The 144,179-nt window shown below is 37.2% G+C and overlaps 7 protein-coding genes and 1 long non-coding RNA gene across 13 annotated transcripts; 4 read left to right on the top strand and 4 right to left on the bottom strand.

Moving 5' to 3' along the window:
* The first annotated feature begins 5,014 nt into the window (after positions 1 to 5,014).
* On the top strand, positions 5,015 to 8,828 carry LOC115975563 (pentatricopeptide repeat-containing protein At1g71210, mitochondrial-like). Of its 4 annotated transcripts, none has more exons than XM_031096392.1 (2): positions 5,015 to 8,051; positions 8,618 to 8,828. In XM_031096392.1, the coding sequence occupies exon 1, from the start codon at positions 5,234 to 5,236 to the stop codon at positions 7,943 to 7,945; it is 2,712 nt and encodes a 903-aa protein (XP_030952252.1). In that variant the 5' UTR covers positions 5,015 to 5,233; the 3' UTR covers positions 7,946 to 8,051; positions 8,618 to 8,828. The 4 variants fall into 4 exon arrangements, with proteins under 4 accessions (XP_030952252.1, XP_030952254.1, XP_030952253.1 ...); XM_031096394.1 differs by having other exon boundaries at positions 8,664 to 8,828; XM_031096393.1 differs by having other exon boundaries at positions 5,015 to 8,011.
* Positions 8,829 to 36,511: 27,683 nt separating this feature from the next.
* On the top strand, positions 36,512 to 38,211 carry LOC115975507. Its single transcript, XR_004088123.1, has 3 exons — positions 36,512 to 36,884; positions 37,360 to 37,412; positions 38,036 to 38,211. It is a non-coding gene; the product is annotated as an uncharacterized LOC115975507 (long non-coding RNA).
* A 10,334-nt stretch (positions 38,212 to 48,545) lies between these two features.
* On the top strand, positions 48,546 to 52,465 carry LOC115975567 (probable mitochondrial saccharopine dehydrogenase-like oxidoreductase At5g39410). 2 transcript variants are annotated; one of them, XM_031096402.1, is made up of 3 exons: positions 48,546 to 49,406; positions 50,927 to 51,651; positions 51,893 to 52,465. In XM_031096402.1, exons 1-2 carry the CDS (start codon positions 48,741 to 48,743, stop codon positions 51,614 to 51,616), a joined length of 1,356 nt encoding a protein of 451 aa, XP_030952262.1. In that variant the 5' UTR covers positions 48,546 to 48,740; the 3' UTR covers positions 51,617 to 51,651; positions 51,893 to 52,465. The 2 variants fall into 2 exon arrangements, with proteins under 2 accessions (XP_030952262.1, XP_030952261.1); XM_031096401.1 differs by lacking the exon at positions 51,893 to 52,465 and having other exon boundaries at positions 50,927 to 51,705.
* Positions 52,466 to 52,557: 92 nt separating this feature from the next.
* On the bottom strand, positions 52,558 to 54,521 carry LOC115975566 (UDP-glycosyltransferase 13-like). The gene has a single exon (XM_031096400.1). It carries the CDS (start codon positions 54,156 to 54,158, stop codon positions 52,770 to 52,772), a length of 1,389 nt encoding a protein of 462 aa, XP_030952260.1. The 5' UTR covers positions 54,159 to 54,521; the 3' UTR covers positions 52,558 to 52,769.
* Positions 54,522 to 55,163: 642 nt separating this feature from the next.
* Positions 55,164 to 59,163, top strand: LOC115975568 (tRNA (guanosine(18)-2'-O)-methyltransferase-like). Its single transcript, XM_031096403.1, has 6 exons — positions 55,164 to 55,549; positions 55,623 to 56,112; positions 56,419 to 56,557; positions 56,660 to 56,721; positions 57,775 to 57,913; positions 58,470 to 59,163. The coding sequence occupies exons 1-6, from the start codon at positions 55,429 to 55,431 to the stop codon at positions 58,605 to 58,607; spliced, it is 1,089 nt and encodes a 362-aa protein (XP_030952263.1). The 5' UTR covers positions 55,164 to 55,428; the 3' UTR covers positions 58,608 to 59,163.
* A 1,158-nt stretch (positions 59,164 to 60,321) lies between these two features.
* LOC115975569 (probable ubiquitin conjugation factor E4) lies at positions 60,322 to 69,638 on the bottom strand. Its single transcript, XM_031096404.1, has 16 exons — positions 68,500 to 69,638; positions 67,989 to 68,193; positions 67,657 to 67,808; positions 67,267 to 67,558; positions 66,966 to 67,118; positions 65,824 to 66,027; positions 65,603 to 65,715; positions 65,373 to 65,487; positions 63,427 to 63,516; positions 63,143 to 63,346; positions 62,955 to 63,050; positions 62,693 to 62,815; positions 61,487 to 61,579; positions 61,190 to 61,354; positions 60,982 to 61,071; positions 60,322 to 60,658 (listed from the first exon to the last, which is right to left on the bottom strand). Exons 1-16 carry the CDS (start codon positions 69,336 to 69,338, stop codon positions 60,479 to 60,481), a joined length of 3,114 nt encoding a protein of 1,037 aa, XP_030952264.1. The 5' UTR covers positions 69,339 to 69,638; the 3' UTR covers positions 60,322 to 60,478.
* Positions 69,639 to 90,896: 21,258 nt separating this feature from the next.
* Positions 90,897 to 97,041, bottom strand: LOC115978227 (phosphatidylinositol 3,4,5-trisphosphate 3-phosphatase and protein-tyrosine-phosphatase PTEN1). 2 transcript variants are annotated; one of them, XM_031100244.1, is made up of 8 exons: positions 96,852 to 97,041; positions 95,371 to 95,689; positions 95,050 to 95,226; positions 94,275 to 94,388; positions 92,822 to 93,010; positions 92,062 to 92,298; positions 91,685 to 91,786; positions 90,897 to 91,125 (listed from the first exon to the last, which is right to left on the bottom strand). In XM_031100244.1, exons 2-8 carry the CDS (start codon positions 95,647 to 95,649, stop codon positions 90,979 to 90,981), a joined length of 1,245 nt encoding a protein of 414 aa, XP_030956104.1. In that variant the 5' UTR covers positions 95,650 to 95,689; positions 96,852 to 97,041; the 3' UTR covers positions 90,897 to 90,978. The 2 variants fall into 2 exon arrangements, with proteins under 2 accessions (XP_030956104.1, XP_030956105.1); XM_031100245.1 differs by lacking the exon at positions 94,275 to 94,388.
* Positions 97,042 to 100,080: 3,039 nt separating this feature from the next.
* LOC115975570 (cyclic nucleotide-gated ion channel 2-like) lies at positions 100,081 to 105,816 on the bottom strand. The gene is made up of 8 exons (XM_031096405.1): positions 105,547 to 105,816; positions 104,660 to 105,311; positions 102,575 to 102,790; positions 102,143 to 102,459; positions 101,457 to 101,568; positions 101,110 to 101,346; positions 100,845 to 100,931; positions 100,081 to 100,754 (listed from the first exon to the last, which is right to left on the bottom strand). The coding sequence occupies exons 1-8, from the start codon at positions 105,582 to 105,584 to the stop codon at positions 100,266 to 100,268; spliced, it is 2,148 nt and encodes a 715-aa protein (XP_030952265.1). The 5' UTR covers positions 105,585 to 105,816; the 3' UTR covers positions 100,081 to 100,265.
* Positions 105,817 to 144,179: the final 38,363 nt, after the last annotated feature.

Raw genomic sequence — 144,179 nt, forward strand, 5'->3', positions numbered from 1 at the left:
GGACACGTGTGTGGAGGAGAATGAAATGAAAGAATAAAAAATAATATAAAAAATAAAAAATCCTAATTAAGAAATTTTACTACAATATTTTCACAATAAATTTTAAGTAACAAATTGTTATTAGTTAAAATTGGCGAGAAAAAAAATAATTTCAGTGGTGAGTTCAAATTAGAATTAGTAACAACTTTTCACATAAATTTTGTTGTGAAAGTATTACAAAAAATGTTGTAAATATAACACTTTTCATTAAAAAATATAATTGTTGGGAATAAATATAGGAAAAATAAATGATGATAGAGAATGAATAAAGAATAAATGAAGAAATAATATTTAAATGAGATAGAGAATGGGATAGAGAATCTGTTAGAAGTGTATTTGAAAAAGTGGGTATGTAAAAACTAAATGTCACTGTTCATTCTCCAAATAGTACAAAAATTTGCTGAAACTGTTGGAGATGCTCTTAGATGCCAATACTTCTGTTTCTTGTACTCAACCATGTAACTTTCAATTGGCTGCTCCCTAGTCCATACCACTAGCTCATAAGACATTACTAAAAAGAAATCATTAATCATTCAATGTCAAAAGATACATTACCTCCTCCACCACCATTAGGTTTGCTCAATCTACATTAGACATAGTCCAAGTTCAAAGTCAACCTACTCCGTATATTGTAGGGAAAGTAAGAATGAGAATGAAATATAACCAAAGGATCTCAGCAAATTTAAAAAAAAAAAGTATATATATATATATATATATATATATATATATATAACCAAAGGACAATCGAAAAGATTTTAGCAGATAAAGGTCTAAAAAAAAGAGAAGGCTACTCAACTTTTTTGCAGCAATTAATCAAAGGTCAAATCTATTTTTTCAATCTGTTCTTCCTCTAGTAAACATAAGCTACTTATGCATGAACATCTGATTCTCACCAAAAAAAAAAAAAGCATAAACATCTATTTTTAAGAGTAACATTTATTATCAGATGCCGTGTCATTATTTTCTTTCCATCATTTAAAAAAAATATATATATATATATATATATATATAAATATTAATGTATGCAATAATATATTATGTCTTTGCAGATATTCAAACCTAATTGTAATTTATCAATTATAATAGAACCATCGCTTATCACTACCATGACTTTACACATTCTTGAACCTAAATGTAACTTATAATAAAAAAAATACATGTAATACAAACAGCTTGAGTGAAGACACTATTTATTTATTATTAGTTTATACTCACCCGAACAAAATCATATTTTATTATTGTATTCATATCTATATATTAACGTAGTATTCAAGTTTAGGTTGAAGGATCCAGTCTCGCTCTAACTTAGAGAATCATGTCATTTATATCAACTTCAAGAGATAAAGATAAGAAAAACATTGACGAAAGTTTTTTTTTTTTTTTTTTTTCCTTATCTTTTTCTTGTAAAAAATATTACATGCAAGTAGCTTTTCTAATATGCTTTTTTGTGTTGTATCAACTTTCTCTACATGGGACCGAATTCAACTTGAATGAAACCTTTAACAAGCACATAGAATCACAGACTTATGCATAATAATTTAGTTAAAAATATTAATATGATAACAAATATTATTGATCTTACTTCAACAACAAATCACTTTCATCACATTGGAATAAATTACTTATCACAAGTTGTGGTTTTACATTACTTTATTATTATAATAATTATTAATTTTTGAGTTATGTTTACTAATTATAGTTTGGCATTCAGTTCACTTCAGTCCATTCGGATTATTTCAGTTCATTTTGGTCCCTTCAATCCATTCAATACACTTTGGTCTATTTCGGTCCATTTTGGTTAACTTTGATCCATTCGGTCTCCTTCAATCTATTTTGGTGCACTTACTTCTTCTTCTTCTTCTTTTTTTTTTTTTTTAGAATCATGGTGCACTTACTTAAGAATGAGAAAAGACATGTTTGGATTAAGAGTATTATCAATTATTAATAATATCAATTGTAATTATATGATAATATTTTATTATCATGATAATCTCCTTAAAAGAATGAAAAATTTGAAACTAAAAACTTTTAGTTGTACTAAAAGAAATTAGGAAAATATAATGCATAATAACAATAGTTAGAAAAATATGGAACACTTCAAAATATATATATCAATCAAAAACATAAAAATTTGTAAAAATAGAGAGATAGAAATTACTGTTAGAAATTTGTTTAATTTTTAAAGAGATTGAATTATATATTATTTCAAATCTCAAAATAATAATATATTCCCATATCGCTTGGATTTGCAACTAGTTACTTATAATCATAGTGTCTTTCCTGTTTAGGGTACCGAAATTAATTAGTATGGTGATGATTTGTGAAGAATGACTGAGGCGTGACTACCATCTTCTAATATGACCCCATAAAAAATAATGAAGGATATGCATTGGCCAATATTCTTTAGCAGCTTTATTTGTTGCCCTTCTTCCATATTTTCTTGTCAATTATCATTTTAATTTTTGACAGCACTGACAGACCAAACCAAGTTGATCCCAATTTAGGAATGCTTTTCCAACTATTTTATAAAGATTCTTCAGTCATTCAGCTCTAGAATCCAGACCAATCGTATGTTTCATAAACTGTCGTAAATTACTGCAATTGCCATATGTTGATTATATAATAAGTGGTCTTCGCAGTTCGCATGGAAGTTGAAAACAATTAAACCCTTTTTTTTCCTTTGAAAAAAAAAATTAAACTTTTTTTTTCCTCAAAAGAAAATTTAAGCCTTTTTTTTTTAAGTCTTAAAATAAGCCTCATGTTTTTTCAATTATTCATAAACTTATTTATTTAGTACAAAAAATTTCATTTATCATAATTCGGCTGATGCATTTTTTAATCACCAAAATTCCTAGGCGTAATGAGATGTAACACAAAATATAAATACATTTGAAAATGCATAAATCTCATCACATTTTTAGGTATTTTTGTTACTGAAAAATGTATCAACCTCGAATTATGATAAATGAAAAGAACACAGTACTTTCCCTTTCCAAATTAATATCAATCACAAATAACAAAATTGAAAAATAAAAGCAGAGCGATATTCAACAACCTCCATGGTTACAATAAGGATGCGGTTGAGGTGAGCTAATTCTTCTTAAGAGTAAAGTCACTTTCTATCCTGACAAGTTAAATCTCATGCTAGATGGTGCATGACTCGAATCCAATCACTAAGGGCCCGTTTAGATTGAAGGGGGAGGGAGGAGGAGTAGAGTAGAGTTGGTTGAAAATAGACTAAGTTTGAGTAAACTCTACTCTACTTCCCCTCAATCTAAACAAATAATAATGCAAGGCCAACAAGGTACTTGACTACTAGACTCTCGTTGGGGTTATTTTTAACTCCCTTGAGTTTTGAGGAAGCGACACTCCAACCCAAACTTGAAGGGAAAAAACACTTTCCCCTCTTGACATTCAATGAACCAAATTTTGTTAAATTAATACTATTAAAAATGTTGTGTGCTAAACTGCCTTTTGTTTTAAAAAATTATCCTCCATTTCATTATTAAAATTCATTATTTTAAAATTATAATTAAAGTATATTTAAAAAAAAATATTTAGTATGAATTTTGCTTATTATTATTTTTTATTTTTTCAACGAGTTATGAAGAGATTTGCCATTGCAAGTGTTTTGATACTTGATAAATTTTGTATTTTTATTCTAAATTTATAAGTTATTTTTAATTAACCATGATTAAACTTAGACATGGCAAAACGGGTCAAAATTTTCTGACCCGACCCGACCCGAAAAATACCTAACCCAAATCCGATTTTTTTGACTCGAAGCAAAACGGGATGACCCATGACCCGACCTGTGTTTTTTTCGAGTCAACCCGGCCCAACCTGTGACCAGACCCGAACTTGAACAATTTTTTTAAAACTTTTTTTTTAGGTAAAAAAAAATAGTGAAATTAAGACAATATTGGTTTAATTGTTTATTGTGAGTTTTAAGGAAAAAATTGATACATTTACATAACTGCATGCAAATTAATTGAAAAATAAATGGTTTAGCATTCTGTAATGAGTAAATATTTTTAGACATCAAATAGCAAAGTACATGCTAAGATAATCTGGTTACAGTAGAGTTAAAAACAAATTTAAAATTGTAGATATGTGTGAGACACATTCACAAGTGTGAAAATAGTAAAGCCAAAGTATCAAATTAGCATAAATTATGAATACTTAGATCTATTTTTTAACAATTTATGTTCAAAATAAATGGCTTTTCAAAATAAATTATGATATTTCCTAGAGTGTGTGTTGCTTAACAATGATATGATCTTCATAAAAGAGACTAGGTATAAATAAGTAAGCAATTAAACTTTAATGTATATCTCAAATTGAAATAAAGTGTCAACCACAGTTGATAATAGATTATAAAATTAATTTCCAAAATTGTAACTTTCTTATATGTTTTTATTCTTTATCAAATGAGTTATCCAATAAGTCATTTGTAATTATTTTTTTTTGGAATGTTGATATTGTGTAAAAATAAAACTTGTATATTTGTTTTACTTATCTTTGTGTTGTTTTGTTTTAGATAGCAATGTTAGGATTTGTATAATTTTAAAATTATTGAATAAGTATTAATAAATTTAACTGAGTTATTTGTTGATATAAGTGATGAATTCAAAATAACGCATTTTACCTAAAGTAATATGTTGCATAACTCTCTAAATGGCAAATAAATATTATTTTCTTTATAGAAAAATAATAAAAATAAAAATAATAAAAAATAAAAAATTTCATGTGAAAAATACGAATCAACATGACCTGACCCGACCTGCAACTTGATTGACCCAAACTCATTTTTAACCTACTTAAAATGACCCGTTTTGACCCGTGATCCGTTTGACCTGCAAACCAATTCACCCCATCCAACCCACCCGTTTTGCCATGTCTTTAAACTTCTATAAAGAAATTCTTATAAAAATTTAAAATATTTCATTCCTAATATAACCGAGCGTTAATTTCTTCAAACTTAAAGGATAGTGTTTTTTTTTCATTCAAGTTTGGGTTGGAGTCTGGTTCCATCAGAGTGTAATTCTTAAAAAAAGAAGCAGCAGAATGGTGCTTAGCAGTATCGAATCAATAATCCCTGAGGAGTGAGGAGGTGAGTCGTTGTTGGTCTCTGAGCAAGTCAGCAGCACGCACACGGTGGTGGTGGTGGTTGTGGGTGCCAAAAAGAATCAGAATGCTTACAACAGTAGCCAAATCCAGCAGCAACAGGAGGAGTAAGAATTCTCCAATTCTCATCCTAATCCACTACTATCACTACTCTTCTTCTTCTTCTTCTTCTTCTTTTATTGCTTCATCATCAACCAATAACAACAACAACAACAACAACAACAACAAGATCCCAGTCCTGCCTTCTCCTTGGACAGCCCCAACCCCAACCCGTGATTCGGATCTTCTAGTCTCCTCGTTCAAGGACTGGTTCAATCGCCGCAACAACTCTCTCCTTGACCAAATCTTCCTCATCTTAAACACCCAACAACTCCACAATGACAGCGACGACTTATCCTCTCGTCGCTCCGCCGACCTCGCTCTCTCCCAACTCAACCTCCGCCTCTCCGAATCCTTCGTCTTAGATGTTCTTAACTACGGCAAAGGCAGAGGCAATGACGTACTCTCCGCCCTCAAATTCTTCGACTGGGTCGGCCGCCAACCCGGTTTCCACCACACTCGGGCCACCTTCCACGCCATTTTCAAGATCCTCTCCAAAGCCCAACTCATGTCTCTCTTGTTAGACTTTCTAGATGACTACATGAAGCAGCGCTACTTGCATAAGGTTCGTTTCTATGACACTCTCGTTATGGGATACGCTGTTGCTGGTAAGCCTCAAGTTGCACTCAAAATGTTTGGTAGAATGCGCTTTCAAGGTCTTGACTTGGATCCCTTTGCTTATCATGTCTTGTTGAATTCTTTGGTCGAGGAGAGCTGTTTTGATGCCTTTCACGTCATTTTAAACCAGATTCGATTGCGGGGTCTTCAGACTGACTTTACAAATGCCATTGTTGTTAGGAGTTTTTGTAAGCAGAAGTTGTTCCATGAAGCTGAGCTTTACTTGCGAGGCTTGTTGACCCAAGGGAGGCAATTGCACGGCCATGTTGTCACTGTGCTTGTTGATGCTCTTTGTAAGACTAATCAATTCCAGAAAGCTGCGAAGTTGGTGCAGGAGTTTCGGGACTCTGGCTTGGTGCCAATGGAGGATGCTTATGGGGTTTGGATTAGGGATCTTGTTCAGGCCGGGCAGTTAGATGGGGCTCTGGATTTCTTGCGCACTAAGAAGTCATTGGAAGGGTATGTTCCCGATGTGTTTCGATACAATGTTTTGATATGTAGTCTTTTGAGGGAGAATCGACTTGAGGAGTTGTGTGATTTGTTAATGGAGATGAAGGAGGGTCAGATATCCCCTGATATGGTCACCATGAATGCTGCATTGTGCTTTTTTTGTAAAGCCGGGATGGTGGATGTTGCGCTTGAGTTGTATAATTTGAGGTCTGAATTCGGGCTCTCTCCTAATAGCATGGCCTATAACTATTTAATCAATACTCTCTGTGGTGATGGAAGCATTGATGAAGCTTATCGTGTGTTGAAGAATTCTATTGAACAAGGTTATTTCCCCCGTGGAAGAACATTTTCTATACTTGCAGATGCTTTGTGCAGAGAGGGAAAGCTTGATAAGATGAAGGAGTTGGTCATTGTTGCCTTGGAGAGGAATTTTATGCCAACTACTTTCTCGTATGACAAGTTTATATCTGCTCTGTGTAGGGCTAGGAGGGTAGAGGATGGGTATTTGATACATGGAGAACTTGACAGAATAAATAAAGTTACTAAAAAAGCTACTTACTTTAACTTGATACATGGTTTCAACAAGTCGAACAGGGGAGATATTGCAGCCAGACTTCTTATCGAGATGCAAGCAAAGGGTCACACCCCAACTCGTGCCTTGTACAGAGCTGTTATTTGTTGTTTATGTGATATGGAATACCCAGAAAACCAATTTTTCAAATTGTTGGAGATGCAGTTATCTCGTCATGAACCCAATTTTCAGATTTACAACTTCTTCATTGATGGAGCTGGGCATGCCAAAAAACCTGACCTGGCTAGAGAAGTATTTGAGATGATGCGGAGAAATGGGATTGAGCCCACTCTGAGTTCTGACATTCTTATGTTGCAGAGTTATATAAAGAACGAAAGAATTTCCGATGCTTTGAATTTCTTTAGTGATATAAGCCAGAGAAGAAAGATTAAGGGTAAACTATATAATACCATTATTGTTGGCCTCTGCAAAGTCAACAAGGTTGATATTGCATTGGAGTTTTTGAGAGAATGCAGGAATAATGGAGTCGTTCCAGGTACTGATTGTTACGAGGTTCTCATACAGATGCTGTGCTCAAACAAAAGATATGATATGGCGATAAATCTTATTAATGACTTGGAGAAAACAGGGCGTCATGTAACATCCTTTATCGGTAACATACTTTTGCTGCATTCTTTGAAGACTCAAGAGCTATATGACACTTGGGTTAATTTGAAAGAGGTGCAGAATGATAAATCTTCTGATAGTTCGTTGCTTGGCCTGCTCATTGGCGCATTTTCTGGTCGTGTTAGAGTGACTCAACGTGTCAAGGACTTGGAAGAAGCGATTGAAAAGTGCTTCCCACTTAACATCTATACATATAATATGTTGTTGAGAAGACTCAGCATGAGCGAGATGGATCTTGCTTGTGAGTTGTTCAATCGGATGTGTCAAAGAGGGTATGAACCTAATCGATGGACTTATGACATCCTAGTACATGGATTTTTTAAACATGGGAGGAAAGTTGAGGCTAGGAGATGGGCAGAAGAGATGTTCCAGAAAGGGTTTGATCTGACCGAGCATACCCAACTACTCATCTAATGGAATCAGTGGTCTAGTTTCCCACAGCTACTTGATTTAAACATCAACAAAGTTTATACAATTTTGGTGAGAAATAAAACATTTCATGCCTTATTTTGATGCAATGGTATGTTAGCTTTAAATATATGTGTATTTATTTCATCAGCTATTATTGCAGTGAAAGAATAGGATTTATTTTTCGTTTTTATTTTTCATATGGAGGCACTGGGTAAAGATATATGCTTTATACCATTACCTTTCATTACATTAATTGGGCAAGGAAGTTCTCTATGTGATGCAGTTGCTTTGATCAGTAGAGATTACCAAAAATTTGTGGGGTTTGGCATTTGGTTTGTTAACAGCCTGTTCTGGGGATTTACAAAATTGGAATGTCTCAGTTAAGTAGGCTAAATAGCTGTGTTAGGCTCAATTTTGCAGATGTTGTTCTATCTAGGATTCTAATTATGAAGATTACGACTCCAGATGAAGTTTTTAATGTTTCCTAATTTGGGAGGGAAATGTGAGATGATTTATTGTAAGGTAGTTGAGAAGATTTTGGATTCAGAAATCTACCTTTTTTAAGTGTGAGTTTATGTTATTCTGTTTTAGTTCAAGGTTTTATTATATTTAGCTGAATATACATTTGGTAGTCAAACAAATTCATTGAGAAATTGAATAAATTATTGGTTTCAGTTGTTTTCAAGTATTGAAATTTAGCTTGCTGCTGGATGAATTCCAGTCAGTTTGTCAGAGGCAGAATAGTGCAGAAAACCAAGCTACAGTGCACTGGCAACCACCACAGGGGGATTTTTAAAACTGAATGTTGATTGGCGCAATTTTTCAGAAGTTGGGAGCTGTGGGAGTGGCTACCATTATCTGGAATTCAATTGGTCTACCAATGGCAGTGCTATGTGAAAAAATTAGGCGAGTTAAAGATCGTCTTGAAGCTGAACTGGTCAGGGCTTGCATTTTGCTCATGAAGTTGGGTTTCGAAGGCCTATTCTAGAAGGTGGTTTGGCTACTGCCATCTAGTCCATGAGCCATATGGATATGGATCAAGCATTATTAGGAAACATCATTGAGTTGGCAATATCATTACCTAACAGCTTTGAGCACTTTGAAGTTTCTGTTGTACAAAGAGAAGCTAACATAGTAGCTCATAGAGTGGCTAGGCATTCCCAATATTTGACGGATTTGATAGTGTGGATGGAAGAAGCTCCATTTTTTGTCCAACAACAACTTATCCTTGATGTAACGGTTTAATATTATTTGCAATAAAATATATGTTTTCCCTTCATAAAAAGAAATAGGAAAGGTAAGTTATTTATTCATTATCTTGAATTACCAATTTCATTTGGGATATAATATGATGAAAATGATTGTTTCTTAATTTTTGCTTAAAAAAGCACGGCAATCAATCACTCCAGTAATTGTAAGTGATTGCCATCATGTGGCTAAGATCGACGATGGTGATAATAATGGTGATGATGAAGAAAGGAATCATCTTATTGTAGTTTCTCTTAATAAGTTTGCCTCTGTTGCAGTAATAATAATAAAAAGTATCCTGTGCATTGCATGCGGTATACGCTAGTTTTAGTAGTATCGGACCCTTGAGTTCTTTCTATAGGAGGGTGAGAAAATTGATGTAGGTCCTGCCAATTGGCAGAAAGCTTGTTTTGTGCCAACAAAGTCAGATGCCCTTGTGATTGGATTTAGAAAATGGTTAAACAAGTGTTGTGACGGTCAAGTTGATTGGAGAGGCAAGTATAGGGGGGTTCTTCCCCCAACTCTTAGAGAGCAGCTGGTGGACAAGTGTTGAGGGGAAAATTTTGACGTTCCCAAATAGAATATGGGGTAGCCAAGTTGAAACACAACGATGGGCTCTTGAAATAAAGCCCAAAGGCTTTCGGTGTCGTGTAAGCCTGCCCAAGCAAGAGATAAATGCTACACCCTGACAAGAAGACAACAATAAAGCTCCATAAACACGTTACTGTTGTTAGTTTGTTATATTATTAGTTCTTTTACAACATTATAGTTCAAATCAGTTTTCCAACGGTACGGTATTATCTCTAGAGGTAGGGTAATTTATATTCAATTATTAAATAAATTTAATAAAGTATTAACTTCAGGAAATTCTTGTGTATTTTGTTCAATAGGGTCCATAGTACTCTCAGCCATCATTACATTAATATGAAGAAAAAATTCCAAAAAAGTCTCGAATACATTATAGTCTCCTATAGTAAAACAATAAGTAAATATTAGTGGCTGCGTAGTGATGAAAAATGAGTTATTTGGCATGGCATGAAGGGAGAGAGGGAATTCCAGCTCAGTGCAGTATGTGGTTACCAAGATCCTTAAGTGAAATGTGGGTGGTATGTTAGGAGAAGGTTTTTTGTTGGGTGAGTGTGCGAGCCTATGAGAAGTTGGTTAAGAGGAAGCTTGGCCGAGTTTCATGGAGGGAATTTAGGCTGGTTATGGTCAGTTATGGGATGTTTATGGAGGAGGAAGGTGTAAGCAAGGTGGAGAATGTTGGTGTTATGGTGACTATAGGCTGAAAAAGGTTGTGAGTGAGCTCAAGAGAGCTTGGGGAAGCTTAAAGAAAGCTTAAGAGTGATTGAATTTCTGTAGAATGTAGTCAATGACAGAAATTTTTAGAGAGGCCTCTTCCCCCCTTTAGGGGCTGGAGTGGTTTGCCTTTTATAGAGAGGATTAGAGCAAGCATTAATTAGCTAAAATCCAAAAAACGTAGGTCTGAATTAGGAGAGCAGGACAGCTGAATTAATAACCTGGATTTGGCCTAAAAATGGGAGATTTGCTTTTGGAGCTGTTTTGCTTCTTTGGGCAATGTCACTCATAGGTAGTATTTGGGGTAATCTTACATTAAATGGTAAGCTTGCTGAGATTGTGTTCAGCCAATGGGATTAAGGCAAATATTAAGAAAGAATCCTAGTGCTGCAACTGAGATTTAGACCCTAGGAAGTAGGATTCAACACCCCAAGTTAGGTGTCAAAGTTTAAGTCCACTTCAGTGAGTTCTACTGAAGATCCCTTTATGCCCTCCAAACCACATGTTCCCAAATTTTCCCCTTTAAAATTCATGGGCTTGGTTCATGAACCAATTACATACATTTTTAGTAATAAAATAAACTATTTGGTTGATAATTTCATGAGCTTAGAGGTCTTGGTTATGACTTCTTTGAGTTGTGACCAAAACTTGGGGAAGAAGGGTATTTATTGCCCATTAACCTTTAGGTGTCAGCCTTTGGTACTGTTCACGACAGATTTGGTAGTGGGATAGGTGGCCAGCTCCTAATTTGGTTTGAGAGCTTGGTTGCTTTTTGAGGTAACCTCCAACGAAAGGTAAAACTGAATGAAATTATCCAGCGGTGTCAGTTTGCACACATGGGCTGTTTTGGCTGAGATTTCATGTTGGGCTTGGCCATAAGGACTGAGTATTCTGGTAGGCCTCTAACTTGGTGGTTCTCTCTACTTGGGCCTATCCTTTTGCTTTCTCATTGTGAGCCCTACAAAATGGACAAAGCTACCATATATTGCCATGGATTTTTTATTCCACATGGGCTTTAGTTGTTAGTAGAAATAAAATGAATCCATGAGCTTTAATAAATATTTTTGGGTATTAATTTCCATGGGCTTTAAATAACAACTTGTATAGTTTCTCATAATTTTTGCTATGGATTAAATGATTTTTTCTTTAGGGCTTTTTAAATAATGACCTCCAATATTTTCTTGAGACTAATATTTACCATGCGTTTTAAATAAAGGCAATATCTACTATAATGGAATAATGTGATATTCTCATGAGTTTTTCTATAGATAATCATAATGGGCATGTAGGATGAATAATTACCATGAGTTTTGGAAATAAATATTATAAATGTTGTGATGTAAGAAAGATAGTGAACATGAGTTTATAATATGATATGAAATAAATAAATGTCATGGGTCTAAGATAAATAATCATAACTTTCCATTGGCTTTTATAAGATGATTGTCATGAGTTTTGAGAATAGATAAATCACAAATTCTATGAGCTTGTAATATTATAGTAATGGATATAAGAATCTAAAGTATTGTTCATTATTGGACTTTTAAGTGAAATAATTATGATATAGTATTTTGCCAAGTATTAATAACCTTGGATTTTTGATAAAATAGTGTCAAGTAGTTAACTTAGGCTTTTAATAGTGTCAACGTAAGTTGGGCTTTTGATATTGCCAATGAGAATTGGGTTTTAAATATTGCCAACGAGAACTGGGTTTTAAATATTGCCAACGAGAACTGGGCTTTGATATTGCCAATGAGAATTGGACTTTGATGTTGCCAATGAAAATTGGACTTTAAATATTGCCAGCGAGAACTGGGCTTTGATATTGCCAATGAGAATTGGGCTTTGATGTTGCTAATAAAAATTGGGTTTTTATGTTGCCAATGAGAATTGGGCTTTGATATTGCTAATGTAAATTGGATTTTGGATAAATAAATTGCCATGGGTTTAAATCATGGGCTTTGATTATGGATTTGAATTCCATTGATAAAATTGTTTTGCCATGAACTTGAATCATGGATTTTTCAAATATTGTCAAGCATAAACATTCTTGGGCTTTAAATAGAATAGGATGTGTGTATTGGGTTCATAGGGCCGGTTCTAGGTTTAGCTAAATAATGATAATAAAATTGGATAAAATATGAGTTTTTGGGTTTTCGTGATAGTTTATATCATGACTCAATTTAGATAATGAGATATAAAACATTTGTGATTAACATAATAATAGAGCAAAAAAATTTGGGAAAACTCAATAATTTATTAGTGGTATTTGAAAATAAATAGGTGGTACTCAAATAAAATTAGGTGAACAAAAAAAAGAAAAAAAAAAGAAAGTACCCTAACAACAGGCAATTCATACAACTATCAATGTGACTTCGAGCTCTGATTTGATTAAAAAATTTGACCCTATGGGAATTAGTAACATTTTTGAGAATGTTTTACAAGAGCACGGTAGATCTTTAAACATGTTTCTTGTTGCAACAATGAAACTGTGATCCTTCGATCTGCAAGATTTCATGTGCATACTTACATCAACAACTTACACAGTTATACATTTCATAATATCTTTAAACTTCTTTTCTTTTTCTGTATGTGGGAAGCCAAGGACAATGGAAATTATGGTGTAGTTTGAGAACTTTTAGAAGGCTTAGAAAGTTTGTAATCTGAACAATACATGCACATTCCTCCTTTTCTGTGGTGGTACTTAGAACTAGTTGTCTAAGTTATAAGAGTTGGTTCATAGAAACTATTTTTCACAATCTTTTCCAGGTACTGGTCCCACGTGATAAATCGCTGAAGTAGCAGTTTTGCATACAAAGGTCATAATGTACTTGAAGTTGTCCTCCAAGTAGTCTCTATTGTTTAAATGAGATGAAATATGGACTAGAATCTTAACAAACTTCTAAAAATGTCTTATCGCCACCAACAAAATGCTAACCAAAGTAGCCTTTGTACTAATCAAAGAAAATTTGGAAAACTAAGGCAGACCCCTTTAAGTGACAAGTTTTTAAGAAAAATTGATTGAATTGTAGTAACTGCTTGAGCTATTAAGCAATACTAATATCATGAGCTCAAAGGCGAACTAGTTCACAGTTCAGTTCAGTTCACCTGGTTCAAAGCCCTTTTAAGGGTGACTCCAATGGAGATTGGATTGTGAAGCTAAGCTCTCTTAAAAAAATAGCTAATTCTCTTGTTCAAGATCACAAAGCAAGCTTCATATGTTATATGTATTCTAGTTAATCTTTGATTGAATTTTTTTATGTGAACTATTGGACAGAGTAGTTCCAATATAAAAAGCTCCGATTCATATTCAATCTTTAAGAGATTCTCTACAAATTCCTTTGAGGAAAATATAAATTTTGGTTTCCTGGATTCAACAATCTGGTCTAAGTTACTTAAACTGATTAGTATCTTTATCGCCAAATTTATTTAGTGATTTAATGATTCTGACTTCTGAATCTACTTCGTAAATTGGGACATATTGACCATAATCAGGACACATGTATGGTAAAATATAAATTAAAATAACTGTTTCTGTATTAAAAGGAGTAGCTAGTACAGGTAATTCCTTGGAAATAATGTATGACTAATAGACCACTAAGATTAAAAAAGAAATGAACTTAAAGAAAGATTAATCATGTTAACGAGTGTCGGCATTGGTTAAGAATTCATTTTAGGAAAGTTTTGACATCACTTTTATGAGAAATGAAAAAAGTTGTCAAAATATTAATTTTTTTTTTTTCTTTTTCCATAAAAACTTTCTTTAATTAGATTCTTAACCAATGCCATACGGCACTCGTTAACATTTCCCTAATAATAAAATGCGCGCACACAAAAAACCATTGCCATGGACAACCGTGAAATCTAAACTACTAAATCCTAACTGCTGCTTTTATCAGTATCCTTTGAGTTGTCCTCATTCTCTTCTGATTTCTTCATCATCACAGTCGAACTACAATTTAGTTTTTTCTTTTCCACTTTCTTTGTGTTTCTTCTTTCTTTGCATTTCTTCCCTAACAGTTTCCAGAGCTTGAATCAGGCTTCCCAAGCATGTATCAGCATCACCTTCCTCAGTCTTGGGCATCAAATTTACAGCAACATTTGCGGGAGTCATGTTCACCACTTCCAACAAGTGGTTGATCTTTCCAAATAGTGTCACCAAATTTTTAGTAACAGCTATCTTGTTTTCCCATATATGATAGATATGTCAGTCAGCTCATTGGAGCTGTGTCCAGTATCTGGTTACTAGTACTACTCACTGGCTTGGAGTGTGGCACAGCTTGGGTGGATTGCAGGTCCTTTTGCCATGTTCTTTTCTTTAATCACTCATATTTCCACGTTATTTCTTTGATATTGCTGTTGATCTGCTGATCCTGAATATGGACCTGGCAAAAATCACTCCTCCCTTGGTGCTGTCCACATGAATTCAGGTAAGATAAAAAGTTGGCTCCTTTTTAGACCCCATTGTTTAATCTATATATATATATAAAACCGAAACCTTTGGAGCTCTCACAATTTTCCACGTCACCTCTTTTTATTTGCCACATCATTTTTATTTTTTTACTCCAATTCCAATTAGAACACATCTTTATTTCTCTCTTTACGTAACCCTTCTTTGCCAAAAGGCCCAAAACCCACACTTCATCATTGACACAAATAAAGGCTGCCTCCATAAACCCTAAACCTTCAACAACCCTAAACGTTGTAGCCAGCGTCTCCCTCTGCCTCCAAGAAAACATTTATCCATATTGGGTTTTCAAGTCATGTAGCTACAGAGCTTATAGTCAAGCTGCTAAGGATCCTATTGTAGTGACAGGAGAGAGTGCAAAAGAATAAACAATTAGGAAGAAAGAAGAAGTTGAGAGAGAATTGGAGGCTAGAAGATCAGCCGAAAGAAAGGTATGTGTGTACAAAAATTATATCTTTACTATTGCATAGACCTTCAATTATATGACTTTTTGAACATGAAATTCTACATGTTTACCTTCACAGCTTCACAACACTAAATTGATGTTTGTAAAAGTAGATCACTAATTTAAAGTAGCTACAAGACAATATACATTTATTTAGAATTGCCAAAGACTAAGGTAGTATTAACTGTATAGATGCATAATATGGATTATGAAAGCATGTAGCATGGTAAGAGGAGTCTTGGCAATAATTTAGATTGAATTTAGTAGCAGTAGCCAAAATTAGGCTACAGTTAATTTCTGAAGCATTCATTGGTTTGTTGTAGTTCACCCTTCAATATTGTACAAATAAACATTCTCTTTGTTTGTGTTCGTGACTAATCTAACGTTAGAGACTTTTAATTTGAACTATTTTTCCTTTGTTATTTTCTGCTCTATATTTATTCTTCAAACATATTTATTCCTTTGTTATATTTTGCTCTATGGGTATTTATTGTAAAATATAGGTTAATGCACTTTTTTATTTAGTTAAAAATTTGTATTTTGTTATTGTGATTTTCATGTTTTGATACTTTTGTTGTAAGTGAATGGACCAAGTGCTTACATTGCAAGTGTCCTAGCCAACGTATTCAAATAATTTTTATTTCTTTGGTTACATCTTTCATAGTTTATGAATTATGTTTGTTTTAATTATTCGAATTAAGCTCTTCTTAATTGGAGGCTTGGAGTGACTAAACTTATTGGGAATTTCTATTGAGACCTTGCATTGAAGATAAGAACATTGGCCTGATCCCTTTCTGACATTCAAGGTTTGATCTTATCAAAATGAAAATTTTTCTAAGCAAGGTATGCTTTAGTTTCCCCACCTATCAACTAAAATCCAATTAAATTTAATTTAGTCTTTTACTATCTTTGATGTTGGGGTGTGCTATCAATTAGGGGTTTCATTGTAGATTTTATTTTTATTTTTTTTGCAAAATTATTAATGTACCTTCAAGCAAATTAAATATATATGATTATTATTGAATTATCCTGTGCATCGCACGGGTTAGCGACTAGTTTGATAATATTACCCCAGACAAGAATTCTCTCTTTTTTTCATTTTTTTTTTTCATGATGAAATAAAAGGTCATTTGATTACTCATAAGGTAAGCTTTAACTTCTAGTGCTGTAGATGTTACGGGCATCATTGGAGGAATCTCAACTTCGAGTGTAGCTGATAAAGTATGCTTGTTGTCTCAAGCTCTTGGAGATGTTGCATTTTCCTATTCATTCTCTTTTTCTTGAACACCATTTCATATATGTATTTAGAAGAGTAAAGAGGATGGTATAAATTTTGAAACAACATTACTTATATGTAGTTAAAAAGAGTATAAAGGCTACAATAAATTATATATTTTGCAAAATTTGTAGGATACTTTGAAGTCACCTCCTCCAGAAAGCCCGACCACGAAGAAGGTCTCGACAATAGCAATTATAGTTACAACCCTCTTCTACCTCTGTTGTGGAGGCTTTAAATATGCAGCCTTTGGGAATTTACACCAGGGAACCCCTTGACAAGGTTTGGATTCTATGAACCATATTGGCTCAATTTCTTTGCTAATGCTTGCACCGTGCCCCATCTAGTTGGAGGATATCAGATAAATCTTTATTATGCTACATTTCTCACATTTAAATCTTCTAATTCTTGTTACCTCTACATTTACCATTACAAGTAATAGGCCATTGTTATGTTTCTATCAGTGGCCAATACTATAATTGTTGTTATTCTATAAATATGAATTACAACCAATAGGCCTTATGTTTCTCTTAGTGCAAATTGGGACTTTATTTGTGCTTTGATGCTTCTTGTGAATCAAATAAAGCTGTTAATTCTGGGGGTTATTAGACACATTTCTTTATCGGATATCCTTCCAACCTTAGAGTCTAAAAATCCGAACTTCGTTAATTATGTAATTTGATATGCTAAAACCATTTGTAACTGCCCATTGCACTAAGCTGAATTAATTTGAAATTAGCCCGGATTGGTTCTTTCTTTGTTTTGCATTAGCAGACCATACATAACTACTGGTGGTTATGTTTTGTGAAAGAAAATTTTGGATTGTTGTTGTTGTTGTTGTTGTTGGATTGATTTTTCTTTCTTAACCGCTACCTCACTTTGACTGCCACACTTAGAACTTATCATTGGATCTTTTTGCAGTTAGACCATTTATAAATAATTGTTTAAGCAAATTCATGATTATTGATGATACCGAAAATCGTCAATAAGTCACACAGTCTTCACGTGCTTTAAGACAACACCTACACAACATAGAAAAAGAAGACTTAGGAGAGTACTGGTGTGGTACCGGCCAAAAACCCTTTGAAGGTTAAGTTAGAAAGCTTCTCACAACTCTAAAGTGCCAGAGCTGGGATGAACTATGCAAACCTTGATTTGTGAGGGCTCTGGGGCTTTTATAGAGTGTAGAATCGACTTTCTTTCTTTCTTGGGGAAGGGGAACTTTTCCTTATAAGGAAGATCCTCATAAAAGCACTTATTTTTCAGGATCCTTTCCATATAATGATTTTGTTGATTAGGGTTAATCGTGAGGTGCAAGATATTTCCTTTTGAAGTTTCTTGAGGACTACTTAAACCATGTGGACGTCACGTGACCTTGTCGTCGTCCACGTTGTATCTATCACCTTGAGGACAACTTACACCATGTGGATGTCACGTGGCCCTACCCGTCGTCCATATTGTATCCGTCCACCTCCTCGTCTGTCCTCTTCTATACACGCTCCCCATCTTCTTCCATTACCTTGATCATAATTTAAAGGTACCATCGCTTATGACTGATTTAGTAGAATGAGACTGTCTACGTCTATTTCTCCCTCTTCAGTAGCCCCTTCGCTCTACGGATCCGTCCACTAATGTTAGGACAGATTCGTGGAGTGATGGTCTAACTTTAACTTCGGGAGATACGTTCTAATTGACAAGCTAGCCTAGGGTCATAAATGCCGTAGGTACACGTGGTGCATTTTTAATGGTTAATCGCTCGAACCGACGCGTCCCTTCGTCTTTCGTGCCGTTACCTTTATATATACATGCTCCTTTATCTTTCATTTTTAGTTTCTACAACAAATTTACGGCCAGAGCGTTTCCGTCCACTTTACCAAACCGGCATATCGTCTTCTTGCACTACCGTCTATTTGGTGTTACCATCTACTTGGTGCTCTGTCGTCCATTCCTTTTTTATTCCCTTCTCTGTTTTGCTCACTCAGTAAGTATCCTTTACCTTAAGTTAAATTTACTTTTTCATTTATTTAAATTTCGCCAATTCGTCGTCTATGTAGACCGTTAGAGTCTTAGGGTTTGTCTGTCATGTGTAGGTGACAGATATCTAGTGCGTTGAGTGAACAGTTGTGTGTCTGCGAGGGAGCAGGCTATGATGAGCTGTATCCGTTAGGTCAGGACAACCCCGACACCTTTTTTGAAGAAAGAGTCTCGTCCACCAACTCACCTTCCACGGAGGATGATGATTTGGACGGAGACGGTTCAAAAAGTGATTCAAACGAAGACATAGGAAATGATGAGCCCCCCGTCCAGTCTGTCATAGGCCTTGATGGATTCAGGGAGTTCATTACGCTCCCATTATGGACGATAAATGATTTCAACTCGTCCATCAAAGAACGTCGCTTCAACATTCTTAGGGAGAAGTACCAAATACCCATCACCATTCCAATGCGTCTTCCCTTTAAACGGGAAAAATGTTACTATAAGGGTGTAGAGGACGTCGGTGTATATGAGCAAATGCTAAAAGTGGGGCTTAGGTTCCCCTTAAGTGCTCTTCATCGTCGTCTTCTCCAATATCTCAAATTAGCCGTCACCCAAATCTCTCCGAACATCTGGAGAGTATTTCTGGGAGCTGAAGTGCTATACAGGGTGATGTCCTACGGGGCACATAGGATGACGGTGGAAGAGTTCTTCCATTGCTACCATCCATCCGAAATCACACAATCAAGATGCATGTACAGTTTTGTGCCGAAGAGCCCGTTGCTTAGGCTAGTGTGCGACACCCCCGACTTCAATAGGAATTGGTAGGGTTGCTATTTCTTTATCCAATATAATGAATGGATGTGTCACCCTGGTGACCAAGAATACATGCCTATGGAAAAAACATGGGGCATTATGCCCTCGTTCGATATGTATCCATCTGCATAAGGTTTGTACTTTTGTTTAACTTTTGTGATATTCTAACTGTCTCCTATTGCAACTCGAAACCATCCAGAAGTCACACTTGAGGAATGGAGCTTCTTTGAGAAGATTTTCACAACCACCAAGCTATTCGAGAGGTCGTGGACTAAGCTTGTTACCTTGGACACCCTTCATTGGTACTGCAATGATCTCGAACCAACTATGGTTGCCCGTTGTTACGATTCACAAATCCGCCAACGTAAGTCCGTCACCCAAACACTTTAATTTCCTTTCTTGCTTCAAATTATCTAACTCCTTTTATCCATCCACTTTTATGCAGAAATGGAAGAGAGCAGGAGAAGAGCTTACATCAAGCAACAAGTTTCCAAGAAAAAGCAGGAGGCGAGCTTGCCTTCCAAGGCAACGGGCCAGGCCAATTCATTCGCTAAAAGGAAGTCGTTCGAGAAGGTGGACTATCCACCTAAGAAGCCTAAAGTGGTTGCGGAGCCAACTGTTGGTGAGACTGCTGCCACCATTAAGCTGCCCTCTAAGCTTGGGAAGGGGAAGGGATTGATGATGGGTGCTGACCCCATCGTCGAGAAGCGCCCCGTCTTCCTCCGTGAGGACTTAGGGTAAGCGCTCAAGTAGTTGTTGTCCATCATCCAAGACGATGACTATGAAGACTTGGGCAATCATGCCACTAAGGCCATGGGGGAGACGGGCCTATTCAGTTTGGTTCAGGTATGTTTTTCTGTCCTCTTTCCTATATTCTTTCCTATTGTTGTCCTGTTCTAACATTAGTCTTTGACTATTGTAGGGGGTTGTCATGATGAAAGGTCTCATGGACCAGTGTACGTCCCACAAGACGGTGATCATCCGTCTGAGGGAGAAGGTGGAGGCAAAGGACTCAGAGTTGAGGGAGCTGACAGCCTAGAAGAACATCCAGATTTCCAAGCTTGATTATACAAAGCAACTCTTGAAGGAGTCGGAGGCGCACGTTGAGGTGTTGAACAAGATTCTTAAGGATAAGGAGGCAGAGATCTCGTAGGCAAAGCGTCACCTCCGTCAGGCCAAGGAGGATGTGGTGTGAGAGTACCGTGACTTTGACGCCCTATTGAAGGAGCTTGGGGGCTCCTTTGCCGACGGTTTTGACAACTGTTTTCGTCAGGTCAAAGCCTCCTTCCCTAACTTGGATCTTTCATACGTTTCCATTGATGCACAGGCCTAAACTCTTGCCTAGCCCATCTACTTCGAAGGAACTGACGACCTCTTCGTCGATAAGACCAACCCTGACCCAAAAGGTAAGGGTGATGGTGTTAATGATAACCAAGAAAAATCTGTGGAGGACGCTGACCGTCACCTTGAAGGTGATCAGACAGTGGAGGAGAAGGTCGGAGATACCCCTGCCGTCTAGTTTTAGATCTTTCTTTTTTACTTGTAAATTTCTAGCCTTTAACTTTTTTGAGAAAATTGTACTTGTTTTCTTCCATCGACCCAACACGTAAACATTTGCCTTGTGGGCTTTTATTAATTATCTCTATTTATCCGTTGCTTATGCTTCACTCATATGTTGCTTTTTGTTTCCAAATTTTTGCTAACTTGACTATTTATTCGAGAAATTAATATACCAGTCCATGTGTTTATTTATACCAGTCAATATTTATGCTATCCTCAGGGGTTGGCCCATCCTATAATGACTTTGATAATCTTTTGGACGAACCCGTCCATTTATAATTTTGACTCATCACTTGAGATGAACCCGTCCATTTAAAGTGAACCCCGTCAATTTATGGATTTTTAGTTCATTCCTTGGCGAACCCGTTCACTTTTGGACTAATTTTTAGCTCATCCTTTGGGGAATCTGTCCACTTAGGGATTTGATATGGTCTTGACCACCTCCTAAGATGGACTTATCCTCTTATGGACTAATTTTTAGTTTGCTCTTTGGCAAACCCATCCATTTATGGACTAATTTTTAGCTCATCCTTTGGTAAACCTGTCCACTTGTGGACTAATTTTTAGTTCTCTTTGGTGAACCCGTCCTCTATTCTGGACTTTTAACGGAGATAAATCATCCTTATAGGTTGAATCCCGTTCACCTTGTGGACTTTTAATATAAATAAGTCATCCTCTTGGGACTTATAATGATAGTGTAGAAATGCAGATAATATACATATGGAATTTCTGAATAACTCTTATTGTGAAAAAGTCGCAGATAAAAATTATCTTTTGAAAATCGAAAAAACTGCCCTTTGGGCTTAAAAGAAACTGTAGATAATAAAAATTAAACTAAAAGGAAATAAACTAGAAATGAGGAGTGTCTTCGCCCTTGGCACTGTCTACTGGTAGTACTTCTTAAGGTGCTCTGCGTTCCATGGGTGATGCAACTTTGCCCATCCAGTGTCTCCAGGTGGTAGGTTCCCTTCCTATGCCATGATGCAACTCTGTATGGTCCTTCCTAGTTAGGTCCTAGCTTCCCCTAGGAGGTGTCTTTTGTGGCACCCATCACTTTTCTTAAGACAAGATCTCCAACCTGGAAGTCCCTATTTCTGACCCTAGAGTTGTAGTGCTTAGCCATGAGGTCTTGGTATCATGCGAACCTTTACGCAGCTGTTGTTCTGACCTTATCCACCAAATCAAGCTGCAAGCGTAGTGCTTCGTTGTTTCTTCCCTCGTCATGGTTTCCTACTTGGTAGCCGGTGAGCCTTACTTCAGCTGGAATGACTGCGTCGCTTCTATATGCTAGTCGAAACGGTGTTTCTCCTGTAGGTGTCCTTACCGTTGTTCTATATGCCTATAAGACGCTTGGCAGTTCCTTCGGCCATATATCCTTTGCCCCTTCGAGCCTAGTCTTGATGATCTTAAGCAATGATTGATTCGTGAGCAAAAGTCTCTGCATGCGTCATTGTCAAACTGCTTCCCATTGTCTGAGACCAGCACTCTGGGTATATCGTACCTACAGACGATGTTCCTACATACAAAGCTTCACTCATTTTTCTCCGTGATGGTGGCTAGTGCTTTTGCTTCTACCCACTTGGTGAAGTAGTCTATACTGACCACCAGGAACTTTAGCAGTCGAATTGCTCATGATGTCCAACCCCCATTGCGCAAAAGGCCATGGGGCCGTCATCAGAGTGAGTTCTTCTGACGGCTGTTAGATGAGGTTGGCAAACCTCTGGCACTTGTCACACGCTTTAACATAAGCAGTGGCATCCTTCTACATGGTAGGCCAATAGTATCGCGCCTGGATAAGCTTATGCACTAACGATGTGAGCCGGAATGGTTTCCACAGACTCCTTCGTGGACTTCTCGTATTACATAGTCTGCCTCCTCTGGGATGAGACACCTAAGATACGGTCGAGAGAAGCCCTTTTTGTATAGAATGCCTTTAATTAGAATGAAGCATGCTGCTTGAACCTTCAACTTCCTTGCAGCTTCCTTACCGTTATTATCAGTGTTGTCCAGTAACTCCCCGGACCTATTTCCTGCACATTAATGCCGTCTATTAATGGTGAGATTTGAACGAAGAATAGTACCTATCTGGGGAAGAGCATGTGTTCCGCTGAGGTAGCTCTAGCAAGACGGTCGGCGTGCTTGTTCTCTTCCCTTAGTATCCGAACAAACTTCACTTGAAGGTCGTTAACCTGATCCTTTACTTACTCAAGGTACTTCTTCATCTGTTCGTTCTTGCACTCATAGTCGTCGTTAACCTGGCTGATTACTACTTGGGAATCGCAGTATATGACCATACTTTCAGCTCCTACCGCCTTGGTGAGATCCAACCCTGCTATCAAAGCTTCGTATTCTGCTTCATTATTAGTAGTAGGGAAGTCAAGACGAATCATGGATTTGACTTTATCCCCTTCCGGGCTATAGAGTACCACACCGACTTCGCCTGCTTGTCTGTTGGAAGATCCATTCGTATGGATGCTCCATTGAGGGCTCTCTAGCAAGACAGTCGGCGTTTCTAACAAGACGATCGATGTGCTTGTTCTCTTCCCTTGGTATTTGAACAAACTTCACTTGAAGGTCGTTAACTCGATCCTTTACTTACTTAAGGTACTTCTTCATCCGTTCGTTCTTGCACTCATAGTCGCCGTTAACCTGGCTAATTACTATTTAGGAATCACCGTATACGATCATAGTTTCAGCTCCTGCCACCTTGGCAAGATCCAACCCTGTTATTAAAGCTTTGTATTCTGCTTCGTTATTAGTCGTAGGGAAGTCAAGACGGATCATGCATTCGACCTTATCCCTTCCAGGCTGTAGAGTATCACACCGACTTCGCTTGCTCATTTGTTGGAAGATCCGTTCATGTGGATGCTCCATTGAGGGCTCTCTTCTGCCCCCTCGGTCTTCTGCGAGAGTGAATTTTGTGATGAAGTCAGAAATGACTTGTCCTTTTATAGTCGTACGTGGTCGGTATTATATGTCAAATTTGCTCAACTCAATTGCCCATAGTGCCATCCATCCAACGGCTTCTAGGCTGCTCATTGCTCTTCAAAGGGGCTTGTCTGTTAGGACGATCACAGTATATGCCTGGAAGTATGGCTTGAGTTTACGAGTGGCAGTCACTAATACGAAGGCGAGCTTCTCCATTGGTGGGTACCTTTCTTCTGCGCCTCAGAGCGCCCTTCTAGTGTAGTATACTGGCTTCTGTACCTTGTCTTCTTCCCTGACTAAGGTTGCACTAACAACTGCCGAGGAGACAGCCGAATAGAGGAATAATTCCTCCCTAGGTTTGGAGGGACTTAGCAACGAAGGGGAGGAGAGGTATGCTTTTAGGTCTTTGAACACTTGCTAACAATCAGCCATCCATTAAAACGATTTCTTCAATGTATGGAAGAAAGGTAGGCACTTATTAGTTGCTCTTGAGACGAACCTGTTCAATGCAGCCACTTTGCCATTCAGGCTCTGTACTTTCTTGATGCTTGTTGGCGGCGTCATCTCCATTATTACCCATATCTTGTCTGGGTTGACCTCGATGCCTCTTGAAGACACCATGAACCCTAGGAATTTCCTTGCCGTTACCCCGAACGTACACTTGCTAGGATTTAGCTTCATGTTATAAGACCGAAGGATGTTGAAGGTCTCTTGGAGGTCACTTAAATGATCGTCCTCTTAAAGGCTCTTTACTAGCATGTCGTCCATGTAAACTTGCACATTCCTTCCAATTTGATGTGCGACCATTTTGTTCATCAGTCTTTGATATGTGGCGCCCGAATTCTTGAGAACGAATGGCATCACATTATAGCAAAAGAGACCCTGGTTGGTAACAAATGAAGTCTTCTCTTAGTTGACCTTGTCCAGCTTGATCTGGTTGTACCCAGAGAATGCGTCCATAAAGCTCAGCAATCGATGTCTTGCAGTCGAATCCAACAAAACGTCAATCCACGGAAGTGGGTAGCTATCCTTGGGGCATGCCCTGTTTAAGTCTGTGAAGTCTACGTACATTCTCCACTTTTCGTTAGTCTTTTTAACCATCATTACGTTGGCCAGCCAATCAGGGTAGTATACTTCTCAAATGAAGTTTGCTTCTTATAACTTATGAACTTCTTCGCCTATGGCCTTGTCTCATTCCTGCGCGAACACTTACTTCTTTTGTCGGACTGGAGAGAAGGAAGGCGATACATTTAACTTGTGGACTATAATCAAAGGATCAATTCCAAGCATATCCTCATGGCTCCAAGCGAATACGTCTTAGTTCTCCCTCAAAAACATTGTGAGCGCCTGACGGATTGGCGGGCTAACAGAGCTCTGACCCTGATCGTTTGTTCGGGCCTGGCATCATCCAAGATTACCTCTTCCAATCCTTCTACTAGTTCTGCCACCATCCGATGTTCCTCTATGCACATAGTCTGCAAATGGTTGTCCATCTTAAACATGACAATGTAGCACTCGTGCACTGCCACTTGATCTCCCCATACTTCTCCCACTTCATAATCGGTTGGGAATTTTATCATTACGTGGTAAGTCAAGGTTACGGCCTTCCATGAGTTAAGGGTAGGACGACTCGATATGGCATTGTAAGCGGATGAACAGTTGACAACTAGGAATGTGACATCCCTGGTGATCTACTGCGGGTAATCTCCAACCGTTATAGACTAGTGGGTGCACCCTTGTTCCTCCGAATCCAACAAGCGACATGTTAATTGGAATTAGCCGTTTCCTATCAATCCTCATCTGTTGGAACACTAGGTAGTAGAGGATGTCGGAAGAGCTCCCATTATCTACTAGGACTTGGTGGGTGTTGTAGTCCCCAACCCAAATGCTAACCACAAGCGCATCGTCGTGAGGGTGGTGGAGGCGCCTGGCATCTTCCTCTGTAAACCTAATGACAGGGTTGTCGATCCGTGCCATTTTCGAGACGAATCTCGTCAACTGGACGTTCTGGACCATCCGTAGGTAAGTTTTGTGTGCCTTCTTGGACGAGCCAGATGCTTTTTTTCTCCTAGTGGGGGTCTGGGATGCTCTTTTTCTCTCCACGCAAGTGTTTCTTAGGGCTGGTCCGTCCTTTCTTTATCGATGAACTTTTGCAACTTCCCTTACTTAATAGGAGCTTCTATCTGCTGCTTTAAGTCATAGCAGTTGGATGTGTCATGACCATGGTCATAGTGGAAACAACAATATTTGTCTCTGGACCTCTTGCTAGGGTCTCCTTTCAGCTTGCCAGGGAATGTCAGGGCTCTTTCATCCTTGATCTGCATCAGGACTTCATCAATTGGGGTGTTCAGTAGGGTGAAGCTTGCGAACCTTCCAGCGAGAGGCTTAGAGCACCTATTCTCTCTTCTATCTCCTGTCATTGCTATCTTTTGCCCCCTGTCCTGTCAGGATTCCTCCTGTCTTTCCCTATTGCTAGGCTTCTCTTCGCAAGCTAACAATGCGTCTTCCGTGTTCATGTACTTAGTAGCCCTGTAGAGTACATCCAATATAGTTTTTGAGTCATTCTTGTATAAAGAGAACAGAAACTTACCCTTCCATAACCCATTTGTGAATGCAGCCACGAGTATCTTGTCGACAATTTCATCGATAAAGAGGGCCTCTTTGTTAAAGCGGGCTATGTAAGATCTCAGCATCTCATCTTCTCGTTGCTTAATGCTCATCAGGCACGCAGTTGACTTCTTATACTTGTGTCCCCCGATGAAGTGCGAGGCAAACTGGGCGCTTAACTCCTTAAAGGTACCAATGGAATTGGGCATCAACCTACTAAACCAAATCCTTGTGGGTCCCTTCAGTGTAGTGGGGAAGGCCCTGCACATAATCTCGTCCACCACTCCTTGTAAGTGCATTAGGGTCTTGAAAGATTCTAAGTGATCCAAGGGATCCTTGGACCCGTCGTAAGTTTCTACCTGTGGCATGCGGAACTTTGGTGGAAGGGAGAATGAGGTGACTGGTGTCGTAAAGGGTGAGTCTGTCCGATGGACTAGCTCGTTGAGGTTGCTTAACACCCATCCTCTGAGGGCGTTCATCATGACATCCATCCTCTCTTTCATCATCAGCATCTCCGCTACCATGTGAGGTGGAACAACATCTGCAACGGATGGATGGCTTGTATCTAGTCGCTTTTGTCTGCTTGGGGTGTTGCTTCCTTTTGGCCCCTCTTGATTCCTTCTCTCAGTGCTGATTCCTTCTTGGTCCTCATCCTGAGTGTCCAGTGCTGCATTCTTTTGGTGCAGCTGCTCCTCTAGGTCATGATTTTGCTTGGTGAGCGTTCTATTGCCGCTGCAAGAGTTTGGCCCTGCCTCTTGAGGGCGGTGGTACACAATTGATCTCCTTGAGTGTTGTTGGTGGTTACCATCAAGCGAGTAAGTACCATGCAACTCTTTGTCTGGGAAGCGATGGTATGGCTTGCAAACATTTTTCACATAGACGGCGCCAACTGATGATGCTGAAAATCGTCAGTAAGTCACACAGTCCTCACGTGTTTCAAGACAATACTTACACAACACAGAACAAGAAGACCTTAGGAGAGTACCGATGTGGTACCGCCCAAAAACCCTTCGAAGGTTAAGTTAGAAAGCTTCTCACAACTCTAGAGTGCCAGAGCTGGGATGAATGATCGTTGCAAAACTGCAAGTGCACAGTATCATAGTTTTATAGTAAAGTGATGAGAAGAGTATCGTCCTTAGGGATTAGTAACTTACTTTTGACAAATACCAAAATTATGCTAATCTTGATTTTATCTAGAGAAGTCACTAAGGTTTTTTTTTTTTTTTTTTTTTGTAATTGGAATTCAAAATAAAATCAATTTAAATAAAAGATACGCAGAGGAAAAGAAAGATGTTGCTTGAAAATCAACTTAATGAGAAAGAAACTTCTAGGAAATCGATTTCACCTAATACCTCACTATGCTTTACTAATCTAGCTAATTGAATTTAATTTTTGTTAGCAATCTCCAAACTCTTCCAAAAGCCTCTTTCGACAGTCAATTGGAAACATTCTTGTTCATCAATTTACACAAGAGTATGCAATTTAATAAAGCAAGAAAGCATTAAGACCAACGATTTTAATACTACATAGGTCCATACAAGTCTTTCGATCTCTATATTTACCTATGCTGAAATATTCAAGATCTATCCTATAATTCCCTCTTTTGACAGCAAATCACAAGATTAAAATCATCTAATTAATGGCCAGTTAATTAGAAGCAATAAGCTTAGAATAAATTAGACAAACATGAAGAGAAATTGTTCAAATTAACATAGAAAAGCAAGCATAGTTCGAAACTAGATTACATCGTTTTCCTAGAATAAAGAAAATTTAGTTCATGCTAAAAATTAAATTCAACATAAACGAATTCACCATAATTTTTTCTAAGAAGATTGGAAAGAAAATAAATGCTGAAAAATTATCTGCTCAGCCCTCTCTGTTCAACTTCAACGCCGCACCTTTCTCTGTTCCAGCTCTCTTTTTCTTTCAGCTTCAGCGCCTCTTTCTTCTGCTTTTCTCTTCTGGTTAGCGCCTCTTTCTTCTCTTATTCTCTTCACCTAGCGCCCCCCTTTTCTTCTTTTTGTTTTTCTTCTTCTAGATGTGTTGCCCTTTTTTTACTTCAGCCCAAAACCTTTTTTTAGCCCAAAACGTTTTGCCTCAGCCCAAAATACTTTTTCAGTTCAGCCCAAAAATATTATATTCAGCCCAAAATACTTTTTCAGTTCAGCCCAAAAATCTCTCCCTATTTGTGGTTCAGCGCCTCCTTCTTTTTGTTTCTTTTCTTCCTGTCTTTCTTTTCTGCCTTTAGCCACTATGTATTGCCCTTTTTCAGCCCAAGTGTTCAGCTCAAAACCTTTTTCAGCTGCTTCATGTCTCTTTATTTGAGTAAATCTTCATTTTCTTCAAATCTGAAATAAAATTTAAGGCACAATAGCACTTTTAGTCCTTATATTTTGACGTTTTTCCATTTTAGTCCCTACATTTTATTTTTTCCACTTTTAGTCCCTAAAACCAATTTACGCTTTCCGTTTTAGTCCTTGAAGCACTATTCCGTCACCAAACTAACGGAAAAACTGGACGTGACTGACGTGAGCATTAAAATATTATTAAAAAAATTATTTGACATTTTTTAAATGCCAAAATTATAAATAATTAATTAATTACTCAATTTTAATTAAAATAAAAAAACAAACAAACAAAATTATTTTCTTTCCAACAAAAAAATTTACTTTCTTTTAATTAAAAAGAATTTTTTTTTTCCAAATTTTTTTTTCAAAAGAACATATTCTTTTTTTGATGAACTCAGAAGAACATATTCATGTTCTTTATGTTGTTTCCCGTATATTATTCATATTCTTACCAAACACAAAAAACACAAACTCAAATTTAAACATTACCACAAGATCACAAACACAAACACAAACGCAAAGAACACAATAACAAACATAAACCAATTAAAAAGAGTAATTAAAAATTTTTCTTTTTTTTCTTTTCATTATTTTCGGAAGAACAAAGTTATATGTTCTTCATGTTCTTCGGGAAAGAACATGAAGGTTGCCCAGAAAATTAAACATGCAAAAATTCATTCAAAATCCCTTTCCTCCACTAAATCCTCTAACAAATCAAACCCATAAACCCAGAAAGATAATAAATTCCACATGAAAAAAACAAACCCAGAAATTTAAAGTAAACACAGCAGCAACCTAAAACCACCAAACCCAATCAAATCTCATCTGCCCCTCTTTTCACTCTCATCCACTTCTCTTTTTTCTCTCTAGACCATTCCCCTAAATCAAATCTCTCTATCTCTCTCTCTCTCTCCAAACCCAATCACTCTCTCTCTCTCTGTGGTGAAACCCAAATTCCCAATTGATCCGCAAATGCCACCTTTGAACAACAAATCGATGATGATGAACACCAGGCTAGGAAGAATCGGCGGCGACTTTGACGAATCGGAGACGCCATCGAACAATCTCTGGGTCGGTAACCTAGCCAGCGACGTTGCGGACTCAGATCTCATGGATCTCTTTGTCCAGTACGGTGCGCTCGATAGCGTCACCTCTTACTCTTCTCGCAGCTACGCTTTCATCTTCTTCAAGCGAATCGAAGTCGCTAAGGCCGCCAAGGATACCTTACAAGATGTTGATCTCCATGGCCACCCTATCAAGAGCGAATCGGACTCCGAGGCAGGGACTAGATCGGGTGGGGTCGAGGTGGAGGAGGAGGAGTCAGGTTCAAAGATCGGGCGCCAGGAGCCAGGGTCAAGCTCGTCCTCGGACTTGTGAGGTGAGTGGGACTCAGAGCCGAACTCGTCCCACTCGGACGAGTCATGGGGAGTGGTGGGATCGGGGGGCGAGTCGTCGGAGGAGGATGAAGTGGCATCTTTGAGATCGTTTTGAGAGAGAATGGAGACGAAAGGGCGAGCGGTGAGTGAGAGAGGGTAGAGAGAGAGTATGAGGTTTTGGTTGCTGGGTTTCATTTCTTTTGCTGGGTTTCATGTTTTGCTGGTTTCATGTTCTTTGATTCGGTGGGTTTCTATTCTTTCTACAGTAACATTAAATTGAGTAATTAATTATTTTTTTTAATTTTGGCATTTAAAAAATGTCAAATAATTTTTTTAATAATATTTTAATGCTCATGTCAGCCATGTCCAGTTTTTCCGTTAGTTTGGTGACGGAATAGTGCTTCAAGGACTAAAACGGAAAGCGTAAATTGGTTTTAGGGACTAAAAGTGGAAAAAATAAAATGTAGGGACTAAAATGGAAAAACGTCAAAATATAAGGACTAAAAGTGCTATTGTGCCAAAATTTAAATAACAATAATGAAGTCTAAAATCAGCAAAAAATAAATAAAATTAGACTAAAGTTTAAAGTTGAGAAGTGATAAATGACACTCAATTATGCAAGTCATCAATGAACTATACGTACCTTGATTTGTGAGGGTTTTGGAGCTTTTATAGTAGTGTAGAACTAACTTTCTTTCTTTCTTGGGGAAGGGGAGCTTTTTCTTATAAGGAAGATCCTTATAAAAGCACTTATTTTTCAGGATCCTTTCCATATAACGATTTTGTTGATTAGGGTTAGTCGTGAGGCACAAAATATTTCCTTTTGAAGTTTCTTGAGGACTACTTAAACCACGTGGACGTCACATGACCTTGCCACCGTCCACATTGTATCCGTCACCTTGAGGACAACTTACACCATGTGGATGTCACGTGGCCCTACTCGTCCTCCATATTGTATCCGTCCACCTCCTCGTCCATCCTCTTCTATACACGCTCCCCGTCTTCTTCCATTACCTTGATCACAAGCTAAAGGTACCGTCGCTCGTTATTGATTCAGTAGAATGAGACCGTCTACGTCTATTTCTCCCTCTTCAATTATCCTTCAGCTTTTTGAACATGAAAGTTTCTTCTTGTAGCTAAGTATCAATTTTTTTCCCAGTTCGATACATTGAATTATAGAGATTATGTAACATGAGCTCTAAACTAATGTCCTAGTGATTATTTGGTTTTTCAACCTAAGTCTTTTGTAATTCTTCCACTCTGTTTGTTTCAGTATTAATGTTTTCTAGTAAATAGTTCATTTTCCAAAGAATATTTTCTATAAAACTATTTTATTTTCCGGTGTTTGGTAATAACATTGAAAATGAGCTTGAGAATGTTTTCTGGTGTTTGGTATGCAAATTTTTTTTTCTTTTATAATTTAAAACATGTGTATAATATAAACCAACTAATGTAATCAATTTCCCCCTAAAAAAAAAAAAAAAAAAAAACGTAAATGTAATCAATATAAATAAAGAACCAAGAATGAATTTGGTTTTCATACTAAAATTTTGACAATAGATATCGTCAAAATTAGTTGTCAAATTTTCATGATCTTTACCACTTATCTTGCTCATATTTATGGACAGTAACATGTACACACACACACACATATATATATATATATATATGAACCATACATACATACAAAGTCGGCTCTATACTAGAAGCAAATGTTGGAGTCACCTAAGGCCCTAAGTAGAAAATATGCCCCCAAATTTTAACCAATAGTGATATTTTTTTTTCTCTTCATTATAACAGTATTAATTAAGCTCAAATATTAGCCAATAAATAAAATAATTTTTTTTAAAAGAGAGAGAAATGCTACGTCCACAACATTTTTCGCAACACTTTCACAATAAATCCTAAGTGGTAGGTTGTTACAGGCTGTTATTAATAACAAAAATTAATTTCAATGGTGAATTCAAATTAAAACCAGTAGTAGCTTAACACCTAGGATTTGTTGTGAAAATATTGTGAATGTAGTACTTCTCAAATATTAAAAATAAAAACATACACAAAAAAATTCACTACATTTTTCAGAAGTTGAGTTGGCAAACTTTTACTAGTTCTTATTATTATTTTTTTTTTACTAGTTCTTATTTAAGTCTATCACTAACATCACTTTTTACTTACCCACATCAACAGGTGTGAAAAGTTTTGTCAAATTTTTTGTGTATAGACTTTGTAAAAAAAAAAATCTACGTAGTTCATGTTAATTAGTAATTTTTGCATCTAAAACAAGATAATAAAGTTTAAGTAATTTTTTTTTTAAAATCGTATTTAAATACTCTATATAAAATGTCTCAATTTTAGTTTTCGCCTTAGGCCCCAAATACATTAAGCCACCCCTACATACATAGCGCATAAAAGTAATGGGTTTCATCCTTATATGGGTATCTACGTAATGTGTAATGTATATGCATAATATATCATCATTTCACAGTATCTGCATAATGTATCTACCAACAAATACAATTCCCCTAAATAATTATTATTCATTATATAACTTAAAAATTGTCCCATGAAAAAGCAATTTAAAAGAATATAGACATTATGTTTAAATTTTTGTCTTTTACTTCATTCGTTCTTTCTACTCCTTATTTTTTATTTTATTTTTTGCACTTTTATGTGCGAAAAGATGTAACTTATGCCTGGAAGAAGGAATTGGAGCAATGGGCAGTTCTGTCCTAGGCAATATGGAATGCAAGAAACAAAGTTTATTTTGAGAATATTCAAACACAGCCACAGGTGATTCTAGAAGGAGCCAATGCAGTTCTGAAGGCCTATCAGCGAGTTTCGTCTACTCAAGTTTGAAGGATAAGCATGTTTTTGTGTTCTAGAAATTCATTGTTCTTTTTGTAATTTTTTTGAAGTTTCTATGGTTGTTTAGTACCGTAACATGCATAGTGTTGGCATGTCTTACTCTGTATATGTTTTCCATTACATCAATAAAATATTTATTTTTAATTTAAAAAAAAAAAGTAATTTCTGCCTGGAATCCATCAAACTAAAAATTTTTTAGAGGAAAAAAAAATTCAAGCTTGAAATTCAAAGTAAAGATTATATGATTAGAGAAAAAGTAAAGAGAAGAGAGAAAAAGTGAGAGAGCTTACCGTGAGAGAGAGAGAGAGAAGATGTCAAAAAATTATGTTTCCCGTAGCTATAGAAGAATATAATATTTATAGAAGATGCAATGAGTGAGAGAGCGATGAGTAAGAGAGCGACTGTTTTCCAAAAAAAAAAAAAATTGGAATACAACATATAAAAAATAAGTCTTATTTTTATTAGGGTTTTTTGTTAACTAAAGATTGTTTTCTGTTGACTGGTTTTTTTTTTTTTTTTTTTTTGGTGCTACCAAATATTGAAAAATGCAAAAAACTATCTTTACAGAAGGTTTTCCAGCAAAACAAATAGAGCGTTCATTTCAACTCCTAATGACCATCATTTTGCTTTATTTTCCTTTTCTCACGGCTTCCCATACCCACATTATGTGTGCGTTTGGGTTAAAATTAAAAATTAAAATTATTTTACTATTCAGCTTATTTTTACTATTATTCATGGCCCCACTGCACTTTTTGGCACTATTTATGAGCCCCATTGTATTATTTCAACTAACTTTTACCTTTATTTACAGTACTTTCAGTAATAATTTTTTCAGTTTTAGCAAAATAAGCGGCATTCAAACATAATATTTTTGTGATTCATGAAAGATATCAATATGTCACTGAAGACTAGCATGTAAGCTTTTGACACTTGCTGAATGCTGGTATATATGATACACACATACCTGTGTTTCTGTTTGTGTAAATTATTGATTTCAATGGTTACTAGTTACTAGGAATATACAAGTAATTACAACTTAAAAAAAAAAAAAAAAAAAAAAAAAAAAAAAAAAAAAAAAAACCGGAAAGGACGAAAAAGGAAAAAAGAAAAGCAATATTACCAAGATTTGAGTAAGAGCCCCAGTATTCTCAATCCTCCATGACGGCTTGACTACCCGAAACCCTACCTAAAATTGTTTTTTTTTTTTTTTTTGGTTGAGAATCCCACCTAAACTTGGTTGAAGAGTCTTTAAAATCAAGTCGAGGATTATAATATGAATAATGGAAGCATTCTTTGTGGTGTCCTATATTTGTGGTTCAAATCTCACCTCTCCTTTGCCCCACTATCTATTTATAAAAATAAAATAAAAATCACTCTCATAGGTAGCAAATTTTCTTTTTTGAGAATAAGACGATCATATCATTAAATCAACATAAAATTTTTTCAAACAGTACAAGATTGATAGCATCACTATGGATGTCTTCTAACTAAATTTGAGGAGTAGGAGAGAACTTTGCCAGTTTGTCCAATTTATCTGCCACATAGTTTCCGATCCGTTTCACATGCGAGAACAAATAAGATCTGTGGTTTGAAGCTAAGAAGCAAGAATCATCAATAATGTGTCCAAAGGGAGTGATTGATAAAACTTTTTACAGTGGATGACGGTCTCAAAATCTCCCTCAAAAACCACTACCTAGAGCCCGATCTCTAGAGCAAATGAAATCGCTAGTCTACATGCCAAAGCTTCATCATTGACCACTGCTGAGGATAGCACTATCCTCTCACAGGTAGCGATTGTTAAACTTTTTACGTATATATTTTAGTCGTGTGACCTATTTATATGAGTAATTATGACTTATTTAAGTGGATGGTCTTGTAAATCTATCTATACTATCTACACAAAATAGGAACACTCTTTATAACTCACGTTTAAAAAAAAAAAAAATCATTTTTTTTTATAAGCCTTAACCATTTCATATCCCCCAAAAAAAAAAAGTCATAACAGTTTTTTTTTTAATTGTAGTTTCCTTACTCATAATCTTTTTTTTTTTTTTTAATTTTTTTTTACAAGATAGAATTCTATTTTAGCCTAATCTAAGTGTATATGTGTGTGAACCTCTCTCTTGGAGACTTGAACCCCGGCCCTTACCCCCCACACCCCACAAGCACTTATACTTGTGGAGTGACCACTGCACCAAGGGTGTGCGGTGGTTCCTTACTCATAATCTCACGTTATAATGAATGAAAATTATGATGAATAAAAATTTTAAACCTTAAAAAAAAAAAAAATAGAAGAGTCACGCGCGTGCTCAGAGGCTAGTACTGTCTACAAGAGGATTCTCTTCTTTGGAATGAACTTTAATGTGATTCAGAAATACTCATAAATTTTATGTTTAAGGGGAAAAAAAAAATTAAGGATAACCCGGTAAAAATATATCTCTAACTCCACTTAAAATCCCTACAAAATAGGACACTCTCTTACTAATCCATGTTTTCAAAACAAACTTATCTAAAAAAATTTTAAAAAAAAATTATGACACTAGACCAACAAAAAAAAAAAAAAAAAACTCATCGCATGTTTGCACATGTGATGAGGCTAGTACTATTTATAACAGGATTCTCCTCTTTGGAGTGGACTTATATGTGGTTCAAAAGTATCTTTAGACCCTACGTTTAATAGAAACAACTTGGGACAACCTGGTAAAAATATATCTCCATCTTCACTTAAAATGCCTACAAAATAGGACATTCTCCTATTGATCCCTTTATTCAAAACAAACTTATCCAAAATTAAAATTTAAAAAAAAAAACTTTTCAATCCACCGGTTTCTTTTACAAAATAAGACATTCTCCAAATTATTATTATTAACTTCATTAAAACTCAATAGTTTCTTTTATTTAATTTTTGGGTTGTGTCATCATCTAAAAATTGATCTAAAAATAAAAAATAAAAAAAACTTTTGCACGTGCTAGAAACATAATAGATTATGAGAATTTTTTGTCCAAATCATCCAAAGGTATGGAAGAAAAAATGTACTCATAAAAGTAAATAAAATAGAGAAGTTGACAAAAAAGACACTCCATTCCACTCCACCTGTCCACTACAGACTCCACCAGACTGATTCATCTACAAAATCTCCGGATCTGGATCCTCTCCATTTCCCTTTGAAATGGAGAGTGTCCAGTTCACGGTAGGGATGATTTTGAAAAATATCAATGGTCTAAAATGTGCCACGTCATTTGAAATGTTAAAAGCTTAACTCAACAAATTCAAACTCTAGTTAAACTAAGGTTAACTCAGCATATTCTTTTCTCTCACCAGCCCATCTGTTCAAACTCTCATTAGTCATCTCCAAGGATTTTCTTTCTCCATCCCACGGTCCTCACCATCATTGATGCCACCAACCATCATGCTATTCTTTTCTCTCACTAGCCCATCTGAAATTTCAAAGTTAAAACTCTCATCTCCAAGGATTTTCTCTCTCCATCCCACTGTCCTCACCGTCACCGGTGCCACCAGCCATCGTGCTATTCTTTTCTCTCACCAGCCTATCTAAAATTTCAAAGTTCAAACTCTCATCTCCAAGGATTTTCTCTCTCCATCCCACGGCCCTCATCGTCGCTAGTGCCACCAGCCATTGTGCCAAGCCACTGTTGTTGCGCGGGCTATGTCTCACACCAACCTAGCATCATCGGAAAGTGCCGCCCACCTGCAGGCATAGGCACTACCCAGTAAGTTTTCACTCTCTGCCCTGTTTCATCCACCAGAAGTTGCTTTGTGATAGTGCTTTCTTGGGGTTTTTGATTTTCTTTTGAATTGGGATTAGTTCTCTCTCTCTCTCTAATGCATGTTCTAATAGTTGTAAATTTTTATCATTTGTGACTAATTAATTATAATCGTTTTAATGTTTTAGGCTTTTAATTGTGTGGTGTGACCTTAATAACCCTTTTTATATGGTCATCAATAGCATATATTAAAGCTGCAAACTCTAAAATTTCGGTATATGGGTTTATAATGAATGGTGGGCACGATAGTTTTTTTTTTCTCTACCAATGGTATAAGTCATGGGCAAAATGGGTTTTTTTTTTTTTTGGTTAGTGAGGGTTGTTGCCATTTGATTTTGAGCCAATTTAAGATTGAATGGATTTTGTGGTTGTGCCTTTTATATTATGTTTGGATGTAATTGAGCTTGAAATTATTGTGCAGGGGGTTGTTGGGCTCGTTTTTGGCAATGATAATTCTGGTTCAAATGAAGATAGGTAAAGTTCTCTTTTATGTTCATGATATTTATAAATTTGAAGAAATTGAAAATGACCCAAATACGACTTTAGTCTTTTTCTGTCATAACTAATTCTAGACACACTTTTTATTAGAAGAACTTGTTTTTGAGAAATAAGGGTTTATGACTTATGACTTAGACACACTTTGCATTCTCGTATTTGACTTTTTTTTTAATAAAATTGTTATCTTGTGTTGTTTTTGGTCCTTCATTGGAGTTAGGAGAGAGATCATTACTGTAATGTGTCTGAACTCGGAAGAAGTTAGGCATTTGAAAGTAATGTATCATCTCATTGGAATAGGTGGTTAATGTAAAAATACTTCAGTTCTGTTAGGAATTTTTGAGGAATATGCATTTAGCTGGTTTATGCAGCTGGTAGTCTGTTTTGTACTATATTGTTTCCTCAAAACAATTTAGTTGCCACCTTTTGCCTCTCTTGCAACTACATTTCTTATGTCCTGAATATTCTAAAGCGTTTTTTGCTTCATTTCTTATTGCCATGTATCATTGTTTTATTTGTCTAGAGAAGTATTTGCCTTTTGTAATCAATCTTTTGTTGAGAACCATTTTGTGGTTGGTATTTGAACTTTAAAGCTCTTGTAGGTTTCATTGATCCTAAAGCTTTGATACCAAAAGAACTTACATAACAAAGAAGCATCATACATTCATACCAAGAGATGGGGCAAGTTGTTTAAGACGAGGCAAGTCAAAGTGATCAAGCTAAGATTGAAAATTGTAGACTTTGGATGGAATATATAATCAAGAAGCAAGAGGTTACAGTCAAGCAATAAGCACACCAATTGTAGAAGTTTCATGTTATTATAATCAAAGTGTTTATTTCAATGGAATTCTTGTTATGTGATCAAAGTGTAAATTTTAATAACATTTGTTCATTTTTTTTAATTAAATTCTCTTACTGTCTACTCTGTTGGATTGAATTTTGATTGTAATGCCAAGTAACTCATAGGGGTGCAACCCAAGTACACAAATTAGGTGAGCAATGTAAAAGAAAGTGATTAACTGCTTTGCACATGTGTACTTGCATTTTGGCCTTAAACCAAGTGATTTGCATTTTGGCCTTAAACTGCTTTGCACCTGTGTACTTGCCTTAGAAATTTAAATAGTGCTTTATTGCAAAATAGATTGCACTATACATTATATTCACTAATGGCAACTAGATTGCAATAAAGCAAGATGGCAACTATGCAGAACACACAAACAGTGCAGAAAACAACAACTATGCAAAAAACACAAACATTGCAGAAAACAACAACTATGCAGAAAACACAAACAGTGCAGAAAACAACAACTATGCAGAAAACGAAATACAGTGCAGAAAACACAAACAGTGCAAAAAACAACAACTATGCAAAAAACACAAACAGTAACTATGCAGAAACCACAAACAATAATTATGCAGAAACCACAAACAGTAATTATGCAGAAAAACATAAAAATTTCTACAGCAACAAATAATTATACAGAAATTAACACCATGCAGAGATACATCAGACATGCAGATCACTGTCAGTTGGTAACAAAAGGAAATTTATGAATCATCATAACTTCAATCTTAAAGTAAGAAAATTACAAAACTAGAACACTTGGTCACAAATGTGACTAAGTTTGAATATTTGAATGTGACCAAATGTAACTAAGTTTTGGACCATCAAAACTTCAGTCCTAAACTAGGAAAATTACAAAACAAGAGCACTTAATCTCAACATGTGTCATAGATTATAAAACATGATCCTAAACTAGAAAAATGGCTTGACTTTATGAACTATCTCATTCCATCCACTTATAACATTTTCTTGACTCGAGGGACCTCCACTTGCAACACTTCCTTGAGTCAATAAACCTCCTACACCATTAATTTTGTCGTTGGAGCCTACAACACTTGATATACTCTCTAAATATGATACTAATGCAACACTTGCTGATGAGCCTCCCTGATGTGATGCAGAACTTGTAGAAGCCAACTACAAAAAAACCAATTACATATTACACATATCACAAGCTTAGCATTAAAATTATCAAATCATGAATCTAAACTATTATTAATATCAAAGTAAAATATATAATTGTAACTATCTTTACCATTAAAAGTTGTGTAAAACTAGTAATATTTCTAGAAGAGATATCCTCAATTTTCTTTTGTGTCATGACGTTATGTGCATATATTTCCTATAAAAATTGTACTAGTTTAGCAACAATAATAGTATACCATATTAATGTGTAAAAATAAAATAGAATGGTGAAAATAAGTATAATTTAGAAGATTACCTCCTGCATTTTGCTTTTCTTTGTTTGCTTCTTTAATGTGCTTTCCTTTGGTTTCGGCATCTTTTCTATCTATGATTTCGTCCTATGCTTTTTATTACGACAAATCTCCCTTTTCTTTATCCCTTTTGGTACAATCATAATCGAAGCACATAATTGATCTTCTTTGTCTGCAAAATTGGTGGAAGGCCTAATGATGTCTTCTTCTACATTAGCTTTGCAATTCCTAAGGTCACAAAGTTTTTTTTTTTTCAAATCTACGATTGCTAAGCTTAGAATATTATGGCCTTCTTTAGTTTCACATGCCTCATTCACCAATTGAATATATTTTAGATATAAATCTCGATATCGATCTACATATTCCAGTCGAGTATCTGGCTTAATGTTATGTGTTGTACAATTTTTTTCGCTTTCATCTTTTGCATCTCTTCTCCACCTCTTCATGATATATCTATTAGGAATCAACTTGATATTCAATACATCAAGAACTTTCAAACTATGCCTACATAAAATACCAAATGACTCAAACTTTCTGCAACTACAAGATAGAGTCTCATCTAATGGATTCCACATAACTTCATATTTTCCATATTGATTGAAACCTCCAACCACATAACTATGTGTTTGACTCACATTGCGTTCTAGGATGGACAGTGTCATTACCTCTTTAACTTCTGTCTGAAACAAATCAAACAACGTAGGCGTGTACACTTTTGTTGCTTGGTTAAGCATAGGAGAGCTTTTGAGCTTCAATCTTGGAAATTTATGTCTAGAGTTGTATTCTGCTTCTAACTCTTTATCTGGCTTTTGATTGACAAATCTTTCAAAATGAGTGAAAAACTCTACTATATTGAGATCAGTACGCAAGCAATCCTTCAAGTCAGCATTGAAACTCTCACTAAGCTGGGTTGTCTTCATTCCTATAGTGAAAGTTCTCTCAACATATGCTTGGGCCCATTTTTCCTTCAATTTAAATAGATCAATTAGTCATTTATTTTCATGAATATCGTACTTATCTAGCATTTCATTCCAAGCTGTAAGAAACTCATCTTCACCGTCATACTCATAGATACATGCTAAGAAATCAGCTTAAAATTGAGACTCATTTTTTAGTAAATGACCTAAGTGTTTCTTAGCATTCTGCCACATATGCCAACTAAGCAATGCATGATATGTCTTAGGCATGACTATTTTTATTGCAGCTGACATTGCTGCATCTTGATCTATGAAAATAGTGATTGACTTCTTTTCAGACATTGCTTCTAAGAAGGTCTCAAATAACCATACAAAAGATTCAGTCGTTTCATCATATAAAAGTGTACTTCCAAATACAACAGTTTCTCTATCATGATTGAGACCCAAAAATACTCCAAGTGGCCTTGCATCTCTATTTGTATTATACGTTATATCAAACGTTATTACATCACCAAAATGGCTATAGTCAATGATCATTCTTGCATTGGCCCAAAAGATATTAGTAATCAACTCTTCACAGTCCAATTGAGTAGCGAAATAATATAAAGGATTTTCCTTAAGTTAACGATTGAAATATCTTCCCAAGCTAGTAGCTTCCCCATGCTCCATGTCTCTCTGTCGCTTAGTGCGTAAATAGTTTTTATGATCTTGCTTGGTAAAACCAAGATTATCATATCCACCAGCTTACTTACTAAGAAACTCATAAGATTGCTTTAATCTTAACCCCGATTCATGTGCCAAATCAATTTCAATAGCATGAGTTGCAGCCACTTTCCGTTGTGATGGCATCATGTGCACAGTTGATGGGAGGTGGAGATAGTGGTTATGCTCAGCAATAAATTCACTCACCACATATTTTTTACAATCTCAATTAAGTACAATAATCAAACGTGCTTCACAACCACATCTTGTTTCTGCTAGTGGATTCCTTATATTCTGATCTCTCTTATCTTTGCCTCGAACTCCCTCCTTCGTGCACACAAATCTCCTTGAAGTAATCACTCCAGTTTTTTTACATTTATTTACATACTCTTTTCTAATACTTAAACCAGCATTTCTGCCATATTCATTATAAAAATCATATGCAATCTCATCCGCTTCAAACTCCATCCCTTTAAATGGGGTAGATTCCATGGGCACATTAGAAGGAACATGTATTCTCATCATTATCCTTGGAAAAAATTGACCATAAATTTATTATAACTTTCACCTATCATTTGACAAAACAGAGATGATGTAAAAAAAATGAGACAGAGTAAAAATGAAAGAGTAGCTAGAGTAAAAATTGCAAGAAATAGATGACCAGGCAGAACAGGGACCATTGCAAAATGAAAGAGCAGTAGAGTTACGGCAACTACTAATCCAACTAGAATTGCAAGAAATAAAAGACATAGCTAAGTCTTGAATGTTAGCAATCAAATGGGAAATAGACCAGGCAAAACAGGGACCATTGGTGTGAATAGACCAAGCAATCAAATATGCCATATACTAATAAAAATTCAATCTTTATCTCAAAAAAAAGAAAAAAAAGATTCAATCTTTATTAGGGCTGTAATCGGTTTGGTTCGGTCGGTTTTTTTTTTATCCAGCCAACCGAAACCGAAATTTTCGGTTTTTAAAAGTCTCAACTGAAACTGACCAAAATAGTTGAAAAATCATCGGTTTCGGTTTGTTTCGGTTTCGGTCGGTTTTTTGGTCAATTTCAGTTTTTGGGCCTAGAGTTTGGGTCAGTTGGGCCTTCAGTTTTTTTTCCAAAAATTTTCTGTTTGGACTTTTTTTTTTTTTTTTTTTTTATAAAAAAAATGCAGTATTCAAGCCTCTTATTTTATGGCCTTTTTATGCTCTAATTAAGTCTTTTTTTAGAAACCTATTTTGGGCCTTTGTTAGGAACCAGTTGTGGCCCAAATTTGGGCCTTCTCTATTTTGGCAATGGCCATCTTTGGGCCTTTTTTAGCTTTCCTATTTTGGCCCTTTTTGGGCCTTTTTACACATCCATAAAGTATTTTACAAACAAGAAAAAATCACAACCTGCTTTGCATTTTAAATTTTTCATAACTTTCTTTTGCTCAACATAAATCTAGAAATACACATTATAGCAGATTCTTCAAAAAATAATAATAACCTGTTACAAATTCATAAATCCAAAAATACAACACATATAGCAGATTCATAAATCACAACCTATCATAAATTCATAACCTGCTTTATAGCTTCTATTATACTCATTAAAATACACATCACATATTCATAAATCCAAAAATAACTTGTCAACATGATATAACCTATCCATAATACATTTGCACAAGCACAACCTGTCAAAACAGATTCATAAATCCAGAAATAATCTAGAGCAAAAAATTGCTCTAGTGCTCAAAGCCTCAAACTAATCTGTAACTTGTTACAAGCACCCATCAAATACAAACAAGATTAAAAAATAAATTGTACAAGTCAAAATAAAATAACTAGTGCATATTTCATTACTTCATTAGTAATATGTCAATGTCCACATATCATCCATATGTCAATACCTACATAATAGCATTATAGCCAAAGACTCAAAATAAATTGGCTATATGTCAATGTCAATGTCAACATATACACTGTCCATATTTAATATTTAGCCAAAGACTCAAAATAAATTGGCCATATGTCATTGCCTAATATATCATATATTGTCTATGTATTATGTATAGGCCACTGTCAAATCTCAAAATAAAAGCCCATATCTATATGTAGGCCACTATCTACTAGTGTCTAATAGCAAAAAGTGTACATATCAAAAGTGTACAACTATACATATCAAAAAGTGTACATATCAACATCAATACCACCCGTCCAAAGAGCACAGAGCAATCTTCAACCTTCAACTTCAATAGGTGTTGGTATGGACATGTCAAGTTTCGATGTTAATGTAGCATCACTCACAAGTTCTAAAAACAAAAAATGAAAAAAACATAAAAGTCACTTGAACAATAAAACAATAAATATGCCAAGAATTCAAGACATTTAGGTTTTTTTTTTTTAATAAAGAAAGAAGTAGACATGCAGAATGTACAATAAAACAATAAATATGCCAAGAATCCAAGACATTCAGTTTTTTTTAATAATAATAGACATGCAGAATTTTTTTTAATAAATAAAGAAATAGAAAGTCATTTTTTTTAATATAATGAATAATAGTCATACCTCCATCAAGCTTTTCAAACTCCTCAACATCATCCATGGCAGCACGAAGGTGAATTGGAGCCAATGAAGGATGGAGCCAGTTTTGACCACAAATGAGGGCTTCCACCATAAGTGGAGACAATGAACTCCGGAAAGGATCAAGGACACGACTAGCCGTACTAAAGGCAGATTCTGAGGCCACAGTGGATACCAAAATTGCAAGAACATGTCGTGCAACTCTTGAAAGCACACGGTATTGTGGGGAATTAACCTTCCACCAAGCCAAAATATCAAAATTATCATCAAAGACATCTTCACAACTCTCTAACAAGTATTTATCAACCTTTGATTTGGTATTTGAAGAATCAATAACCTTCAAGTGCTTCTTAAATCCCATCATCCTCATTGCCTTCGCATCAACCACACTAGAATCATCTCCCTCCATTGATCCACTTGGGTTTTGGCCTTGGGCTTGTGCAGCAGCACTAGCACTACTACTCCCCACTTGATTTTGAGTATAGGATTTATATAAATCCTCCAAAATAGCCTTTACTCTTCCTGCCATATCAACAGCCTTTTGCCTCTCATACAAAGTACCAAAATAGTACTCAAGATACCTTAACTTGTATCGAGGATCAAGAACTAACCCTACATACAATAAGTGATTCATATTATCAAAGTTCCCCCAATACTTTTCAAATTTGTTCTTTATATAATCAGCCATTTTTCTCAACAAATAACTATCTTTTTCATGCTCCAACTCAATTGTGTCATGAATTGACATGAGCTCCAAAAAGAAAGAATTGCTAGTGACATAATTAGCACCCGAAAACCGCAAGGTTGCATCATAGAAAATTTTAAGAAATTTCAAAAAAGATCCTAATCTTTTCCCAATCCACATCATCCATTCCCCAAGCAACCTCATGTCTATCATTTCCTTCTCCTTTGCCTCCTCTCTAATTGTCATAAGAAAATTTGGATCATCTTCCTCCAATCTCTCAAAAGCCTTTGATACTTCTCGGCCTTCTCCAACATAATATAGGTGTAGTTCCACCTAGTGGGCACATCTAAGCACAACTGATTTTTAAAGTCAACTTTCTCCTTCTCCGCACATAACTTAAATGTGTTTTGTCTTTGTGGAGATGATCTCACATATTTCACGGATTTCCTCACCTTCACTATTGTCTCATCCATTTAAACTAACATTTCACGAACAATCAAGTTCAAGATATGAGCACTACACCTCACATGCAAGTATTTATGCCCTAAAATTGTTGCCTTCCTATGCTTAGTATTTTTTTGAATAAAAGAAATCAGCCCACTATTAGAGGTAGCATTATCAATTGTAATAGTTAGAATCTTGTCTATCCCCCAATCAAGTAAACATATCTCAACCGCCTTCCCAAGTGTTTCACCCTTGTGATTTTCCACTAAACAAAAACTAAGAATCCTCTTGTGTATTTTCCAATCACTATCTATAAAATGGGCAATGAGACACATGTAGTTCAAATTTTGAACAGATGTCCATGCATCTATGGTAAGGCAGACCCGTTGCTCTCTTAGGGCTTCTTTCAACTTTTGTTTCTCATCTAAAAACACCCTAAAGAAAGTTTTGGCAATTGTTGTGCGGTAAGGGATTGGATTGAACCTAGGTTGGGTAACAGACATAAACTTCCTAAAACCAAAACCCTCCATAAACCTAAAAGACAACCCATCTAGAATAATCATCTCTGCCAATGCTTTCTTACATTCCTCAAAATTAAACACCCAAGGCACAAGTTTACCACTACTTTCTCCTTCTTCTTTAGGTTTGAATGCTAGGGTTGATTGGTTTTTTTTGTCTTCCCTATAAGGATATTTCAAACATTGTGATTGTATGTGAGTTCTCATGTTTGTAGTGCCATTACACTTAGTGTCACAAGCATAGGTTGTGCCACAGTAGTTACAAGCTACACTAGGTTTCCCCCCCCCTTCAATAACAGTGAAATTACCCCAAACAATAGATCTTTTTTTACCAGTATTACCTTCACTTGGTGGGAGTGGGGGTTTGCCTTTGTCTTCATGCACATTGGTTGCCCCTTGACCCGCTTCAGTGTGTTGACCCTGTGGGATTTCTCTTGTCTCATTCATCTACAATATAAAATAAAACACAATAAGTTAGCAACTATAAAAAGTAAAAAATAAAAAGAATGAAAAGGACTCTTCACTCTACTCTAGTATACAATAACACAACAAGTCAACAAGAAAGAAACCAAAAAAAAAAAAAAAAAAGGAATGAGAAGGACTTTAGTATACAGCAACAAGCCGACAATAAACACGTCAATAAGATAATAAACACATCAACATCAAGGCAATAATAAACAAATACCCCAACATCACAGTTAAGCACATGGGGTTATTGATTTTCAAATCTATAACATCAATAAGAAAATAACAACTCAACATCATAGTCACAGATTCACAGCATGTCAACAACAATAAACAAAAATATATCAACAATAAATAAATAAAAAAGCAGCTAACTTTATATATCAGAACTCAAAAGCAATCGGCTAACTTTACTACAAAACAGAGATTCAGTATTTTAAAAACCCTAACTTTATTAATTCAATATTTTAAAAACCCTAACTTTATTGATTCAGTATTAAACAAAACCCAAAATACAAACAGAGAGAGGGTTATCGAGATTTTCAACGACCACATGAGACAAAGGCAATCAGTTGAGCTAACTTTAATAAATAAACCAACTAGCACAAGCAGCCAAGCATATGGGCTATCAATTTTTTCAAAACCCTAACTTTATTTGCATATAAAAAATTAAAACTTGAAAAAATAAACATCTTGATCTTATGTTGTTTCTACAAAACAAAGATTCACTATTTTCAAAACCTAAAACACAAAACAGAGAGAGGGTACAAAATCAACATTATATAAAACTAAATTACACTAACTTAAATCATTCACTAGCTTAACAAAAGAAGAAAAAAAAAAAAAAAACCCTCAAATCATTCACATGCATACACCCTGGATGGAATAAATAAAAAAGTGGCGTTTTGTCATGTTTTCAACGTGTTTGAATTCCCCTATTTACTTATCATCATGCATCAAAAGAAAAGAAGAAAAGAGCTTCAAAACAGAGACTCACTGTGAGATCACTGAGATGAGAAGCCGATGATCAAGCTGGAGTGGGGGGGGGGGTTGGCGTGTGGAGGCAGCGACAGAGGGTGATTCAATGTGAGAGGACTGTGGAGTGGAGGCTGAAGTTTGAATGTGAGAGAGAGTGGAAAGTGTGAGAATGACACTGAAAAGTGTGGGCCGGGTATGTAGGGTAGGGTTTTCCATCTTTTGATTTTATACTCTAATTAGTTTTAGTTTAATTAGTTTAATTATAGGTGATTAATCTAATAGGTTTTAAAATGCTATGTTTAAAAAGATAAGCTAGGCCGGATCATTTGTTTGAATTTTGAAATCTTGAATCATTGAATTGTGAATCACTGAATGACTGAATTGTTTTAATATGAAAAGATGGAAGCTGAATGACTGAATTGTTTTAATATGAAAAGATGGAAGCCCACTGCTCAATGTAAAGCTGCCAAAGGCCAAAAGCGTATCTCTTTTTTTTTTAGAATAGCCTAAGCGTATCTCAGAGGACAAAGGGTCAGTCAGAGTCAAATTAAATATTTACAAAATATTATATATTTAATATAAATTATAATATAATAATATATTTCGGTTCGGTTCGGTCAGTTCGGTTTATTAAAATTTGCAACCGAAACCCGAACCGAACTTTTCGGTTTTTTATTTAATAAAACCAAAACTGAATCGAAATTTTTGCATCGGTTCGGTTGGTTTGAATTGGTTTTTCCGGTTCTTCGATTTTTTGCACACCCCTAATCTTTATCTCAAAAAAAATAAAAAAGATACTCTAAGAATCATCCGGCCATTATAAAGATTCAATCTTTATCTTAAAAAATTAAAAATAAAAGTTCAGATAGACTCTAGCTTGCATCCAACCATCAAAACAACAATATAAACTCACCAAGACAACAATATAAATGCAGAAAAATGAGATGGACTCCAAGAATCATCCAGCCATTATAAAGATTCAATTTTTATCTCAAAAAATTAAAAATAAAAATTCAAATAGACTCTAACTTGCATCCAGCCACCAAAACAACAATATAAACTCACCAAGACAACAATATAAATGCAGAAAAATGATCAAATATCAAATAAGATAAGCATAAACAAGTTTACGGATATACCTCTGTTTTGGCAAGATAGAAACAGAGATGCTCTAAAGTTGAACTCGTTCTCTGAACCTTCGGTGAAGCTTTTTCTTTGGGTTAAAATCTGTGAAGCTTTGAACGTGCAACCTCTGTCTCACTTTTCCCTCCTAAAAGGTCTTTTTTGTTTTCCGGTAGAACTTGCACGAATAGCCTCTGTTTCACTTTTCCCTCTAAAAGGTTTTTTTTGTTTTTCAGTACAATTTGTCCAATTGAGTTAAACAACCCTCTAGTTTAAGTATTGAACTCCAGTTAAGTGTGTTTTAACATTTTAAATGACGTGGCACATTTTAGACCATTAATATTTTTCAAAATCATCCCTACCGTGAACCGGACACTCTCCATTTCAAAGGAAAATAGGGAGGTTCCGGATCCATAATCTCCACACTCCCTCCCCACAAGGCTGCAAAATATGTTGGCACTTGGCAGTTAGGAACACACAGTGATAGATAGGCATAGCAGTTGGCACTTGGCAGTTCTACACGAACACACCACACCTCTCTACTTTTCAATACTTCCCCCAAAAAAAAAAAAAGCAGTCTTGAAAGTCGAAACCTCAAAACTCAAGTCTTGAGTCTCTCCTAACAATTTATTGAACAATGCAAGACAATGAAGAAGTAGTGGCAAAAACCATCACCTACGACCTCATAATCCTGGGTGCCTCAGGTTTCACAGGCAAGTACGTTGTCAAAGAAGCCCTCAAATTCCACAATTCTCTCAAATCTATCGCTCTTGCTGGACGCAACCCCACGAAACTAACACAAACCCTTCAATGGGCTTCTCAACCTCACCCTCCACCTCCAATTCCCATCCTTACCTTCGACACCTCAGATCCCCAATCCCTTCTCTCCCTTTGCTCACAAACCAAGCTCATACTCAACTGCGTCGGACCCTTTCGCCTCTACGGCGAGCCTGTGGTCGCGGCCTGCGTCGAGACTGGTTGTGATTACTTGGATATTTGTGGGGAGCCTGAGTTTATGGAGAGAGTGGAGGCCAAGTATGGTGAGAAGGCGGTTGAGACGGGTTCTTTGGTGATTTCTGCATGTGGGTTTGATTCCATTCCGGCTGAATTGGGCTTGATTTTCAATTCTAGGCAGTGGGTGCCCCCTGCGGTGCCCAACAGGGTCGAGGCCTATTTGAGCTTGGAGTCCCAGAAGAGGATTGTTGGAAATTTCGGCACTTTTGAGTCCGCGGTTCTTGGCATAGCTAATGCTGATAAGTTGCAGGAGCTAAGACGATCTAGGCCTAGAAGAGCTAGGCCTGTGGTAGGAGAATTAATTTCGTCAAATGTCATTTCGATAATTAATTGATTAATGGGACTTGCGTATTTCTTTGATTTATATGCGTGGTATTTTTTGTAGTTGTAACTTGTTAAGTGTTTTAGTGGTGGTTTCATTTGAACAACTGTTAGATGTCATATGATTTATTTATTTATTTTTTTGTGGGGTGGTTTTGGATCTGTTTTGACATCAAACCTCACCAAGGTAGGACCTTTTCTTTTTTAATTTATTAATTATCTTAGTGATTGGAATAAACTAAGATTGCATTAGACTAAGGTAGTACTTGTAGGAAATTATTAAAACACTTCACTTTTGTGGGTTTGAGAGGGGTGATCAGTAAAAAATAATGAAGTTAGAAAAACGAAATGATGTTGTTTACAGTGTGGAGATGCATTATCTACTCTTAAATTGAGTTGTAGAGATTTCTAATCTGACAGAGTGATGCATGCGTAGTTATGTACTTGAAGCCATTAAAGTGAAACTAACAAATAGTCAAGTGTTGCACTAATTGTAGGAGAACTCCTTAAAAAATTGTGTCATAGGGGAGGCAAGTGTGGAAGCTTTTTTGAGGTTTTGGAATTCTTAAAGAGGTTGGAATATCGATCATGGTGATGATAGTTTTGGAAGTTTTTTGTTGGTAGCAGCAGTAGAGAAAATGAAGCCAAAAGGGTTTGATGGCAGTGGAGTTGTACTATGACCACTATCACACCATTATTCTGTACACCTTGCTGCCTTTAACACTGCCATTTCAAGTGGTAGTCATGGAAAAAACTTCAGTGCAAAAGTAGCCGCATTAAAATGGCATTCATGGTTGTATTTGGAGGCCATAATGGCAGAAAAGACTATAGTGGTATTCGTAATGATGGTGGTGGTAGATCCTTATTAATAGCTAAACACTCAATGTATGTGCTTCTCGAAGTTTTCATTAAATAAGGAAATAATGGGTTATATAGTTCTCTAGTATTTTTTTTTTATTTGTATGTAAATCATGTTGGAATACCAAGCATACAAACCTAACATTAATTATAATTTTGCTAATTTTGTGTTCGTTTTTGTCTTCTACTGATCATACTTAGTTGAGTAAGAGAGTCATATTATCAATCTTACTGCAAGGTTGAGGCAATGCAAGTGAATACTCAAATGAATTTGCCTTGGAGTTTCAAGTGGGATGGGACAGTTGTAGGGTTTTTTTTTGTTTTGTTTTTGTTTATTTTTTTGTTTTTTTAATTTTTCTGTGAAGATAACTAATACTATTCAAATAATCTTGGAAATGATACGATTATTTTACAAAGAAGCTTTTTGAATGGAAATGACATGGTCGTTCTTCGGTTTGTTATGTAATGTGTCTGCAATGCTACATTGGAACCGCAATATTGATTTTTCTCTTTCTACCGTTCTTTAAAATGTATGATGTATAGACTTCCGAATCACCTTAAATTCACTGTTGTAGTGTCTTGCTAGTTGGGACACAAGCTGTTGATGTCAGATTTATTTTACGGTTGTAGATTCCTGGTCCATCACCTCCCAAAGGACCTCTTATAGAGCATCAGAAAAAGATTGGGCTTTGGGCCGTAAAGCTGCCTTCAGCAGATTCTATTGTTGTTCGAAGAACGCTCGCTGCTCTGACAGAAAACCCCGTTGGTCTTCCAGGGGTCAATGAGAGTGCTGAACATAGTGAAAAGAGGGGGGCTTTCTGGTCAACTGTGAAGCCAGCTCATTTTGGGGTGAAGATAGGCTCTAAATCTTTGTTGGGTGTCTTCCGATTCATCACAGTTGGGATGTTTATGGGACTTCTGGGTAGAACTGCTTTTGGAAGGTGGCTTCTCTTAAAATTTCCCTCAATTTTCAGCCTTGGATGGTTCAGGAAGAAGGGCCCCTCTGATGATGAGGTTAGAAGTGCTTCATTTAAGATGTGGTTTGTTGGATGTGGTTTTAGCAACAACAGTCTTGTTTCAGAGGCAAACATGAAACCTGATATGGAAATAATAACAAGAGTAATGGGACCGGAGATCGGCTACCTGACCACCCCAATTATTCTACTTCAGTGTGCTCTTATTCTTCTGAGCCAACGAGACAACCTACCAAATGGAGTATTCCCTCCTGGGATTGTATTTGGCCCAACGGATCTCCAAGAACGACTTCAAGAGAATGGAATATCTTTTGATGTCATTTCAAAGAGCTCTCTTTCTGCTTGACTTCTACAGTCTTCCTAACGTGGAACATTTCTCATGTAAACTCCTGCCCATAATAAATTGGAAATTGTGCTCTTTTTTTCCATTTTATATATTATGCCTGGTTTTTTCACCGAAGAATATTTATATATGTGTATAAATATAAAAATAATTATTATAGATTTGAATGAAATTATGGCTTGTTTGCATCTGATTTATGTCAATTTTTGATAAGTTGGGTCTTTGTATCCGATCTGATCAAAGTTTTGATTTGATTTTTGGAATTTTCGAAATCTTCAGATAATCTTTGGATGCAGCAATAAGGGTTTTGTGAGAGGAGTAAGGCTTCTGTCCAATGCTCTGGTGTACTGGACTAGTCACATTGTGCTGCAATCTGTGCATTGGAGCACTTGATGCAAGCCAAACTCCTGTAAGAGTTATATTGATCTGTACCTATCCATTTGCAAAAACCGTTTTTTTCTCCCAGCTGCTCAAAGCTGTTATCAAATTGTAGCATACTCTTTTCTAGTAATCCTTTATTTTTTTTAGGTAAATGTGTTTGGTAAATTAGGTAGAATGGTACTCTTTTCTAGTAATCTTGAGGAAGACAAATTGCTTATCAAAAAATCCTGAGGAAGACAAATTAAGATGGAGGGCAAAAGAAAAGATTGATAACAAAAATGAGAATGATACTAGAAAATGTTAATTAACTTGATTCACTATCTTCTGCATTAGAACTCCAATTAATTAACTTGATTCGCTATCTTCTGCATTAGAACTCCAACGTGGTCTGTTCTGGTTGATTTTATGGAATTGTAGTCAATTTGAGATGACTAATCTCCAAGAATGAGGAAAGAAAAGGAATTTTTGGTTTGATTTTCTGTTGCCTCTTATTTCTCATTACTTTAAATACATACCAAGTAACAAGGACAGATAACAATGACAGTTATAATCCCTTAGCCGAAACTAGATAATAACTATAAGACTATAACACCTATCCTTCTAAATAATAATAGTAATCTAATAACAAACGATGATAACAAAAGATAGAAAGCAATCTAATCTCCTAGTCACATGCAACTGAAGGAGTCCTTTATTGAACTAAACTCTAGGAGGCAATCTTAACACAATGATACAAGAAAAAATGTAGAACTAACTTTATTCCTTGTCTTCTGATTTAGAGATTTAGAACTTCAATGACTCCCATAAGCACCTTGTTTGAACTCCCACCAGTCCCTCTAGCCTTCCTGGCCTCTTCCCCAACCTTCCTGGCTCTATCTCTCAGTTTCTCATTTTTCATCAGTTCCCCAATCTTTCTTTCAATCTCTTCCCCCTTCACCAACCGCTCCACACCCCAACCCCAATCCCTTGCCCATATCCCCAACCCTGCATTCTCCACAACTTCTGCATTTACCCTTTGGTCCCCATGTTGTGGCCATGCAAGCAAAGGCACTCCTCTTGAAGCTGCTTCCATTACTGAATTCCACCCACAATGATTTATGAACCCTCCAGTGGCAGGATGTGCTAAAATCTCTTGCTGGTTCACCCATCCCTTTACTACAATTCCTTTGTTTTGTGTTCTTTCTAAAAATGAACTGCCAAGTAGGTCTTCCAGCTCTTGGTTATCTTCTTTATCGACTTTACTGCTCTTGATTACCCACAGGAATCTACACCCATTTCTCTCTAGCCCATCTGCCAGTTCTCTTATTTGATCTTTTGACATGGCTGTTCTGCTTCCGAAGCTCACATAAACTACAGATTCTTCTGGTTGGTTGTCTAGCCATGGCAGACTCTGGAATTGATCCTTACTAAGCTCATAAGGTTCTAACGGTCCAATTGGAAGGATTGGTGGGAGATTGGACAAAGCCCTGCCACTGTTGACTGCAGCAAGAGTTTCTGGTTCAAACCAGTCAAATGTGTTTATTATGATTCCTTTTGCTTCTGAGAAGGCTGGAGCATTTGAAACTATATGTGCTGTAAAGAGATGATTTGGGTCAAAGAATGGTGGGGGAATGCTTGATATGGACAGAGGGGTCAGTCCTGGGATATTGACTTCAAAAGAACTGCTACTAAGTTTAGCAGGCTCTGAAGTGAGTATTGGAAGATATGCCATAAGAGAAAAAAATCTGACTGAGGTGGTGGAGACAATATAGTTGGGAATGGCAAGATCAGCAGCAAATTGTGTGATACTAGAAGCTAAAGAGAAGTCAGAAAAGATGGCAGAGAAAGATGGAGATGCAGATGATAACAAAGGATGGAGAAGATGGGCATGGCGGCTGATGGCTGCAAATTGGAGAAAGAAAGGGTCATCAGTGCTGGAATTGGAGTGGTGGGAGGGAGTGATTTGGTAGTTGATATGCTTGAGTTGTGGATGGGTGGAAAGGAACAAGGAAGTGTAAGTGGATTCTGTAGCAGACACTGTTGGATGGGCTGTGAATAGAGTGACCATACAGTTCTTGGATAACAGCATGGAAGCAATCCTGAGGAAGGGGGTCAAGTGACCCATTCCAGCACTTGGAAAGAGGGCTATGTGGGGAGGAGTTTGGGAACCAATGTTGTCTGCCATTGTTGGTGGTAAAGACTAAAGAGGTTTGTCTGTAGATTGACTCCTACTCCTTGCCTTGGATGATAGAGTTGATTTTTGTTATCAATTGGTGGTAGGGATATGATATGAGTAGATAGATAGATTTCTTGGTGAAGCATATGCTTCATGTGAAACAATCTTAACCAAATGCTTCAGTCTTCACCAACTAGTGAAGACGCAGTGGCCAACATTGTATGAGAAGTTTTTAAATGGTCAGTGTCACTGACTTTTGGGCTTTAAGTAATTACCTGTAAGCTGTAATGCATAGGGCAAAAAATGATTAGTTGTTTTTTGAATTGTTTACTGAATTATTTGTCTTTCACTCTACTACATGCATTTATTAAAATTAAGATATATTATATATACTTGTTGATAATATTAAAATTTAGATTTATAGTAAAGTAAATAGGTACATTTTGTATTATATAGGAATTGATGCAAGACTTTTGACGATCAGTTTATATAAGAATTGTTGTTGAGAATGCAGGAAAGAGAGAGGAGAAATAAAAAGTGGAATTAAGAATGGAGTGGGTCTGACTATCATTGGTGATGACATTAATTTTTATTATATGAATTGTGTTTCACAATGAACGTACACATTTTTCAAAAACCTACTCATCAGATCTACAAAAAGTTTGAGCTTCTTAAATTGTTGAAATTAAAAAGTGGCAAAAGTAAAATAATCATACAATTTTATGTTATTGAAAAAGGGATTGATAGAGTGTCAAAAAAGAAAAGAAAAAGGGATTGATAGTGAACTTTCAAAATCAATCCAGATTTTGCCGCAACAAAAGAAAATGAAAAGAATTAAAAATTCAGTCATTGATTACTCTTCGTGGAAGAATTAATAGGGTCACATTCAACCCATATAGAAGTTCCCAAAGGAAAAAAATAATAATTAAAAAAAAAAAAAAATCAAACATAGCTATAAAAATCAACATCATGAATATATGTGAGTGAGTAGATTGGAAGGAAAAGAAATGTTTGCTGGAAAAAATGAAGAAGAAGAGTGTGAGTGTTATGTATGAGTAATGAAAACGTGACCGTATCGTATCATCCATCCAAAACGCTATCCGTTTAGTGCTGCAGCTTGCTTACCAACACAAAACCCCCTCACTCACTCACTCACTCACATGATTTTTTTCTGCTTCATCTCTCTCTCTCTCTCTCTCTCTGTGTTACTTCTTTCTTGGCGCCAAATTCTTCAGACTCTGTGTCTCTGTGTGAGAGAGAGAGAAAGCAATAATAAGAAATGAGCAAAAGCCTCCTAGTCCGTACATCACTGAGTTCGCTGCGACTCCTCCGAAATTCGTCCTCCATCTCCAGCTCCTTCTCTTCTCTTCTCTCTCTTCTTCCGAATCCTCCTCATCAAGGTAATCTCTTTCTCTATTATCATATGATTTGAAATTCATTTTGTTAATTTGACATTATGAATTTAATTATTAGGGCTCAGAATCGTTCTTCCCTACAACTACAAAATAGTTGCTTCAACTTCAAGACCTTGTTCTCATGTTGCTGCTGCCTCTTGTTCTTCCTCTGAATCTGAGTCTGAGTCTGAGATCAACGATGACCCCTCCAAAGTCGAACACCTCCTCTCAAACCCAGACGACGTCGCACGCCTCATGAAGATGGAGCGCCGCTGTGATCAGAATGCCAATGCCGATGGAGGCCGCAGCCGCAGCCGCTGGTTCCCATACCTTGACGAGTTCAGGTGTGGGGCCCAATGCCTGAACAGCGCCGAGGTTCTGGAGGCTCTCAGTCCCCACATTTTGGACATGAGGAAGGACAAGTTTCGCAATGTCGTCACCAACCGCACCTATTCCCTCTGCTTGGTCGTTGAAGGTCTCTGTGATTTCGGCAATGTCTCCGCCACTTTTCGCTCTGCCGACGCCCTCGGTTTCCAGTCTGTCCATGTCGTCTCTTGCGATTCCAAAAGGTAAGCAAGTTTTTGTTTTGTTTTGTTTAGGAATATCATTGATTGTTTTTGTGCTTATCATTAGTTAACTATTTTTTTTTTTCTTTCTCATTTCTTCTTAAACCATATAAAAAGGCATGTTTGATGTCACTTGGTGGGTTTTATGAATTGCATTTGCCTCCTGTTTTAAAATAAAATGAAACCTTCTTTTTTCATTTGTGTTGATGATGGTTGCAATTATTTTGTCATGGTACATTTAATTATTGAATATTTTGATCCAAAACTACTTTTATCTCTTTGCCAACAACACCTTCATTCTTGTTCCAGGTATAAAGATAACCGCCATGTTAGCATGGGTGCGGAGAAATGGTTGGACATTGAACTTTGGAGCTCCATCCATGAGTGCTTTAAAGTTCTTAAGTCACGTGGTTATCGAATTGCAACTACGCATGTGGGAATGGATGCGGTACTGATTAATCTTTCTGCAGTGCTTTCAATAATTACAATCAGGTACTGAAATCTAAGCCCATCTTGTGTTTGGCTCACTCTTTCGTCTATGTATGCTTAGGTATCCATTTACGACATGGATTGGTCACACCCAACTGCGATAGTTGTTGGAAATGAGAACAGGTGATTACCTTCTGTTGCAGCAATTTTTATTCTCAAAATTATGATGTAAATTATAATTTTAACCTTTTAGTTTCAGCTGATGTTCTAATTTAAGCCCTCACCAATGAGCTTTAAGTCTTTAACTCAAATGGCATTTCCTTTATTTGAAACTTCAAAGTAAGGTCTCACTAGTACTAACTTTTAGCAATCCAAAAAAATCAGTGTTTTGTTAAAGACATCTGACATAGGACAGATTGGGGATTCTGTTTATGGTGCAGTTGCCATAAATTGAGGATTTATAGTTTAGAGTTTTGAAAAGAAAGGTTAGGGGTTCAAAGAATGACTAGGGTTTTGGCAGGAAAAGAAACAAGTTTATTATAAGGTTGTACAAGAGGTATGAAGAAACTGAGATTGATTCTGTCCCCCAGTTATGGATAATATGCATGAATAAGAGCATAAATAGCTTGTTTGAAACTGATATTGAGACTGGCTTTATTCATAGATTGTTAACAGTCATGTGGATAGTGTGTGTGTGAACAGTACAGTACTAGCAAACTATGCTTGTGCATGAAAAAAGAAGAATAAGAAAAAAGGGACTTATTTTTAAACCAAGAATGCTTCTAACTTCGTAACTCCAAGGGGTAGCACAATTGATTGGGAACCACGCCTCATGAGACTGGGGTCGCTAGTTCCATTCTCCTTTTCTCCTTCCTCTTGGGGCCAAAATTTACTTATCAAAAAAAGATAATGAATGCTTCTTACATGGCTTTACCTTACTCTTAGGCTTCCAAAGAGGATTTTTCTTCTCTAGCCGTGCAATTGTTTGACCCTTACCCTTTTTTCTTTGAAATATATTCTGAGTTTTTGATAATCTCTATTCTCATTGAATGTGACAAGTCCTACAGATGCGCTTTAGTGACGGGCTACTATGTTGTGCACAAGAAAGATAGCCTACATCATTTAATTTTTAAGTCTGCTTGGCCTCAAGATAGTCATTTCTTTCATATTTTCTTGCAAATTATAGTTTTCTGAAATCTGTATTAATCGTTGAGATTGGCTACTCTCTGCTTCCAGGGGGATAAGTGATGAGGCTCTGGAGTTGTCAGATTTGCATTGCAGTATTCCAATGAAAGGTATGGTGGACTCTTTCAATGTTTCAGTTGCTGCTGGCATCCTCATGCACCACGCTGTTTGCGACAGAACATCACGACTGGTAATGGCTATTCTGTGCACTCAGCAGCAGAGTAGAGAAAATCAGGCTGTTTCTTATTTTGAAAATGAGTTCATGACTGTTATTTTATGCTGACTAATCATTTTATCTTAAAATCAGTTCAAATATATTTAGTATCCATATTTAATGAACCTGTGGCTGATGCCCTGGCAGTTAGCATATTTTCAAAGCTTCCATACTAAAACTCAATGGCTCATAGCTATTTAACCTGGTTAAAAATCCTAGTACATTTGTGAGGAAATCCATGAGAGAAACCGAATTATTAAATATGTTTACCTATGTCCAAATCTTGTTGGAGTATCTGCTTTGTCTTTTTAAACATACTAGCGGCGTGCTCAATATTTTCAGTAGCCTGTTGGGATCATCGTTGTAAGGGCAAAGCCAGGCTAACTGTTGAGTGAATAAGTTCATAGTGAAGAACTTCAATATCTATGTCATCAAATCACTTTTGCATGGTAGTTATGTTAAGCTGCAGATTCTGTATCTGCATTCCATTTTCAATTTTCAGAATTTAATAAATGCTGCACCATGTTTGCAGGGCTGTCATGGTGATTTGACCTCAAAAGAAAGCCAAATTTTGCTTGCAGAGTTCTCTTTGCGTCATAGCAAGAGTGCGCTTAGCATTGCTCGCGAATATGCCAAGCGAAAGGCAGTTATGTGCACACCTAAGCTGTGATAAAAAATTTCCAGTTCAACCATTTAAGAAATTCTGCAGAAAAAGACTTCAAAATAGTTGCAAGGAATTCAAAATGGTACTCTTTTAGCCATCCTGGAGGCAGAAGTAATTTTCTTGACAAATCTTTGTATGATGTGACCGCTCAGGTGAGAAAAGGTAATATGGGGGGCTTACTTACTGGAAAGGCACAACCTTGGGGACAAGGATTCTGATGCAAAGGCCAAGGATTGCCCATTTTGGTTATAAAATTATTAGGGAAATATATGTTGCCAAGTGAGTTTTGCATGTTCTCTTTCTTATATTAAACTTCCATGTTCAGAGTTGTCGTATGCATTTACCTCATCCTATAGCTCAAAAATGTCATCATTCTTCAACATAGTTCACCTTGATCTGGTAGCCATCTCTGTTCTGGTTGATTTGTATCCTAAATGCAATGATTTGTATCCTAAATTCAATGATTTGTATTCTAAATGCAACAACGTAGTCCAAGCTATGGAATTGGTTGATGGCATGGAGAACAAGGCATTTTCTCTAAAATGAACTTGCTTTTTGTTGATGAAAATTTTTCTGGGCATTTTAAGTAACTTATTAAATTGAGATTGTTGGAATTGCAACGTGAGAATTGAGAACTCAAGTTCTTAATCTTTGGTGTCAAATTAATATGCAGAAGGTGGAAAATGGGATGAAGTAGGTATAGGGGTTACCAATTGGGGGCCCTCCATTCACCACTCCCATGGGCCATGGGATGGTCTAGTCTAATAGAGAAATATAAGCTGGTGTGTGAGATGTGAATCCCTCTTGAATGAGATTACCTAAATTAACATTTAAATCTTCATTTTTGAACATAAAGGTTACATATTTGTGACTGATTTTGCTTGTTAAAAGAGAAGACATTAAAGTGGGGAAGCTGGCACAATGATTTTTATTCTGGTTTTCTCATAAACTTAAATTAAGGGGAAATGTCTTCGACAATTGATGTGAATGAGAAAATCTAACTATATTATCTAAGGACAATTAAATGGTAAAACTTAAGTACAATCCTTTAAGTGCAATACATTAGGTTTGTCAATTAAATTTAAACACATAGTTACATTAAATTCAATTGTTTTTTGAAAAGATTGTAGAGTTTGTATTTTAAGGGTTAATTACCCCCTTAACTATTGAGTCTTTTGCAACTCTCCAGAGGAAGGTAATTTAATCAATTCAACATGGAATATTAAAGGAATCAAAAGATTCTATTAGGTCTTATTAATAAAGTAGACGGCAAGTGACTCTTGCTTATTTCCAATAGTTGAGGTGAGCCATTGGTCGATTTTATAGTTTATGGGGACATTATTAATGCCCTTAGTGCAATTAACCCTTGAATTTGATTAGAAAACCTGATGCAATGCACCTAATCATCTTTAACTGTCTTTGAAAATTATTTCAAAATAATTTTTAACCATTGTGGACAGATTTTCGCCCATTCTCTTCAATAAATAAATCTTGCTCGGAACTAATTTGAGTATCCAGTACAAACTCCCCAACCACACAGAACTTCCTAATGGCAGTAGACTATAAGACGGCGTTAGGTAAACCCTCTTTGATGGTTTTAACAATGTAGACCCATATCATCGTTTTCTGTTCAGATCCCCCTTATCCCCTCTATTCACTTTGACAAAGATTTAGTGTTAACTGTTAGAGACGCATATGTTATTAAAACAACAAAACATAGTTCGGCAATTATAAGTTAAGTTCCTTCTTACTTATTTTTCTTACATAAAATCTTTACAAAAAAAATAAAAATAAATTAAACTCTAAAAATAAATATGATATGACTTTCATTAAAATAATTACAATCCATTTTAAGTTCAAGATACTATACAGATATTTCAATCAATTAACATCTCACTGTTTGTTGTTTGTATTGTCACCTTAGCACTTTCCATGCTAAGACTTTCCCCTTGCTTCTTCCTTTCTTGGGACTTGATAAAACCTTCAATTCTTGCCTTCAATTCCGTGTTTGGAATCAGCAGATCCGCCGTAAGATGTGACCGGTTAAAAGGGTCCGACTGCATATCATATCAAATATATGAGAACAATTTTGGATAAAAACTCTCCATCTCATTTTGTTTGCCCACTATTCCATTGTTAGATGACCAAAAATGTTGTCCACTTTCAAACATCACATCAATAGACAAATTTTATTGCGTCCCTATAATTTTGCAAACAGATAGCTTTTTATTTCAAAGATAATGCATAAAATGGCAAGTTCTTCAAAAATTGGAAGATAGACAAACAATTTAGCAGGGAGAACATATATTTGTGTGTGTGAAGAGCAGTAAACTTAGATAAATAAATAAAAATTAAAAAAAAAAAAAAAAGTGAAGATTACATTATCACTAAGAAGATGCCTTTGAATGACGGGTCGGTCTACAGTGATCCTTGAAGAAGGTAATATAACTGGATCCTTCATCAGAGTGTACTGCCACCAAAATAAAAATCACAGGTTAAAAAAAATGCGGGGGGGAGGGTTTAAGTGCATGTCAAACACTACCCATAAGTTACCAAAAGAATGACCAAAATCAAGGGAGCAAACATACCTGAATTGGGTCGAGAAATTCATCAGGTATCTCCCCAAGAACAGCTTCAGTGTCCATTGCCTCAGAAGCTGCAACTTTGGCCTTGGCACCTAGCTCAATAAATTTCTGTATTACCCTCCCATCTTCACCAATTCTTCGAAGAACATCTGCTGCAGCACTAAATAACTGGAGCAAGCTCCAATTGACAATTTGTGTTCAGCCAACAATATGATTCAAAAGAGTTGCAGAACCCAATACAAAGGCCAAACAATATCTGTAAAAATAGAGCTTCATGAACTCTTTGCACAGCTGAATTACCTGCTCATTGTATGATCGACCATCCTTAGAAATGGCAGCTGGGAAAATGTTCTCCGTATCGCCCTTTGCCAGATGAACATATATGCAGACAATCTTCAAAAAAATCATTTAAAGTCAGTGGCTGTATTACTGTCCTGTCTGTAAAAGCATTATGCATAAAAGACCCTTTTTTTTTCTTCCAAATCAGCTTGTATCACTTTTCCATTGAAGGATTAAAAAACTTTCAACCTCTGCCAAATCAGCACTAAGCTTTACACCACACTAGATTGTGCATCTCAAGCACAGCTCCAATACAAGGGGGAAAAAAAATAAAACAAACTTACCTTTTGTTTTAAAAAAACCACCATGAGATTGATATTCTCCAATTGTATCATCCAAGCGGAGAGGAAAATAAAAGAGTATATTTGTGCATGCAGACAAGCTCAAACTCTCTGAGTCCTACCCAACTTCAGCAGATAACAACAATGACAATTGTGTTTCCTTGTCCATAAATTTGGAAGTCAATCAGAATAATCAACCCCCTTTTTTTTTGGGATAATGTAGGGAACTTACTAAGGAAGAGCCCTTTGGACTTTTGCCTCTAGCTAGTAAAATCTACGGGAAATTTACTCCACCCACCAGAACCAGTTGGGTAATCCAAGAGCATTCACTCCTGACAGGCTATTAGGCTAAGCAGTTTATGCTCATGCTCAGGAGCAATCAAACCTAAAAAAAATTAAAGAACATTTCACTTTGAACAACAGTGCAGACACAGACGACAGTGATCACATGATTAACTGGTGGCCACTATTCTAGAGTTCACCATATTTTTGTTAAGAAATTGGGAGAGGAGTATCAATATTAAAAGCCTGCTAAATTTAATATTGGGTGCAGGTCAAACTAACATAATAAAAATGAAAAACCGATGTACCCTTCAATAATTGATATTAACCAACCCCCTAACACTACAAGATCCTTCACTGCATTGAACCTAGACTAGCTGTAAATTGAGATAAAATCTGGCCCTGTGAAGATTTTGTATTATTGCCTAAGTTTAACCTAACGAGACACCTAATAAGCAAAAATAGTCAGACTGCATTTAGTCAAACTGGTATCAAACTACAAACCCACCAACTAAAACCCAATAATTTAGCCACAAATCATATCACTCGCCATAAAAGAAATTTATTTTAACAAAAAGGAAAATTGAAATCTTCTTGCACAAACCTGCTTAAGCAACTGTTTTGGACGAAATTCATATTTTTCAGGATCTTTAAGGGAAAGAGATTTTCTTTGGGGGCCCACTAGCTGTAACAGAAAATAATTGAGCATGCTGGCTACTCTCTCAACCTGGAAAAAAATAAGGGAAGAGGAGGAGAGGGATTCAGCATTCATTCAAAAGAAAATTTAAGAGCTTAAAACTAAATCTTAGCCATCGAAACTGTTAGGAATAAAAATGCATAGTAAGAAAGAAAGGAAAAGATACTACCATCTCAGGAAGTAGGAAAGGAGCCGTAATCTGCTCTGAAGTAAATGCCAGCATGCTAACATCCTCATTTGCCAACTTCATATCAATCCGGATAATCTGAAAATACCCAGCAATATCTATATGATTAGGTTCTGAAAGGAGTATATACAAAGGCATGCAAACATAAAATAGAAAAAAGTTAAACAGACATTCTCTTGGGATTGGAATAGCCGGGTCCTCTCCTGCCTCTCTTGAGCTGGTCTTCGCTCCCATTCTGCAGTATTGGACATCTCAGCTTCCAACTCTTTGAGTTCAAGAATTTTGTTGAGACTTTCATCAAGAAGATAGATGCTATCATTGATAAGGAAGTTTAAGAAATTCAGATAAACTCCCTTTTCCTCTTCCTTGGCAATCTGGAACATTCAATAATTTAAAGCAGTCAAACACAGACCCGTAAAACATAGGAGTATATTGTCCATGTAGAAGACTATACCTGTCTCCAAGCATTACGATGACTAGGGACTTGCCACAGGTATTCAAGAAGTTCAGCAATATTATGTCGGATGTTGAACTTGTCATAGAACTGCACAAGACAACAAACAAACAGGCAATCAACAAAGGGCTTCCCGTACTCAACAACACTGAATGACGGATGAGACTATGAACATTTGAGACTACTAAAAACAAGTGAAACTATAAAGAGGGAGTGAAGAATGAAACAAGATTTAACGATGATTATGATAGAATTGCCTGCAAAAGCATCACAATTAAAGGTTTTGAAATGCAATAAACCAAATTAGCTGATAGCAGCAAAAATGACTTGGCTGAACCCTATTCCCTGCCCATTTTGCACCTAAAGCTATATACTTCAAAAAACCTAGACAGGTCGGCCCTTCTATCCATAGCCAGCCAGTACATAATGACCAGACAGGCGCTAGTATGATGAGAAAAATTAGAAACAAGAAAGAAAGATTCTCCTGAGATAAAGACGCAGAATATTAATGTATTCAAATCCAAAGGTGCTTAAAACAACAATAAAAAAACTCAATACATTGAGAAAGAAAATTTTAAATTCTCCCTGAACGCACAAGAAAAAGTTGGCAAGGAATGGACCTTAGGCATTGGCCACCAGATGGCTTTCGGAAGCACAAGCCCCTAAACTTTCAAATGATTCATTTTCACCAATGGTCTCCTTATTGACAAGATAGGTTCCATTCAAGGACCATCTAGTCATTAATTCTTATCAGCAAACCCCTATTTTGAGGAATACATGGCATGTAATGCTAAACCAATCTGACTGTGGACTTAACTCTGTCCATTGCAAGGACAGAGTAGACTCAGTGCATCATACCCAAACCCCTTCTCCTAAAGCATAATTCTCATCTCATTTTCTTGCCTAGGGGTGAGAGAGACTCAACAAACAGTGATGTAAGGATCCATGAGAGACCCCAGTTCAATTGTAGATAGAAGGAATGCATAAAGAGTTGCATAAATATTGCCCCTCGGAAAGTCTCCTTTTTTATTTGGACAACAGCTTGGGGGAAGATTTTTTTGATAAGAGAAATCTATATAAATAAATCTACTTTATGAAGAGGTGCACAAAGTAGTCAAATAGTACAAAGAAAGAAAGGAAAAGAGCAAAGAAGAAAACTTAATTAAAAGAGAGAAGAGAACTAATAAACAAAGGGAGGGATTCACTAGATGTGAGTCCCCAAGCCCGTGATAACTTGAGGAGAAGACGCTATACTATAGTGGATTGGTGTTGAATGTGTCAGTGTAGTGGGCAGACAATGGACCATCTTTTGATCCATTATGGGGGCACTCATCACTTATGGAATTTTGTTTTTAGAAGGTTTGGGGTCTCTTGGGTTTTCCCAGAGAGGGTGATTAATCTTTTGGCTAAGTGGAGGAATTGGCTAGAGAGCACTCGCTGAACATTTGGAATTTGGCTCCATTGTGTTTGACGTGGAGCATTTGGAGTGAGCATAATTTTCATATGTTCAAGGATTTGGAGGGCTTGGGGGATCAGCTTCTAGCCTCTTTTGTAGGCATTTTGTTTTATTGGTTTCAAGCTTATTGATTCACATCTAGTGATTCCATTCAAATTTTTATAGACTCTTTCTTCTTGTACATAATATCTAGTGGTTTTGTAATTCATTTGGCTACTTCATGCCTTTTTTTGCACGAAGTAGTCTTTTTTCAATAAAATTATTCATACCTATAAATAAATAAATGAAATTTAAAAAAAAATGGTCAAGAAGAGTTGTAAGAAAGTACAACGACGCATATTTCCTGTGTTCATATGGAAAAATTAGGACATTACAAAAATAAATGAATACTCTATGCCACCAAGATTGGCTCAAAATGACCAGCTATCTCTATGCCCTTAAAAAAATTGTCTCACAATAACTCATCTGACATAATTTAAGTGGGAATCACCTGTGTGTGAGAACCAGTGAACTCAATGTCAACATAAAGCTTCAGAAGATTCCTCACAAGATACTCAAGAGATAGTTGGTGCCCTTCAAATAGAGTTGCCGTATTAGATGAGCCACTGCACATGCAATAAACAAAATGCCACAGGCACATTAATATCCAGCTAGGAAAAATAAAGGGGTAAGTCAATTCAATGATATCTCTTTCTATAATAAAGAGAAAAATACAAAAACCTTCTACGGGGCATCCAGCAGTTCAGGACTTCAACCATCTTTGCCCTGAGATAAGGGTTTCTGATAAAATCTGGGCTCCCCATGAACATGATAATAAAGTTCATAAAGTCATCCTGGCAAACAAGAATGGATTAGATGTACTACAAGGCCAAACACCTTCTAGAGAAGGAAACAAATAAATTCAGTATAAAAGGCTCCAATTTCAAGGTCTAGTGGTCTACCAGCAAGACCCCATCCAAGGCTTTTGGGATTCGTGAAGCAAATATAAGCAATTCCATGGCATCTTCTAGAAAATGCTCTGGCATAGACGCAAATTCCATGGGGCAACATGATGGCAGAGGCATCTTAAATCCACCAACCAAGCCAACCAGCCAAACCACCATTAACCGGTAGAAAGAAAGGGCACTCTGAATAAGTGTTCCATCCTATGAAAAAAAAAAATCAGATACAGGGTCAGTAGGTCAACAATCAGAATAGAGAAATAAAATAAAAAATAAAAAATAAAACCACACTTTTATGGTTGAAAACATCCTTCAAAATCTTGACACCAAGTAAAGATATTAAAAACAAAAAATAAAATAATTCTAGAAAGGGTTTTAATCTGAGGTAAGCACTTCCCTCACAGGAAAAAAAAAAGAATGAAAACAATGAGATCATCTGATACTTCGACATATGATAAACAAAATATGAAAACATGTGACAAACCCTACTTCACAACCACATGTTATATTTATTCTTTTCCTCCCTCTCTCAAAGAAATAAACATTATAAAAAATAAAAAAATAAATAACTGCAGAGCCTGAAATCAGGAAGAATGTAAAGAAAGAAAGGAAACAGTAAAAAGAAAAGCTCCATCTAAGGTGTAGAAAGTGGGATTCAAGCAAAAAAGAATTACAGAAGCTCCTCAATTTGGCTAAAGTGTTGGGCCAGATTGGCCATCCCAAGAATTCAATGAATAAGGTCCATCAAGGTGGCCAGTGGCCTTTGGGTAAATGGCACCCCTCATGGTGATGGTGGGTGAGATGAGTTCAAAGTATATGGGGAGCTTCAGATACTTACCAATTAAAAACTAAAAAACAAAAAGTAAAATGAGGTCCATCAAGAAGGTGACAGATCGTTTTCTCCTCGGTTGACAAGAATACCAAGGACTAGACAATACACTAACCACCAAACCAAGGACACTAGAGAGTCACCTTCCACCATAATGACCCAAACCTTTAGGTCACCACTCCACCATAATATCAGTTCAACTTCAAGGAGTCATAGAATATCAAAATCATTTGTGGGCATGTCTTTCTGCATGAACAAACGTGCACACACACACACACACACACATAGAGAGAGAGAGAGAGGTCTGACGCACCCTTAGTATCTGAGCTTCATAACAAAGCTTCTCCTGTGAATACAACTCTATTTCTTTCTCAAGGCGAGAAATGTCCCGCTCCAATGCAGGAGTAGGAGTCTGCTCTTGCATGGCTTTAAGAGTGGAGAGAGTATCTTCACACCTTTGAATGTCCTGGGTATTATTTCATTCAAAATTACTTACCATCAATCAGTCAAATATAGTAAGATATATTAACAAAAGCCATTTTATGAAAGACAATACACCAACTACTTAAATCATTAACTCTGACTGTCCCTAAATATATAACATATATTTTTACCTGAACTAAATGTTTAAAGTCAGAAAATGCTTTTAATAAGCCCAGGTGTAGCACCCTTGCAGTCATAAAGAAGCATTCACAAATAAATGGGTACTTAGTTTTATCACTACTTGATGCTGACTTCACATTAGAAGATCCACTGGCACTACTGCCAGAACTGGTGGCTTTTTGAGATTGTAGTAACCGATTTTCACCATCAGTATGTTGTGTGGAGCCATCAGTTTTCCCCAATTTTTTTTTATTAAGCCATTCAGCAACTTCGTCTGATGATGCATGGAGTGCAGTCAACCCACTAAAACAATGTCATGACCAATAATTAGGAAAAGAAATATATTTATCATTAAAAACTTAGAGAAGAAAAGCAATGTCCATTAAACAGAAAGCCTGTACCTTAAATCCAGACGGTTATTATGAAACACATATTTGGGATCAATTTTATCCCTTTTCGTTAAGTTTGCATCCAAAAAAGGGTCACACAGCCGAAGCATGACAGCACTGAGATTAACAAACATGCCTGAACTTGCACAAGATAGAGGATCAACCTATAACAAAAGTGTGTGCAATGTTAAGGTAGGAAAGAAGAAGTTGGTGCAAATATTACCAATAACTAGCCTTATTTGTAGAAAAGTAATGAAAAGAACCAGTTTTTGTTTTAATACATCTATCTATCTATCTATATATAACTGCAACTGGAACAATGCTTTGAAAGAATGGGGAAATACCTGAATTTGTGCCCTTGACGAGTTTAAATTGATAACCTCAGCAAGATAATCAAGAACATTTTCACGGGTGTCAGTATTTTTAAGAAGCGAGAGAAGAACTTCTGACAGGCCATCATATAAACTATTCATAACTGTTTTAATTGTGGTAAATGAAGATAACAAATCAGCCGGTCGACGAGTTGATGCTTCTGAAAAGCACTGCTGCCTGGTGTTTTACAGATGGTAAAGAAAGCACTCTTAGATAATCCATCCAAAAGCAGTCCAATGCTACAGGTTCACTTGTTACTAAATTATACTTAATTCTTAAATATTAAAAGAGTGGATTTTAAGCATGCCTAAACAGAGCTGCGTTATGTTCAAGTGATTGGGAACTATTGTTTTCTACAATGATAAACAGATGATTTTGATTGTAAAAACCATGATAACAATATCAATTGCAACCCACAAAATACACTAACAATACAAATATCCAAAATATCAATGAATATGAAAATAAAAAAATTGAACTTACCCAACATCAGGCTGGGTCTTGAAAATAGAATCATCAAGCAGAGCACTAACATGAAAAAATGGCCCCAAAATGCTGGTCATCTCGATAACCCGGCCATTCAGATAAATGCCTTTGGGAATCCACCAAAGATGATTCACCAAGGACTTGGCACCCACAGGAAAGTTAACCAAGTACAACAAAGCCCTCAAAGGCTGTTGAAAGTTTCCGAGGGCCGAAACCTTAATGACAGTGCCCCTCAAATCTTCATACAAGCCCTTCAAAATGGGGTCCAACGTATCGAAATCCGAATCCCTGAAGAACTCATCCAAAAAGCCAGGTAGGGATTGAGTACCCCCACTGCTACTACCTCCAAAGCCATCGAGAGAGCTGGAAACCTCAGAAAAAACCAGCTGCAGCAAGGGGGAAGTACCGGATTTAACCTCATTATTGGGAAACAATTCAGGGTTTCCCAAGTGGATCCTACAGTAAGAGACGCACAATTTCTTGGCTTGCTTAATGACAGAGTCCAATTGGGACCTGAGATTGGGGTCTTTCATGGAAGAAATCTTCTTGGACTCATCGTAAGCGCGACGATAACAACCGACGAGGTACTGAAAGGGGGGTTCGGCGGTGGCAGAAGCGGAGAGGCGATCGATTAGGATTCGCTCCATGAGATCCCTAGAGAGCCTTAATTCCTTGCTTTCGCTTAGAATCTCAGCCGCGGTTAGCTCCAGGTACACGATTCGAGGATCGGAGGATTCAGAATCGGTGAGGGAAACCAGGAAGATTTTACGGAGGATAATGTCTTCGATTTCCTCCGGAGACCTTTGGGGTTTCCGAGCAGTAGTAGGAGTCGCCATAGTTACAAACCTTCTCTTCTCTTCTCTTTCTTATCCGAGCTATTATTATTAGGAGATTGATAGGTAGAACTAGTATCAGTATATATATAAATATATAAGAAAAGTCTAGAGCTTTCGTGTGGATTGGTTTAGTAACAAAAAGAAAGAAACAAAAAACAAAGAGGTATTTTAGGGTTTGAAGTCTGGAATTTTACATATATAGTTTTTAGTTTGGAGGAGGAGGAGGAGGAGGAGGAGGAATTAGAATTAGAGTCAGAGACAGAGTAGTAGTAGAGGGGTCTAACTTAGCTACCACTTTGTGGAAACAAACAAACACCGTTGGCATTGGCATTGTTTTGCTGATTCCTTTTCGATTCTAACTCAATACGCTGTCGTCTCTCCTTTCTTTCTTTTTTATTTATTACCGTATTATTATTATTATTAGGCTAAATTTCAATTTAATTTCTTTTATTTTTTAATTGTCAAATTAATTTCTTAACCTTTTAACTTTTATTATTTTATTATTCAATTACTTTGTATAAAAAACTTATAAATCTAATCCTTTTCATTACTAAACCACAATGTTTAAATATTCTTTTTCTTATTAATATTATTTTAACTTCAAAAAATCATTTATCCAAAAAAAAAAAACTTCAAAAAATCATGAGATTAGTTTTATTTGGCAAAAATAAATGCTTAATTGATTTCATTTGATAACATATTTTGATGGTCTCACCCGATTGACTCATTTATGACAAAGTGAGGGACAATGTTAGATTGGCAAAAATAAACCTTAAAAGACTAATTTTTTACAATTGAAGTAAGATTCAATGGACTAAAAATTGAATTTTAACTTTTTATTATCTTTCTTGCTCATTACTTCAATTATAGTAAATCATAGGCAAAACAAGTAGTGATAAATATTATGAAAACTTTTGTGTTGTGTGAAATTTTTATGCTTCTTCATTTGAACTCTATCTCGTGGACATGAAAAGAGAGGCACTTAGTAAAAGAAATGGTGGGGAAAGGATTCCTTCCATCGATTCCTTCAATTACATCTTATTTTTGATCGAATGTGCAACGTATTACATTTATTTAATTTTGGTGTTACTAGAAATCCCAAAGATGGTTCATTGGGCTTGGCTTGCAATTAATCTTCACCTTTTTGGTCTCACGTTCTCACTTAACAATTGATGATTTTTTTATTATCGTTTGTAAAGATCTTGACAAAAATTACTTTCATTCAAAACACTCTGAATTTGTGAGTTTGTTTCTACTCAACTTTATTATTATTATTATTATTATTATTTATAACTTTGTTAAGAAAATGAAGAAATTTTATGTAAAATAATATATAACAATAAGTTTTAATTATTCATTTTTTTATATCTTTTTTTATTATAAGTAATGTAGGGATAAGGGCCTAAAATTGTATATTGGGCCTTAGATTTTGGCCGAGAATGTTGATTGGTCTAAGGACAAATAAGCAATTGTAAGGGTGTTAAGTTCAAAGTCCTATGAGTAACGTGCAAGTGGAAAGGTTGGGAAAAATGATCCGATGAGGATTGTGTCCTCGGATAAACGAAGCATGGATCGAATGTATGTTCTATCACTCAAAGTGACCTTCCAGGAAATGCCACTAGGAGGGACGTGCCTTATGAACGTACTGGAAGAATGGAAGCTCAGAAATATCTAAGGGGAAGCTGCTATCACCACATTAAATGCTCTACAGCTAACTTTCTGGCTGCATTTATGTGGAGAAGACCCCTAAACAGTGTTGCCTTGGCTACTTCAACTCACAAAAGGCCTGAGAGGGTGTCCGATGGGATAGACACTCAAGTAATGGCTTAAATGATTAACAAGTGTAGGGTCAAGATCATCAAAAGGGAACTATATAATACAAGAGACCTCCATGGAAGAAGGACAGAAAAAGAAGGAGAGAAAGGACTGTAGCAATCGAAATTATATTAATAATCTGTTCAAATTGATTTATATTAGAACTTACCTCCTCGGACCGTGCCAAGAATGAATTTATTTGGATCAATCTTTCTTGCTTTTGTTTGATTATCTTTCAAACTCATTCTGTCCGTTGTCCAACTCATTAGAACCTAGTTCTCTAACCCACTCTCTACAAATTTATTGTACTGGGCTCACTGGGCCAATATCCCTTTACATTTTGGGTTTAGGCTCCAAAACGTGTCCCTATAATTGGTGCCGTTTGTGGGAAGAACTTGTGTGATAGTGAGTGCAACAATCAACTATGGTAGGATCAGGTCCCCATTAATAAGAGTCCACGGGGTCCCAACGACAAGATGATTTCCTTAATCTTGAACATAAGAGAGATCGAGATGGTAGCGTGTATACTACGCATACAAGTAGAAGCCACTCTTGAGTTGGAAGTCACGTCTCTCAAGAGTAACATAACAGAACCATGCAACTGGAGATTGACCAATTAAAGAGGAAGTTGCACCATGCACAGCAAGAACGAACCCCCTCCAACTCTGACGTTTCTTCTGAGGGTGAAGAGGATGCTAGTTATAAGCGAAGGTCAAGAACTCCACCCAACAAGTCTTTTTCTTACAATGAAGAACACCATCACAAACATAGATACAAGAGCCCGCCTCGTAGAGGCCTGGGAAATGACGCTATGAGCAAAGCATTGAATCAGATTTCCAAGTCGCCCTTCATGTGCAAGATTGAAGGGGCAATACTTCCTCGGTGGTTCCATCAGCCAACATTCACCATCTATAATAGTCGAACGGACCCTGTGGAGCATGTAAGCCACTTCAATCAGAGAATGGCTGTCCATTCCAAAGACGAAACTTTGATGTGCAAGGTGTTCCCATCCAGTCTAGGACCCATAGCAATGAGATGGTTCAACGGCCTAAGGGCAAATTCCATAGATTCCTTCAAGGAGCTCACCTGAGCATTTAGCTCTCATTTTATTACATGTAGCGAGGTTCCTTGGCCCTTGAATTCCTTATCGTCCTTATCCATGTGAGAAGGGGAGACTCTAAAGACATACTCAGACAAATACTGGGAGATGTTCAATGAAATAGACAGTGACTTTGATGACGTGGCCATTAGTACTTTCATGGTCGGCCTCCCAACCGAGCACGATTTAAAGAAATCTCTGACTAGTAAACTTGTCACCAATGTGCGCCAACTCATAGACCGGATTGGTAAGTATAAGAGTGTTGAGGAAGACCAGCAGTAAGGGAAAGGAAAGGCTAAGGTTATCCCTCAAGAGAGGAGGGATTTCAGGTTGGACCAATACAACAACAACCGACCTCGGAGGACTTTACTGGGCAATCAAAGTCTGCCAATACTCAGGCAGTTAACACGATGTTCCGGGAATCAGTGCATCAAGTTCTAGAGAAGATTAAGAATGAGCCATTCTTAAAGTGGCCAAATAAGATGGCAGGAAACCCCATAAGGCGCAATCAGAACCTTTATTATCAATATCACCAGGACCAGGGACATACTACAGAAAACTGTAGAAATTTGTGGGACCATTTCGACCAGCTGGTCTGAGAGGGGAAGTTGAAGCAACTTTTGCATCATTTTAGTGGCCAAGGAAGCTAGACAGGTTCGGAACCCCGGAGAGATGCTTCTTCAAGACCTCCTTTAGGCACTTTAAATGTCATCTTCGCCGCCCTAGGGAGGACCGAGTCCTATCCCTCCAAAATAATGTCTATCGCTCTGTTGTTCGTCGAGGACTCAAATTCTAAGCCAAAAAAGGCTAAAGTGAGTATCCAACTGGCATTAAGCTTTTCGGATGAAGATAAGGTTAAAGCAGTTTTTGCATCATTTTAGTGGCCAGGGGAGCCAGATAAGTTCGGAACCCCGGAGAGATACTTCTTTAAGACCTCCTTTAGGCACTATAAATGTCATCTTCACTGCCCTAAGGAGGACCGGGTCCTGTCCCTCCAAAATAATGTCTATCGCTCCACTGTTCGCCGAGGACTCAAATTTTGAGCCAAAGAAGGCTAAAGTGAGTATCCAACCGACGTTAAGCTTTTCGGATGAAGATTAGGTTAGAACCATACAGCCCCATGATGACGCTTTGGTGATCACGCTAAGGATTGGGGGGTATGACGTGAAGAGGGTGATGGTGGACTAAGGCAGTGATGCTGAGATTATGTACCCTGACTTGTACAAGGGGCTAAACTTTAGACCCAAAGACTTAACAGCCTACGATTCTCCTTTGGTGAGTTTTGATGGGAAGTTTGTCATTCCGAGGGGTCAAATTAGACTACCCGTGAAGGTTGGTTCAGAAGTAGTGGAGGTGGATTTCATCGTGGTGGACATTTATTCCCTCTACATGGCCATTGTGGCTAAGCCCTGGCTTCATGCCCTAGGAGTCGTCTTTTCTACTCTACACCAGAAGGTGAAATATCCGATTAGGGGGGCAGATTGAAGAGATTGTTGGGAGTCAATCCACTGCTAGGCAATGCCTAGTGGCTGCCATCCTACATCAGCTCGAATCTGAGTCCTCGGCCTCTGCTGAAAGGGGCTTATAGTAATTAAAGGCTCCGGAGTTGCCTATAAATGGATCAGCTAAAGAGGCGAAATGTGAAGATTTAGAAACGATTGTTGTTAGTGATGAATTGGAGAAGTTCTTTCAGATCGGAGCTCAACTGCCTCCTCTAGATAAAGAAGAGTAGATAGAGTTTCTTACGAGAAATGTTGATGTGTTTGTATGGAACGCTTACGAAGCCCCAGGGGTGGATCCGAGCTTCATCTGTCATCGTTTAAACGTTAATCCATCTGTCACCTCTAAAAAGCAACCACCTCGATGCTCATCCAAGGATCATTCTAGTGCTGTCAGAGACAAGGTGATGAAGCTTAAGTAAGCAAGGGCTATCAAGGAGGTTTTCTACCCAGAGTGGCTGACCAATACTGTGGTAGTGAAGAAGAAGAATGGGAAGTGGCAAGTGTGTGTGGACTTCACAGATCTAAATAAGACTTGTCCAAAAGATCCCTTTCCTAGGCCTAGGATAGATCAGTTGGTAGATGCGACTATAAGCCATCCTCAGATGAGCTTCTTAAATGCCTTTTAAGGATACCACTAGCCTAAGGTGATCAGAAAAAGACAGTTTTTGTCACTCCAATTGAAAACTACCACTACAAAATGATGTCTTTTGGTTTGAAAAACGCAGGGACTACCTATCAAAGGATGATGACTAGAATGTTTAAACCACAGTTAGGCAAGAGTATTGAGGTCTATATAGACAATATGGTGGTGAAGAGTAAAGTGGTGTCCGAGCATGTGGGAGACCTCGAGAACATTTTTGAAATTCTGAGGAAACACAAGTTGCGCCTTAATGCTTTCAAATGCTATTTTGGTGTGTGGGATCAGGCAAGTTTCTAGGTTACATGGTGACTCATCAGGGAATTGAGGTTAACCCTAATCAGATCAAGGCAATTAACGGCTTACAACCACCTCGGAATCCCAAGGAAGTCCAGAAACTAACCAGAATGACTGCTACCTTAAACCAGTTTATCTCTCGGTCAACAGATAAATGCAGACCCTTCTTCCTGTTAATGAATAAATGGAAGGGATTTGAGTGGATTGAGGAGTGTGCTTTGGCCTTCCAAAGGCTTAAGGAATATCTCTTTCGACCACCTATCATGTCCAGTCTTGAGACGGATTAAGTCCTATTTGCTTATATTGCTGTGGCCCCTCATGTTGTAAGCTTGGTGTATAGTGGCATACAAAAGCCAATTTATTATATGAGTAAGTCACTACATAAAGTCGAGGTTCATTATCTACTACTGGAGAAGGCCATTTTGGCGGTGGTACATGCTACACGTAAACTCCCCCATTACTTCCAAGCACACATGGTTGTAGTCCTAACTCAGCTTCTACTCAGAGCTCTACTCCGGAGTGCTGATTACATAGGGAGGATTGCTAAGTGGGGTATGATCCTAGGGGATTTTGACATCAAATGCATGCCTCTTACTTCTATTAAAGGCCAAGTCCTCGCAGATTTGGTGGTCGAGTTCACTGAATCCCCGTTTGAGAAAGAAATAGAAACAAAACACATGGATGAAAAATCAATTGACACAATCGCCCTGTAACAACCTTTATTCTGGAAGGTATATGTTGATGGCGTAGTGAATCAAAGGGGATCCAGAGTGGTGCTACTTCTGGTCTCACCTGAGAAGATCACCATTGAGAAATCATTAAGATTGGGGTTCTTGGCCACAAACAATAAGGCTGAGTATGAAGCTCTACTGATGGGAATGACCATGGTTCAAAGAATGGGCGGAAAGGTAGTGGAGATGTTTTCGAACTCAAGATTGGTCGTAGGCCAAGTGAAGGGAAATTTAGAAGTAAGAGATGAGAGAATCCAAGGATACTTGAGTCAAGTTAGGCATTTGCAATCGGGATTTAAATCTTTCAACCTATTACACATCCTTAGAAGTGGAAACACACATGCTGATTCCCTAGCCACGCTTGCAACCTCCTCAGCGCGGAGCTTACATCGAGTCATCCTTGTAGAGGACTTGTACAAACCCACAGAGGTAAGAAGAGAGGTGGTCCATGTTTACCAAGTTAGAGTAAGGCCTAGCCAGATGGACCCCGTGGTACTATTCTTGAAGGAGGATATCCTGCCCGAAGAGAAATCAGAAGTTGACAAGATACGGAAAAAGGCTCCTCAGTTCTAGCTATCCAAGGACCAAAAACTGTACAAGCGTTCCTTTTTTGGGCCATATCTACTCTGCATACACCTTGAGGCATCAAAACTACTCTTGGAGGAGTTACATGAAGAGATTTGTGGAAGTTACACAGGAGGCAAATCTTTGTCTCATAGAGCCATCACATAGGGCTATTGGTGGCCAAACATGCAAAAGGAAGCACAAGAATATGTGAAGAAGTGTGATCAATGCCAAAGATTTGCACCAAACGTGCACCAACCAAAGTCCTTAATCCCTTATCCAGCCCTTGGCCATTTGCTCAATGGGGCTTAGACATTGTTGGCCCTTTCCCCAAGGTAGTAGGGAATAAGAGGTATTTGCTGGTCAGCACGGACTACTTCACTAAGTGGATTAAAGTTAAGCCCTTAGCAAATATCAGGGACGTGGATGCCAAGAAGTTTGTTTGGAAAAACATTGTCACACGATTTGGGGTCCCTCGTACTCTCATCTCAGACAATGGCTTTCAATTTGATAACAAATCTTTCAGAAGATACTGTTGTGACCTAGGAATTACAAATAGATATTCTACTCCAGCTTATCTCCAAAGGAATGGACAAGCCGAGGCTGTTAACAAGGTCATAGTGAATGGACTCAAGAAGCGGTTGGATGATGCGAAGGGAAAATGAGTGAAAGAGCTATCACATGTCCTCTGGACATACCAAACCACACCTCGCAGATTAACAGGAGAGACCCCATTTTCAATGACTTATGGAGCTGAAGCGGTTATTCCTTTAGAAACTGGCTTCCCAACACTGAGGACAAGTTCTTTCAATCCAAGTGATAACAATGGATTACTAGAAAAGAGCTTAGATTTTATTGAAGAAAAAAGGGAAAATGTGATGGTCCAATTGGCATATTGCCAACACAAGTTCAAGTAAGGTTATGATGCCAATGTGAAGCTGAAACCATTAGGGCCTGGTGACTTGGTGTTGAGAAAGGTTCTAGGTATTACAAAGAACCAAACATGAGGAAAATTGGGGCCTAACTGGGAGGGGCCATATCACATTACCTCGGTGGCTGGTATAGGAGCATATTTCCTCGAAGACTTAGATGAACATGTAATACCACGCCCTTGGAATGTAAATAACCTGAAAATGTATTATAATTAATAAAAGTTTCATTTGTCATATGCTCATTTGTTGTGTAAATACATCATATTTCCCATTATTATCTTTATAAGTGTTAAACAGAACTTTAGTCATGCTTGGTTCCTCGGACCACATACTTTGGGAAAATTAACACCCAATGACATCTTTATAAGTGTTAAACAAAACCTTAGTCATGTCTGGTTTCTCGGACCACATACTTTGAGAAAATTAAAACTCAATGACATTTTTATAAGTGTTAAAATCTTTATAAGTGTTAAACAAAACCTTAGTCATGCCTGGTTTCTCGGACCACATACTTTGGGAAAATTAACACTCAGTGACATCTTCATAAGTGTTAAACAGAACCCTACTCATGGCTGGTCCCTTAAATCACATACTTGGGAAAAATTAACATTGTGGTATCTATTGGTCTTTTACTAAGTGTCAAAATAGATCTAGGATTATACCCAACTCCTCGGATTGATGGCTTTGAGTAAGTTGAAGTTCTTATTTATTTATCTAAGTGATGAGCAAGATGAAGGTTGTCTGCCCCTTTTATTTTTTACAAAGTATATATTTACCTCCATTAGATTCAGCCTTCATTGTAGAAGGTTCAATTTTCAATACAAGTGTGTGGTAAATCTCTTTGTTGCTGGTACTTGATCAAATTACTTAAATTGTTAGCAATGTATTATTGTTATTTTTTATTAAAGACAGAGTAGCAACAGTTCAATGCTATTTGTAATAGTAATAAGCTTCAAAGCACATAAAGTAAAGGTACAAGAGATAAAAAAAAAAAAAAACATTTTCATTAAACAGAAGAGGGAGTACATTATATACATTGATGAAATGCCACTACACAAAAAAAAAAAAAAAAAAAAAAAAAAAAAAAAAAAAAGAAAGAAAGAAAGAAAGAAAGATAAGAAACTACAAGATAAGTCCTAAGTGCTACTTCTTGGCCTTGGGGGGTCTTCATTTTGGCTCGGCTGGGAGGCAGGAACATCCTTGGCTTGAGGATTAGTCTCTTTGGTCTTGGCCTCTATCTCCTTTGCTTTGGCCTGAGGATCATTCTCTTTGGCCTTGGCCTCTGTCTCCTTTACTTTGGCCTTAGCAGCATCGTTGGCCTCTAAGAAGGGCCTAGTTTCCTTGTCCTTACCTTTGTCTTTGGCCCCATCAACCTCTTAACCTTGGTCACCGGCTTGGCTGGGTCCTTTCAAAGCCTCGGGGAGGGGGAGAGCAGCTTGGGCAGTCAGGGGTTGCTCTAAGGACTCAAGAGCAGTGGCAGAGGGAGATGGAAAGGTAACCGGGATTTCACAGATCTCGGGGTGGTAGTATACATTCCCCGGTTGCCTCCACTCCGAGTTTACAGGGACTCCTATAAGGTTGAGGGCTTCTACCCATGTTACCATGCAGTAATCCCTACATACCTCAGCTAGCTTTTTAGTGAGCCTGGCTTGTGTTTCTTCCATGCTACGGGTGTAGAATGCTTGCTTCTCAGCCTTTGCTGCCTCCTTGGTCAACTGAGTTGCCTCCTTAGCCTTCTGCAGATCTGCCCTCAGCTCCAGCATAAGTTGCCTTGAAGTGGTCAGCTCTATCTCAGTCTAATAAAGCAACTTGTGCTGGTCCTCAGCTTGAGTCTGGACATTCTTTAAGCCTGCCTCAGTACTCTTTCTTTCCCTCGTCTCGGTAGTCAACTTAGAGAGCAGCTCCTTGTTTTCCTCCTTCGCGGCCCCCAAAGCCTTTTCAGTCTCGAGGCGGAGGTGGACCTCGTTCTTAATATCGTTTCGGGCCTCCTTGATCCATTCCTCGGCCATAAAGACTTCCGAGGTGGTTTGTACAAAAACAATATAACAACCACATATGAACAAAAGAGAGAGAAAGAGTGTATTAGTACTTAAATAAATAAAAAGTCTGTGGCTGTGAACTTACCATGGCAAGGTCCCTTTTAGGGACATAAAGAGGTCTGGCTGTCTCATCTTCCTCACAGCGTCAATGTCCTTGGGTAGAAGAAGTGGCTGCTCCAAGGCTTCAGCTATATAGGCAAAATAACCTCTTTGGAACTCCCTGACAGAGGTGTTCCAAGGGATGGCAGCCTCGTCCACCTCAACCCTAGTTTGCTCCTTCTGGCTGTCCACAGAAGTGGCCCTCTGTCCTTAGGGTCTTTGGCTGTTTTCTGTTGTTTAGTATCCTTCTGAGGGGCCACCTCCCCTTCCTCAAGCTCTTGCACTTCTTCTTTAGATTTGGAATAGCGTGCAATCCGAGGTTAGTAGTGGGTAGAGGGGGAAGAGTGGGAGGAACTTGGGACTTAGGGACTTCTTTTGAAGTTGACCTCTTGTTCCTTGCAGCCATGAGCTCTCTTAGGCCCTTGTTCCCCTAGTTCAATGCCATCTCGTCTTCCTCTTCTTTGGAGGTGCTGTCTAGATAGGCAATCACCAGAATTGGGGCGTGAACACTTGAGTGCCTATCAGACTCATCCTCGACGTTCAAGATGTGAACTACTTGAGCCCCTTGAGTCTCCTCTTCTTCAAAGTGAAATTTGTCTATCTCTTCCTTGAGTGATAAGCGTGAAGAGGAAATCTCCTCCCTTGGTGGTGCTGCTGCTTCAGGTAGAACTCATTGAATTGGCAGTACGACGGGTGGAAAATCTCTTCGAGCCAAAAAACCAGGCACGGAGACGTCTATGCGAGCCAATTTGGAGTCACCAGCTCTTATTGCCTGACCTGCGTCCTAGGAGGTTCTTAATAGAGGCTTGTAGTTAAGTATCAAGTGGACGGCTCGTAGCTACTTGTCTTTACTTATAAATACCTCCGACCTCAGTAACTTGTTGAGAGCTAAAACATTGACCAGACTAAGTCTCGGAGCAATGTGCCTTTTATCTGCAAAAACATTCGAGGACGAAATCATGGTCAGACCAATGAAAATTATCGTCAGAGGAAGGCAAAGTGTTAAAAATGAAAGGAAATAAAGCTACAAGGGCTAAATCCCCTGCCAAGGGGCCTAATCCTAGGGTACCCCACCTGGCTCTTCCTCCCGAGTTGGGCAATGAAGACCTTCATGCCATTCCCTGGAGACAATCAAGTAATCATCCTTCATGCTTTTATTGGACTTAGGAAGACATGATATCAATCTAACAACGTAAGATTGGGATTTGAGATAAAATCCCGCACCGACAAAGGAATGACACTCATACAGATGAACGACGTTGTGCCATGTGAGTCCTAAGTTCATCTGCTTGTTCAGAGCATCTACGCTCCCTAAAATTCTAAATAGGTTGGGAGCGCATTAGTGGGGACACAGTTTGTGGTTAAATAGGTAATCTCTAGTTACCCGACCCATGGAAAGTATCATTCCTCCCTCTATGAAGGCGATCATTAGAATGACAACCTCACCCTCTCTTCTATTTGTAAAAATTTGGTCTGGGGGACAATATTGTAGAGCTACTCCCTGCGAAAGGTACCCTGAAACCCTCCATACCGACATCAGAGTCTACGAGGTGCTTAAATCTACCCATTTGGTCAAACTAAAGGTAAATGAATGAAGTTTTTAGGGAAAGGAAGTAAAGAATGGAAGGCCAAGGAGACTGGATGAGGAGAAAAGATCCTAGGAAGGAATAAACTTACGAGAATAGGTACAAGTATTGCTTCTGATACTTCTTAAAAGTTCGAATCTCTTAAAGAAAAAGACTTGGAGACTTTAGAAATTTAGGGAGTCTCGTTAGGAATCTCTGGAGAGCTTGAAGACTTGTGAAATGGGGAAAAATGATTTTCCCAGGTCCTTTATATATGGGATGGAATTGAGCAGGAGTTATCCTGCTCAAAATTCAAGGAGAAATGTCAATCGTAGGATTTGCGTCTCACCATTAGATGCGGGGAACAAAGTGCCGCCTGGAGCAATTAATTACGCATTGTGGGCTCCAAAGCGTCAGTAACAATTATAAGGCGTGCAAAACGATACTCCTACACGTGTAAACCAAAGAAATGGATGATCTTAACTCTTAACAAATCAAAACCCTAATTTTGCTCCTCCGATAAGAGGGAAAAACTTGAATTTTGAGGGGCTATTATAGGGATAAGGGCCCATAGTTGTATATTGGGCCTTGGGCTTTGGCTGAGAACGTTGATTGGTCCGAGGATGAATAGGCAATGGTGAGAGTATTAAGTTCAAAGTCTCATGAGTAATGTGCAAGTGGAAAGGTTGGGAAAGGTAGTCCAAGGAGGATTGTCTCCTCGGATAAATGAAGCACGAATCAAATGTATGTTCTATCACTCAAAGTGACCTTTTAGGAAATGCCTTATGAATGTACTGGAAGAATGGGGGCTCAGAAATAGCTAAGAGAAAGCTACTACCACCACATTAAATGCTCTATAGTTAACTTTCTGGCTGCATTTATGTGGAAAAGACCTTTAAACAGTGCTGCCTTGACTATCTCAACTCATAGAAGGTCTGAAGGGGTGTCCGATGGAACAGGCACTTAAGTAGTGGCTTAAATGATTAACAAGTGTAGGGTCAAGATCATCAAAACGGAACTATATAATGTAAAAGACCCTCCATGGAAAAGGGACGGGAAAAGAAGGAGAGAAAGAACTGTAGCAATCAAAATTGTATTAATAATCTGTTCAAATTGATTTATTTATAACTTACCTCCTCAGATCATGCCAAGAGTGAATTTATTTGGATCAATCCTTCTTGCTTTTGTTTGATTATCTTTCAAACCCGTTTTGTCCGTTGTCCAACTCATTAGGACCTAATTCTCTAACCCACTCTCTACAAATTTATTGTACTGGGTTCACTAGGCCAATATCCCTTTACATTTTGGGTTTAGGCTCTAAAATGTGTCCCCACAAGTAACATAAGAAATTTTATTGGGAAAAAAAAAAAAAACCAACTAAGTACACTGGAAGTGTACTATAATGGCACAAATCAAGAGCTCAGATTACAATGATCAATAAGATCGGAGAGAAATAAAAAGAATAAAACGGAAAAACTAAACTCCAATCAAGGAGAGTATGAGAATTAAAAAAAAAAAAAAAAAAAAAAAAAAAAGAAGATTTAATGTCAAGAATAGACTGTTCACAATTCTCAAAGCATCTAGCATTTCGCTCCTACCATAAGCACCAAAAGTGGCACAAACCTCCATAAATTTATATTTTGATGCCTACCAAACTTGCCTTGCCAAGAAGCCAACAGCTCACTAACATGATATGGCATAACCCAATGAATACCAAACAAACAAAAAAACCATGGACCATAACTCATAAGCTATAGGACAATGAAGGAGAATGTGATCCACCGATTCCCTACACCTTTTACACATAAAGCACCACTCTAGCATTGCAATATTCCTCTTCCAAAGATTTTCTATAGTTAAGATCTTACCTAATGCAGTAGTCCAAGAAAAGAATGCTACTCTAGGAGGAACCTTTGATTTTCACACCATTTTCCAAGGAAAATCAATGACAGAAGAAGGAAATAAAGAGTGATAGAAACCCCAAACCTCAAAACCTTTATTCAATGCTGGCTTCTAGCAAAGTCTATCATCACCAATACCCCACACATTCATGGAATAAAGCATATCCCAAAGCAAATCCACCGATGCTTCCTCCCAATCCTGCGGAGGACGACAAAGCTAGAAGTCCTAATTTAGCTGCCCATCAGAGAACCACATAACCTCTGACACTAAGGACTCCTTAGTCCAACTAATATTATACAGTTCTGGAAATGCAACCTTAAGAGCACAATCCCTACACCATTCATCCTTCCAAAACTTTACTCTAGTTCTATCACCCACATCAAACTGAAGGAATTTAGAGAAGTCCATCCAACCACTTCTAATGGATTTCCACACACTAACACCATAAGTACCTATCATTGGTTTGGTGCACCAACCACCCCTTCCATCCCCATATTTTGCCTCAATAATCTTCCTCCAAAGGGCATCTCTCTCTGTTCCATATCTCCATAACCATTTATCTAACAAAGCAAAATTAAATTGTCTCAACCTTTGAATCCCTAAATATCCATTCTAAAACATTATACAAACCTTAACCCATTTCACCAAAGGCATCTTAGGAGCATTAATACTACTCCAAAGAAAGTCTCTTTGTAATTTCTCCATTCGATTAGCCACCTTTGCGGGAACAGGAAAGAGAGAAAGGAAATAAGTAGGTAAGCTGGACAAAGTACTCTTAATAAGAGTTACTTTGCCCCCCTTAGATAAATACAACATCTTCCATCTAGCTAGACGTTGCTCCATCTTTTCCAAAACATGGTTCCAAATTGTCTCCTCTTTATGTGTTGCACCCAACGAAAGGCCCAAGTATTTCAAGGGAAGCAAAGACTACCTACAACCCAAAATCTCCACTAGTTCCTCCATATTAGGCACAATACCAATTGGTACTAATTTTGACTTCAAAAAATTAATTTTTAGCCTTGACACCACTTCAAATCTAGCAAAAATCCCACGCAAAGCAACTAAATGGTGTGAGTCAGAATCACAAAAAATGAGTGTATCATCTGCAAATAAGAGATAGGACACTATAAGCAATGTACCAACTGAATTACCTACTGAGAAGCCTGAAAACTGTCCCAAAATAGCAGTTGCATCCAACATGCGACTCAAAACCTCTATGACAATATCAAAAAGGAGCGGAGATAATGGGTCCCCTTGACGAACACTGCTAGTGCTTCCAAAGAAATCTACCGGGGTACCATTTATCAGAACAAAAAAATTAACAGTTCATACACACCCCATAATCCACTTTCTCCATTTTTCTAAGAAGCCACACTGCCTAAGCAGATACATAAGAAAATTTCAATTCACATGATCATAAACTTTCTCAATATCCAACTTGCAAATAACCCCTGACACTCTTGACTTCATCCTACTATCTATACATTCAGAAGCAATTAACATAGAATCCAAGATCTATCTACCTTTAACAAAGGCATTCTATGAATCTGAAATAAGACTATGCACCACCCAATGCAAGTGATTAGCCAAAACCTTAGAAATAATCTTATACATCCCTCCCACCAAACTAATAGGACGAAAATCCTTCACTTCCACAGTATCCGGTTTCTTAGGAATGAGAGCAAGGAAAGAGACATTAAGACTCCTTTCAAAATAGCTTGCTCATGGAAACTATGAAGAATTGCTAAAATTCGATTTCAAAATACTCCCGTAAGATTGAAAAAAAAAAAACCATGGAGAAACCATCTGGACCTGGTGACTTGTCGCCATTGAATCCACTAACCACCCCAAACACCTCATCCTCCTCAAAAGGTCTATCCAACCAGTTAGCATCTTCCTCATAAATTCTTCCTAACTCCACATCATCCAGAACAAGGCGTTAAACCTCATTTTCAAAGTAAAGCTATCTATAAAAATGATTAATACACTCTCTCAATGGATCCCTAGTCAGAAGACAGCACCCCATCCACCATTAGCTTATCAATAGAATTAAACTTTTTGTGAGAGTTGGTCATACGATGAAAAATTTTGTGTTCCTATCCCCTTCTTTAATGCAAACCACTCTTGATTTTTGCCTCCAGCAAATTTCTTTCAACAACGACATTTTTCCCAACTTTCAACTAATTCTTTCCTTATTCAATTTTTCCTCTATCGTAAGAACATGACTTTCCTCAACAGTCTCCAATACTCCAAGATCACTCCACAACTTCTCATTTTCTTCTACATTACCAAACTCCTCCACATTCCATTTCTTGAGATCAACATTCAGAGCCTTCAATTTACTTGATAAAATAAAACTAGAGGCTCCATGAAAATGATAAGACTCCTACCAGGAGCATATCTTATCCACAAAACCTTCATCCATTAGCCACACATTCTCAAACCAAAAAGGCCTCTTTCCTCTATGAAAATTACCTCCTTCTAGAAGAATCAGAAAATGGTCTGATACTAGCCTAGACAATCGCTTTTGACAAATAGAAGGAAACGTAGCCTCTCAATTTGCTGTCACGAGAAATCTATCCAACCTCGATCTTGAAACAACCTCACGAGAGTTTGACCAAGTGAAATTCCCCCTTTTAACGGTAGGTCAATCAAACCATGTTCGATGATAAAATATAAGAACTGACGCATAGCCTGGGTAAAAAAAAATAGAGCCCAATCATTCAGAGGGAAACCGTACAACATTAAAGTCTCCTCTCGCACACTAAGGAATATTCCACTAACTACACAAACCAGATGGCTCATCCCATAATAACCTTTTGTCCCCATCAGAATTAGGCCCATACACTCAAGTAAATGCCAATTCAAATTGATCAACCACCTTTTTAAACCTATAAAAAACCAAGAAATGCCCCACTGATTCCTCCAAAATCTACACCACCCTTTTGTCCCACATCACAGGCACCCACAAAACCCAGTCCACGTGCTGACCACCCCAAAGACTACAAATAATTCCTCTAGTTATAAACTCCAATTTAGTTTCTTGAAGATAGACAATATCTGCCCTCTAAGATCTAATCAAATTTCTAACCCAAAGATTTTTTTCCTGCTCATTTAACCCTCTAACATTCCATGAGATAATTTTCAGATTCATTGATGTAACACGATGGCCCAATCCCTACTGACACTTCTTCCTCCAGCTGATTCATTTTCACCCCTCTAGGTACTCATCAAAATTTTCAATTTCCAGTGACCTTTCTGGCCCACCTTGACTATTTTCTTCTGTGAGCCCTCAACACGCAACTTATCTTCTTTTTTTTTTTTTTTTTTTTTAGCTTCTAAAGCTAAAACAAACCCGTAACTAGCTCTTCAAAACCTTCCAATGAAGTCCCCACAAATTTCCTAAAAGCTTTAATCTTGTTTATTACCCATAACGATAACTAACTACCATCAAATTTTTCCAAATCCGCTTCCTCCTCTAGTTTCCTCTCATCCATCCCCAAATGGTTATTCTCAGATACTGCTAGATTTTCCATTACCAATGGAGCCACAACCAACGGCTCACCATTACATTCAGAAGACAAAATACCTTCATCAAATTCCCAAAACTCACACTCCGAAACCATACCAACAGAAACAACATCCACCGCACCATCACACTCATCGGTCCAACTAATAATTGGCCCATTACCAAGAACAAAATCCGTACCTGGGATAGCTTCACTCTCCGAGACTGATTCTAGAGACCGATAAAGAGAAAGAGGAATTACAATTTGCCTCCCATCACAAAGCTCAAGTACCCAACCTTTAGAATTTCCCCATACTTTTCCCATATCACCAACAAAATCCCTAAACAATATGCTCCAAGCTTTGAGATGACACTACCGAGGCAACCTCTCCCTTCTCTAAATTTGACCCCACTGCTATTGCATGGTGTGAATGGTAGATAGGAGTCACCTCCTTCACAATCGAACCCAAGGAAGGTTGAATAGACTTGTTAGAGCTTGTTGATGAAGACCAGAAGGAGGGACACCAGCATACAAAGAGACCAAAGCCAAAGATTCGATTTCCAGCTACGTTGGAGCGATGCGTGACATACTCATCTTGGTTGGAACGTGTTGGGGACACGGTTCTGATCTTTTAACAGAGTCTATATGCTGGGTTTTAGGCTTATAAACCTACCCAGCTAGGTTCTGACACTCGGCTTTCTGTTTTATATCTAATTCCTTTAGTTTTTTTTTTTTAAATAAAATAAAATTTGTGTAATAAGTTTTTACAGTTAATTATTTCTAGTGAGATGTTATTTTCTTTTTTAAAACTCCTTTTCAACTCCTTTAAATTACTTGGCTAAACAATCGCTCTCTACACACCCCATGCATAATACTATCACGATTATATTTTGAGAAATGATATGTCCACAACATTTTTACAATAAATCCTAAGAGCATTAGCATTGGAGAATGCTAATGCTACTCTATTTTACCATTCTAAAACACCACTTTATCATTATACCATACAATTTTACCATTTCTACTACATCCCAAAACTCTATTTTTATGAAAATATTATTTTTTAATCATTCTTTATTATTTATTTCTAACCGCTACATTTTTTCAGACTTGTTGAAATTTCATCCTTTTTTTCATCCTTTTTTTTTCACTTTCTCTCCCATGCTTTCTATCACTTTCTCTCTGCCCCTCCATTTCCCTTTCTCTATGCTTGACTGCCTCTCAAGTTTGTGGGTCTCTCTGGTGTTGGGTGTGGCTGGGTGATGGATCGTGGATCGTGGGTCTCTGTGGTGGATCGTGGATCGTTTTTCGGTGAGTTTTAATTTTATTGGGTTTTGATTGATTTTGGTGGGATTTGATTTTTGTGGTTGGGTTTGTGGGTTGATTGGAGTGGCTTTGAGTGCTGGTTATGGATGGGTATGGGTTACGGTGTTGGTGGCGGATTGATTTTGGGTTAGGGTTCACGGTGATGGAAGGTAGATGGGTGAGTGGGTTTTGGTTGATGGTGGGTATGGTTTGTGGTGGTGGTGGCTAGTGGTGGGTTGATTTTGGGTTGGGGTTTGCGGTGGTGGCAGGTGGGTGGGTGAGGTGGGTTTTGGTTTATGGTGGTTGATGGTGGTTGGGGTTGAGGTTGTGGGTGGGTGGTGGTGGTGGTTGTGGCAGCTATGACTGTGGTCGTGGCTGTGGCTGTGGCTGTGGTGACAGTGGGTGTGGGTAGTGATGCTTCAGCGATGGAGATGGGTGAGAGGCTTGGTGAAGCTTCAGCGATGGAGGATGGTGTGTGATGTTGATGTTGATGTTGGGAGGAGGATGGTGTTTGGGTCTGAAGAGAGGAGAGAGCAAACGGAGAAACAGAGAAGGAAGAGAGAGAAGATTTCGTGGGAAAAAACATAATAAAATATTATTATTTTTTTACAATACTGTGAACAGTGCAATTCTATGTTTAGAATTATACTGTAGCAGTATTGCAAAAAAATTTGCAATACTGCCGTTTACAATTCCCTGATGCAAGAGTTTTTAGGGCTGAAAATGCTAAATTTCCCTTAGATTTGGCATTAGCATTCCCTAATGCTAATGCTCTAAGTGGCAGATTGTTACTGGTTGTTATTGTTGGGGCAAAAAAGTAATCTTAGTGTTAGTTTCAAATTTGAGCCAATAACAACTAACCACCTGTGATTTGTTATAAAAATGTTATGGACGTAGTATTTCTCTTATATTTTTGAGTAAATTTTGAAATGTTGTTGTTGTTGTTGTTTTTTTTTTTTTTTTGAAATGTTGTTTATTAGTACTATTATATTAACTTTATTTCACATATTTTATACTCTACAAAATGTACACATGAGGTTGATATAAGTCTTTGATTTTATTTATTTATTATTATTCTGTTGTGAAATTATTAGATAGAGAACTTTCGACTGCAATTTTAAGAACTTAGATATTATTTTAACGTTATAATTTTAGTGTTTTCGTTTCTTTATTATTATCTTAATTGTATTGAAATTTATAAGGAAGTCAAAATGAATATGCTCAAGTCTTTTATATATATTTTAAATGTGAAAAAATACAAGTTTTAACCCATTAGTGACTAGAAAAAAGGTCATAAGCTTTACAACCCATTTTAATTTGACTCATTTATGACCCGAACATGATTTAACATGTACACAGTCGAGATTCGAACTTGAATCCAATTTTCTTTATCAATAAGATGTGAATGAGAACAAAATTTTTCTCACAGTGAATAATAACATGGAGGTTTAGAATTTTTTTTTCCCCAAAAAACCTTAAATATTAAACCATTTAGTTAGTTGCCACGTTTCAAAACAATGTAGAAAACTAGCATCTCGAGTGTCTAAAACTCGAGTTCCAAGATAAAACTCGAGTTTTTAAGTCTCGATTTGTAAGTGATGGGAGGTTATGTGGAAAAAAAATTCACGTGGAACTCGAATTTTTAAGACTTGAGTTTCACCATTTTATTTCCCCTCTTCTTCCTTACGTTTGTTCGTGTTTTTCGTCGCTCCACCTAGCGTTCTTCTCCAGCCAGATCGCCCAGCGTCGTTGGTGTTCTTCTTCGTCACTCCAGCCAGCGTTCTTCTTATCTAGCCAGATCGCCTAGCGTCGCTGATGTTCTTCTTCGTCGCTTCACCCAGTGGTCTTCTCCAGCCAGATTGCCCCACCCAGCGTCTCTTCGTTCTTTCTTCAGATCTTCTGTTGGTTCTTTTCTTCGTCTTTGTCTTCAATTTCTTCAGAATCTCAGATCTTCATCGTGTTCTTCAAATTCATCTTCATCTTCTATGGAACTCGAGTCTTTAAGACTCGAGTTCCATGTGGCAAAAATCTTTCCATGTCAGCAATCAATCTTGAGGCTGGGAGGCTTGATTTCTTCATTGAACTCGAGTTTCAACGACTCAAGATGCTAGTTTCCTATTTCCTTCCAAAACCTTGCTAACTAATGATATTCTATCCCCTCACTATGCTAGTCTACAAATATCCCCTAGAGGTTTAATTTTGGTGAGAAATCATATGGAACACACAGATAATAAGCATAATACAATGTGGCTTCAATTTAGCCTTACTTTATAATAGAAAAAAGTCTTAGCTCCAAACTAATTTGAAGCGACCTACCTACAACCCACTATATGGCGATTGAAAAAGCCATCTATGTGTAATTTTAATTATATGAATTTTAATGAATTATATAACTTGTTTAAATAATACAAATGGATAATCTAAATCATAACTTGTTTAATAAGTAGCTATCGTCATGTAGTTCGTTGAAGGAGATAGCTCCAAACTAGTTTAGGGCTAAACTTTATCTCTTTAAAATTTGAATTCAACTCTTTTTAAAGGACAAATTTTGCCTATAAACTAGTTTGTAGCCAGTGGTTAAAATTCCCACTAAAAATTAACAGTCTGTATATTTTGAAAATCTAACTTTTAGATTGCATGTTTTTTATATTTCTAACATGTATGTCAAATCTCGTTCAAATTGGATTTTATTTACCATTCAATCTATGAACTTTTTTTTTTTTTTTTTTTATGTATAATTTTTTTAGAAGAGTTTTTTATGTATAATTTAAGATTACAAAGATTTGAAATTTTATTATTTAATTGATAACATAATTATTGATCTTTTAATATTCTTGAAATTTTGCAAGTATAGAAGATATAATAAGAAAATGCATTATAACGATGGATTTATCAAAATTCACATCCAATAAAAAGATATAGAAAGAGTTTATAGTCATTGCCTACAAACTACTTTGTAAGAAAATTTTGTTATCAAAGAAAATTTTGTTATCATTCTTTAGTTGCTGTTGAACTTGAACCCGAGCAAGTAAGCAAAATAGCCCTTTTCTTTTTTAGGCTTGTAATAAAAAGAAAAAAAAAACAAAAACAAAAACAAAACAAAATCATTACATAACACCAAAAGAATTACAAATTGACCGTCCGGTCAAAAATAGATGAGGAAATGGTCATTAAGATTATGAAATGAAAGTGCCCCCCACAATCTAAAAAAAAAAAATTCCTCAACAAAATTCACATTTGATAAAACCTACCAAAAAGTTAAGAAAAAAATCTCATTTCTGCAATATACTCTGAAAAACTAAAAGACAGCCAAGACCCTCGTGGCTCTATCAGTACCTAGTGTTTTCAATGGAAACATCTAAGGTTTAAATCTCTCCTCCCAAACTATCGAATTGTTAAAAAATAAAATGTCATTTTATTCCTAGTGCCTTCCGCCAATTAAAAATTAGACGGCAAGACAGCCAGATGCATCAGGGTGTATACTGTTAGTAACACCACAGGGATTTACAAAATGGCCCACTTTGTGAGAAAATTTTGCGAGGAGGAGACGTATTTTAAATAATTTTTTTTTTCTTGTTTTAAAGAAATTGTAAAAATGAACCAATGTGATCTCTTTTAAACAAATCTCTGTAAAGATTTCAAAACTAGTCATTACTTGCAACATCTTCATCAGATGAAGAACGTAATGAGTGCTTTGCATTAGCTGGACCAAATAGCAACTCCAAGCAGAAATCAGGCCCACATATTGATCTTCCTTTTTTCCCAACTTTATCCAATTCCCCCATAGTGAGCTGCAATTAATGTTTTAGAAAGTGTAAGATAAGTATGTCAAAATCAACTCCAAGCAGAAATCAGAAAAAGTGTCAGCTTACGCTTCAGCATTGAAAGGAGGTGATTATAGTTTATAACAACTTACTGATGCAAAAAGCACCAATGTTTACTTCTTTCGGCTTTACTTTGAGATATCAGATTTTATTTTTAATTAATTTTATGATTGAATTTATGGGTTGGAATCGTGGCTTCAAATAATCCCTGAAGCCTACTAAAAGGATGCTGCAGTGCAAATTGAATAAGAAATTTATTATTAGAGAATCTTTCTCTTGCTTGGAGTTGGTGGTGAGGCAATTAAGGTGGTGGTATTTTAAGGTTTTCAGGCAATTGTTTTCTAATATTAGAAACTGTTTTCTCTTTTATCTCTATTTTTCTACACCTGTCCTGTTCTGCATCACTTTCCTGAGTAACTACACTTCTAATAAGGGTTGTTTATTAGCAACTAAGAATTCTCTTCTTATTATTATAGATAGAATTTAGAAGGCAGACAAAGCCGTGTGTAAATAACCATAACAGTACCTGTAACAAGCTGCTCCTAATAAAAGCTGTATTGAAGCAACAATAGAAAAGTCGACCTCCAAACATTTTTTCGTAGAATATGACGCGCACATCACCGGTAACCTGTCCATCAAATATACTCAAATTAAGACTTTGGCATGGAACAATTAAGTGGCAAGGATACAAGCTTCCTTAGACACATAAGCTGTCACAAATTTCAATAGGTTCTCAAATTATAAACACTTCGAAGAAGTGGCAATGATATCCAAATTTCCCATGAACCAAAAGATTCCAGATGTAAAGACGAATTTTTTTTAAAACATGTAAATGTCTCTCAAGATTACTTTATCAATCATACTCAATTCAATACATGTACGCATAAGTCATCAATTACTTACACGTAAAGGTTGAACGAAATAATGGTCAAGGCATGTTTTCTGGTAGATTATGGCATTTTCAGTGTCCATTTGGACTACACGATTTGGTTCTTTTAACTCCAATTCCTTTTCTTCTTCATCACCTCCAATGAAGGATAGATAATACCGTGGACTGCTACCTCTTTGATAACCCTTCTTAACTTGTCTGCAGCTACTCCGTAAAACTTCCACAGATGGACGGTACAGCTGATTGGGTATCTGTAAAAAAGGGGCGATGATAAAGTTCTTGTGAGCAGATAAAGAAAGTAGCTAACCAAATAATATTCAAATCTTACAGATTGGTTCAGAAATTAGAGGATCAAAATAAGGAATTCTTGCCGGTAAACAAACAAGCAAAATGAGAACAAAAAAGAAAATAGCAACTGCATGCATGCTTCAAGACCTGTTAAGCAACTTACTTCTCATCAAAAAACAAGATAAAAACATAAACCCAAGTTCTGACATAATGGAATAACAAAGTCACAAGCTGTTGAAAACGAGTCATGTGAATTTCCCTTTGATGAATTTTAGAAAACTTGAAAACAATGATAAAGATCAGAGTTAAACTTTAACCAAGAGCTGAAATAATTGCAGAGTACATTCAACTTAATTGGAACAAAAGAAAATCTTAATGAAGTTTCAGTGTATCATGATTTCCTTATAAAGAATTACAAAGATTTGCATATGAGAAAACCAAGTCCAAGTCAGATCATAAAGCCCTTTTTTCACTAAGAACTCTTACCTCTTGCATTTCTGAGACCACAAAGAAGACTGTGTCAACATTAACCATGTCATAAAGTCGAATCCGCCACAATTCTCTGCTACATGGTTTAGGCAAATTCACATCTGGCAGTCCATTAGTATTTCCCCCAGGAGGTGAAAGTATACTCTCCCAGTATCCCACATAACGGCGTTGGCTTGGTATCGAGACCTGTGCAACATATGCAAAATAATGCATTCATTTATCAACTAATGGTCAGAAAATATTCACACCATCCATTAAAGAACAACGACAACAACCAAGTTTTGGTTCCAAAATTTTCGGTCAGCTATAGATCCTTAAGAGACCATTCAGCGTCACATGTATTCTTTTTCCACCATTCACTATCCATTAAAGAACATTTGCAGAAAACATGTAGGACATTGCACAAAAGTTCACCCAAAAAAAAAAAAAAACTGAAATTGACATTTTTCAGCAGATTTCTTTTATACATTATAAGTGGTCTTGGATGTCTCTGTTAGAAACTCCAGGAAATGTCACCTGAAGGGCATTGGTGCATTTTTTTAGCATAAAATATCTGTATATGGTATTCTGTTTGCAATTTGGAAATCTCCTGATAATCTCACATCCAAAATTCATGAAAAGTTTCTGTTTTTCTCATTCAAACTTTTGATCTGACCTGCTTTCCTTTCATTTCTTTTTTGTTTCTAAACTGCAGTTAGTTTAAATCCTATAGGTTTGATCACTAAATTCTTGAATAGTTTTAAACAATACTTGTCATATAGATTAACGCATTTGTACTCAGTTATAATTTTAAACAACACTTGTCATATAGCTTTGATCACTAAATTCTTGAATTTTAAAGGATCACTTATAATTCTATGAGTCATAAATGCCCCCGCCCGGGGTGCCTCAACGGTAAGGGAGAGTATCTAGACTAACTATAAACCCAGAAGTCCTTGGTTCAACTCCTAGCTGGGGCATTTCGTGATTTACCAGATGCCTGCTCAGTGGGATGTGTGTAGGCATCCGGGGTTTGCCCCTCAGGGGTAGTCCCACTGCCCCATAGCTTGAGGGGATTCCTTGTCATAAAAAAATAAATAAAAAAACAAAAAATGAAAAAAATTCTATGAGTCATAAGTGTCACAAATTTGAATCACTTTTGCATCTGAAGTGGTCTTAGAATGACAATATTATATGATGACAATTTCCTTCTTCTAACATCCATAATTTTTGTGTCACTCAAATTCTTATCACAATATTGTCCTGCCTAATTAAAAAAATTCCAAATAATTTCCACTGGCAAACAATTCAGAATTCTAAATTTCTCAGTAACCATGTCAGCATAGGTTTCACTGAATGAAAGGATCTGGTTTCAAAATTATCAAGCGGCTGACATTGCATTTCACTACCACACAACAAAATGATAACTTTGGCATTTTAACTTGTTTGTGTTATACCTAATATGACTTACTCCTTCATTATTGGTGGTCCGTCTATCTGCATATAACTGAAGAGCTGCATCTCCAGTCATGCCAGTGTACACTAGATAGGCACATACCATTAAGCCTGTTCGACCTTTGCCTGCCTGCAAAATTGTAGTGAGAACCACTAACACTAAGGCCAAAAAAAAAAAAAAAAATTTAATGTTTCACTAAAATTATGAAATCCAGGTTTCTAAACAGATATATACAAAGTTTGTGCATTGTATATTCAATAATTATTTTGAAACAATGGACTGTGTTCGGTGGTCATCAGCAAGTCATGCCACAATGCAATTGTATGGAGATCCATTATACTGTTGCACCAATGAAGGAAACACATGGGAATTATATAACCTGATCTTTCAGTAAACATACTAAAGCCTCTTGTGTATCTTGATATAGTATTTTGTACTTACTAAATGAGCCAAACAAATGTAAGCTAAAGAAATTATTACAAACCAAAGAATGGCAAGAGATATTTATGCTACATGCCAAGCTGCTAAGATTAATAAACAGTAGAATGCTACAAGGATCTTAAGTTGATTATTGAGGTCATGCAAACCAGTCTATGTTTTGTGGTCAGCTAAGTGGCTAGTGGAGTTGTAAGTATTGAAGCTACAATGACTAGATTTTTTAAATTTTACAATAGAAAATTGTAGATTTATCAAAAACGGATATAGGGAAAATGAAAACCACAGGAAATTGAAAAGATAACAAATAAACGAACCCTCTTTCAAATTGAAATGGCAAGTTTGCAACTATTACCATGCAGTGTACAGCCACAATATTTTTTGGATCACTTGATAGCCATGAATGTACACTTTCACAGAAAATCTTGATCAGTTGGAGAGGGGGAACATGGTTGTCATCAAAAGGATATAACTCCACTCGGCCATCAAAATTTGATGGATCGTAAGTTTCTTCTATACAAAGATTGTAAATCTGCAAGATTCCATCAAAGAAACATTATATTTACAGAGAGAGGGGAAGAAAGAGAAAAACTCTATCAATAGTATAATGCCAACATTTGCCAAGTAAGCAAAAGTGAGGTGATATAATAGATGAGTCAGGGTTGAATGTGTGCACCTTATAATGACCCTGATGTGTCATGTCCAGCACAGACTTGACCTGCCAAAGAGGATTACGAAACATTGCTCGCATACGTTCTGCAGGGAATGACATTGCAAGCACACGATCTGTGATATATGACATGTCAAGATCATAACCAGCAACAAGCATGCGCCTTCGTTGCTTAGATACCATGTTACGGATGTAACAACTTGTGCTGATATAATTAATCAGATGATGCTGTATGGTAAGTTCTTCATCCTGCCCTGGCCCTTGCTTTGAAACTTTTAACCCCATTTGGCTAATTTGGCAAAGCAAATTATAGATGATAATATACCTGTTGAAGAAAATTTAAATATAAGGTATCTGTCTATTCCGAACTATTAAGTCCAAAAGCATAGATTTTGGCTTTCCACAGTTATCAATATTTTTCTGAAAGTGACGAAAGTTCTCTTATCCAATTGACTAAAGTTAAAAAGGTCAAAATCAATGCACAAAACTCCCATTTTTGCAGAGTTAAGAGAAATGATTTGTAGGTAGCCTTACCCCAAGATGACTAGAGTTGTAGGAAAAAAAATTGCTGAACTTATTGAATGTATGAGAAGCTCTATATCAGTCAAAGACAAACATTTTGATAAACCCGACCAACAATTTCGAGAGGATGGTTGGTCATCTTTAACTCTGTAATTGAGTAGGCTGAGGTGCTATGCATCATTTCTTTCTCTCAATAAATTCTTTATTAGCTACTTATCAAAATATATAAATAAATAAAATAAATTCTTTATTAGTTGCAGTATACAATTGCAGAGTCAATAAACATTCAGAAGCTTAGGGGATTTGACTATTTGAGGAGATATACCTATGATTTATCAATTGCGGCTGATCATCCATCTAAAAATAAAGTTCAACAGTGGCTAATCAAATCGCTTCATAAATTTTTTTTGATTTATTGAGATGATTATCAAATCTTTTTTGGCTAAGGGTTGGGATTGGAACATCTTCATATTATGTCACAGGTCATTTAATGTCACTCACTATCCATTTGATCACTCTAGGAAATATGCAATACCTTGAAGAAACAGAACCACTGGAAGTCCCACCATGAAATGCCAAAATTGCTTTAAATTTCAAAACAATTCCACATATTGTAATATCTCAAAGTAATTAGTGTCATTGTTATGAACGCACAAGAATAACGTAATAAGTATAACAAAACTTCTTTCAATGGTTAGTAATTCATCCACAAACCTCCCGCCTCTATAACTCTTATTTAAAACAATACGAACTTCAATAAAACAAAAATAAAAATCATAACTTTGAATCATTTAAAAAAAAAAAAAAAAGCTTAAAACTTTTTCATGTTCCAAAACTTTCTCAAAAATAGAACAAATTGGAGGACGTGAGTTCAAGATCCACTGGGTGCGCGTAACAATCATTAAACAAAGGAAAATGGGCTTTTTTTTTTCTTTTTTTTTTTAATTATTAAAAAAAAATTGTACCTGAGGTGAACATGAAGCTTGTGATTGAGTCACTTAGAAATACCCCCAATGAAAAAAGAAAAAAGAAAACCGAGAGGGAAGAATAGAAGCAAATCCTAGGGTAAATGTATAGGAAATGATAAAACCCTAGAAAGTGCTATGTGAGAGATGAGGTAAGGGAGGGCGGGAGGTGAATATGAGCTCCTCCATATTTTGGGAGTCCCAAGAAAAAGATTGGAATTCATTTTGTGCTAATTTTGTACCTTTTTCCCTCAGCCCCAAATTTGGAGCAAATCCGGCCGAAAATTTTGCCCCTTCTTTTAATTAATTAAATAAATAAAAGCAATGGATGAAATAACATATTTTGGATGACTATTTCGTTTTGTTTTTGTTTTTTGTTTTTGAAAAAATAAAATAAAAAAGCAGACCTTGACCGTTGGAATGAATGGCGGGGAGTTTTGGTTGTGCAGGGTAACTGAAAATGTTTAGGTCATGTTTGGCTGTTGGGACATGAAGTACCTCTCTTAAGGGTTTTTTTTTTTTTTTTTTTGGGTAAAAAGGGTCTTTCTTTCTTTTTAATTTTTATTGAGGAGAAAGTATGGTGGGAAATTATTAATAGAGAATCATAAATATGTTTCTTTAATAGTATTTTCGACTAAGTTAGAAATTAGATTCTTTAATTTTATCAATTAAAATCCTAAACTTATGAAACCATTTCAATTTGAAGCCCTACCTATCTTAGTTATTCATTTATATCATTTTGGGCAATAACGAAGTAGAGACAATTTGTATTTCATCTATATAACCAACTTCAATTTTTTGGCAATCACTTTCTCACTCTACGCTAAATTTTATCTCTTAACTATCTTTATTCAATTTATACCAAATCAATTTATGAACAAATACTAAGTGAAGTAGAGTCTAAGCAATTAATGGTTTCCCACTTCTTTTTTTTTTATGCCCCATTACAGCCTAAATTTAAAATAATGAAAATGGTCAAATATTTCAAATTAAAATGATTTCATAAATTTGAGACTAAATTGATTATATAAATATATATATATATATATATATATATATTGTAGGGATGAAGGGCCCAAATAAGACTATTGGGCTGTGGACCGTGCCCGAGGACGTCAAATAGTTCGAGGACGGATAAGTACTAGCAAAGGCAGATAGATTATTGGGCCAAGGAAGAGGTCTGGTCATGATGAGCAGAAGACATTGTTTGAGGAGCAATCTCTCCTCGGCCAACAAAGTGGAGACCTAAAGTCCGACCACCCATCAAGTACTGGGTAGTAGGCAACCATGTTGGGGAGGACAAGTTTTAGAAAGAGATAAGTCAATAAAGAATTAAGAAATATCTAGGAAGAAAGCTGCTACCACCACATTGAATGCTCTGCATCTAACCCCCTGGTCGCATTAATGTGGAAGTGATACCTGAACAGTGACTTTCAGCCTTATAGCTACCTACAAAGATTTTAGGAATGTGCTAATGGGACAAGTATCAAGATTATCAATCTGATCTACACGTGGAGGGCTGAGATGAAAGAGGGAAAGGGAATATAAAAGGAAAGGACTCCATTACAGAAGGGGATGATTAGAAAAACCAGAAGAAAAATCACTGTGTAACCTAGAACTGGAATTTTTGTATAAGTCTAAGAGAAATATATAAGAATAGACCTTCCTCGGACTTGATTGAGGAGCACTTTCTTTTTCAAACTGTTTGTTTTGTTCATCCTAATATTAACTAGCCTATTATGATCAACATCCTAACTCATTGAATGTTCAGTAACAGGCCCACTCTTTAACAAATTTATTATTTTGGGCTCATTAGGCCATTGTCTAAACTATTTAGGCTTTGGATGAAATCATGTCCTTACATATATATATATATATATATATATAAAAGATCTAATTTGAATTGTGGTATAAATTTTAGTCATTTTTATATAATTTTTCTTAGTATTTTTTAATATAAAAATATTGATGATGCCGTAAATATCACTAGTGAGCCACACGATCTTCACACGCTCATAACGATACTTGCACAATAAAAAGAGAAGACCTAACAGAGAGCATCGGTGTGGTGTCAGCCGAATACCCTCTGAAGGTTAAGTTAGAACTATTCTCACAACTCTAGAGTGCTAGAGAAGGGTAAACTATGCGTACCTCGACTTGTAAAGATATTTGGGCTTTTATAATAGTAGAAGGTTGACATCTCTTCCAAGCTTGACATCTCTTCCTTGGTGTAGAAGTTTTTTTCTTATAAGAATCCTCTTGAATTGTCCCAAACGTGATGGACAAAACATTTTCTTATAGAGAAGATCTTCATTAATGCACATATCCTCCGGAATCCTCTTTGTGCTAGGATTCCATTTACCTTGGGATTTTATGGTGACTAAGTGTGTGTCGCAAGTATTTCTCATTATGGTTTCTAGCTGCCACGTGGGTGCTCGATCCGTCCTTGTTGCATCCATTTATGCAGGATCCGTCCATAATAGACCTTGCACAAGTTGGGCCCATCCTCTATCGACCCGCAGATGTGGAACCATCAAGCCCATTTCATGGAGATCTGTCAACCTAGATTTTTACCCTCTTCAAATATGATAAAATTTGAACTTATTGACACATTATATGATAATTATTTTTTACTATCAAGCTAAGACATTAATAGGTTCCAAAAAGAAAAAAATAAAAAATAGGTTCGTCTTTTTTGACTAGACAAGATTCAATCTCATGTTCTTTATTCAATAGCAAAAAACTCTATCAATTAAGTTAATTAGTTTCCATATCTTTAATATTATTTACATAGGGGACTTATATTATCAACAAAACTTGATTTTCTTGTATTTGCTACTAAATATTTCCATATAACTAATATAAGTATGTTTAATCTTGAAAGTTTTGTAGATTCAAAATTTTGGAACTGAATAATATGGGAAAGGATCTCCACCCATTTAAATCTTTCAACTCCCTTCAATTTTAATTCAAATGTAATATATATGACATTTAAATAATCCTACGGTCTTAAAACACTCAAGTAAAGTACACAAAATCAAATAAACACCACGTGTCGAACATCTTACAAAAAAATGGAAGAAATTAGAGGATTTTAATCCATATGTTAGTTTGGAAAGCCTGCTACTAAGCATTGCGCTGTAGCTCTCATATGTAGCTCTACACTCCATATAAAATATGTAAAGGAAAGAATCATCCAAATTTTAGTTAATATTAGTAGTGAGATGACTTTAAAACTAACAAAAAATAAATTTTTATTATTCTTTGAGGAAAGACGCAATTTTCTATCTCTCATATTTTACATCCAATGCGATTTCCATGGCTTCATCGGTGACTCTAGGGGTTGACACGAACAAGATTTTATTGACTAATGGGGTAGAAAAGAAAGATGAAGAAAAGATTTCAGACATGATTTTATTCTAGATGGTCATGTGGCCTTATCGACATGAACATTGCAGCATACTGCAGAAGCCTTCTCTCACTGCTTCCATTTTCAGTGGCACAAGGAATCATTGGACCCCTGGTCCTCATCCTGTACCTGCGCCAACCTAATTGTATAATCACAGCAGCCCATGTTCGCCAATTAGATGAGTAATATCTCGCAGTTCGCTTGAGTCTCTCATTGCCAAATTTGTAGCGGAAATGATCAGTGATGTACCTAAGATGGGCAGAATCAAGGCTAAATGCTTCTGTTGATTCAATGCAACTAAATGTTGCTGATGAAGCTGGAAGGCGATCCATAAACGGGCGGCGAAGGCACCAAGAGAGAAGTTCATCACCTAAAAATCCTCCAGGTTCAAGTATACTTGTGGCCACCATGCCTTTGCTTAGGCTTTGACTACGTTTTACACGTCCACGAACAATGAACATTATCCTCAGTACAGGATCTCCTTCTCTGATTATCTGTATCATGGAAATATTTAGAAAGTCAAAGCATATTCATAGTAGTTTGTGATGTGGTAATGTTAAGATTCTAGCAGTATAATTGTGCACCTTCTCGTCTTTAGAGAAGACAAGAGGCTTAACCCGATCACAGATGTTGTCAAGAATAAGATCATCCAAGTTGTGGAAGAGTGGCACCTATCAAAATTGAAATCACATTAGTTTAAATCAGTCATAATTTCAGAGTCCTGTAATTTATTGGAGAAGGAATAGGATGATTGATTTCTTGGTCATAGAACTCCTTATGATAAGGACTTCTATATTAGATGTTGTTTCTAATCGAATGTGTTCCAAATCACATGCTCAATAATTTTACCTTCTTTACAAGGTCTAGGCAGAGATAGCGCTTAATGTCCCTTCGAAGACCTTCAGGAAGGTCTTTGATCATTTCCATCTCATCTTCTCCCCCCATAATTGCCCATCTTTGGCGTTCAAAATGGCGAACTCTTTGTCTTAGTCGAGAAGGCAACTGTCTCCGCCTCATCCACCATTCCATGTCTCGACATCTCAGCTGCATTTTTCTCTTCTTTGCCATGACTGCATGCAAGAATACCTTCATAGCAGCAACAGGTCCTCATTGTTAGACCATGCTTTACCTCCAAATTTGCATGTTCAACAAATGATTAATTTAAGCATTGATAACAATTAATAAAATGCGCACACCTGGATATTCCCTATCAACAACGTGAAGAGCATCAGGCCACTAAGTACAATAATTATGCTGAAAATGACTTCTAGCCAGTGACTTGTGGGCTCAAGATCATTGCCGAAAGTGCTGTAAATTGTAACAAGCATGTTTGAAAGAGGATCTTAAGATTGTCAAGGCATAATAAGTAAATGTAAATCCTATCTTAAAATTTTTTACTGGGCCATACGGCATGGAATTTAAACATCCTCAATGGCATAATTTTCTTGAATTCCAGTTTTTATCAAGTTTTAGCACCCTTCTAGGTAGATGATGGAGTTCTTGGATCTCAACATTTTAGAGTAGAATTTACATCATTGTCTAAGGCTTGAATTATTAAAGCTTGTCTAAACAGAGATTTTAAAGGCTCAAATTCTGATTTCTAGCCACAGCAGAGAAGAGACCATCAAAAAAGGCTTAAAACAACCTATCCTGAAATTTCATTGTACTTTCAAAATCAAATTTAACTAAAACTAATGTCAAAGATGCGAAGCCTAAAAAATCTTGCACCCGGAATGCCAATCAAAAGATAAAATCACTCCAAGGCAAGTAGTATCGTTTTCAGAGAAGTGCCGTTAATTTCCAGGAGATACATTCACCTAAAAGTTGAATATGTCTTCAACTAATTATTTTGAAGACAAAATTATGAATCTTTATAATTTACCTGAGAGTCATTAAGCCCCAAAATATGGGATAAAGGATCTTAACAGAAACTGAGTTACTAGAAATGACTGGAAGAGCCCACTGGTAGATCCCATAATGGAATGGCCCATTAACATCTAAGCACAATGGCTTTCTGAGCATGGTTGTTGAGTTACCACCACATGGATTTCCAGCTGTGCCTGTAGGTACCAGAAACTGGTAACAAACCTCCTCGGAGCAAGACAATGAGAGATTGCACTTATCTCTTCTCTCACACTGTTGCTGGAGGCACGATGCTACACGTTGTATTGCAAGGACATACCAGCATCCTCCAGCAACCTGTTGACAGGAATCAGCACTCGTTATCAACAAGATCAAGATAGTCCCCAAATTGGTCTAAAGTGGAAGCTTAAGTTCTATACAAATACAATGGTAGATTAAAAAGTAGGCTTACATGAGAGGCAATGAAGTAGGCAATAAGATTGAGGCCAAAACCCCACCAAATGGTGCCAAAGATGTAACCTGTGACTTTTTGCATTCTTCTCATCAAATAAATGCTGTGATAGACCTTGGGGAGGTATTGGAACAAGAATATTAATAGAAGTATTGTCATTATCACTTTAATCTGCTCTTCTCTTATCAACCTCGGTACTACTAACCAAAATACTGCCTGCAAAAGAAACAAGAGAAATAGTATGATCAAAGAAACTACCATAGAAAGTAATAAAAATAAGAATAGATGGGATGATTTGAGCAAACTAAGTAGCTAGTGTCCCCGCAATTTTGCCACTATAACATGTTGAATTTAAAAGAGAAATAAATCAATAACTTCAGTTTAACAGTGTGCTTTGGAACACATGTGGATCTCACATTTCATGAGAAGGTGGTTTCATAGAACCACTCCTTTGAAATACCTCCTCCATAGCGTAAACATCATTATTGCCTTATTGAAGTGATCCGTGAAGATGGAGGATTACATACACTAGGGAGAAAAGCCAAGTACTCAAAAAGCTATGGACACTAATTAACTTTTGCAAAAAAAAAAAAAAAAAAAACAGTATTTTAGAGAAACCCACTAAACCATATTTTGACTAACTTATTCCCTTGACATGATCTAAGGAATCGAGTATTTCATTCTAATCAACCTTTATCTTTATTTACCAGGCCTGAATGCCAGGGCACACCTGAGGATTAGGAGCCTTGTATTCAGAATTTCAGATTATGTGTGGCTTAACCCATCAATAACACCAAAAACACAATTATAAGACAGATTATTTGTTTAAACCCACCCCCCTCCCACCCCCGCCCCCCCAAAAAAAAAAAAAGAATCTTTGACTCTTTGCACCTTTAGATGATACTATATATATGTAAGTAAAAATATGCACATGAGTTTTGTATTACAATTTCAATAAAATTAAGATAGATAATTGATGCCGATGGGACGTCGTCCCCTTAATAATGCTTTCTTTCACGAGACGCAATCCCCAGTTATTTGTGAGAAATTTATGTAGTGCCTAAAGAGAATATGCTTTAGTAAATAGATGTAATACACAGAAAGTGTATCCAAAAGAAGTTACCAAATCCACTCTTCAAAAAAAAGAAGTTACCAAATCCAGCCACAAAAACAGAAAAAGAAAAAGAAAAATTATTTGTAACAATGCATGGAAAGTCCTCACAAATTAAAATGATCATGATTTGACATTTAAAGGCTTAAGCTTCTTCTATTCAACAATAAAGCTATCTATTATTTTCACCATGATGGTTTTACTAAACAACTAATCAAAATCGTCATGAAAGCAAACAAAACAGTTTCTATCAAGTTAGCCATTAATTACGATGAAAGATGCCTTTTTTTTTTTTGCTCTAGCTCTATATCAATTATTTCACCAAAAACAAAATGGAAATATTCAAACTAACAAACATATGGACAGCTTCACACACAACCACACATCTCTGTTAGGCCACAAGACCATTTCTTTTTTGCACTATCGCTCTTGAATATTGTCCTTCATGGGGCCAGATCTCTATAGATAAAAACCAAAAGGCACAAAGCACAACCATTGGTTTGCTTCTTCTTTTTTTCACCACGTTGTACTCGTGTCATTTTGGAATCCTATATATAATTATTGATGCCAAAACTCAGCAACTTCATCATAGCAAACAAGAAACAATTACCACTAGCTATATAAATTTTTTTCACTTTTTTTTTTTTAAACAATAATTACCACAGTAGTATCAAGACTGGATAATAGTAAATTGTGTTATTATAGTAATATATATATATATATATATTTACTGCTACAAGTAGAGAAGTAGTAATAATTAAAGAACAGTTACTGCACAGAACAACGGAAGTACACGTGCAGTATGTTTTTCCCTGTGACGGTTACTGCATACTGAAAAAGGGAGTGAACGGTACACACACACAAACACACACCGAACCAACGCAGAAACGGGGGTTGGGTTGGGTGGCAGTTACGTACGTAAAATAAAGAAATTAATTAAAGAGGGTGAAAGAAAGAAATTGATAGGTGGGTACCTGAGGGACAGGGAGGATGACGAAGGCGTCGAACCAAAAGCCCTTGAGAGAGCGAACATAGTGAGAAGCTATGGCACGTGCGTCCCATACCAGTTTCCCGCATCCCACAACCAGCGACTCCCTCGACACGTACGCCACCCTAAACTGCAGCCACAGGTGGCAGAGGTGCACCGCGTCTACGCAAGTCCGGAGCACCGTCACTATGGCCGCCAATCCACCGTCCATGTACAGGCACGGTTCCCCACCTCTTCCTATCGACAGCGCGTAGAAGAACAGCGGGTCCACCGCCAACGCCATCCCCCGTGCCAGCAAGAACGCTCTGTTCCAACGTTGCACGCGCTTGCTCCTTGGGTCCAACACTCGGCCGAATGGTCCCGACGGTGGCCCTCCTCGGCTCGGGTTTCTGCTCCTGGTCTTTATGGGTGCTAGGTACGAACCCGCTCCGGCCTCCCACTCGGGTTGGTGGGCACGGTCGCAGCTCGTCGAGTGGAACACCGGTACGCCCACTTGGGTGCATGCGTAGCATTCCACGGAGTTCGAAATGGGGTTGTCCTCGTTCACATTATTAGCGTTGTTGCTCTTGCTGCTGCTGCTGCTGCTGTTGTCACTGTCACTGGTTGTGAAATTCTGGCGACCACGTAGTCCAAGACATCTGTAAATACATTAAAAAAAACAAGCAAACAAACAAATAACGAGAATATATTATCAGAACCCATTGAAGAAAACATATATGTGACCAAATACTGAATGGTCTGTCAAGGATTCGTAACTGAATTCAAAACTTGTTGTATCATATCTATAAATATATAGTTCAAAAACATGCATTTTTTTTTTTTTTTTTGTATGATGAAATTAAAGAGAGAGGGTGGAGTTAATTAATTAGTTACCTTGAGAGGGAAAAGTGGAAGTTGGGATAGGAAGGCATGGTGGAAAGAGTGGAACCATGGGCGAAGAAAGAGTGTTTGTGTGTTTTTTGTTGTTTGTGCGTGTATGGGAACAAAGTGAGAGAGTGGTGGGGTGGGTATTAAATATTAAGAGAAGAGAAAAAGTGAGGTGTGGGGGACTAGATAGGTTTTGTTTTGGAAAGGATTTAAATAAAGAGCGAGTACTAGTACTGTTGTGTTGTGTGTTGTGTCAGTTAGCACATGAAGAAGAAGAAGGTAGGTAGGAGAGTGGAGAGAGTTGTCCTGGAGTTTCTTATGAGCGTGAAGAGGTAAGCAAAGTAAGTAGTAACTAGCTATCTTCTCACGGAACGTGGTGGTGATGGTATTGGTGGGGTTCAATATTGTCCGGTGAGGCAGCTGGGTCCACTACCGTTCAAGTGATTACTGACCATTCGAGACAAACGCAAGTAGAGCAGAGTAGGACCACTCCCGCTCGGTAATATCACACTTCACAGCTCATCCTATTTTTTGATTTCTAGTTTGCATTTTCTCTAACCTCTCGACTGTGCCATAGATGAATTATATATGCATGCTTATGATTTTTTGTATGTTAAGTCCTAATCATTTATCACATCCTCTATGACTATCTTCTTCTAAACTTTTGTTTTCTCTTTTTTAATGAAAAATATCATTGGAATCTAGTTTAATTCAAAACCCCACTAGAATCCCTTTTGATTTTATGGTAAAATTATGCAGGTTGTTTCCGGGCTATTTCTCACTCTAGTTTTGAAATTGAAAAATTCTCTCCATTCATTAGGTGATAATTCATAAAACTATCTACATATAATTATAGTCATATAACCTATTTAGGATCCATTTGAATACAGCTGAAAACTGAAAACACTGTAACAAAATAATTTTTAAATGTGTGAATAGTATCGTGTGACTCATTTCTAATGAAAAAGTTGCTGAAAAGTGAAATTTGTGGATCTCGTGAACAGTGTAAAGTGTGCACTGTTGACGGGAATAGTCAACAATCACAGCTTGAAAAAAAAAAAACAAAAACAAATAAACACAGATGCAGATGTGGGAAGCGCAAAATGCGCTTCCCAAACGCACACTTAATGAGTTATTTGATGATTTTATAAATTTTCAAGCTAGGGCTGAACTTTATTTTATTTAATTTTGTTTTTAAAAGATGTTTGATTGGAATTGCCTCAGCAAAGAGGACTTTACCAAGGCAAGATCGTATAATATAATACATGAAACTCGAATTCATGATACTAAGATGGATGCTAAGCTACTTTGACTACATTAATTTTGGCTAAGTGCATGAATTAAATCAAAGATATTGGAAGCAAACCAACTATGCTACTTTGATAGATGCTACAAGGAAATAAATTAAATGTTATAAATTTTAACTAATTTGCAAAACATATTAAACTATGAAAGGAAACTTATTTGAATAAACATAATCAGAAAATCACAATTGATGCTAATTTTACTTTATGATGGAAATTATAAGGATAAACAAGCATACTATGGGTGTTGGATGTCTTTAACATGTAAGCTTTATATATTTATAATTGAGGCTCAATCATTATTAATAATTGTTTTATAACATGTCATGTTTGTCTTGATCCTCTACTTTTAGTTTTATTTTAGTTTTCCAATTAGACTTTAACTCCTTATTTAAAATTTTACTTCATTGTAACTGTCGTGCTACTGCTATATGACACGTGTTAAACATGCTGAAGCCTTCTTTTTCAAACACCAAAACCCTTTTGTGTTAGTTGTCATGTCAATCCTATTAAACAATTATTATACAAAAATAGCAGTAACATTAGGAGCGTTTTAAGTTGCCTAGCAATTTTGATGGAAGAGTATTAAAGCATATATAGTTTTCACTATCTTGTTTGGGGGAAAAAAACACTCTGAATTTACTATAATAATGTATTTGAGATTTTTTTTTTTTTTTTTTGAGGAAGAATGTATTTGAGAATCTTAAACTCTTGTGACTTAAGATTTCAGTATTTATTATAATAATGTATTTATGTATGCAATGCATGTGATGGTTTAGAAAGTAATCACGTTTCTAAAAAAAAAAAAAAAAAAGAAAAAAAAAAGAAAGTAGTCACGTTTCTCTCAATCAAAGGTATCACTTTTTCATATCAAAATGAGTAACCATATATATAATATATATAAAGGAGATATAACATGATTTTTTTTTTTTTTTTGATATAAGATAGAATTCTACTCTAACCTAATCTAAGTGTATATGTGTGTGAAACTCTCTCCTAGAGACTTGAACCCCGGCCCTTACCCCCCACACTCCACAAGCACTTATATTTGTGGAGTGATCATCGCACCAAGGGTGTGTGGTGGTAACATGATTTTTAAATACAGGTATGGGTGATATTGTTCTCTTTTTTTTTTTTTTTTTGATAACTCCAATGATGCTAACTATTTTATTTTTTTATGGATGAAAGTATGAAACCCATCTTCCTAGCTGATGTTTGGCATCTGATATAAATTGTGAACATTTTAAAATACATTGCTGTACTTTTTCATGTTAATTGTGTTAATCATTATCTCGTCTAGTTTGCTAGAAAAGTTAGTAGTCCTAATTCAAACTCCATGTCTATCATTTAATTAGGTGATGGATTAATTTATCAGAAAAGACTAGGTGGACTAAAGCATGCATGAGTATCTTAACCCCTCAAAGAAAGCTACATAATTATCAATTTTCGAAACTATTAATGAATTTATTCCCTAAAATTATTTGGAACTAATAGTTTATATTGTACCAGGATATCCACTCCAATTGACAATAACTTTTGTTATTATTATTGCCTTTTTTTTTACTCTCTCTCTCTCTCTCTCTCTCTCTCTCTCTCTGTCTCTCAACCGAGCACAAGTCAAACTTTTTAATGTCTTTTCTTAAAGTGAATATATTTTTAATATAAAAAAAACACCTATGCAAATTGAATAATTTATAGGTATACTATTGCAACATATAATTACTACGACACATTAATAATTTACTATAGTGAAAAAGTTAAGAAAATTTGTTGCCCCATATAAGGATGGGAAAATTATTTTTTTTTTCACCTTAATCTTTCATCATGATTACACTTTAACCCATGAACTACTAAATTAGATTAACCCCGCAATTTTAAAAATATGCTACACTTATTTGTAAATTGGTTTTTCAAAACTAAATTATTTCAAATTAAACTCCAAGACATATGATAAGGGACACTGAAACAGAGTTATAACTTTGAAAGTTAATGCATTTTGATACTTCAGAGAATTGGGGTTAGTAGTTAGAATGAAAAAGTGTAATTTTTGGCCTATTAATATAAGGATTTCTCAATGCTCATAGTATGGTACTATCCACTCTAACCTAACTACCTGATGTGATATCGTAACTGATGCCAAAAGGAAAAAGTGGTTGAATATATTAAGTTTTCAACAGAATGCGATGACCTAAACTATAAGTAAGCTCTAAAAACATTTTTTTTTTATGTTTGTTAAATTTGACTAATGACGTTCGATTTACGTATGTGTGTCCTCTGCAACTAGGAAATTTTAAGCCTCCAAAACCATTATGCAGAAAAAAAAAATCATTTTTCATTCAAAAAGCCAAATTCTTAGAAAGCAACAAAGAGAAAATCGGTGTGACTAATTAAACATATCATTCGAGTAGTTTCTTACTAGTGTGTAGTGTGATTATGAAATATGAGACCTATTTGAAAAATCTTGTGAGCCAAAGTCAAGGGAAAAACATATATAGAACAGTGCTCATTCACGCTCATGACCTTAGTAGGTAGGCATCACCATAATTCACTTTTTTTTTTTCATATTTGCATACTGAGTAAACCTTACTCTTCCCCTAGTAGTTCGTAACTTAAAGCAGATTAACACAAGGTGACGAGATGGAATATCATTTCACCTCTCTTCATAATTATATTGCTTTAAAGCAGATTAACACTAATAAGCTTTTGTAGTTTGTCTTGCATCAAAATACTTTATCCTGTGGTTATCATTATTTTCCAGTACAAATTAATTATGAACTGTCAATCATACTTTGAAAAAATAAAAATCCACAGAAGATCCAAGAAAAAAGAATGGAAGCCAATTTTAATTTGTTGAGCAAATAGTGTTTTACACCTGGCCTCCTTTTATGGGCCGGAATGAAAGTCAATACTTGTTTAATTCAACCTTACCATGATATGCATGGTAATTAGGTACGATGATGTCCCTTGTTTAATTCAACCTTATCATGATGCACCAAGGGCCATGAACCAAAGTTTTTGAATTCTCAAGTTATTACAATTAGCAACAACTGTACCACCAATTGCAATTAGTCATGAGACTAATAAACGTGGGAGTATACTTTTATAATTTCAACAAATTCACACTTCAATAATATGAAAAATTAGCTTATAAAAAAATAATATGAAAAATTAGAATGTTACTACCTCAAGGTTTACGTCAACACCTTTTATACTAGTTTGAATCTGTTACATATGCACGTGGACAATTAAAAAAAAAGTACAGACAAATCATATATAAGTTTCTGCCTAATAAATAACAATTGCTCATAGTATTATGTAAAAACTTGATATATTTGAATAATTTTTAGCTAGACAAACAAATGATATCAGAAAGAATAATCTTTCAAACTCTCTCTTTTGCTAACTTTAGAGTATATAATTAGATATATGATTGAGTTTCTTATGATTCATTTATATTGGACTCTTCATATTTTGCACTAAATTAACTTTAGAGAATATTAATCTTATTCAACGTCATTTGCATATTATTAATATGTACATACCTTTAACGTATATCTCATATATATGTAGGGTTGATATAACGTGTAATTGTTACATCTATGATACAGATAAAAATCCTATTAAAAAAATGATAGAGATAAAAAGTACACACACAAAACAAAAAAGGTACATATAAAAGATATGCCTACATATATAGATGAGCTGATTTTTCAAAACAATATGCTATGCATGGTTTCTAGTTTCTAGCTACTTTATATTACAAAACTATACTAATTCTCTCTCTCATCGTAACATGTTTCGACGTGATTAACATGAAATTAAACCAAATCATATATAAATATGGTACCGGTTGAGTGAAATCTGTATTTACTGAATAAACTTGACAAAGTGAACAATGATCAAAAGCAGCAGCTAGCTCAGCTTCTCCTCCTTTTTCGTCTCTCTCTCTCTCTCTCTCTCTCTCGTGCATATGATGATGACAGTATGTATGTTCCGTTCCCAATTAAGTTGTTTTCTCCATTAGGTGTGTGAGTGGAAGGTTCCTAAAACCTAGGGTTACCGTACGCCACATATATTTTTGTGAATGCATGATTAACAACCATCCAAAAACAGTGGAGTCAGTAATATTACATATATGGTAAAACTATGTGGGGGCATTTGGGCCTTGTTTTTCTTTTTATTATATTCTTCAGCGTGTAAGAATCATCAACTTATGAACAATCATCCAAAAACTTTTTTACAACCGCTGCTATTCCAATATTCTCTTATCTTCATGGATCCACCGTGTTTAATTTGATTCCTCGTGAATTTCAACAAACCCCATTTCCCTTTAGTAGATTTGACAAGTGACTCGATTTGCTAACCAAATCGCATTCAAAAAATCTGACTCCCACTTGCTTTTTTTTCTTTACATTATTAGTCTTACGTTACATTTTAGGCGTAAATACACTTTTAATCTTTATATTTTGACTTTTTTTTTTTAATAATTTTAGTCTTTACATTTCTATTTCACTACTTTTAGTCTCTAAACCAATTAACGCATGTTATTTTAGTTTTTTCTGTCAGTCAACAAACGGAAATAACTGAGAGGACTAACGGAGGGATTAAAATATTATTAAAAATTCAATGTAGAACTCATCACTCATGCCACATCATATTATAATTTAAAATATTTATTTCTCAATTTTAACAAAAGAAAAAATATGAGTTAAAAATTAAAAAAAAAAATAAGAACACACCAGAATATAAGAACAAGAACAGAAACCCAAAAACCCAAATTTGGCTCAACGTAAAATGATTTCAAAGTATAAAATATTTTCAAGTAAATATTTTTCAGAAATGAAAATGATTTCAAGTGTTTGGTTGCATCACAATAAATGTTTTGGAAAATATAAGGTGTTTGATTGTGTTTCTGAAAATCCTCTAGAAAACACATTCTCTCATATTTTCTCAACTTCCAAACAAATATTATAATAGGAAATCTGGATATATAAATCAAATCAACAAAAAAACATAACAAAAAAAATTCAGTCTTCCTCAAAAATAAGCATCGATCGTGAGAGAGGGAGAGGGAGAGATAGATTGAAAGAAAGAGAGAGGTAAAGGACCACAGATTGGTGGGTGGGTTTGAAGAAGGCGAGATGGGTGGGTGGGTCTGATAGTGGCGAGATCGATGGGTGGGTCTAAAGGAGGTGACGGCGACGAGATTAGTTTGTAGATCAGAGATCGTGTTAGCTTCTCGACTTTGATTGGTCAGAGGGAAAGAGAGAGGGAGAGAGAAGAGAAAGCTTTCTTGACCGGCGGTGTAGATTTGTGGCAAAGATGATGACAGTTTGGTGAGGCTGAGGCCTGAACCTGCGGCACGATCAGACCGGCAAAGGTTGGGTTGTCTTCTTCATTATCCAATTTTTTATTCTTTCATTTTCTTGGCAACCAAACAAAGACTGAAAAAGAACTGAGAAATGATTTTGCTTGGGTTTGAGGATGGGGGCTTTGGAATTTATGATTTATTTATTTATTATGGTGTTTTTATGCTGAATTTTCTGGGTTTATGAATTTTATTTGCTGTAAGTTTCATCATTGATTGAAAGATGAGAAAATCTGGGTTTGAATTGTGATTTTGTATATCTGGGTTTTGTGGTTTGAGAAAATCTGAGATTTATTGCTAGGTTTGTGTTTGTGTTCTTGTTAGAGATCGATTTGTGTTTGTGTTTGGTTGACAAGAAAGGGTAAGAAAATGCACGTAAATCTGGGCATGTGTTCTTATGTTTAAAATCTGGGTCTATGTTCTTTGGTGTTCTTGTTGAAGATGAACATAGATCTTGATATATTTTTGGATTTTAATTTTTTTTTTCAATTTTAACTCTGCTAAAAACTTAAGAAGGTTAGATTTTTTTATTTTATTTTATTTTATCTGATGAGTGCTACAGTGAATTTTTAACAATATTTTAATCCCTCCGTTAGTCACCTCAATTATTTCTGTTTGTCGATTGATAGAAATGACTAAAATAACACGCGTTAATTGGTTTAGGGACTAAAAATGGTGAAATGAAAATGTAGGGACCAAAATGAAAAAAAGCCAAAATGTAAGGACTAAAAGTGCATTTACGCCTATATTGTATTAATTTGTCTAAAATCACAAATTAATCTCTTAACTTATATATTAAAGTATGTTAAACACACAATATTGTAATATGTAGTATGCATTTGGCTTGAGCTTATTTAATTTTTTACTGATTACTTTTTATTAAAAATGTGCTAAAGTATACTTATATTTTAAAAAAAGTGAAAAAAAGGAAGTTTTAAAAAACTATACATAAAAACTAAAAGGTAATCAAATAAGTTTGAGACAAATAGATACTTAAATGGACTCTAAATTTTAATTTATTATTTTGAAACTATAAAATTTATTCATTCGATACATCCCTAATTATTGAGGTGAAAGGGGTTCAAGTGATAGTGTAGCGGTAATGACATCAATTTTTTGCCTCATATTTATTGTTTGAATCCTATCCCCTCCCCACTATCTACTTAAAAAAAAAATAAAAAAAAAATATTAAAACACACTTTTAGCCCTTATAATTTGAAGTTGTTTTTACTTTAGTCAATTTACATTTCAAAATTTTCATTTTGGTCCTTCATATTTGATTTTGTTTTTATGTTGGCTTTGTTGTTCATTTTTGTTAGTAAATTGGTGACACCTAGCATTATAGAGGTGTTGTGTCTTAATAGACAACACTAATTTTGCACATAATAGTATAATTACTAACATAATAGACTTATGTAGGTGATGTGTCTTAACAGACAACACTTATCTAAAACTAATAAACCAAATTACTAATAAAAATGGACTTATATGAGTGACATGTCTTAAAGGATGACATTTCTCTGGCTCTTAACATACCAAAATTACTAATATAAAATGTATGATGGCATATGAAAATGAAATTAAACATGAGGTGTTAAAATAAAAAATTTGAAATGTAAAAATCTAAAATGAAAATGCTAAAAGTATACTTTAATTAAAAAAAATATATATATAAAAATCAAGATTTTTTATATGAAAATATTATAACTTTTATTTTTATTTTTTAAGAAACAAACACGCACATACATGAGAGAGGGAATGAAGTAAGTATAAGAAATTTATTAGAAGTAAATTTTAACTAAATCGACTGGTAAAATTCAGTATCATTAAATAAAATATATTAATTTAAATATCATTTACACCAATAATTAATTGTTATTTAAACTTAATTATAAAATGCAATCATAACAGCCTAGTTTAAGGTCTATCTTATCTATTTAAAATAAATAAATTTAATAAAGAAATAGTAATCAAAGGGCAGTAGGGATTTAGATCCCATGCAATTATTGAACGACGCGAATACTGTGGGTCTGTGAGATGTAAAAGTTGGATAGAAGAAGAAATAATAATAATAATAATAATAATAAAGTTAAAAAAGTTTTTGACTCAAGAGCTGGGATTGGAAGTGAGTTTTTAATTTTTAATCTCAGCCATTGGTTGGGTGACCAAATGTGGATCTGGGCAAGAGTTGCAGGAGTCATTGATGGAGTAACTAGTGTCATGTCACATTACTATTTACTAAAAGCTAAGCGTGATGCACGGTGGCTTATAAAGAAGTTGGGAGAGAGAAAATTTTATCAATGATTGGTTCTCAAAAGCCTAAAAATATTCCTTGGCTGAATCTTTTAAAATTTAAAGTAAAACAGGAAGCATAAAAAATAAAAATAAAAAGGGATAATTCTTGGGAATTTACTGTTAGTATCCCGTGCTTCACTACTGGACTTTAATTTGGTTCCTATGATTAAGAAAGAAAGATATCATATATATGAGGTGGAGAATGGAGATGCTGGGTATCTATATATGTATAGGTGAGCCCTCCTCTTCCATGTGAATCACATTTTCTAAGCATTTAACTAAACAAATATTATTGCACATTATAGTTAAAAAAAAGCCAAAGTACGTATTTACTCTCAATAAAAAAAAAAAAAAAAAGATGTTTGGAGAGAAATGAATTACTAAAAGTGGAAAGAGCTTCAAAGTACGTATGGGGATGGAAATACCAATAACCACAAATTTGAGATGTCCTATATTAATCATAGCTGTATCGTGTATGTATGGAGGGCCACTTAAATTAAGCTTTTGGCGTTTGGCCACTTGACGCATGGCCGTTTGTGGTGTAAGATCGAGGCTAGCTGAGATGAAGAAGCAACATTTCACAACTTGTATGCCTGTCTATATATAAGAGACGACTGATGTTTGATGATGAGGATGATGATGAAGTAACATTTAACAACTTGGGTGTTGGGACCATCCATCCTCATGACATTTGCAACATCTGATTGACATGCATGTGAGTGAGATTCCTGCGTCTCTCTCTCTCACTTGTAATTGTATATCATATATTCTCATCATAGAAACTATTATTATTTTTTTTTTACAATATAAAAATTCTACTCTAGTTTAATTTAAGTATATATGTGTGTGAAACTCTCTCTTGAAAACTTGAATCCCGACCCTTACCTCCCATCATAGAATTAAGCCATCAAAGAAACACAAATATTAATATAGAGTATCAATTACGCATGCCTTTAACTACTACAAAATTACTCCATTTTATTTGGAAGCAAAGCTATGATCGATGATCTTTTTAATTTATAAGTGTGTTGTCAGAGATATTTGTTTGGGGTTTACTTTATATTGTACTAGTAATACAATACTTGAATTGCAAGCCTATCTTCTGTTATACCCTAATTAAGGCTGCCTTTCAAGGGTTTTCTACTGTGTATGTAAGCCTCTAAAATTGAATCAAATTAATTTTGCTGTACTCTCTCTCTCTCTCTCAATAACAATTCTAATACGGTGTACTATGTCCTTGTCTACTTCCCCAAAGGTCATCAACTCATTCACATGCCTCACTATGACAATGTCTTCTGATTCCCATAAATAATACTCTCCTTTCTTAATGTCTTCTAGCCTGCAACGGTGTCTTCTCCCCGATATATATATATATATATATATATATATATAAATATTGCCATCATCTAGCCACCACCTGTTGCCTACTGCCACTAGTACTACCATCGTTTTTCTCATGTCTGTCACCATTTCTCTATCGATGCCCTCCAAGCACTAATGCACCTATATATCCTTAGGCCATACCAACCATCCTCCAACTATATTACTTAGTCATCTTTTGACCACAATTAATTGCTAATAGTTTCCATTCAGTACTTCTAACAACTATCTCTTGGTTTTAGTTAACTCAATTGGTAAAGTTTTATAGTGGTTAAATAAGATATCTGTGATTCAATATCCGCTTACACTAAAAACCAATTGGTGTCTTGCTCTAATGATAAAGAGCTATCATTAAGAGTGAACGACATAGGTTGAAACTCTCACTAAAAAAAAAAAAAAAAAAAAAAAACTCACACATTCCACTTCACATTAAGCTCAGTCCATTCTATATTATATATATTTGATCTGATGACAACATTTTTTTCCCTAATTACTCAAGGCATCCTTAAAATTTTGCCTTGAGTTTGAAGGGAAATGTTAGAGATATTAGTACTACATCTATTGTAAGCTTATCTTGTACTACTATAAGGTTAATTTACATCATGATTAGAGCTAGTCTTTATAAATACCCTTAATTTACTTAGTGTATGGTACACATCTTAATAATAAAGATATAACTTCTTAAGGGCTTTCTATTGTGGACGCAGATCTCTAAGGCCTAATCACATTAATTCTATTAGGAATGGCACTAGGGCAGGATGTGGGGTGTCACATCCTTGCCCCATCCCCTCTTTAGGACAAAGAAAACTTGTGTGAGGTAGAAGTAGGGCAAGCCAAGACAAGATTTCTATGCTAATGAGATAGAGACGATAGAAATATGATTGAGGTGACAATGAGAATACCAAGAGAGAGATGAGTGCCGATCTTGAAATAATAATAGAATAGGTCTAATAAATAAATTATAAATGAATTATGTATAAAAAAAACTAAATTATATAAATAAATAATTTCAATAAGATTTGTGTGATTTCATATAAATTAAAATATGCATGTATATTTCAATTCGCACAAATCTTTTGAAAATTATTTCCATTGTTATCTTTCCATTGTATTATTTCTTTATCTTTTAATTCTTTTTTATGAATTATTGTTGATTTGCACAATTTCATATAAATTTTAATTATCTTATATTTTTATATTCTTAATAATATATTTAACAAAAGATTCTAGGTGAGGTTTAATTAAATTTTTTATTTCTCTCTCTCTCTCTCTCTCTCTCATATCCAAGTCAATATTTCTACCAGAATTTAGAATTAAAAATATTTGGAATTAAAAAAAAAACTATCTACTATATAAAATTTTAATATGATAAGAATAAATATTTTTAAAGCAAAAAAAAAAAAATTAATTTATCAAAGGCGTTGATGCAACTTCACTTAATAATATAATCATGTAACAGTGTTCACTTGTCAAAAAAAAATAAAAAAATAAAAAAAATAAAAGAAGACAAATTCAACACATAACTTGATAAATTAATACCAATCAAGTAAAGATTAATTTTATATAAAGAATCATGTATCATGATTCATGTATAAAATTTTATATATAAGAAAGAGATAAATTTTTCAAAAGGAGTGTTGAGAGAGAAAGAGGGATTGTTTGTGTGTGAAAGATTTAATGACTAATGTTGACAATCTATGTTGTGGATCCTTGGGAGACTAACTTATGAAAGTTGAAATCCCAAGTTGTTATGAGAAATTAATTATCAATAATGATTTAGGACATTTACATAATTTTTTTTTATAAAACATTTTAGAATTTTATTTGAGTGAATTTATATTATCCCATAATTTTGGAAGCCTTATTGAAGTGAGTAAGCTCACATATCCACGTTTTTTCCCCCCAAAAAAAGAAACTGAAAACTGAAACTGAAACTGAAAACTGAAAAACACTGTAACAAAATAATTTTTAAATGTGTGAATAGTATCGTGGGACCCATTTTTAATGAAAAAGTTGCTGAAAAGTATATTTTGTGGGACTCATGAACAGTGCATAAAAGCACTGTTCACGTAAGAAAAGTCAAAAAGATACGGCTTGACAAAAAAAAAAAAAAAAAAAAAAAATTCCTAAAACGTAAACGCGCGTCTGGGAAGCGCAAAACGCGCTTCCCAAACGCACTCTAAGTGTGTGTTTGGGTTGGACTTATCCTACGTTGCGTTGCGTTTCTGTTTTTTTTTTTTTTTTTTTTTTTCACTTCACGCGTTTTCATTTGGAGTATTGCGGTTACTGTTCAATGAACAGTAACCACAATTGTTGACTTTCTGCAGTGAACAGTGCACATATGCACTGTTCATGGACCTACAAATTACACTTTTTATCCACTTTTTCATTAAAAATGGGTCCCACGGTACTATTCGCACATTTAAAAATTATTTTGCTACAGTGTTTTCAGTTTTCAGTTTTAAGTTTCAGCAAAATAAGTTCTATCCAAACAGACCCTAAGTATTAATTAAAAATTTGGGGGAAATCCAGTAGTTGATCTATCGAATTAGCTAGCTAGCTAGCTAGAGGGGCTAGCACACACCTCATGATATATAGTGGTAGCAAAAGTCGCCAAAGTTGGGTAAACCAAGCTTCTCGAAGATCACCTGGCGTGCTGCGGTTGGATGTTTATTCTTAATTAAATTTAAACAGAGAGACGTTAGACGTACAAAAATACCGAAATTGATGTGACATATCAAGCACAAATCATTCATGAGATGAGACCATGAACACTGTTAACTTCACATTCCAAAACCATATATACGGGTCTATTTAGGATTCATTTATTTTGCTAGAATTAAAATTTTTTTTACTAAAAATATTTTAGATAAATATAAAAATTAACTGAAATAATATAGTGTAACTCATAAATAATATTAAAAAGTATAATAAAACTCATAAATAATAATAAAAATAAACTGAATAGTAAAATAAATTGATAAAATTAATAGTATCAAACGTAACGTTAGATAGATCTTAAATGGATTTCGTGATCTCCTTCTACAGCTCCACAACCCTTAGGGGTGGATCCCACTAAAATTTGGAATTTTGGGAGTAAATGAGGAAAAATTTGACAAAAAGACAAGAGGGAGAGATCGATCAAGATGCTCATCTAAATTCCTCAAATAATTGAAAACGACAATGTCTTACAATCACATGATCACTTTATACATTACATAATGTAATAGTGTGTGTGGTCATTTTCAAATTTTCTTTCCGTACTTTATTAATTATATGCCGTACCACTTCTTCCTTCCTTTCCCTTCCCTTCTCTTCCTAGAGTAATCTCAAGTGATTGCCCATCCTCATGTCATATGTTCCAATCAAACCAAAATTTTGGTTAATTTGGAAATTATAGATTTCATAAATTGAGAGAGAGAGAGTGATGGAATTATCCCAGATGTTTAGCTCATTCTAGGAATTAACACACATTCCATTTTTATTCTCTTAAAAAAAAAAAAAAATCCCATAGGTGTCCCATTTCATCTTTATAAATTAAGGTCGTCTAGATAACAAATTTTCTATAATATTCATATATAAATTATTATTCTAAAATTTTTGGAAACACAAATCAAAAGAAACAAAGAAAACTAATATAGATAATATATATCCCATTTTATGAAGAAAAACCTAAAGTTGTATGAATGATTTTGGTTGAGAATTTTTTTTTTCTTATAGATATTAGGGGATTTAAAATGTATGATGTTCTCTTCATGTTAATTAATCTTAACTATCAAGTCAATATACCAACGTATTTCTTTTATTCAAAAACAAAAAATTTTATCAATCACATGGGGGGACCCTTACATAATAATGAGGTCATATTCAATTTTCCGTAACTTATATGCTTTACCACTTATTCCCTAGAGTAATGTTGAAGTGATTGCCCACCCTCAAATGTAGCAATCAAGAAAATTTTGGTTAGGAAAACTACAGATTTGAGAAATTGAGAGAAATGGAATTATCTCAGATGTTAACTTCATTCTAGACATACATGTTTATTGGCTCTAAAAACAATCCACCGTCGGTTTCCAGATTCATCTTGATAAAGGTCTAGAGAACAAATGTTCTATAAAATTCAGATATAAGTTATTATTCAAAACTCTTAGAAACGAATAAAAGGGGACAAAGAATCTTAATTAATATCGATAATATATAGCCAAAGTTATTAAAAATCTAAAGTTGTATGAATAATTATGGTTGGGACTTATAGTCTTCTTATAGATCTATGATGGGATTTGAAATGTATGGTGTCCTCTTAACCATTAAATCAATACAACAACGAATTCTTTTTGGTGTAGATGAAATTCAAATCCAAAACCCTTTTTTAAAGACAATAAATTTTACTAGGTCATTTATATGGAAATGCTTTCACCTGTAAATTCTTGTGCCTTTAATTTCATTCATTCATATGCAAGATTATGTTTACCATTGAGTATTGAGGTTTCTGAAAATGAATAATTAAAGCAAAGGTTATCTCATTCTCATGTAACCTTAGCACAAAATAAATAATCCTAAAAAAGGCCACAAAATTCACCAGCGGCTCTGCATGGAGTTCAGGATGGTCACAGGACCACCCCGACCTGGCAAAAAAATTAATTATTATATATAAATTTTAAAAATTTATGATTTTATTATCCTTAAAAAATATTAATTGTTATCACCCTAAATTTTTTTAGGCTCAACATAATTAATTTTTGGACAAAATTTGGTAATAAACTTGATTGTAGACTAAGACTACAACCCCACTCAATATATATATATATATATATATATATATATATTTTTTTTTTTTTATGTGAATTGTGATAAATTCAATTCACCATTGGATTACATTTTCTTCTTATATATATCCTCCATATATATTTGCCAAATTTCAAAAAGATCAGAGATTAATAGCTATGTCATCAATCAAATCTTTAAATTTTGAGTTTTTGTAGTCTAAAATTACATAAAAATTTAAGTTTATGAATCAAATAATAAATAATATTCGATTAACGTGAAATTTGACATGTGTTTTAAGAATAAAAAGAACATGTAATTCAATGATTATATGTTCAAAATATAGTTGTAGTCTTAGGCTACAACTATATTTGTAGCTAAACTTTGTCTTTGAATTTTGGCTCCCTTAACAATATATTAAGTCATTACAAACAAAAAGAAAAATCCCAATAAAGTTTTTATCTAACTAAAATTTTTAAAAGATATAACTTGTAACATTAATAATGAGACTATCATGCAAATATTTCAAAATAAGAAAATTTGTAGAAAAAAATTGTTAGACTTTATGTATCTGTTTGTGCACGCATTTTGGTCAATATATAAAATTATCTTTTTATTAAATTTTGGTCAATAATGACCCCCATGAAAAAAATTTATGAAGCCGCCACCGACAAAATTGCCTAGTATACCCAACAATCTCAATCATGTTGCTATGAGTGTTTAACCCCAAGGTGTAAGAACGGAAAAGGAGAAATGTACGTGTACGTAGCACTAGCGCCAATGAATTTGTTTCCTGTTATGTAAATATGTTTTACACTTCCAATTCCTTTTATTAGGATATGAATTATGAAGACGACACTTTTTTTTTATAACCATCTAGTTAAGAGAACATAGAGAAATTCATTCAGTTTTTGGTTTTCATTGATTCTGGAAAGATGTAGACAATATATATGTATATAGAATAAAATTGTGCGAGATTGGGTGAGTTTATAATTATACATGTGGCCAAATCTAAAGCAGCTGACACAGCATCTCAATTGCAAATGGGAACGAAACAAAGACTTAACAAAAGAAAAAAAGAACAAAACAAAGTGGCCCATTTCGTATTGTCGTGTCCATGTGCCTAAACAGGGTATTTCGTGCCTCCTCATGGCATCATCCACGGAATCTTGGTCTAACTCTAAACTCTAAACTCTAAACTATACAGTGCTCCACAAAGATTGTATTTCTAGTGCATCCAACTTAGGCTCACATCACTGCCACGTTAGTTATATAATTAAGCTCCTTAATAAATTAAAGTTCCCAATATGTATAAAATTTAATCGAGTAAACCTACCATATATATATACTTATTAGGTTTAGCTAAGGACACATAACTTCTTTTTTTAATATTATATTCAATTAAGAGGATCATCCTTGCTTGGTGAGTGGTGACACCTTAGTCTACCCTACCTAAGATTTATTTTTTACATTAACATGATAATATCAATAAATCGATCACTGCATGATTGATTGAGTTTCCCCCAAACTAAATCAAGAGTAATAGTTTTTTTTTTTTTTTTTAATGTAATATCGTGTTCTGCTACAATGCAAACATTGTCAGTAGAGTCAACAAGACAGGGCAAAGACGATGACGACGACAACAACAACAACAAAAAAAAAGAAGACAATAAGATATATGGAAGAACAGTTCCAGGTTAAATGCATGGAGATTCCAATGCATGCAGGAGCAGGACCACCAGTATCTGGATAATTAATCACATTGAAGCAGACCTATTTGTATGAGTAGTAGTCGTGTCGTTGCTTGTTAGTTTCCCAAATGGCCTCCATCATTACCTACCTGCAAGCAATTGCCAGTTTGTTTGTCTTCTGCATTGGCAAATATCAGCCATATATACCTGCCTACTTGCAAGAAGAACAATTAATGATTTGCTCAGTCAAGTTACTTATTGCTATCTACAATTGCTTCTCTTATACTGGCTACCAGACATGTATATCTATATATAATTAGTTGGTACATATATGCATGGTACATGTCCTGGGCATTCCAAGTGGAACATACCCTAGCCCTAGCTTATTTAGCTAGCTACCCTTACCCATGTCTTTTTTTGCAGATGCAAATTAAGTTTGCCCACCACCTGCATTTCTCAGTTTGTGAGAAGTTACTCGGTTATCTCCAAATGCTACTTCTATATATATATATATATATATATGCACGCTGAAATAAAGATGTTTTCCCACAGTTAGAACTAAAGATTTGCCTGCAAAACTGCTTTTTACCTGGAGGCCCGATCCAGATTCTAGACTAGCTGGTTGGGTCGAAGCCCATCAAACTAATAAGGTAGTTAGACCGACTCAATGGCGAAAATAGTCAAATAGCACATTTTTGCAAACTATGTTGTAATTTAACAATGTTTCAGAAATATGTAGGGATCTACCACTTTTTGGGTACTCGAGTTTGTTGAAATTGAGTTTTTCATGGTATTCAAGTTTCATGAACTTGAGTACCATAAAAAATGTTCCAGCAAATTTGGAGTATATTTTTTCAAATAAAACGAGTTTTTGGAACTCGAGTTTCATGGCAAACTCGAGTTTCACAAATTCGAGTTTCAAAAAGGTGGTAGATCCTTACATAATAGTAGTAGATTGCTAATTTTTTTACTAAATAGTGGTAGTGGGCCATTTTCGCCTTGACTTAACACCTGAAACTAAAGTCCAACCAGTTGGCTACCATTTGGTCGGCCTCGACCACATATCCCCACCCTAAATTGCATGTACCATCCAACCTACATTGATAGTTAACTGACTCAAAGCCCCACAAAGGTCAAGCTTGATTGAGGGTACCCTATCCAATTTAGGTAGGTCAATCACAATACACTCGTCTAAAAGAGAAAATTTAATTTGTGGTTTGATACTCTTAAAGTATAGTGGCATGATACTCTCTTTTCTCGCATAATGAAATTTATTATTATGTAAAAGAAGAAAGTACCACATATAGTTGTACTCCTTATGAAATACTTAATAATGTTTTCTGATGAGGATAAAATAAGTGGACAAAAAGTGACAGGACAAGTTTTGGACATGGGTGACGGTATGGTTTTCGCCGTCAGCATTCGTGGAGGGCTGACGGTGAAATAGAGCGAAGAGGCTCCACATGTAAAGTGCCGTGATGCTGGACACTCTGAAACTGACGGTTCCGGACCTGACGAAACAACGTATACTGACGGCGTCAGCCATGGAATGCGTGATCGCCACGTTTGCGTGTATAAGTAAATAACTTGCTCCCCACGTTTCATGAAACGTGAGGACTCCTATATGGAAAGAATCCCGTAAAATACGCCCAAGAAGACTCCTATAAGGAAAAGACTTCTACTCCAAAGAAAAGATGTCAACCCTCTACTACTATAAAAACCTAAATACCCTCACAAACCGAGGTACGCATAATTTACCCTCTCTAGCACTCTAGAGCAGTGAGAATAGTTCTAACTTGACCTTCGGAGGGTGTTTAGCCGGTACCACACCGGTACTCTCTGCTAGGTTATTCCTTTTCGTTGTGCAGGTGCCATTGACGATCGTACGAGGAACGTGTGACTCGCTGGTGGTATTATTTTCGGCATCATCAGTTGGCGCCGTCTGTGGGAAGCGTCGCACATTTTCGCTTCCTAGACAAAAGAGTTACATGGTACTCACTCGCTCAATGGCGACCACCAACGACATTCAAGAAGAAGAAGTCCCTACGACTGCGCTTGAAAGACAGGTGAGGACACTCGCCACCGCCATGGAGCGCCTCACCAAACAAAACCACGACCTAGAAGAGCAACTGAAACAGAAAAATGCAGCTCCCAACAACCAAGGAGCAGATCAAGAAGGAACCAGCGCCGATAGAAGAAACCAGGAAGGACCCCAGGCCAGCAACACCCCGAGCAAACCAGAACGACAGAACACAAGCATCCCCTCCCTCGCAGAAACCACTCCGCCACTTGTTATCGCGGAGATGCAGGCTATGAAGGAACAAATGGAGGTTATGATGAATGCTTTCAAGGGACGAGTATCAAGCGACCTGGACGACCTTGTCAACCGAACTGACTCGCTGTTCACCGCCACCGTCAACTCCTACCCTTTATCAAGTAAGTTCCGTATGCCACAGATAGACAGTTATGGCGGGGTGAAGGACCCACTGGACCACCTGGAGACCTTCAAGACCCTAATGCACCTTCAAGGAGTCGCGGACGCCATCATGTGTAGGGCCTTCCCTACAACGCTGAAGGGCGCAGCGAGAATTTGGTTCAGCCGACTGACACCAAACTCCATCAGCACCTTCAAAGAGCTCAGCGCTCAATTTACCGCACACTTCATTGGAGGCCATCGATACAAGAAGTCTACGGCTTACTTGATGAGTATGAAGCAGCGAGAAGATGAAACTTTAAGGGCCTACATCTCCCGCTTCAACAAAGAGGCACTCTCGATCGACGAAGCCGACGATAAGATACTTGTTGCGGCATTCACGAATGGCTTGAAGAAGGGCAAGTTTTTGTTTTCCCTATACAAAAACGACCCAAAGACCATGTCGGAAGTACTTTATCGCGCCACAAAGTATATGAACGCTGAAAATGCGCTATTAGCTCAGGAAGAGAAGCCTAGGAAAAGAGAAAGGTAGGAAGACAATCGGTAGGACCAAGGCCGAAAGAAGACAAGAACAGGAGACCGAAGGGAAGAAAGGCGTCCTAGACCCCTGGGGGGAAGATTCACGAGCTTCACTCTGCTAACAGCCCCGGTAGATCAAGTCCTTATGCAAATCAAGGACGAAGAGGCTCTGACGTTCCCGGGAAAACTGAAAAGTGACCCCAACAAACGTTCCCGGGATAAGTATTGCCGTTTCCACCGCGACCACGGCCACGACACGGCTGATTGCTATGACCTCAAGCAGCAGATTGAGGCCCTTATCAGACAAGGAAAGCTGCAGAGATTCGTTAGCAAGGAGAAAGCGGATCCCCCCGCACAAGACCAACACCCCCGACGGGACAATGAGAGACCGAGGCCTCCGATCGGGGATATAAGGATGATCGTAGGAGGAACGGCTGCTGCCGGGTCATCCAAGAAAGCCCGCAAGACCTATCTTCGGATGGTACAAAATGTTCAGCTGACGGGAGTCGTGCCGAAGATAGCACGGAGAGAAGGTCCCGTAATCGGATTCTCAGAAGAAGACGCGCTACGCCGTCACCATCCACATGACGATGCACTCGTCGTCAGCTTGCGTGTGGGAGACTACAACATGCACCGAGTACTGGTCGACAATGGCAGTTCAGCAGATATTTTATACTACACGGCGTTCCAGCAGATGAGGATTGACAGGGAGCGATTGACCCCAACAAATGCCCCGCTTGTTGGCTTCGGCGGGAGCCGGATATTCCCATTGGGTGCGGTCACATTATCCGTCATTGTAGGCGATTACCCTCAACAGATAGCCAGGGACGTGACATTCTTGGTAGTCGATTGCTCATTAGCCTACAACGCTATCCTCGGGCGACCCACGCTCAACTCATGGAAGGCAGTAACTTCCACCTACCACCTAATGATAAAGTTCCCGACTGACTACGGAGTAGGGGAACTGCGCGGAAGTCAGATGGCCGCGCGCGAATGCTACATAGCCATGATGGAAATGGAGGATCAGGTTCAGGCTTTAAGCATAGAAAAGCGTCGGACGGTAACAGAGCCGGTTGAGAAGTTAGAAGAGATACCCCTTGACAGTTCCGATCCTAGCCGAACGACCAAAATTGGAACGCTTGCTAACACCACGATCCGTCAGGAGCTCATAACCTTCCTCAGACGCAATCGAGACATATTCGCGTGGGGTCATGAAGATATGCCGGGAATAGATCCTTCAGTCATGGTGCACAGGTTGAACGTATCGCCCGCCTTTCCACCTATCAGACAAAAGAAGAGAGTGTTCGCCCCTGAGCGAGACCGAGCCATAGCATAAGAAGTCAGAAAGCTACCGAAAGCAAGTTTTATTAGAGAAGTATACTATCCCGACTGGTTAGCAAATGTAGTGATGGTCAAAAAGGCGAGCGGGAAATGGCGGATGTGCGTGGACTTCACCGACCTCAACAAGGCCTGCCCCAAGGATAGCTACCCCCTCCCGAGGGTCGATGTCCTAGTAGACTCTACGGCTCGACACTAGTTGCTGAGCTTCATGGACGCTTTCTCGGGGTACAACCAAATCCGAATGCATGAAGCCGATCAAGAGAAAACGTCGTTCGTAACCAGCCAAGGCCTCTTCTGTTACAAGGTGATGCCCTTCGGCCTAAAGAACGCAGGCGCAACGTACCAGAGACTCATGAACAAAATGTTCGCGCAGCAGATTGGGAGGAATGTCCAAGTCTATGTGGACGACATGCTGGTAAAGAGCCGAAGGGAGGAAGATCATCTAGGAGATCTCAAAGAAACATTCGACACACTTTGCTCCTACAACATGAAGCTCAATCCAGGAAAATGTGTCTTTGGAGTAACGGCAGGAAAATTCTTAGGATTCATGGTGTCTCAGAGGGGAATTGAAGCAAATCCGAACAAGATCCGGGCCATCTTGGATATGGCACCACCAAGAAATGTGAAGGAGGTGTAAAGCCTCAACGGAAAGATAGGGACACTAAACAGGTTCGTATCAAGGGCAACAGACAAGTGTTTGCCCTTCTTCCGAACATTGAAGAAATCCTTCGAGTGGACTGACGAATCCCAGCAAGCATTCGAAGAGTTGAAGGCTTACCTCTCCTCCCCACCATTGCTAAGCCCGTCGCAGCCAGGAGAAGAGCTTTTTCTCTATCTGGCCGTCTCCCCCGCAGCCGTTAGCGCGGCCTTGATCAGAGAAGAAGAGAAAGTGCAAAAGCCCGTATACTACGCAAGCCGAGCACTTCACGGTGCCGAAGAAAGATACCCGCCCATGGAAAAACTTGCCTTTGCATTAATTACGGCAGCCCGCAAGCTCAAACCGTACTTCCAAGCCCATACAGTGAACGCCCTGACTGACAAGCCCTTAAGGCGAGCAATGAGCAGTCCCGAGGCCGCGGGACGATTGGCATTATGGGCTATAGAACTGAGCGAATTTGATATTCAGTACCGCCCACGGACCGCCATCAAGGGACAGATCATCGCCGACTTTATAGCTGAGTTCACTCATGATGAAGATAAGGGGGCAGCAGAGTCCCCTCAATGGAGTATATATACAGATGGGTCATCCAACAGACAAGCCGCAGGGGCCGGCATTTTGCTATTATCGCCTGAAGGAGACACCATTGAATGTATGGTTCGTCTTGACTTCCCTGCCACCAACAATGAATCAGAGTATGAGGCTCTGATAGCAGGGCTCGACCTCGCCAAAGCAGCAGGAGCCACGAGGGTAGTCATCTACTGCGATTCACAGGTCGTCACTAACCAAATAAATGGAGACTACGAGTGCAAGGGCGAAAAGATGAAGAAGTACCTTGATGAAGTAAAAGCGAGAGTGGATGACCTAGAAGCCAAAGTCGTCCAAATTCCCAGAGAAGAAAATGAGCGAGCTGACCGCCTCGCGAAGGCCGCTTCAGCAGAACAAATGGTCATCCCTGGTAATGTACTCTCCTTCGTGCAGCTTTCTCCGCTAATAGATCTCAGCAATATGCAGGAAATATGCTCCGACAGAAGCTGGACGACGCCGTTAGTTTCATACCTAAAAGAGGGGGTCTTACTAGACGAAAAGGAAGCCGTAAGGAAACTTAAGGTCCAAGCAGCGAGGTTCGTCCTGATAAAAGACGTCCTTTACAAAAGAGGTTTCTCCCGACCATATTTGAGATGCTTGGGTATGGAAGAGGCAGACTACGTCATGAGAGAGGTGCATGAAGGAATCTGTGGAAACCATTCAGGGTCCAGATCGTTGGTACACAAGTTTGTGCGAGCAGGATACTATTGGCCCACCATGCAAAAGGACGTCGAAGCCTACGTCAGGGCCTGCGACAAATGCCAAAGGTTCAGCAACATTATCAGACAACCAACCGAAGAGCTGACCCCGATGACGGCCCCATGGCCGTTCGCACAATGGGGATTAGACATTATGGGACCATTCCCTACAGCCGTACGACAGCTGAAATTCCTGGTAGTGGGCATCGACTATTTCACGAAATGGGTGGAAGCTGAAGCTCTGGCTACGATAACAGAGAAAAACGTGCGGAGCTTTGCCTGGAGATGCATCATATGCAGGTTTGGCATTCCTAGAGTCTTTGTCTCGGACAACGGGAGGCAGTTCGACAACGACCACTTCCGGGATTTTCGCTCACAGTTAGGAATAAAGAACCACTACTCCTCCCCCGCCCACCCTCAAGCTAATGGACAGGTCGAAGTCACAAACCGATCCTTGCTAAAGATCATCAAGACTCGGGTCGAGGGGGCAAAGGGTATATGGCCCGAAGAATTACCGAGTATACTATGGGCATACAGGACGATGGCAAGAACACCCACAAGAGAGACACCATTCCGACTGACATACGGAGGCGAGCAGTCATCCCGGCCGAAGTCGGACTCATAAGCTACAGGGTACACAACCATGATGAGAACAAAAACGACGAGGCTATGAGACTACAGCTCGACCTAGTGGACGAGATCAGAGCAGCAGCAGAACAAAGGCTCGCTAGGTACCAGGATCGCATGGCCAAACACTACAACTCTCGGGTCTGACACAGAGAGTTCCAAGTTGGAGACCTTGTTCTTAGAAAGGTCATGGGCGCCGCTAGAGACCCTACCCAAGGGAAACTCGGCCCCAATTGGGAAGGTCCTTACCGAGTTTCGTCGTGGCAGAGAAAAGGTACTTACCACCTGGAAACGTTGGAGGGACAGAAACTACCACACCCATGGAACACCGAGCACCTACGAAAGTACTACCAATAGGAGCGGCAGCATGAAGACCAACCTCTTTTCTATTTCAGCAAATTATAGTTGTACTCCTCAGATTTATCATTTACTTTAGTTTTTTTTGCAACAATACTTTTTAGCCCAAGGGGCAGTATTTGATTTTAATTACTTTTATTTAAATGCATGGCAATAAGAGGAGTTTTATTCAGAAATTGCTGAAGTGTATTTTTTCTACGATCCACCAAGTTCACGGCCAAAATCACTAAGTCCATAACACACGGACCAACGAAGGTGCCAAAGACATCAAGGCTAAGGCCAAGTCCGGAAAGGCTAAAGCTAAAAAGCTGACAGTCCAATGGATGAAGCCATCATCATATGGACCAGGCCTTAAAAAAAGAAACTGATGGGCCCAAAAGATGTCAAAGACATCAAGGCTAAGGCCAAGTCCGGAAAGGCTAAAGCTAAAAAGCTGACGGTCTAATGGATGAAGCCATCATCATATGAACCAGGCCTTAAAAAAAAAAACTGACGGGCCAAAAAGATGTCAAAGACATCAAGGCTAAGGCCAAGCCCGGAAAGGCTAAAGCTAAAAAGCTGACGGTCCAATGGATGAAGCCATCATCATATGGACCAGGCCTTAAAAAAAGAAACTGACGGGCCCAAAAGATGTCAAAGACATCAAGGCTATGGCCAAGCCCGGAAAGGAAAAGCTAAAAAGCTGACGGTCCAAAAAATGAAGCAATCATCATATGGATGAGGTCCTAAAAAACTGACAGACTAACGAAGATGTTAAATACATCAAGGCCTAAAAAACTGACAGACCAAAAAAGATGTCAAAGACATCAAGGCTAAGGCCAAGTCCGGAAAGGCTAAAGCTAAAAAGCTGACGGTCCAATGGATGAAGCCATCATCATATGGACCCGGCCTTAAAAAAAGAAACTGACGGGCCCAAAAGATGTCAAAGACATCAAGGCTAAGGCCAAGCCCGGAAAGGAAAAGCTAAAAAGTTGACGGTCCAAAAAATGAAGCAATCATCATATGGATGAGGTCCTAAAAAACTGACGGACTAACGAAGATGTTAAATACATCAAGGCCTAAAAAACTGACAGACCAAAAAAGATGTCAAAGACATCAAGGCTAAGGCCAAGTCCGGAAAGGTTAAAGCTAAAAAGCTGACGGTCCAATGGATGAAGCCATCATCATATGGACTAGGCCTTAAAAAAAAAAACTGACGGGCCAAAAAGATGTCAAAGACATCAAGGCTAAGGCCAAGTCCGGAAAGGAAAAGCTAAAAAGCTGACGGTCCAAAAGATGAAGCAATCATCATATGGATGAGGTCCTAAAAAACTGACGGACTAACGAAGATGTTAAATACATCAAGGCCTAAAAAACTGACGAACCAAAAAAGATGTCAAAGACATCAAGGCTAAGGCCAAGTCCGGAAAGGCTAAAGCTAAAAAGCTGACGGTCTAATAGATGAAACAATCATCATATGGACGAGGTCCTAAAACCAACGGATATGACGATCAGCAAGGCTAAGGCCAGAAAGCTGATGGTCCTGTAGATGAAGCTATCATCATACGGACAGCCCGCAAGTCAAAGGGCCTACAGAGACGACAGTCATCAGGACCAAAGCTAAAAAGCTGACGGTCTAAAGTGGTGAGGCAATCACCATGCAAAAAAAAAAAAATTTCAAAAAAACAGACGGACTCTAGTAGACGGAATATAAAGCTGGACGGCCACCAAGCTGACGAGGCATTGGGAAATAAACAAGGCCGAAGTCCAATAAGAAACCTGTAAGACAAATGAGGTAAAAAGACTAGGCATGAAGTCATGACCGACGGAGTCTTCCTACGGTTCAAGTAACTGACGGGTTCCCAAACAAACGGGAGACTCTACCATAATTTCGGGCTATCATATATATAAAAACAACGGAAGTAAAAGCATACAACTATATATAAACAAAAGCCCCAGAAAACCAAAAGGGCGCTTAAGCATTGTTTGCCAACTATTTCAAACTACAATTGTTTTCCAAATAATTAAAATACAACCATTGTCGATAAAGTAAATACATGGCTAGAGTGTGAAATAAAAGCTAAGGGGCAGGAACGTCAGCATCTTTGCCGTCAGCTTGATGGTCTTCAACATCCACAATCACGGCGGGTGAATCAGAAGCAGCAGGGTTGGCAGCAGGCTAAGCTAGGACCACACTATCGTCATGCCTCGGAGTAGGCTGAGAAAGGCCGTCATCTCCATCATCCATGGTGATCCCAGACAAATCCAACTCCGGGTAAGCTGACGCGACCTGCTGAAGGCAGTCTTCGAACCCAGTGCCATAATATCTGCCACATGAGTCAATGAAGGACTGCGACGCTTTAAAGTCTCTGATCGCGTCAGCCCCCGCCGTCTGCAGCTTCTCACCTAAGCCCGTCACCTCTTCCTGGAGCTTATCATTCTGATGGCTGACTTCCGTCAGCTTTTCCTTAACTTCCTGCAGCTCTTTGTTTAGGATACGGACGACTTCCTTGTACTGAGCTTGCTGATTCAACAGGTTCGTGTTGTGCTTGCGAACTCAAGTGACGACCCCCTCCTTCGCCGCACAACGGTCTTGGAGGGCCTTGACGCGCACCAAGGCCTAAGAGAACATATCCGTCAGTCAAAAAAATATACCAAAGCAAAACACAGCTTCCCCAAACAAAATTATAGTAAACATACCCTGGTGAGATCGAAGAGGACTGACACCCCTAAGTCCTCCGTCCCCACCTGATCGCAAGGTTCTATGTCCGTCGGTTTTATTAGGGACTCAACCTCCCTGACGGCATAGTCCTTGTGAGTCAGGAGATGGCAGGGACCCTCGCTGACGGGACTGGTAGAGGTCATCACTCCCTTGCCCGCGCCATGGCTAGACTTAGGAGGGGTTTTCTCTTGCAGCGGTTCGTCCCTAGGGGTGACGGCAGCCTTTTTTGCGGGCCGGCTATCGTTCCCGTCTGGCTTCCTCTTCGTCACCTTAGCAACGGCCTTTGGGGTTGACGAGGCCTCCCCTCCTGCCTCCTTATTTTTTCTTTCCTCCTTCTGACGGGCTGCGGCAGCCCTTATCCTTTGCTTCGCAGAGTCCATTTCTACAATACAAAGAATACCGTTAGAGCAAGTAACGGAGGAATAAAACTGACGGGATAAATAAAGGTTTACTCACGTCGGCGTGCAAATTGCTCCGACCTTCGGGCTGCCGCTGACGGTTCTGGACCCCCACAATATAAATGAAGGGTGTCGAGGGTGATCAAATCCCTGCACTTACGATCTTCCAAAGGGATTTCCAGAATCCGTTGGATGAACTCCTCTTGCTCGTCAGTTACGTGCGGACGGGTATAAGCTGAAAGAAACAAAAAATGTTAATGACGTCACCTCAAAAAATAAACGGAAGGAACATATCTGACGGGGTCAACCTGAGTCCTTGACAAAGGCCCAGGTGTTGTCAAAATAGCCGCGAGGCATCGTCTCCCACTCTTCCTGACGGCAAACCCAATCCGTCCCTTCAACAAAAAAGTACCTACTCTTCCAGTTCCTATTTGAATCTGGCATGTCTGATACTAGCCGTAACCCTCTCTCCCTGGCGTTGAAATGATATGTCCCCTTGGACGAGGCGATATGATGGGGCCTATAGCAATAAAAGAATTCGTCTAGCGTAAGCTGACGGTGTCCTCCACTAAGATTGCCCCATAGGATTTCAGCTCCTATGAAAGTCCTCCAGGCGTTAGGGGCAATTTGGGTGACGGATATGCCTAAGAAGTCTGCGAGTTGACGGTGTAAGGCCATCAATGGTAACCTAAGTCCCGCAGCGAACATGGCATCATACATGCCAACGTCAGCTGTCCTCCCAGAGTAACACCTCTCGTCCTCTCTAGGGAGACAGATTGGGATGTGGTCTGGGATTTGATAACGAACACGTAACTCCCTGAAAACTTTACCACTCATCCTAGGAAAAAATTTGTTGACGGCCCAATCCTCAGGAAGAATGAAGGGACGGTTATCTCTGGGACCCTCCGAGGTTCCATCACTGGATCCCTCATCCCCGTCGCTCTCCTCCCCGTCAACATCCGTTCCGTCCCCTCTTTCCTCATCCTTATCTCCCTCAGCCAAACTCTCATCAACGTCAGGAGATTGTGCCGACGTCTCTCTCTCTGACGAAAGGGAAAAGTCTGACTCCTCTCCAAAACCATAGGTCTCGTCGTAGCCCGCTCCTTCGCGAGCTGACGACTCCTCACAAGACGAGTCATTTGACATTTGACTACCTACAAGTGACGGATCCAATCTAAGTACCTAGACTGACGTTCTCACTAGTGAGGCAGAAATAAAAAAAAGAGGGAAGGAACGAAGAAAGAAGTGGGGATGAAAACTTACCAGTCTGGTGACTTTCTGGATGGCTCTAATGACAATGATGCTTGAGCTGACGGACCAAAAACTGACGGAATGTGAGCGACGGTCTCTCTTTCCAGAAGATCAGCAGAGTTGAAATAGTGGAAATGAAGGGGAAGTGCTGTTTATATATGGAAAAAAAGGGCGCGGAAGACGAAGCGACACCTCGTCAGAAGCAGAGCCAATCGGAACGAGCCACCTGTCCAAAGCATTAAATGCAGATCTAGGTGAACGATATCCCTGCCTCTCTGAAAAACAACTCCATAACCCGTCAGCATGAAGACTGACGGATGTATGGAGTAGGGGGCAAGTGATGAGGATAAAATAAGTGGACAAAAAGTGACGGGACAAGTTTTGGACATGGGTGACGGTATGGTTTTCGCCGTCAGCATTCGTGGAGGGCTGACAGTGAAATAGAGCGAAGAGGCTCCACATGTAAAGTGCCGTGATGCTGGACACCTTGAAGCTGACGGTTCCGGACCTGACGAAACAACGTATACTGACGGCGTCAGCCATGGAATGCGTGATCGCCACGTTTGCGTGTATAAGTAAATAACTTGCTCCCCACGTTTCATGAAACGTGAGGACTCCTATATGGAAAGAATCCCGTAAAATACGCCCAAGAAGACTCCTATAAGGAAAAGACTTCTACTCCAAGGAAAAGATGTCAACCCTCTACTACTATAAAAACCCAAACACCCTCACAAACCGAGGTACGCATAATTTACCCTCTCTAGCACTCTAGAGCAGTGAGAATAGTTCTAACTTGACCTTCGGAGGGTGTTTGGCCGGTACCACACCGGTACTCTCTGCTAGGTTATTCCTTTTCGTTGTGCAGGTGCCATTGACGATTGTACGAGGAACGTGTGACTCGCTGGTGGTATTATTTTCGGCATCATCATTTTCAAAAAAGAGTGGCCGTAAAAACTCATTGCCTCTCACATTGTCATTTGTTGCACCCACAACCCATCTCATGTCCTTTAAACCACTTTGGGGGGTGATGCATTCTCAGGCCTATTCCAAATGAGTGATTGTCAAGAGTCTCGTAACTTAACTAGTTAACTCCTCTTAATTCTACAATGGAAAAATTCAAGATTCAAATCTCTCTATCACCATCAAATTATATATATATATATATATATATATATATATATATAAAAAAGAGTGCACAATAGTTTTCCAAAATCTTCTTTAAATAATTAGATCGATAAAAAAATATGCCATTAGCAGTTTTGTATTATATTGGCTTTCCTTAAATCTTTCACATCAACATTATTATTATGTAACTTTTTTGATAGCATTCATAAACTCTATATTAACTGATAGACCAGATAATTACAATCCTCCAAACGGTCCAGCCTGGACGAAGAAGGGTGCCACAAAGATAGCCATTCAATGCTGCAACGGTTACGTATCGACGAGGAGACCGTTGGAACCACCATTAAGGCCACATTAAGCAGGCCTGAGGCATTACAAAGAAAGCAATCAAGCCACCATTAAAGAAAGCCAACGGCTAGCAAGAAGAAAAGCCTATTTATAGGCTCCCCAAAGCTCAAGACAAGGTACGGATAATATCCACTCTTATATACAAATTCTCTCTATTCTCGGATTAACTCCAAAACCATCTTTTTCTAACTTTGTCATCAGAGACTCTGTGACCGGCACCACATCGGTGACCACCTGAGAGAATTCCTATTTGCAGTTTCTTGCAAGACCTCTGACAAGCCCGTGTTGGGAACCCTCTGGACCAACCTAATTACTGATGATTTCAGCATCATTAGTTTGGCGCCGTCTGTGGGGATGAAAACTTTAGACCTTTGTTTGAAAGTGTAGTTCCATTCGATTCTAAGATCCAGATGGAGTCCAATACACCGCAAGATTCTACAGCATTAGCTTTGCAAATCCAGACACTTACAGCTAGCGTGGAAGAACTCATCAGGCAGAACCAGGAGATGAGGTTACAATTACAATAGCATGAAAATCGCTTACCCACGAGGATTAGGACTAACAAAAACAATGGCGAAGATAGCCACAAAAGAGATGATTCTCAATGACCAAACTTCCAGATGAAGCAAACTCAGATCTCCTTAGGAACATGAGGAAGGAGATGGATGAACTAATGAACAAGATGAAGGAAAAGACAGACAAAAACTTGGACCGGATGGTTAGGAGGAAAACTCCCCCTTAACTACATGGATTTTGGAGTGTCCCCTGCCACCTAAGTTTCGACTTTTGGAGCTTAAGTCATTTGATGGCCTGAAAGACCCACTGGATCATATAACCACATTCAAGACTACCTTGAGTCTACAACAGACCCCGGATAAGATCTTATGCTACTCTTTTCCTACCACCCTCAAAGGGGTAGCATGAGTGTGGTTCAGCAAACTGGCAACCTCGTCCATCGACAACATTGAACAGTTAGGCAGTTCTTTCGTGCACCACTTTGTTGGTGGGCAACGTCAGAAGAGGCCGGCGGATCACCTACTCACCATCAGGCAAGGTGAAAGAGAATCCCTGAGGTCATATGTGAAGCGTTTTACCAGAGAAGTGCTAGAGGTTAACGAAGCTGATAACAATGTGCAGTTAACCACTTTTAAAGCTGGGTTGAAATCCAGAGAGTTCATAGTAGCCCTCGCGAAAAGTCCTCCGCAAACAATGGCCGAGATCCTATTGAAAGCTCAGAAGTACATGAATGGAGAAGATGCCCTGGCTGGGATAGGAGGAAAGAACATGCCTAAAGAAAAGTATAGCGCTAGAGAATACCAAAGAGAATGTAAGAGAGAAAGAGGGGATCGTTAGACCAGCTCTAACGGGAGTAAGCGAAGAGACAATAAAACGCCAAGAATGGTAAAATTTACTCCTCTGGTTATGCTTGTAGACAAAATTCTGATGCAGATTAAGGACGATCACAACCTCAAGTAGCCAAAGCCATTGCACTCCTCACCCAATGTATGAGACAAAAGGAAATATTGCCACTTCCACAAGGATCACGACCATTACACTAAAGATTGCAGAGACCTAAAGAAGCAGATAGAAGAACTAATTCATAAAAGGAAGTTATAGAAATTTGTAACAAAAAGGGAGTCCAATTGATCTAGAGACGATCGCAAGGAGAGGTCCGAGACTAATCCTAGGGACGAGGATAATTCGTATAGTCGTCCACAAAGAGCGATAGGAGAAATAAAGACGATCACTAGGGGACCATCCACTAGCGAATCCTTTAGATCCCTAAGAAGTCACAGCAGAGACATGTAAACAGTGTCCACAAGATACCTCCCTTGAAACAAAGAAGAAAGACATGCATGGACATCCTGTTTTCAAAAGAAGACTCTAAAGGGGTGAAGCAATCACACGACGACCCCTTGGTTATCATGCTCATGATAGAAGGATTCAACACCAGACAAGTTCTAATAGATAATGGCAGCTATGCTGACATTATCTACCTTTCTGCTTTCCAACAGTTGAAAGTGGATCCCAAAATATTGCAGCCTTTCGAATCTCTCCTTGTCAATTTCAACGGAGACCAAGTATACCCCAGATGGATAGTGACACTGATGGTCACAGTAGGATCACATCCCCTACAATTAACCCAATAGCTTCACTTTTTGTGGTGGATTGCCCATCATCATACAATGTGATTATTGGAAGACCCACACTCAACCATTGGAAGCCTACAATGTCTACATACTGCCTGAAGGTGAAATTTCCAACGGAGTATGGCATAGGTGAGGTGAAATGAGACCAAGTGCTAGCCAGGGAATGCTATCAAGCAGTGCTAGCTGCAAAGGAGAACCATACTTAGATGATTGAGGAGGAGGAAGAAAAGAAGATAAAAGCCCTGAAAACTATGGAACTGGTGGATGGAGAGTCGGCGAAGACGACAAAGATAGGGACAAACCTGAATCCTCAAATGAAGGAGAAGCTAGTACAATTCCTTAAGAAAAATTTGGATATCTTTGCATAGAGTCATGAAGACATGCCCAGTATAGCAACAAAAGTCATCCAACATCGTCTAAATGTAAACCCTAACAGAAAGCCCATCAAACAAAGACGACGAGTCTTTGCCCCTGAACGGAACAAGACCATCATGGACGAAGTAAATAAGCTACTTGCAACTGATTTCATCCGAAAGGTCTACTACCCAGACTAGCTAGCCAATGTCATCTTAACGAAGAAAGCAAACGGAAAGTGGAGGATGTATGCGGTGCTTGCTCAAAGGACAGTTTTCCATTGATAAGAATAGACCAACTCGTGGACTCCACAGTAGGACATAAGCTCCTCACGTTTATGGACGCATTCTCAGGCTACAATCATATTATAATGTCAGAAGAAGACCAGGAGAAAACTGCATTTATCACCAACCAAGGGCTTTATTGCTACAAAGTGATGCCTTTTGAGCTAAAGAATGCAGGAGAAACTTTCCAAAGGTCAGTTAACAAGATATTCAGCAAGCAGATCGAGAGAAATATGGAAGTGTACATCGATGATATGCTCGTCAAGAGCAAAGAGGAAGACACACACTTAGATGACCTTAAGGAAACCTTTGCGACCCTTAGGCAGTACCAAATAAGGTTGAATCCTAACAAGTGTGCATTTGGAGTCTCGTTAGGAAAATTCTTGGGGTTCATATTATCCCAAAGAGGAATAGAAGCTAATCTAGAGAATGTGCAGGCTATATTGGAGATGACTTCACAAAAAAAAGTGAAGGAAGTGCAGAAGCTGACTGGGAGGGTCATGGCCCTCAATAGGTTCGTCTCCAAAGCAAGGGAGTTAATTTCGTACCAAAGGTCGTACCAATTTAGCCAATGGAACAATATATTTCAGTATCGGTCAATACCGGTGTATCATTTTGGGATTACTGCTAATTCTATAATAATAATAATAATAATAATATCAATAAAAAGTATACAATATTTTTTAAAAATTAATACTATTTAACTAATGTACAGAAAATATAATTTATTATAATATATTTTTTTTTTGATAACCAGTTTATTATAATATATATATATATATATATATATATACAAACACTATTGTACTTTCTTTCTTTTTTTTGAGTTAAGAGCATCTCCAACAGGAGATAAACACAAAATGCTCTCTACTTTAGAGAGTAAACCCACAAAATAGGCTACTGTTCATTCTCCAATGGACTCTCTATACCCGGAAATTTTTTTGGCTCATGAACAGTAATTCAACAAGTCTGATGGGCTACTGTTTATTCTTCAATTTTTTTTTTCTATTATAATAATAAGGTATTGAATAAAAAAATGTTGGAAGATGTGTAGTTGTTAAAAAAAAGAATAAATAATGAATGAAGAAATAATATTTAAATGAGATAGAAAATCTGTTGGAAAGTGTTTTTGAAAAAATGGATAGCTAAAAGGTAAAAGTCACTGTTCATTCTCTAAACAGTACAAAAATTTGTCTAATCTGCTGGAGATGCTTTAAAGACTAGTACTATAACATAGTTAAAGGGAATAAAAAATACACCATCTATAGGCCACGTGAGTGACATGACCATTTGGATGGGTAAAAAGTGAACTTGAAGACTTATCTTTTTCACTTCCCATCACTGACCACAAGTTTCAAAATTTTGCATTGAGATTCATAGCTGGATAAAACAAAGAAAAAGAAAAAGTGGGGGACAAGGAACTTGCTGGAAGTAAACGAAGGAGAAGAAGTTCACGAGGTAGCAGTAGAGAAATGAGAAGAAGCAACAGCTTGATTAATCTGCAATGACGGGTGAAATTTTTTTCAAAGATTCACAAAAGCCTCAACTGCATCTTCTATTTTTATTCTTCTTCAAAGACAAATCTACGCCAAAACAATGGAGATTTTTATTTTGGCCTGGTATCCATTTACCGGCCGAAATCCGATATTCGCTCTGGTATTATCGGAATGACTCCGGTATGGCCGGTATTTAAACCGGAACGAAATACTAACGTTCCTGTACCAGCCAAGGTTCTGGTATGGTAAACACTAGCCATATCGGCCAATACGGTATGAAATCGACTCCACTACTCCAAAGCCACAAAAAATGTCTACCCTTTTTCAAAAACCTGAAGCAAGCTTTTACTTGGACAAGTGAGTGTGAAGAGGCCTTCCAGGAGCTAAAGCACTATTTAAGCAATCCTCCCCTTCTAAGCCCATCGAAGGAAGGTGAAAATTTGTTTTTATACTTAGCAGTATCAACCATAGCCGTGAGTGCAGCATTGATTCGAGAAGAAAATAGGGTACAACTTCCTATTTACTACGTCAGCCACGTATTCCAAAGAGCTGAGGCAAGGTATCCATGCATTGAGAAGATCATCTTTGCCCTAATCGTTGCTTCACACAAGCTTCATCCTTACTTTTAGGTAAACCTTATTTTGGTAATGACAGACCAACCAATAAGGAAGTCGATGAACAAACCTGAAGCTGCAGGAAGAATGGTGCAATAGGTAGTCGAGCTGAGACAATTTGACATCGAATACCATCCCAGAACAGCAATTAAAGCCCAGGCATTAGCTGGCTTCATTGTTGAGTTCACTCTGCCAGACGACGAAAAGTTCCAAGACGATTCAAAGAAATGGATGATCCAAGCAGATGGCTCGTTAATTAAGAAAAGATGAGGAGTTAGGGTCGTCATTAACACTCCGAAAGGAGAAATCCTCAAGTACGGGGTATAACTTCAGTTCCCTGCCACCAACAATGAGACAAAATACAAAGCCATATTGGCAGGACTCAGGGTTGGAAAGGCTTTGGGGGCCAAGAACATGCTCCTCAAAAGTGATTCCAAGCTGGTAATAAGGCAAATAAAAGGAGAGTATGAGGCAAAGGAAGGCAGGATACAAAAATACCTCAGGCTGACGAACCACCTGATCCAAGAATTCGATCAGGTAGACTTTGCGCAAGTCCCCCAAATCCAGAACTCAAAGGCAGATAAAGTAGCAAGGCAGGCATCATCAAAAGAAGGAACAAGGTCGCTAGACTTGAAAGTAGAAGTACAAAAACATCCAAGCAATGAAGGACTCCACACTTTTGCAATTCAAGACCAAAGTAGTTGGACAGCTCCAGTCTTCTCTTTCCTCCAAGATGGACGACTCTTAGCAGACGAAGCAAGGAAGATCAAGAAGCAAGCAGCCAAGTTCACAATCTTGAATGACGTTTTGTATAAAAGGGATTCTCCATGCCCTACTTGAGGTGCGTCAAGAAAGATAAAGCTAAGTACATCTTAGAGGTGGTCCATGAAGGAATATATGGAGACCACACAGGCCTAAGATCCTTGGTAAGCAAAATCATTAGAACAGGCTATTTCTAGCCCACCATGCAGAAAGATGCGAGGGAGTTCGTCGAAAGATGAGACAAATGCCAGAGGTTCGAGAACATCCAATGCATCCCAGGAGAAAAGATAATGGCCATTACCTCCCCATGGCCATTTGCTCATTGGGGAACAGACATCATAGGCCCCTTACCCTAAGGTAAAAGGCAGGTAAAATTTTTGTTAGTTGCAATTAACTATTATACTAAATGGGTAGAAGCAGAAGCACTATCAACATTCACGAAGGCGAAGATCCAGAACTTTGTGTGGAGAAGCATAGTTTGCAGGTTCGGCATACCAAGGACAATAATATCAGATAATGGTTGTCAGTTTGACAATCAGGAATTCAGGACCTTCTGCTCAGGGCTTGGAATCAAGAACCAGTTCTCTTCACTAGGACACCCACAAGCCAACAAGCATATAGAAGTGATGAATCGAACGTTGCTAAAGATCATCAAAGTTCGACTGGAGGGGGCAAAGGGTGCATGGCTAGAAGAATTACCAAATGTCCTGTGGGCCTACAGAACCACCGCTAGAACCCTAACAGAAGAGACACCATTTAGACTCACCTATGGCACTAAAGAAGTGATACCAGTCGAGATAGGAATCACCAGCATGAGGAGAGAATTCTTTCAAGAAGGCAGCAACAACGATCAACTGAAGGTTAACCTGGATTGCCTGGACAAAGTGAGGGAAGAAGCGTCTTGGAAAATGGCCAAATACTAGCAAAAGATGATCGAATATTACAACAAGAGAGTAAAGCTCAGAAGACTCAACATAGGAGACCTTGTTCTACGTAGGATCACACTAGCAACGAAGGACTCAACATAAGGAAAGCTTGGACCAACATAGGAAGGACCCTACAAGGTCATCCACTATTCAAGACAAGGAAGCTACCACCTGGAATCAATAGACGGGAAAAATTGCCACGACCATGGATCATCAAACATTTGAAAAAATATCATCAATAGAGATAAGTCACTTTTGTAGTCATGAAAGTAATCTCCTTATTCGAAATAAAGCAATAAAAGTACTATTCAGCAAATATTTTTGCAAATTGTGTATAAGTATATGGGGGGAAGCAAAGGAAATGAAAGTGATAAAATTCCTTAAATAGATATAAATCATTGACGAAGCCAAGTAATAAAATTCCTTAAATGGATGTAAATCACTGACAAAGCCAAGTGATAAAATTCCTTAAATTGATGTAAATCACTCAAAAATGGCTATGTGATAAAATTCCTTAAATGGATGTAAATCACTGATGAAGTCAAGTGATAAAATTCCTTAAATGGATATAAATCACTTAAAAATGGTTAAGTGATAAAATTTCTTAAATGTATGTAAATCGCTTAAAAGACAAGCTAAGTGGCACAGTCACTAAAAGATATGATGAGATTAAAAAGAGGTAGACCATATGGCAAAGGTTAAACAACAAAAAGCTCACGCAGAAATTAGTAAAAGACGATCATCAAAAGTAAGACAAACAAACATACGATGTGTGTGTGTGTGTATATATATAATTGTAAAGTAGGAGGAAATTGTTTCAAAGTTACCATTTAAAGCCCAGAAAGTACAAAGGGCACCAAAAATAAAGCCCAAAAACACACTAGGCACCAAAGTAAAAAAAAAAAAAAAAGCATTCAAGTAACAGCCTCGTCCCCTCCAACTGCATCAACAGAGGCACATTTAGAATTAGCAGTGTTTTCCTCTAAAACATTCTCTTCAGTAGTAGCTGCTTCGGTAGCCTCGTCAATCTCTATCTCCTTGTCTACCTCCTCGAACTCTAGGTTCTCCAAGTCAACTCCAAAGGGGTGCTTAACCAAGTATCGCTTGAGGAGTTGAAAGCTTTTATAATACCAATTGAAGAGCACTATATTGTACTCTTCAGTTAGTTGAAAGGCTTGAATAGCCTTGGCAGCCATGGTCTTAACCTTCTAGTTTGCAGTTTGGAGTTGCTCGTCCTTCTACACTGTCAACTGCTTCTCAACCTTAAGATCGTCAGCCGGAGCCTTGGCCTTCTCCTTGGCAGATTTGGCCTTGGCCATGGCAGAGATAAGGTCCTTCCTTAGCTTAGAGTTCTCAGCCTCCAAAGCCTCCACTTTAGACCCTACCGCCACTGCCTTCACCTCATGGCTCATGTATTCAGAAGTATTGTGGATCGTCTCTCCTAGCACTTGAAACTCATAAGAAAAGAAAGTTACAAACATCAAAAGGAGTTCAACTTCGCATGTTATACAATCCCAAAAAAAAAGGAGGAAAAAGAGAGAAGTATCACCTAAACAAGCTTATGGATGTGACGGCTCACAACCTCGTTAGAAGGGACGCCTGAAAGCATCTTGAGGTTCTCAGCAGTGACGGCATTATGGGCCCTCATCAAGGCTAGACCAACATCATCCCAGACATTGGATGTCTGGGAACCCACCTTCTTTTTGCCTTTTGCCACCGTTCTCTACCTTTTCGTATGAGGAGTAATCTCTTCCAATGAGGTGGTGGGAGAGGCAGTCCTCATGACCTCAAGGACGAAAGTGGCTGGAGTGATCGGAGTTCCCTTCTCGACAACTCGCACCACTTTCTTCCCCAACCTTGAAAGAGGCTCATTCTTCCAGGCCTTCATCTTGGCATACAACTCTTGGTTGAATTTGGTCGTCATCTCTACACAGCAGGAAAACGGCGAGATAAAAAAATAAAAATAAAAAGGGAAAAGAAGAGACTGAGGAAAATTCAAACAAACCAAACTCACTTTTTTCTTCAATCTTGATAGTACGAAAGATGAAGGGAGAATGTTCCGGACCAAGGAAGTGACGAGCTAAAGTTCTGGATCGACGAGGTCATCAATCGTCTTCACGTGTTCGGTGGCTACCTGGATGCGTGTCTTGTACCTACTCTTAAGCTTGGGGCGCTTCTTAACTACAAAAATACAGTAAGTAAAAGG

This window comes from Quercus lobata, chromosome 2 (genome assembly GCF_001633185.2).
Source record: "Quercus lobata isolate SW786 chromosome 2, ValleyOak3.0 Primary Assembly, whole genome shotgun sequence".
Lineage (NCBI taxonomy): Eukaryota > Viridiplantae > Streptophyta > Magnoliopsida > Fagales > Fagaceae > Quercus > Quercus lobata.

Bases quoted from the DNA above. Each gene is read 5' to 3' on its own strand.
- LOC115975563 (XM_031096392.1), top strand. From the start codon at position 5,234: ATGCTTACAACAGTAGCCAAATCCAGCAGCAACAGGAGGAGTAAGAAT.
- LOC115975567 (XM_031096402.1), top strand. From the start codon at position 48,741: ATGCAAGACAATGAAGAAGTAGTGGCAAAAACCATCACCTACGACCTC. The intron at 49,407-50,926 runs GTAGGAGAATTA...TTACGGTTGTAG, and splicing joins CTAGAAGAGCTAGGCCTGTG to ATTCCTGGTCCATCACCTCC.
- LOC115975566 (XM_031096400.1), bottom strand. From the start codon at position 54,158: ATGGCAGACAACATTGGTTCCCAAACTCCTCCCCACATAGCCCTCTTT.
- LOC115975568 (XM_031096403.1), top strand. From the start codon at position 55,429: ATGAGCAAAAGCCTCCTAGTCCGTACATCACTGAGTTCGCTGCGACTC. The intron at 55,550-55,622 runs GTAATCTCTTTC...TTTAATTATTAG, and splicing joins TCCGAATCCTCCTCATCAAG to GGCTCAGAATCGTTCTTCCC. The intron at 56,558-56,659 runs GTACTGATTAAT...ATGTATGCTTAG, and splicing joins CGCATGTGGGAATGGATGCG to GTATCCATTTACGACATGGA.
- LOC115975569 (XM_031096404.1), bottom strand. From the start codon at position 69,338: ATGGCGACTCCTACTACTGCTCGGAAACCCCAAAGGTCTCCGGAGGAA. The intron at 67,809-67,988 runs GTATTTCCCCAT...CTTTTGTTATAG, and splicing joins CGTCAAGGGCACAAATTCAG to GTTGATCCTCTATCTTGTGC. The intron at 67,119-67,266 runs GTAAAAATATAT...AATAATACCCAG, and splicing joins ACTTTAAACATTTAGTTCAG to GACATTCAAAGGTGTGAAGA.
- LOC115978227 (XM_031100244.1), bottom strand. From the start codon at position 95,649: ATGGGGTTAAAAGTTTCAAAGCAAGGGCCAGGGCAGGATGAAGAACTT. The intron at 94,389-95,049 runs GTAATAGTTGCA...ACAATTTTGCAG, and splicing joins TTGTGGCTGTACACTGCATG to GCAGGCAAAGGTCGAACAGG. The intron at 93,011-94,274 runs GTAAGTCATATT...TATGTTGCACAG, and splicing joins GGACCACCAATAATGAAGGA to GTCTCGATACCAAGCCAACG.
- LOC115975570 (XM_031096405.1), bottom strand. From the start codon at position 105,584: ATGCCTTCCTATCCCAACTTCCACTTTTCCCTCTCAAG. The intron at 102,460-102,574 runs GTAAGCCTACTT...TCCTGTCAACAG, and splicing joins CCTACTTCATTGCCTCTCAT to GTTGCTGGAGGATGCTGGTA. The intron at 100,755-100,844 runs GTGCACAATTAT...TCCATGATACAG, and splicing joins TCTTCTCTAAAGACGAGAAG to ATAATCAGAGAAGGAGATCC.